Source organism: Sylvia atricapilla, chromosome 6, assembly GCF_009819655.1.
Source record: "Sylvia atricapilla isolate bSylAtr1 chromosome 6, bSylAtr1.pri, whole genome shotgun sequence".
Lineage (NCBI taxonomy): Eukaryota > Metazoa > Chordata > Aves > Passeriformes > Sylviidae > Sylvia > Sylvia atricapilla.
Genome location: NC_089145.1, coordinates 39772977 through 39917155, shown reverse-complemented (window position 1 = coordinate 39917155; position 144179 = coordinate 39772977). Strand labels below are relative to the sequence as shown.

Here is a 144179-nt window from a genome sequence, read left to right as displayed (position 1 = left end):
AGCTGAAGCCAAATTGCTCTAGGCAAAGCAGATTTTGTTTTCCTACAGTTTAATCAGTAGGAAATTAAGAGGCCAATATTGTTCTGCCACAGACATGGAGGCAAGCAGCTGCCTTTTACTTGGGTGAGTTTTTCCTCTCCTGCACTCCCCAGGACACAACCAGGAGTCAAAAGCCACTCTGTCTAACATAAATCCACTGGTGTCAATCCTCAGCCCCTGTAAATCAGCATTGTTCCATCGGGGGCAGGTTTACAGCCTCCATCAGACAGCAAGTACAGGGCATCCATCACAGAATAGCCTGTGATCAGCCAACCTCTCTCATTTGTTTAAAATTCAGTTTTACATTTTAAGAGAAAATTGAAACCATAACACAGATTCCTGTTTGTGTCCTTGCCTCCAGGGAAGGCAACTCCTAAGCAGCTGCTGGCAGCTGGTCAGACAATATGAAAATCTACTGGAACTATATATATAAATATTTTCACGCTGTCTGGAAGGGTCAAGCTTGGCTGCACCAAGGGAAGGTGTTTCAAGGCAAGCATTAATGCGACACTATGTTTACAAGGGGGTGACTCAGCCACAGAAATATGTGCCTTTTATAATATATTTCTAATTCTGTTAAAAAAAAAAAAAAAAAAAAAAAAGTTTAGAGGACTTCAGTCTGCTTATTCCACAGCTCAAATTCTCCATCTGAAAGATGTTTATCTCAGAGGTTTTAGCTAATGTCAAACTGCATGGACGAAATTCCAAGCACGTGGATTTTCTGTGGGAAAAATAGTGCCTGTATTGCTGTAAAATGGACCCCACACTGTGATTTAGGTGATGGTTTCCCAGTACATGCATGGAAAGTGATGAGGGACTTGTAAATTTCGCAAAGATTTATCCCCACGAAGCCTCACTTGACAACAAAAGGTTGGCCGTGCATCCAGCGCCCACGGTCGGGAGGGAAATCTCCTGGACGGGATGCAGAGCAATTCCAGCGGAGTTTTCTGCGCTCGGCACAGAGCAGTGAACGCTGCCAGCAGCCGCCCTGCACGGCTGGAGCGCTCGGACTCCTACCCGGGGTCATCTGAGGTTAAGAGCAGCGAGGGCCACGTTGGCTCAGGCTCCTCCTGCCCTCTCTTAATCAGGATCAAACCAAAACTCATCCTGGCTCCCCCTGCTTCAGCCCCGGGCGGGGGATTTCCACCCTCTTTGCCGGGTTTTTAAGGGGAGACATCTGCGAGCTCCGGCTCTCCCCGGCTCCCTGGCGTTCGTGTTGGAGCAGGCTCAGCCTGGGAGACCCGGCAGCCTGGAGCCGGGAGCGGAGGAGCAGCCTGGAGATGCCCGCCCCGGATGGATGTGAAAAAACCCCTCTTGGGGAGGATGGCACCGGGCTGTGGCACTGAGCAAAGCCAGCTGAGCTGCCTCCCACCCCGAACAGGTCACCCCACGCCGCCAGCACAGCACCCTGCACAGCATCTAGAGTCCGTGGCGGGGATGATCCGTGCGTTCAAAAGGGAAGGAGCATCTTTCATCCCTGCCCGGGCCTTAAGCGGCTTTCCTGGGAAGGCAGCTGCCGGTAGGAGAGGAGGGTGGCATGGAAAACCCTGTCACCTCTCTCAAGGCTTCCTCAAGAGGGGTGACAGTCAGCACTTTATCATATCGCTGGCGGAAACTATTTAAAAGCTCCTTAATTAGCCGGCGATATCAGGCAGTTCCTGCGCCGGCGGCTGGTTGGGTCTGGGCGACACCACGGGCTTCGTTTTGGCACATGGAAGGAGTTTTCACGTAAACCACAGCAAAACCGGGTGTTTGCCTGACTACCCGGCGGGCAGGGGGGCACAGAGGGGGCGTGGAGAGGGGGCATTCCTGTCACACAGGATTTGTTTGTGTGGCGTCCTGATAGGGAGGGAAAGGCTCTGGACAAGCTGGATTTCTGCAGGTCTCACCTCCAAAGAATTCTCTGCTCCCAGCTCCACGTGTGCCACGGCCAGTGGTAGGAGGATGGGAATTCTTCTTGGAGAAAAGTTACTCAGCATCTGAAACGACCATTCCATGTTTTGCCCCCAGCAGCACCCATCGTGCTGCAGAGCTCACAGCCAGTGAAGACGACCTGAAGTCTCTCAAAAGCCCTTTTCTGCAAGACTTTTTCTTCTGCTGTGAGCTGTGTCTCAGGTGCCACAACCACAGCAGTTTCATCTCATTCTGCTGCCTGCACCAGGGCTCTCAAACACAGCACTGAAGCACTGAGGGTCAGATAAGGACCTCTTATCCATTTCATGCCAAAAGCAGAGGCTGAGTTAAAGTTTTTAGACACTAAAATTATTGTTTAGTTAGGTGGCTAACTCAGGTGTTTACTCAGCTGAGAAACCTGCTTCCCCCAGTACTTGGGCCAAGACCAAGCAAAGCCAAGCTACAGCTCCCCAGGTAGGAGGGGCACCAAAAGCAGAGGCTCAGGACTTCTCCTCACTGCTCCCTTCCTCAAGGCTGTGCCCCCCCATCCCTTATTTAACCCCACCTGCTGCTCATCCCTCCCAGAGCTGCTGATCCTGCCTGCGGCACAGCTTCTATCTCTTCTCTCTCAGCCCCCAGCACATCTCTCTTCCCACCACCCAAAATCCTTCCCCTGGCAGGAATATGCATCATACAGCTTGGGGCTTTTCCTTAAATGCAGGGGGGCTCCTGAGTGCACCCACATCTGCTGCTATGGATATAAAACAGTTGTACAGATGTATGTGCACTCATGTGAATATGGTCATATGTTACAGGGAATTGTTTCTCCTGAAAGTGTCCAGAAAAGAGCAATCTAGGACTGCCTGTTGCTGATTTTTCTCATCTTTACCCCCACACATGCAGGGGAGACTTCCACAGGCAATAACAACTGGAAATAGATTCCTGATGAAGTCTAAATTAAAAATATTTTCCTCTGCTTGACAGTACAATTCTTAAATAGACTTTATTGCTATTAAATTTAATACCCATGAAGGATTACATATCTGCTTCATTGCAAATCTGACAGGATTAGGAGAGGGGTGTCTGCTTAGTGTTCTTAAAACATCAAACACTAACAAAGCCCTGAATAAGAAACCTTTTCTGAGGGCTGTAAAATGCCAAGGGTCCAGGGAATTGCACTGTGCTAGGAAATTGGACGGTGTGCCCTCTGAGGAGCTCCACATTCCAGCTGCCAAGGCACGTGGTGACAAAAACACAGCCACTGTGTCTGCACCCAAATACTCCAAATTCTGCTCCCTGACACTGCAAAAACACTGACTTCAAGCCAGGCAGCTGGCTGGAGGAACAGGAGCTCACACCCCTTCTCCACAGGCTGAGAAACTCTGGCATTTGGGGTGAAAATACTATTTGCGATATTTACATTACAAGCAATTAGCTGTTCAGAGCTGCACTGTTTGTAATGATCTCACTCTTTCTCAGAGATATATACGGAAAGAAGGTCAGTTCCTCTATGGATCTGTAGTGGGGATGTTAAATCCTTGTTGGAACAGGAGGCACAGGTCAGGATGGGATGAGCCAGGCTGGCTCCAACCTTCCTGGAATGATGAGGGATTGGCACAAGGCCCTTTTAGGGGATCTGTCTCTTTAAAATGACCCTCAGTTTCTCAAAAGAGGCTGAAAGTCAATATTGTCTGCTCTAATTAATAGCCTCACCAGCTCAGGCACCAGCCCTAGGCAAATCCACCCCAAAAATCCCCTGGAATAAACACTGCCACTTTGATGATAGCTAGGAGGTGACCTGCCTTGCGTTACAGTAAATTGCCATGTGGGAAGAGCAAACCAGCCCCGTCACTTCCCAGCTCCCTCTGGAAAGCTCCTGTGCAGGCTGGGATCCTCCACCTTCCATTTCCAGGGAACTGGGACAGTGTCCTGCGAGTCAGAGCCATCACTGCCAGGCTTTGAAGCATCAGATGTATAGGTACAGGGGCAGGGAAGCGTGGTTCCCTGTCATTTTTGGTTCAGCTGCTGCTAGGGTGACTCCAGCATTTACAAAGATGGATTAGCTCTGGATATTTCAAGGCAGAAGAGTTTGGCACTGGAAACCCTAGGAAAAAAGCACTTGAATTAAAGCAATTGTGGGGATTTTTATATTAATATTATTAGTGTGTTCTCCCTGTTACTCTGGGGAAGAGATCATGCATGGCAGGAGGGCTGGAGGCACCTCCACAGGCAGAGCTGATCTGCCGAAGGTGAATGACAGCAAAGCAGCAGCTCCTGGTGGGCACAGAGAGGATTCACCCACCTCCAGCACGTGATCGCCAGAATCCTTGGAAAGCTCATTTTCTGCTACAAAGGGGGAAGAAAGAAGAGATTAGAAAAGAAAAATGATTTTAAGAGTTGCCTTCAAAACTCCACAAGCAGATTGAAATGTAATCTCCAACAACTACTTCTTCACCTCCACAGCTCATCTCAAATTCCTTATTTCCTTTACATCAAAGGCACAGAAACGTAAAAAAAAAAAAAAAAATCAAAGCAGCAAACAAATCATGAAGGAAAAAGAGCTTCTTAAAGCAGTAAGTAAACCAGGCCTCCATTTGCCTAAGAAGAGCTCACAGACAGAGCCTTGCAGTTGCTTACTAAAAGATGGGGTCACATGGGAAGGCTCTCGGCTAAATCCTCTGCCCCCAAACCCACATCTAGGCTCAGGTGAGCCTGGTTTAAAACCTGGCTTCCAAACTGAGCTGCTTGCACTGAAAAACAGCTGGGGGCACAGGAGAAAATCCAGGGTCATTGCCAGGGGCTGGGAAAGGGGTCAGGCATCCTGCCAGGGGTTTCCAGTGGCTGAACCTCACTCACAGTTACCCAGCCCCAATTAGCCTGAAGGGAAATAAGAGTTTCCATGAATAGACTCCAGGGTGGGAGGATGTCACTGTGTCACAGGTTTAAATCATCTGCTCAATACGAGATCACAGCATCAGTCAAGAATAAATATTTCCATCCTCATCTCAGATTTATTGTTATTGAAGGCTGATATGAGTGCACAAGGACCAACAACCACCTAACACAGGATCACAGAATCACAGAATGGATTAGAAGGGATGTTAAAGATTATCTAGTTCCAGCCCCCTGCCATGGGCAGGGACACTTTTCACTATACCAGATTGCTCTAAGCCCCATCCAGCCTGGCCTGGAACACTTCTAGAGATGGGGAATCCACAACTTCTTTGGGTGCCTCACCACCCTCATAGTCAAGAATTTCCTCCTAGTATCTAATCTCACCCTGCCCTTCTTTAGTTTTAAAGCCGTTCTCCCTTGTCCTGTCATTCTAGGCCCTTGTCTAAAGTCCCTCTCCATCTCTCTTGTCAGCCCCCTTTATGCACTGAAACATGCAACAAGGTCTCCCCAAAACCTTCTGTTTTTCCAGCTGAAAAACCCCAACCCTCTCAGCCTGTCAATATGGGGCCCAGCAGGTTTTTTTTTCCCGGATGTCCTAGTGGGAAGCAGCCCTCACAATCAGTGGGTAATTCATTACCCAGCCTGCAGTAATAAACACTGCACTGCTCTCCCGACACAGGACTGATGGGTCTGGCAGTGAGCAAGGCACTCCTGGGGAGTGTCCTTCACATTAAGTGCTCCTGACACTAATGTTGGTGCCTAAGCAAACACATTAGGATGACTAAAACACCGGGGCTGCTAGGAACCACAGGGCTGCTAGGAATCACAGAGCACACACTGGAAGTGCATTGGCAGGCCCAGGAGTGAGAGGAAAGCAATGTGCTTTTGTTTTTTAAGGCTGGCCTTTGCATGGGTGTGTTGGGTCCTGTGAGGTGCCTGTGGGTGAGACAATGATGCTTCCTCACAACACTCCTTTTCTATTTATGAAGCAGACCTAAATATTCCGCATTAAAAAGTCACACATGTGGATTATGCTCACATGAAGAATAATTGGATTTGATTGTGCTCTTTGCAGATACAGGAAGTAAACCCACAGCCTGCACTCAGTAGAATTAGTGTTGCAAGGACAGCTAAAAGGAGAAGAAATTCAGTTTCACTGCCTCTATTTCCCAGTGCTGCCACACAGCATTAAAGGTTTTGTTGCTCAGATCTGCAGCCCAGATATCCCCTTTTGGAAGAACCTGAGATTCTGGGCATTATAAAGGATGCGTGGGAGTACTAGGCAGATCTCCATGCTGAAGATGAAAAAGACTCTCACAGAAATACTTAATGGCCTTTGAAGCAGGAATAAAGCATGCAGGATATTTTTAGCAGCCCGCCTGCACTTGCCAACACCTGCATCTGCTGATGGCAGAGGCTCCCCAGGGTCGACACCTCTCCTTGCCACTCCACTCCAGAGAGCGACACGAGAAAAGTGGGAAACACGCATGCTTGGCTGAAAGAGAGAGTGTACCCCGACCAAAGGATCCCTGAAAAAGCACCCCTGAAATATGTCAAGGATGATGATTCCCCTTCTGCCAACCTGTTGGTGCTTCGAAGATGCCACCCTGGAGCACTGAAGGTTGCATGGTGGGAATATCTCTTGGGACATGAGAAGAATCACAGTGGGACTTTTCCATCAAGACTTCACAAGCTCCCTCCTTTGCCGCCTCTTCTCTTGATTAAGGCCATGGTATCTCCAACTAGATCCTCTGTTTTTGACTCCTTTCTGGAAAGCCACATGGTGGCTGTTGCCCCAAGACACCAGCACTACCCAGCTATGGAAATGCTGAAGTGATGCGAGTTAAAATTTCTTTGGAGCTCACACTTCAAAGCATCATAAAAATACAGAGTGGTTCAGTGTTTTGCATGTTTGCCTACCACTCCAAAGAACAGTTAGGAGCAGGTTGATAAGTGGGGCTTTGTAATTATCCTGTGTATTTTCCCTCTCACCCCATCTGCCATTAATTTCCTTAGGAACAGGCACACACACTGGAGTGAAGCATTTTCCCATGAAAAACTACCAACACCAGATTGTGTGTGTTCTTAGGAAATTACTTGTTTTTACTTGTTTGGTTTTTTGACATTAAAAGTTTGTAGTGTCTGAAATTTCACGTAAGAGAGACTTAATCTTATTGTAAAAGAATTCTCCCAAGCCAGTAATAACATTTCTGAAGGAACCAGTCATGGAAAACATGTTTCTCAGAACTGTTCTCAGGACAAGAAATTTCCTAGGCAAATCTAAAACTCAGGAAAAAAAAAAAAAAAAAAAAAAAAAAGCAAAATTTGAAGCCAAGGGATTTGGGACAGAGGGATGTCTGGAACTGCTGTTTAAGAGTGATAAATGGCAATTTAATAATTTTCTGCTCCCAATAAGAGGATTTTCCTTCTTCACCAGGATGGCAAATCATTGTGGTTGAGATTACAGAGGGTCATTTAACAAGGGAATAAAACTATCAGTTTGTAGGGGCTGGGCCATGCAAATCAACACACCACTATTCATCAGCTTTCCAGCTCGATGAGAAAGTCCAAGCTGATTTTCCCGGTTGCCTAGAGAAGCTGTGGGTGCAGAATCCCTGGAATTGTTCAAGGTCAGGCTGGGTGGGGCTTAGAGCAACCTGGTCTAGTGGAAGATGGTCCTGGCCCTGGCAGCGGGTTGGAACTGGGCATTGTCTACCTCCCTACCAACCCAAGCCACTCACATGAAAAATACAATTTGCTGACAGAGTCATATCTCTCCATCCTCCTATTAGAAGGGGAGACATGAGTTTTGTCTCTGCTAAGGCTTGTGTGTGCAGTAAAAGCCCTTCTGTCAACAGGCACCAAGGAAACGAGTTGGCTCCATCCCAGCTAAATCATGCAAGATCCAATCTACCACCTTGCAGCCTGTTGGTTTATTGCCTGATTGAGCTGAGGAGCAGGGTCTGTGACCAGGGCTGGAGGAAGAAAGGAGTCACATCACCCTCGAGCTCTCCTTTGGGTTTGCCTTTGCTTCTGCCACCATGCTTAGTACTCACTGTGTTCCTTTCCATGGAGAGATGACATCCCTCCTTTCCATCAGGGCATCCTTACTCTGTGCTCTGATGATCCAGAGAAACTTTGGGTACACAAGGAGAAGAAAAGCTAAAGACATTTAAAAATGTTTCACACCTACCAAGGACTGTAAAGAGCAGCATCAACTTGATAAATACTGTTCACTAACAGCAGTAATGATTTATTGATTTTTTCAGGAAACAGACTAATTTAGAGCCGGTCTGACATAGATCTTTCTTTTCCCCTGTATTTATTGCTGCTGCTCAAAGTCTTTCACTGTGATATGTGGGCAAGTTCCAGGGCTGAACACTGCAATGAGCATGGCTGTCCTGGATTATTCACTTACCGAGGGGGATCTTTGTAAGAGGAGGCCAAGGGCAATTCCAATCCCGTTCTGAAAAGCTGCATTTTATTCAGGCATCCTTTGAGGAGCAGAGTTTCTCCAGCGTCTGAAGATATTGCCCTAATCTAAATTGTTGGTTCAATTGCTTTCCATGAATTTAGCACTTAAAGGGATTTGGGCAGAAAAAGCTTTAATTTTCCTTCTGACCTTTTAGCATCATCAAATGAAAGTTGGGACACCATTAAAGTGCTTTTAAGTCAATAATTGTTTTGTAGTGACTGTTTGTGAGCCAGACACTATCCCTGCCCTAATCCCTGCTCCCTGTATGGAGCAGAGTCATCTGCTACAGTCTTCTGGGTTTGGCTTCACAGCAGCCCTGTCAACAGGATAGAACTTGCAAACAAGGCAAGAGAGCAGTGATCCAAATAAAAATTGCAGAGACGAGGCTGCTCTGCTGGAGCTCCAGCAAGTTCTCTAAATGGGCTGTTGCTGAAATCCTGACCTTGTTTGCTCTTGGGCTGCCTGAGCTACTGCCTACCCTCTAGCCAAGATTAATTAATTCTCATATTGATGTGTCGAGCAACTGCCATGAAACCATAAAACAGGCAGAAAGCTGTCAGCATCCTGTAAAACTTGAGGAGGAGACAGGGAATCAACACGTAGGGATTTACAGAGTGGCATGCCAAGCTTGCACAGCTTTAATCTCAGGTTGTGTTGCCTGAAAAGAGGCAGATCAGGTACCTCATTCTGGGCTGTTACCTTGGGCAAGAGTTAATGGATGTGCACAGGCAGAAAGCAGGCACAAGTGAAAGGATAGTAGCTGAGGAAACCAGATCCTTATGCCTTTGATGTCTCTTCTCCTACACCAGGTAAGAAGCTGAACTGAGAAGGCTGCCCTTGGCAGACAGGTTTAGTTACAGTGATGGGCTGGAGGTTTAGATTTCCTTTTGGCCCCCAGTCTCCTCCCTGGCCCTGTGTTGGTTCCAGTTCTGTCACTTCATACAGTTGCAGTGATGTTGCTGGAGTCAGAACAACTATTTTGTTAACTATTAAGTTAGAACAACACTGTGGTTCATGCTCAGGGAGGAGATAGAGGGGAAAGCAAAGCAGCTGTGCAAGAAGCAGCAAGGCTGGAAGGAGAGCTGGAAGGAGCTCCTCTGGCAGGAGCCTCCCATCTCCATCCCCTCAGAGGAGAAGGTCCATGGGGTGGTGCAGCATTTGGCTGGGGTCAGGGTGGGTGGCTCAAGACACACTGGGGCTGTGACAAGGACCCACAGGCTGCCCACTTCCTTATTTCTACTTTTGCAGGTCTGTTCTTCGCCTCCTTGGGAGGGAACCGGCTCTTGCGACATCTCTGCGCTTTCCAGCACAATGAGCCCCTGTCAGGAGCCTTCACTCGCTCCAGGACCAAAGCACAGGGAAACCACAGACAAGAACCGTGGTATTGCAACACCACTGTGCTGTCACAAGTCATCTCGGCTAAAAATAAACTGCCTCCAAACAACCTTCAGACTCAATTTCACCAAACGCCGTAAGGAGGCTGCCCAGCACGAGCACGAATAACTTCAGGAACTCTGAAGAGTTTAATTTTTTGGTCTCTCTTCTCAGGGTAAGCCCCCACAAGCCCTCTCCTGATCCTCTATCCCGATCGAGTGTCCTGGAGCACCTCTGGCTTCTCCACAAGCTCTTCAGTGTGAGGGGTTTTTATCCCTGCCCTCTTCACTTCAGTGTTCTCATGGAGCCCCAAGAGGGCAAATCTCCACGTGGGGACAGGGACAACCCTCACCTTTGCTTTGAGCTGAAGTGCCCTGTGAGCTCTGGTTCTTAGCTCAGCCTGTCATGCTTTGCGGCGATAGGCAAGTTTCGCACAGCTTTGCAGGGAGCGGGAGCCAGCCTTGCGGAAAGCCGCCCGGCCGCCCACGGACAAAAGCCGGCAACAAAGCCCAGGGAGCTGTTTTGTCTGAGCCAGGACTGCTCCATCTCCGGCTTCTGCTGGCACTGGCAGCCGTGGAAAGCCAGCGTCGTTTTCTCAGCTGATCTCTCTTCAGTCTTAGCGGGTTGTCTGAAGTTCAGCTCTCCCCCGCTGCCCCTGTGTGAGCATGTTGTGTGATAGCTGCCCTGAATGGCAGCCACACGCCGTCCTGTTGCTGAAAAGCTGTGCTAGGCAGGCTCCTGTCAGATCCTCACCCGGTAAAACAAGCTGGAGAGAGTGAATCTGTCCCATGATGATCCCGAGGACTCTTTTGCCAAGTGGCTCTGTGCACATCAGGCCCAGTCCCGCTGCAGCAGCTGCTTCATCTGTGACCAAGACAAGTCTCAGCTTCAGAGTGTGCCTCACTTAACGCAAGATCTTCTCTTCTCTGTCCCACATACTTTCTTTCCATTATTTTCCAGCTCTGTGAGAAAGACAAAGAGCCTAAAAACGAAAATTTAGATCTTTTTTCCCTCCCTCTCTCCCAAATGCAGAGGTGAGCTGCAGCCCCACCAGAGCCACCAGCCTCTCCTACGGGGCTCAGTGGGAAGCCTTCAGTGTCTCCTCAGTCCTGCCATCCTACAGACCTGCATAAGACACCAGGATGTGGTCTGGAAAGTTTTGGGATTTTGCCAATCTAAAACTGATGAGGGGGACAGCACAGCCCCTGCACCAAGCCCAGCTCCAGCACATGCTCATGAACCCCACTGATGGCAGCAGAGACCCCACTACCCCTTACCCTGCCTGCTCTGTTTCAAAACAGCCACACATTTCACCCACGATGTCACTGAGCCATGCCCAGCAGGAAACTCACCACCCTTTATCCTCCTGGTTTGACTTTTCTTGCCAAGAAGACTTGGACTAGGTAAGGGGACAGGACATGGAGCTGGAGGACAGGTCAGGTGCCTTCCCACACTGCCCAGGCACAGGCCATCCTGCTCCATGGAGAGCTGACATTCAGTCCACACCTGGATCCTGTGGTGGGTGTCCTGTCCTCAAAGCTGGCTGCAGAATTATAGGGAGAGCTGGAAAAGAAAATGTCCCTGGCTCTTCATCTGCCCTCATGGATCATGTCCCTGTTACCAGCACGGAGCAGCAGTGGGTGGGGGATGCCACGGTAGGAGATGCCCAGGGTTCAGCCCACACACCCAGCAAGACTTACACAATGTGCCCAGTTTCAAATGGGACCAAGCCATGGAAAGGTTTTCATTCAGAGATACAAAACTACATCTAAGTCAGAGCAAATATATCCTTGATGCTCTTCCATCCAAGGGTTAAAGTTTTAGACTAGCTCAGCATGACACCTCACTGGGACACTGCTGAGTGAGGGCAGAACATTTTCCAGTGCACAGATCTCTGAGGCAGGGCTTTGGGGTTGCCAGTGGGATAATTTGCTGCTTTGGCAAAAGAGTTCATCACCAGAGCCCCTCTCAGGACTGCTTAGCAGGGAGTAGCACCGAGTGTGGGGTGCCAGAACAGGGCCAGACCACTTCCAAACACTGCTCCAATCCAAATCCCAGTTGGAGCAGGCACAGGCATGAGCTGAGCCCATGTGAACCAAAAAAAAGGAGTCTTGACTGGGGCCTTGTGAGTGGCGAGCACAGGGTGCACTCCAGCTCCTTGTAACAAACTATATCAGCTTCAACCCTGTGGAAAGGTTTGTGCCCACAGAAATTGCTGGAAAGCCCTAGCCAGAGAAATCTCCGGGCTGATCAGTATGGCCAGTATAGAATCATAGAATGGGTTAGAAGAGACTTTAAAGAAAGATCATCTTGTTCCAAACCCCTGCCATGGGCAGGGGCACCTTCCACTATCCCAGGTTGCTCCAAGCCCCATCTAACCTGGCCTGGAACACTGCCAGGCATAGGGCAGCCACAGCTTCTCTGGGCACCCTGTGCCAGGGCCTTAGCACCCTCAAAGTGAAGAACTTCATAATATCCAATCTAAACCTATTCTTCTTCAGCTAAAGAAGTTTGGATTTCTGTATTTTTTCTCTGATTTTCTCTGATTCTGCATAAATACTTAACATTCTTCTGAAATGGCCTTTTAAAATTTTCCATTATGAATAAAATCTGGAGAGTAAAAGAATAAAAAAGCATTAAAAAAAAAAAAAAAAAAAAAGCTGCACATAGCCAAAAGAGACTAAATTGTTGGTATATAGGGTTTGTGCTGAATCATTGTTACATTTGGCTCCTCCTCATGTCAACACCCCCTGTGCTTTTAAGGCTGCATTAAAAATATAAAAAAGGACCCAGACAAGGACAAGGACAGTTCAGGCCAAGTTTTGGTGCTGTTGATTTGGTCAAATATACAAAGCAGATACTTTAAAGTCCAGAATCAATATTTTCACATCAGACCACTGCACAAAACACAAAACAGAGAAATTGGGGAGGTTTTGACAGGATTTTCTTTGCAAAGTCCTGGCTGGGCTGAGGTGGCCTGGGAGCTGGGCTGGCAAGGAGTCAAAGCTGCAGGAAGCCTTTACAGAACTTTTGTGCAGGGAAAGATCCAAGTCTTTTACGGCTTTGCAGCTGTATGGGCCGAAGTAGAATTTACTGGGTTACAACTATTTTCCACTGGATCTACTGGGAGCTGTAGCTGCAATTCTGCAGGATAAATTTGGTTATGGGGCGATGTGAATTTCCTCACATAAAGAAAAACATTTCCCTGCCTAGTTTATGTGTCCTGAAACATATCAAGAAGGGGAAAGCCATGCCAGATGATGCAGAGCGGATAGGAACCCCATGGTTTGTACCCCACATTATCCTCCTGGCTGACTGCACTGCTGAATAAATGGTGCTGCAGGGATCATAAGCTGGGATGCTGCTGCTTGGAGAGTAAATTACTGCTTTATGAATGAAAGCAGCAAGGTCTGTTCATCAGATATAACTTGTTCCTATTTGGATGGAAAAGCTCAAGCCAAGGAGCTTCTCTCCACAAAAGCAAAATTTGTGAAGCAATTCATGCCAGGGAGTCATTACTTTTCTGATCAAAGAGTGTTTAACATTAATAGAGGATCTCTCCATATACAGCATGTATATGCACATGAATACCATGTCTCAGCTGCTGTGTAGCTGCAGGAGATGGGAAGGTGGGGCAGCAGTAAGAAAAGCTGGATTCATCCAGACAGCACACGGACAGCTGGCTTCTGAGGGGGGGAAAGAAAGATAGAAAGAGAGAAAGACAGAGTGAAAGAGTGAAAGAGTGAGTGAAAGAGAGAGAGAGAGAAAGGAAGGAAAAGAAAGAAGAAAAGAAAAGGAAAGAAAAGAAAGAAAAGGAAAGAAAAGGAAAGAAAAGGAAAGAAAAGAGAAGAGAAGAGAAGAGAAGAGAAGAGAAGAGAAGAGAAGAGAAGAGAAGAGAAGAGAAGAGAAAAGAAAAGAAAAGAAAAGAAAAGAAAAGAAAAGAAAAGAAAAGAAAAGAAAAGAAAAGAAAAGAAAAGAAAAGAAAAGAAAAGAAAAGAAAAGAAAAGAAAAGAAAAGAAAAGAAAAGAAAAGAGAAAATGCTTAGGGTCCTGAGGCACTGACACAGGTTCCCCACAGAAGCTGTGGATGCCTCATCTCTGAAAGTGTTTAAGGTCAAGCTGGATGAGGATCTGAGCAACCTGAGGTGTCCCTGCTCATGGCAGGGGGTTGAAACGAGATGGTCTTTAAGGTCCCTTCCAACACAAACCATTCTATGTAAAGTCTAAATAAAACCAATACCAAAAAAAGAAAGCCCTGAGATGTGAAAAAGAGGCTCAGTGACGCAGTGCTGGGCTGGATTCGTCTGTATTTTTTAGAGATTCTCTTTTATTAGTTCAAATTACAAATTAAGAGAAGTCCTTGGAAATACACTGGAGTGAACTCTAAGAACAAACTCATTTGACTGTGTCTTTCCAGGGTTGGCTTTTGCCTGGACAAGTAGGGCCAGGCTCTCCAGCTGCTTCAATCATCTTTGCCAGGGAGGGAAGACACCACTAAGTCAGGGACAGAACAAATCCCTCCAGGCCAGTACTGCCCACCACAAACCCCCACCGGAAATCACTGTGCTGTGAAGGTGATCTGGTGGCTCAGGCAGTGCCAGGAAGGCAGGAATACACCTCCAGATACTCTCCAAGAAAGCAGAGGAGCTCATCTACCCAGCACCTCCTATTTATGCACCCTGCATCCCATAATTGCCTGACTCAGAGCTTTAATCAGCCACACAGGGGTGAAGTGAAGTGACACCACAGGGAGGGAGCTTCACCCTGCCCAGGCTCCCTGATGGCTGTGTAGGGTAGCCAACTCTGGTGTGGGGCTGGGGGGAAGGGTTGTGACCCCTGTCAGATCCAGGCCCCAATGGCAGTTTTTGGATGCTGCAGGGGTGTGAGCACAGCCCTGGAAACATCTGCTCCACACCCCAGCCTTGGCATCTCAGGGCAATGGCTGCAACCACCCAGCTGGAAGCTCCCTGTGTGGTATCACCTGCTTTAGGGCCACATCCAGAATTTGGGCATGCTCCAGCTGGGATGGCCTCTAAACCTGAGGAGGGCAGCCATAATTGGGCTCCTGAAGACCCCATCCCTCCTGATCTGCAGAGGAGAGGAAAATGAGGCAATAAGCATGCCCAAATGCATGGTGTTAAGGCTCATTTCAGGATGGAATGAGTCTCTGTGATGCTTTCATCTCACACCCCAGGGCACACTGGGGAGCATCCAGAATGCTGTGGAGGGCCAGAATATCCCAGGAGAGATTTAACTGGTGTGGGCAGGTACCAGAAATGTGCTGGGTGCTGCAGCTCTATCCCCCTGGGACAGTGAAATCAAGCCCTTAGCCAGCCCTAATGAATGCTTGGGAAGGCAGTGGGGATGCTGAGCCTGCCTCACTCACAGGGAGGGAAACCTGGGACTGGAAACAGAGCTTGGAAATGCCCAGTGGGCCAGGAGATGAACCCTGGAGTGCCAGGAAGTGGAAAGGCGAAGTAGAAAAAGCCCTGATAAGAAGGGCCATGTCACCAGAACAAATACTGAGTGATTCAGGAAGGAGTAAAGGGCACTCCTTCCATGATTGACTCGTTGGCTGTGATGGCGCAACAGCCTCTGATGAGGAGGAGCAGCACAGGCAGCGAGCTCCTCCTGTCACTGGAGCACCTGCTTGGCTTCTGAACCTGGAGCCCCCCAAAAAACCATCTCTGGGCTTCTCTCAGCTGAAAAGATGCCTCTTTCTCTGATAGGCTTGGGTCTCCATCCCCCAGTCCTTGGAAACAGCTGCCAGGCAGGTGGCCAGGACTAACAGCTGAGTTGTTTGCTGCGTGTACAGGTAGATAAACATTGCCACAGCCCATATTCCTGCACCAGGGATGCTGCAAGAAGCACAGTCCCCTCCCAGCCAGTCCCTTGCCGAGAGGCAATTAAATGTCTCCACAGTCTGTGTTACTCGTGACTTGAGAGCAGCTCTGCCTTTAGCCGTCATTTTACAGTGTCAGGGTCCACCCTCACAATGTTCAGTACCCAGCATGGCTATTGCCTTTTTTTATCCCTAAATTCTGGCAGCAGGTAGTCAGGGGAGGACTCACTCACTCCCTTCCCGCGGGATGCACTGGGAGGGGTCTCACAATGTGCTCAGGCTTTGGAAAACTGATGGTGTTTCAGGTCACAGACAGGCTTTCCAACACCATCACCAGGAATACAGGCCTGGAGTCCAGGCTGAGCACCCACCTTCAGAAATTCAGGCCTCTTGATGAGACCTAGAGCTGCAATGTAAGAAAGCAAACAAGAATATGCCAACCCAACGCCAGCACCTCCCAAAAACATGACCCAAAGTTTACTTCTGAAAATCCAGGCTCTCGCCTCATATCTAAACCACAGGTGTGCTTCCTGCTGGCTCCACCCTTTCACCCTGGACATGGCTGTCCTTCCACAATATCCAGCTGGGAGACAGATCTTCATCTTTCCAAGCAGAGACAGATGCCAGCAGGGGGTCTCTGACATGCAGGGCCCCCACAGTTTCAGCCCCTTTGCTCTTGGGCTATTACAGATGGGCCATGGCTCAGAGGAAGGCTGGCAGGACACCTCTGGTACCTGTGGAAAACTGGCAAAGTTCATGGGAAAAACAGGCAACAAAAATGGTGGTGGATCCCACGGGGAGGAGTAGGAACAACTCCCTGTGCTCAGAGTGCCTGTCTCTTTCCGTGGAAAAGGACAGAGTGTCTGGCCCCAGTCTTGTGCTGAGCAAGGCGAAGCACCACCCTCCCCAGCAGCGATGGAGAGGTGGCCATGCCACCACCAAAACTGACATTCAAACCAATGGCAACACTGCTTACACCACAGCAAAGACATCCCTACCCAGCTGGGCAGAGCTGTGCTTATTTACACCACCTCCAAGTGCTGACTGAGCACCAGAGTAGCTCGGCAAGCCAGGTGAATGAACAACAAATAACCCCCCAAAACAAAACACAGGCTCAAAGGGTGATGAAATCAACTTCTCAGAGGTCACATTGGTAATTTTTCCTTGGTACAATGCTGCTCCTCCCCAAATAGGGAGCTGAAACTGCAGCGGAGGATCACAGATGGGCAAAAAGACAAAAGGAGGAGGATGAATTAAGACAATGCACAGATCCTGCAGAGAGAGAGGTGTGTCTGTGGGCTGGCTTGGCTGAACATGGATTTGCAAAGACTTGTCCAGTGATTGACCAACCTGCTGCAGCTGAACGTGACCTGCTAACAGGGCCAGATGGAAAGTCTCTCAAAGACCTGCAGTTACTGGCTAAGAATTAGGCAGGGAAAAAAGGAACAGAAGATTTTACTGCTGCTGGAAAGCAGTTCATGGGACAAAAATGCTTCCCTATCAGCATAAGACAAATATCACTGGGGTTAGAGCAACCTGGTCTAGCAGAAACTGTCCTTGCCCATGGCAGGGGGTTTGGAACAAGATGATCTTCAAGGTCCCTCCCAACCCAAACTATTCTGTGATTCCAGGAAAACATGAAATGTTTGTCACAGGCTTTTTGCCACGGGTACGTGCTGCTAATTTAACTTCACACCAAGGGGCTGTGCTCTACCTACATTGTCCCTGGCCCATGGGAACAGAGGTGGCAACACACCAGGGACGTGCCAAAAAAAAACAAAACAGGAGCTTTGGCTGCCCCTCCAGAGCCTGGTGAAGAGCTCCTACCATGTCACAGCACCCTGACCACCCAGCACCAGCCCTGGACACCATGGACACTTTCACTGCCCACACCCCAGCCCTAGCAGTGCAAGAGCTGTGGTTCATTGCATCATCCCCACTCCTCCTCCTTGAGGCAGGTCTCCATCAGCCCCAAACCTGCCAGCTTTCCCTGGGGGGTATTCACCAGCTTGTCACAGCCAGCTGAGAGGAGCTGGGGAAACGCTTGCTCCATGTCACAGAAAATACCCAATATTTCAAATAAATTCCTGATCACAGGGCATGCCAAAATTAAGACCTTTCCCAGTACCTGGTGAGTACCACCAGTTCCTGGTATTCTCCTGAGACAGAATACCAGAATCCCTGCTCCAAGCCCTCTGTGCCAGCTGCTGCCAGCTTGCAAAGACTTGCCCCAGGGATGAGGTTGAAGGGTTAGGAGGTGCCTGGAAAGGGCTGTTATAGGCATGTATTCAGCTTTACCCATCACAAGCAAGAGGATCTTACTCGGATTCCTGAGAGATCAGAAATGAAGGCAGAAATGGACCAATTAGCCTTTGAGGAAAGGATGGAGATGGGAAGGTTTAAGGGCAGGGTGGCTGTTTCTCAGCCCCAAGCCTGACAGAGCTCAAGAAACATTTGGATAAGGCTCTCAGGCACATGGTGGGATTCTTGGGGTTGTCCTGTGCAGGACCATGAGAGTTGGACTTGGATGATCCTTGTGGGTCCGTCCCAACTCAGGATATTCTACGCTTCTATGAAAGTGGAACCTGAGTGTTCCCAGGAATGTCTCAGTAACACTGTCAGAGAAAAGCTGCTCCAAAACAGTCACTCCTTTTGGGCTGGAGAGCAACCAGCGTCATTGCACCCCTATTTCCATGGCCACCCCTGCCTTTCTCCTGGGGTGGGAGGCCCTGGAAAGCTCTCTGTTCTCCTGCCCTCTGCAGCAGGGTGGCCCGGGCTTTGCCACCATCCTGACACAGCAAGGTCCTAAAAGCAGATGCAACTGTATATTAATATAAAGCCACCAAGAGCTTTTGGCCTGAGAGATCCATGTAATCTGAAGAGAAGGGGATGGTGCCAGCTGAGGACCTTAGACACCCACCTGTGTCTCAGGACATGGCAAGGGTGAAGTGAAGCCATCACTGGGCATCACTATATGACACTCACAATTTTTCAGCCCTTCCTTTGTGGGCTTTTCTATTTTTGACCTTCTGTCTAATCACATAAGCTGCTTTCCAGAGCAACTACAGCCTTTGCAGCTTTTATTGACTTCCTCTGAAAACATGACTGAGGATTGCAAGGAGGGAGATGCCAGAGCCACACTCACTTTGATGTGGTTTATTTTCCTGGATAGTTTGTGGCCTTCAAATAATGCCAGGAAGGCAGCTAGGCAAGTGAAGGGCTGGCAGTGCCCAACTGGCATCTTGAGACTCAGAAGCAAAATACATGATTAAAGCAAGAGCTGTGTACTTACAGCTCTCTCCACGCAGCAGAGACAGAACTAGAAAGCCAAATCACCCTCCACTTCACCATAAACACTGGGTGTTGGGTTTTAAGGAGCATCTCCCCGTGACCTCAGTGGCCCATTTCATGTATGGTGGCATGGAAGGGAGCCCAAAGGTGAAAAGGTTTAATTAGTATTACTTCAAGCTGATTACCATGGCCCATATATAGGGTGACCTGCATCTACTATCACTTAGCATGGTAATGACTAAGTACAGTATGTGGTTTAAATATCTCCCTAACGCTAAAGCTAAATGCATCTATAACCCTAAACCTCTAATTGACTGATTCTAAATGTGATAGATTAGCTTTCCATCTCATTATACGTATCTAATCAGGGGATGAGGGCTCCTATATCCTTGGACACTTGGTTTTTCATCTCCACTGTCGTACAACAGCAATTAAAAGAAAAATTACTTCTCTGCTCTGGTTTGTTGCAGGCTTATCTTGTACCCTATCTTAGGAAGATACTGGATTTAGTTTATGGTGGTCATAAAAACAAGTTGCAGAACCCTGCTTTCTATCTTGGTGGACACCAAGATTTAGAAGCTCAGATGTTGTCTGTATGACCTTTTCCTGACGACCCTAAATCAGCACAGGGCTCCTGCTGCCTATGGTCATCACTCCATAAACAAGTGTCTCAGGGACAGCAGTGCCCAGGGGGACAAGGCTGGGAGCAAGGAGCAGGGGAGGGTATAGACTCCAACAACAGCTTAGGGTTCAATCACCCTTTCTCAACTAGAATGCTCACTTAAATATTGTCTAAATGAGGGTGGTCCTGTGCAGGGCCAGGAGTTGGACCCGATGATCCTTGTGGGTCCCAACCACTCAGGATATTCTATGATTCTGTGCTTTAAAGAAACTTCCTGATTCCAATCTCAGGTACTTTTTCCTACATTGTCCAAGCCCAAGGTCCTGCACACCAGGTAGGCTCCACTCCCCCAGGAGCTGCTCAGCACAGCCCCAGCCTGGGTTCACAGGTGGGTGGAGGACTAAGGCAAAGTCCCTGAATGACCTCAAGTGCCTCCTCCAGCCCAGTTGAGCTCTAATAAGCTTTCTGCATCAAGGCTTTCACTCCAGGCCTGGGTAGCTCCAGGCAACTCCTTACTCATGCCTAGGAACCAGTCTCCAAGGCAGGATACCATGGGCCAAATGCCTGGTGTGGAACTCCAGATGCTCCAAACCCATTTGTTGGGGTCCTAAATCAGCACTGGAGGAGTCCTTGAGATACACTCATGCTCCAGCAAAACTGTGAGACACCTATATCAAGTTACCCTGAAAATTTGGCCATCACCACCAGGCTCTCTGGTACCTCCCTCTGTCCCAGGAGACCCATCCCCTCCTGCTGAGGGGAGAGGGCATCCATCCATCCCTCCAGCCCCTCTGCCCAGACCTGGCTAAATGGGAGGGAAGAGGAGGTTGATGGTTCTTGGCCCAGGATGCTCTCAGAGGAACTGAGGACCACCACCCCCCTCTAAAAAGGGTTAGGTCATGGGTGCTTTGTTTCCTCTATATTTAACCAAATACAGAGGCCATGAAGCTAAACCAAAGGCTGGATACCTTTATAGTCACCCTGGCTGCTCCAGATTATGTGTAGGCACAGAGTAATTGACCATGTGGAGATGAACTATGTTATAATTGTGTCATTTTCCACTCAAGCATCCCAGGCACTGATTGCAGCTTGGGGATTTTCCATGTCAGACAAATTACCAGACTCCACCAAAATAGCTGAGACACAGCCCCATTTTGGGTTACAACATCTTCACCAGATGGGCACGAGCAGAAGTCCCCACTGTGTCTGCAGGGGACTCAGGGCCATGGTAAATTGGTGCACTGGGAGGAAAATTAAAGGAGTTGGGGTTATAGATGAGAGAAGACATCCCAAACTGTCAGAGGAAACTCTTGCTCATTGTGAGCAGAAATAAAAGAGCCTTTGGTTGCCAGGGTCTAATTTAGACACAGGCTCTATGTAGCAATTTCCATGGGTCTGCAGAGTGCCCTGGTGAAACTTGGGGATGAAGGTCTCCACAAGTGTAGGGATTTTTGCTGAAGTCCAGGCCTGGCTGAACATGCTTAAAGGTCCCACCCATCTTTTTTTTTTTTTTTTTTTTTTTTTTTTTTTTTTTTTTTTTTTCCTCCAGTTAAAATTGGGTTTTAAACTACTGAGATTAGCATTTGAAAGGGAACACTGTCCTGTGACATAGGTCTCACTTGATCCATTTCTTCAGGCAGCTGGAGGCAGGTTTTCCCCACTGCCCAGGGAAGTGGCAGAAGCACCAACCTGTTCAAAACCACCACCCAGCCTTCCCCTTGGAGAAAGGGTTGGTGATGAGTGAGGATAAAGGGCCTGAAAAAAGACAAGCAGAAAGGCTGCCTCAAGGAGAGCAACATGTCCAGATATGTCTCTCAGATAACAATAGCTCAGCTCAAGCCCTTCATGGAGCTTAAAAATAATGATGACTCAATTCCAGGTGAAATACTCACCTGTTATGCTGCCCTCCTGCCTCAGTCCGGTTTGAGCTACTGATGGTGCTGCCATTGTTCCCAAGTGGGGAGACAGCAACATCCCAGAAGCTGGAGGAGACACTGGCCAGAGTAATTTGCAAACCAAACAACCCCGTTCTTGGGATAAACGTGACACTGTGTCTCAGTTCAGAAGAAAAGTGCGGTTAGCACCAATCCCTAAAAAGCTTTGGATACCCCGTTTCTTCCAGACAGCATCTGGGAAAATAAAGCCGGGCTTTAGCGCAGGAGGCATCTCTGGGCAGCAGACAGGCCTGTAATGACTGCAAGGTCTGGAACTGCTTCCTGTCTGGGTCTGGCAGCAGATAAGATGGAGATACATGAAATTGCCTCTCACTCCCACTAAACTACAGCACAACTTGGCCAGGCTCCAAAAACGGCTCATTAACAACTCCTACAATGTTCTTCTCCTGGCAGATGTGGTGGGTATAGTGGTGGTGTTGAAGTCATTGCAGTAGGTTTGAAGATCTGGAGATCCTGTTCCTGGAATCAAGTGAGGTTCCATTTAAGAAGAAATGCAGTTTTACTTGTCACTGTTGTAGAAAACCAAGGCTCTGACCCCAGCTCACATTAAATGGTTGGAAATGAGAATCCAGGTGATGAATAAACCCCTCATTTGAAGGAGGGGGAAAGAGGCACTGGAGGAACTGAGTCACCAGTTTTGAGCAATCCTGCACTCACTGCTAAAATCTCTCAACTCCACTTTTATAAGACCTGCTGCCAACAAGAGCTGTGGGAGCTCACAGCAGGAGCAGAACTGACACCATGGGCAAGTCAAAACTGTTTCAGGGCTAACTTCATCCTGACAAATTCCCTGGGGGAGCCCACACAGGGAAGACTTTGTCTTTGTCTGACCCAAGCTCATTTCAAGCCTCCTTCTTGAGATGAAAGGGCTTGGGGACATTCCTTTGCAATTCTGCCCAGCAGGTTTTTGGTGCAATGCCTTGTAACTCCCACATCCCTGAGGCCTGTGATCCCCAAATCTCTTTGCTCAAACTGCCCTCATGGAGGGTCTTCCTCTCCATGAATGTGTGGATGGGGCAGAAATGATGATTCTTGCGTGCTTTTGCTGCCTGCAAGCGGCCTGAGGCACCTCTAAAATACAGTAAACCTTCTCAGTCACAATCCAGAACTGTGTTTCTTGAGGACACTGCCCTCTCTCCTCTCTTTTTGTGCCTCTATTAAAGGCATGAGAGGGGAGACAGCCTGGCCCTCTCCCTCAGCTGCCAGTCATGTATATGGACATCAGGAAGCAACTGACAGAACAAGAGGACATGGTCTCAAGCTGCACCAAGAGAAATACAGGCTGGGTATCAGGAAAAAGTTTTTTACAGAAAGGGTAATAAACTATTGGAATGGTCTGCCTGGGGAGGTGATGGATTCACCATCTCTGGATGTGTTTAAGAAAAGACTAGATGTGGCACTCAGTGCCATGGTTTAGTTGAGGTTAGGGATGGGTTGGACTTGGTGAACCTGGAGGTCTCTTCAAACCTAATGATTCTGATTCTGATCACTGGGACACTGGCAGTACCAAAGCCCCCATGAGAAGACACCAAGCTTGCCAAACACCAACACCACTCCCTTTCCTCCATGTTTTCATGTTTTTTGACCTCCTGCTCTTCCTTCAGGCCTGGCTCCATCAGCAGGAACTTCCAGCCCATGGCAACCTGAGGGATGATGCCGAGTGCTGTGCCCAGGGGAAGGCAGGATGGGCAGTGTGGGATGCAGAAGGTGACAGGCCAGTGCAAGGGCTGATGCACACGTTCAGAAATGCTGCTGGACAAGCCCTACAGTGACTAATGGCACAAAAATGCCTTCCCCAGCCTTCCTCTCTTCTCCTTCCTCACTCCTGTGCCCTGCTTTGTGGGTTTGGAGACAAGGAGGCAAGGGACCACACTGTAGTGACTGTACATAAACAGTAGGAAGAGATGGAAAAATACATAAATCCCATGCCTGCTCACAGTTTTATCACCCACCTCTTGGTGCTGGCATTTTTCTTCATGCTCCAATGTCTGGCTTTACATCAATTCACAGACCTCTGCTTTCATCTAAAAAAATTATAATTGCATGACATTCCAGCTCCTATTGATGTGGAGAAGTGAAAGTCAGGATCCAAAATATTTATAATACAGATGTTCAAAAAAAAAAAAAAAAAAAACAACCAAAAAAACAAGGGAAGAAAAAAAGAAAGAAAAGGACTTTGACATTTATTATTTTGGAAAGCTCTTGATTCCTGAGTGAGCTGTGATTTTCAGACAACCTGACTCATCATTTCTGAATGCTTTGGTTTGGCAGCCCTGTATGTATTTAGTAATACAAACCCTGAATTGCAGCTTCCAATGAGAATCCTAATGGCATGATAAGACAGATTTTTGTCTCATTCATGTCATTTCCAAATATCAGGACACTGACTTAGCGGGAAGAGTTGTAAAAGCTGTGAAATGGTCTCCCTGGGGAGGAGCAGAAACCTTCTGGCTACACGCTTGAGCAGCTGAACAAACCAAGGGAAGAGCAGGCAGCAGTGAACAGCTCTTTTCTTTCTGGCCAAGGGACAGAGCAGATGATCCCAGACATGTTTTCCTCTTCACTGCTCCTGGCTCTGGGCTTTGCTAATCAAGTCCATTGCCATGCCACAGCCACCGGAACTGCTCTCAAATCTGACTGGAGAAAGAGCAGCTTCTGTAGGAGGAGCACGCAGCTCCAAGGGAAAAAACTACTGTTGCAAACCATTTAGGACTTCACAAGGAGTGAGGAACCCATGCCAGTTCTTGAGAATGCATTCAAAGCATCCTCAGCCAGCAGTTAGAATTGAATTTTTTACATTAAAATCCCTTTGGCACTGGAAGTCCGTGAGATTTTTTTTTTCCATTGCCTATCAAGCAGCAGTATTAAAAACTATGTCTTTGGCACCAGAGCCAGAATGAGTAGTTGCAAGATGATTTTCATCTCTCCATCCCAGGCCATCTGCTTCTTACCCTCAACATTCAAAGGCCTTGAAGGAGACGTAAGCCACTGAATTTTATAGCTAGATTTCATGAACCTCTTTGAAAATGAAAGGATTGCACCAAACACAAATTTACAGACATCAAAGGGATCTTCTTTTTCAAGCAAGCACTAAAAGCAGTGCAAAGGGAACTAATTACAATTTGCTCAATTGCCAGTTTTCACACTGGAGTGAATACAAGCATTTTATGCTTTAAACCTTACAAACTTGTGACTGCCAGCTTAATATACTTCTAAAGCCAGAAGCGAATTAATAGACTAAAACCATCTTGCATCCACTGAGGCAAGCAATGAAGCCAAAAAAGCTGGCAGGGTAGCTCCTAGAAAACTCCTGGGCTTTTTTTCTACCCTTGCTTGATTTTTTCTTTCTTTAATAAATCAATATTTCTTTACATATTCAGTGGCAGTGCAAACACTAACCCAGCTTTTTCAAAAGCAAAGCTATTGCATTTATAGTTTTTATTGAGCTGATCTTTATCCATACTGCTGACAGAATCTCAGGGAACACAAGTGAAATGGCAGCTCCTTGTAAAAAGTATGGGAGAGTTCAGGGATCTTGGCCAAATGTAGCTGACTCAGGATCTGCTGACTCCAGTGGCTGAGAGCATTACACAGACATATGAGTTCCAGGCAGGCAATGGAGGGGAAGAGCTGCCCTAAATCATAAAGCAGGATACAGGTGAAAACTGTGAAAATCAAGAAAATTCCTATATAGCAGAACCTTAGGCTTCCAAGTCCAATCACAGATCTGCCCACGAATTTGCACTGAGGGTGATGGAAGGGTACAGTGGCCCCTATGCCACTTTAAATCAATGAAAAGTGAAGCTGGGGGAAAAACTCTCTTTGTTATTTGAACCCTACCCCATCAAGCCTACAAACCCTGGGCCACAGCAGGTACTCTCACAGTGAGAGCTTTCCAGCTCCCCAAAATACCATTTTATATTCTCCGGAGATGTACAAGCTTTCTGCTTTGCAGTTCACAGCAATCCTAACAGACCACCTCCAGAGATAACTTAGTTCCCACTCTCCAAGCTTTCAGGACACAGATTGGTGGGTACTGATATGAAATATTACATGATATATTATTGGCACACCAATAAAACTCTCCAAATGTGACTACTGCACATTCTTCATTATGTCAGCAATATAAACTCTCAGATCCTGAGCACATGGAAATGGTATCACGTTTTGATGTTGAAGGCAACACTGTGGCAGTAGCTCCAGCAGGAACATAAGGCCTCCTGAGCCCCAAAGAATAACACAACCATGGAAACCCTGGGATGATAACACTGTGCTGGCAAAAAAAAAAAAAAAAAAAAAAAAAAAAAAAAAAAAAGTATATCACTTACTGTTCTCCAGCACAGACCACCAGGGAAAAACAGGATGATCACAGTCTTTGAGAGTGGGAAAGTCAAAAAGCCACCAACACAAAATTCAGACAATTTTGGGGCTCTCACTCTTGATGGCCAGCTTAGCTGCACTTACACCCTGCCAAGCAAGCACTGCTGCAGCTGCAATCCCACAAAACTGAGCAGGAATTGGAGTGAGGAATTCTCTTGGGTCAGAGAAGGTGTTCAGACAGGTGAACACCACGTGTCATTCACACGTGAACAAGGTGCCACAGTGCCCCTTCATGCAAATGCATCCATCCCTGTACTGCTTCTTCCTATATGGGAAAGCAACTCCAGCCAGTCTGCCTGGCTGGTTCTTGGATCATTTTTCTGGAAATCTGCTCTTTTTCTCCTGCCTATACAACACAACCTGTCCTTCTTCCTCTCTTGCCCCACTTTGGAGGAGCTGGGTACGTACACACCAGCAAAGGGATGGGCTGCAACGTGGCCAGGAGGTGACCATGGAAGGGAAGGGAGATCAGAGGATGAAGCTGTGCTTACTGGAAGAGGAGACACAGGAAAGAAAGAGGGAGAACTGGTGGAACACACAGGCACAAAGACAAGAAGGGTCCAAGGGTAACTGAGCCTCTGCCTCACCTGTCACACAGTTCAGAGATGCTTTAGGGGTAGAAGTGACTCAGTCGAGTAGAGGGGACTGGAGTGGGAAGGAATAATTCTTGCATGTACATCTCAGCTTTGATTTCTTCTTTCTAGCTTGGTTTCACAGCAGGTGAGCATGTACAGACCAGGGGTCTGTGCTGTAATGGGGGTTGTATCTCTGCAATTTCCATGCCCAAGGCTCCTGCTCCCCTACAGAACCTCCACAGCTGCAGTGGGGCAAGGTCTCTGCAGAACTGCCCCTCTCTGCTGCACCTCACCCTTCTATCAAGTTAAAGCATGTGAGGAGCCTTATATAAACATCATCAGTTTTGCAAGAGGTTAGAAATCCTTTTCCTTCTCCAGGAATTCATATCTGCCCAAGGAAGAGGCTATAAACCTGTCATACAGCTTCAAGCCCAGCAAGGAGTGCAAAGGTGTGCCAAGGAGTGACAGAAAAATCATCCAACTTTCAGGAGAACAGGAAAAGCATAGAACCATCTCCCAGAGCATCTGGGTTCTAAAATCTCCACTGAAAAATCATTTCAGTCTGCCTCTGACAGAAGCTTGACGATGCAACTGGTTAGAAATGCCCTGTGAGCAATGAGCTCTTAAATCCAAACCAAACCAAGTCATTCTGTATCTTTAGATAAGGCTTATCACTCTCATGGGAGAAAAGTTGTCCTTCTGTGTTACCTGTTAGTTGACAACTCAGCTTCCAAGCAGCTTGCCAGCCCTGTGGCTCCCATTGCAATAATGCTACAAATAATTTAAGTGCTACCACTTTCGATCAAAATTTTAATGAGGCACTAAACCCACAAAAGGGGTTTTGTGTAACATAATTAAATAGAAAGGGCCTAAATAAACAGTACAACAAGTTACATTATAGTTGAAAACAGCTGGGAGGGAAAGAAAGGAACATTGAAGATGCATGATGTAAAAAGGCATTTCACAGAATGCAAACACTAAAACTTTTCAACACGCACAAAGAGTAAAACACTACGAGCACATGACTTCCCTTTGATTTGGAAGAATCTGTGTGGGGCACAGGGCATTTGTTTTGGTTTTTTTTTTTTTTTTTCCTTCTGCTAGTCAGCACAATGAAATATTTCACATGGGAACCCAAACAGTGTCAAAGAGAGCTATTTGTGCTTCGTAAAGAAATAAATACTGCAGGAAACAGGTAAAGTCAGTAGGAACATCTGGTTCAGTCAGGCCATGGGATGTCAGATCATGTCTCCAAAACGCTGGACAGTGCTGGGACTCAAAAAGAGTCTTGCAAACAATCAGCATTGTAACAAGTCTGTTTGGCTCAGGGCTGCAAGACACTTGTTTCATGCTCATGCCAACTCCTTGAATCCACTGCAAGTGGTGACATTCAGGCTGAGCCAACCAGCTCAGCATCCAATGCTCTCTGTCTGCATCAGCTATTTACAATATCATGTTTGTTCCACCCCTGTCAATATTTGATCCAAGAGCTGCAGAAGTTCTACAAACACAGGAAGGTTTCAATTTCACATTAAGGTAACACTGACAGTGGTGCTGCTGTATTGTGCAAGTCAGTGCACTGCTACTCCTTGAGAATGAAATTACTGGTAAACTTGGTTTTCATTTAATTTCCTCCCAGTCCTCTCAACAACCTTTCTCCAGAGCCATAGCTATTGCTGCAGTTCTGGGCTGGTGAAGGAAAAGTTTCTAAATTCATCTTGGTTTATCATTGGCAGGATCCCTTCTTCAATGGGGGTCAGGATGGGCTCCTCTTTTATAAAATCTGGATCAAAGTTGCTCACGTCATCTTTGGATTTCTGTCAAATGGAAAACACAAAGGAAAGACATGTCAAAAGTTTGTATCATCTGCTTGATCCTTGCTCTTCATCTGAGTGCATTGAACCACCACTTCCATAACCCAGGCTGAGCTGACTGAGAGCTTTTACTGGGCTTGGACTAAGAGCAGCTGCCCCCATAGAGCCTCTCAAAGAGCAAAGCCCTTCCCAGCCTCAGAAGGTTTCTGACAGGGAATTGCCTCTCAAATTTAACTGGCAGGAACTCTGGGGCTTCCCTGGCCAGATGTGGCAGGGCAGAGCACAGGAATCAGTCCCTCTCCCCAAGTGGCAGCACAGACCCCGTGCAGTTTTCAGCTGTGCTCCCAAATGGCTGACTCCACACAGTCTCTCCTTATCTGCAGAGTGTCTCAGCTGGGTTTTGGGGAGGGGGTGGAGGACACTCCTCCTAGTGCCAGCCATTAAACTTGCACAATACTGAATTATTGGGCCGTGGGAAGACAAATGGCTGGCCTCCAGGTGCTGGATTCCTTGCTGTGTGCCACAGAGTGGGGCTGTTTGAAATGCACACACACAAACTGGGTTTGTGGCACATTTTCATGAGGCGCGTGATTTTCCTGCACCCAGAGCAAGATATTTTATTGACATTGAGGTCAATAAATTTTATTGACATTGAAGTCTAACTTTCCCAGATTCTGCCCAGCTCATGGCAGACTGAGCAGGCTCCCTTAGTCTTTGATTCAGTCTAAGGGGCAACTCAAGATTCTGCTTTTGAGCTGTCACACCTCTCCAAGTTCAGGGAGCAAGATTGGGTGGACGATTGCCACTGAGAGCTTGCAGAGTGACCACAGCATGAGACAAGCCACCCCAGGCAGTAATTTGAAAGACAAGGAAGCCACAGCGACAACCGTGGAAAGGCTGCCCATGAAGTGCCTTCTCTCACAGAACATCCTTAGGGCTGTGTGGCACCAATGGGGACAGGGCCAGCACTGTGTCCTGTGCACCCTCTCTGCCACTAGAAGTACTCACTTCATGACAGTGAACATGGCAGTGGCCTGAGCACGGAGCACTGTGCTGGGTGCTGAACAGAGAGACAAGGGAGAGGCAGCCCTGCTGTGGAGGGGTAGGTGGAATGAGCAGGATGAGGATTACTTACCCTGTTTTATCTTTGGGGCAAGCCAAGGGGACTTGAGTGCCTAACCTGCCGCAGCTGCTTTTACAAATCTGCCTCTTTTCCCTGAGCTGCCTTTGAAAATCCACCTGGAGGGTAAAAGAGGTGGCTAACTAGGTGGCCAACCAGCAGCCAAGCCAGGCCCAGAGGCCTCACTTCCCTTCCTTCACCTCTCTCCTGTCCCACGGGAATAAACCTGCTTAGAGAGCCAAAACCCCCCAAGGGATGCCTTTCCCCCAGCCCTCCTCCCCACGTACAATCCGGGGTCTGAAGGGGGGCTCCATCTGCCGCTGGTTGAGCAGGTCCCAGTCCAGCTCCTTGAAGTAGGGGTGCCGCAGGATCGCGCCCTCGCCGCCCAGCCCGGGGCTGCCCAGCCGCATCGTGGGGTTCTTCGTCATGAACTGCAAAACAGAAAGGGCTGTTTGTTCCCTCCCATCCGGCACGGCCGCGGGAGAGGCACCCGTCAGCAGCCACACAAAAGCTTGTCCTCAGCTTTCCTGTTGAACCCAGTCGCTGGCCGGACTTCTCAAGTTCCTTGTAATGGAACCGCATGCAAGGAACTTGACTCGCTCCCCAGAGGAAGAGGTCGGGGTGTGTTTCTCCCCGGGCCTTTTGTTTTTGGTGAAATCCTTGATTACCACAGTAAGAAAGCTGAATTGCATCATTTGCAATATTACAAATATTGCCCAGTGTTTTTGGTCATTATTTGTTTCTGTATTAATTTCTCAGGAGTACAAGCTTGCTCTCAAATGCTGCCCAGCAGCCAGCAAGGCTTTGGCCAGGAATCAGTCCTGAGCTGTGCCTTTTTCCTAAACCTCTCCCTGCTGAAGCACTGCCAGATGCCTACACTTTCCTTCCTGTCATCTCAGGAAACAGAAGAAAATGGGCAAGGCTCTGGCTTTTGGAGCCCTCTGACCCTGAGCTGATGAGAGCAGGCAGGTGACCATCTCCTCTCTCGCTGCTGAAACACCAATTAAGGATTTCGTTTTGTAACATTTTTATTTTGCTGACAGCAAAAAGAAATCTCAAACCTCAGCCAAAGCACCCTGACTTGCCAGGGAGCAATTGGGAAAGCCATACATCACACAGATGGTGTGAGAGGGCCCTGCTGGGTGCCCTTTAGGTCCTGATGAAAATGATGAAGTGTGAGTGTTGTGAATATTCTTAAAGGGGAGGAGGAGAATTCTTTCCTCAGGAAGGAAAAGAGCTGGTTGGCTTGTTAATTTAGAATTACAGTTCTTGAAAATTCAGTAATAAACAATCTTTCCCCTTCCCTCGAGTATTTCCAATTCACTGGAGAAACCAGGTTATGTTTAAACTGGGAAAATAGCTGCTTTTATTTGCCTATTGAAACAGCAGCATAAAGCAAGCTGCACTCCGGTGGAGGTGTCCAGACGATTTCCTGGAAGATGAAAGAGCATTATGTTTAGCAAACAGCTGAACCAGCCAAACCAGACAATCGGTCACTGTTTCGGGAATGGCCAAGTCTGCTGCATCTCAGCAATGGGGAAATTAAAAGAAGGGGAGAGAACAACTTCATTCTGACTGCAGGAGCCTTTCACAAGGTACAAACTCTCCTAGGACAAGTGGATAAAAGGTCCAGTCATTCCTCATCTACAGAGAAGTTGGGGAGGAGAAAGATGACTGCCTGATTTATAGAATTCTCCCCAACACCCCATTCTGAGGCGGAGACTACAGGGACAAAGCAGATGGGGCATCTTTAGCTGACCCCTTGCAGGACCTCAGACTCTGCTGGCATCAACACAACCCCCTCAGCTCCACCCTGAGCCCTCTGAGGTCAGGTGCTACCACAGGATTTTCCAGCATTCCACCCAAAACAGCAGTAGGAAGAGCTGCCAGGTGCATCCAGATTTGTTCAAGGAGTCACCAAGCCGAGGTGGCTGCTGCAGCTGGGCTCTTCTCATGCTCCTCTGGACTCTTCAGTCTCTGGTGATGCAGCGTTTCCAGGGTCGGGCCCAAGGACCAGCAGAACTTCAGTGTCTCCTCAACCCTTCCAGCCTGTTCTTCTCCCTTTTCTACCAGCAGAACTTCAACACATTTTCTTTCCCGACATTTCTGTGGGACAGTGATATCCCCAGAAATAGCTTGGTTTCCAAACAAGAAATGGATCAAGCCAAAATCTCTGAGAGACCTGGTTCAGACAAGCCTTTGCAAGTCTTGGACTAGGCTTCTTTGTTTTGCAAAACAGACCAGAAACCTCCTGGCAGCCCTGTCTTTCTCCAGAAATTCATTCTTTGTCCCCACAGATGGGTATCTGCAGTTCACTAGCTCTCATTTGCATTGCTGGAACACCTAGAAAGCTCAAACAAGACCAGAGCTTGCTGGTGCACGAGTGGTATAGACCAAAACATTCCAAAAAGACAAGAAAAAAAAAGGAGAAACGATCTGGGAATACATCACATGTCTCCTGGCCCCTGCCCTACCACCACCTCCACTACATCAGGAATCTTCTGTTAAATGTGGAAAGGGAAAAAATAATCATGAAAGTAAATAAACTCTGAAAAGGACTGGCAACACACTTTTCTTGGGTTCCCATTCACGCCCAACCATATAAGACCAAAACCTGAACCCAACTGCCCATTTCCAGACCAGTTCAGAGCCCTGAGATATAAAAGTGTGTTTACATTCCTATTTGCTTGATGTATTCCATGTGATGCCAAAACTGCACCAAGCAAATGCACCCAATGCAACAAGTGAAGAGCCAACATAAATTCATTCTTGGCTGCTTAAAACACCCTTTCTGTTAGGACAATGAGGATTAGGCAAAGGCCATCCCTTAAGGTAGGCTGTTTTGAGGTCTGAGAAAGTAAAACAACATTCAAACCAACCCTGTTCCAACTCGAGTGGCCAGCCCCCATCTGTCCATTGGACCCAGAGACTGGGAAACCTCAGCTGGGTAACTCTAGGCACCATCCACCTAGAGGATTGGACAGGCATCCAATGAGTGCCTAAAGGAGGCGGGAGAAGAGTGAAGGATTCAAATTCATCCACTGCTGGAGCACATTGCCCTGGTTGGTTCCTGAAACTGATGCCAGGCTTCCACAAAACCCCTCTGAATTATTCCTTGCCTCCAACAGGAATGAGCTGACCTATGCTCAGTGCTGCTGCCTCTCTGGCTTTGTAAAAACAGGGCTGTGAAGCACAAGGGGCTGCAGCAACCCCACAGCATCATAACCCACACTGGAGAGGACTCTTAAGACTCTTTCCCAGGTACTGGGAGTGCCCAACACAGGCTAGCAGGACCTTGAAAGTGAATTACAGACCATGAACTCAACCAAGAGTATGAACACAACATAAGGAGGCTCTCCTTTCATGGCAGTCAAACTCACACTGGTCTGCTTCAGCAAAAATGTGTCACAGGCTGCCCAGAAAATGCCTCATCCCTGGAAGAACCCAAGATCAGGCTGGATGGGGCTCTGAGCAACATGGCACATGAAGCACAGCCCTGTACCCTGGGCAGTGCAGCACCATGCCAGGCTACCCAGCCTGTGCATACACACACACCTCTGCACCCAGGGACTGTGATGGAAAACCATGGGCTGGCCATGGCTGCTCCTCCCTTACATAAAATATCCTGGTGAATTTTGGAGGCTGCAGGTCCATCACAGTCTGGTGAAGGGGTGTGTTTCTCTGGGAAGAGGCTCCAGTCTTTATCTGGGCTGAAAAGCAGGAGTGCAAATGATAACTCCAACAGAGACAGCACTGATCTTCTGAACTGGAACAGTTGCCTGCTTTGCTGTTAGAGCTTTATAAAATGACAATTAAGTTGTTGAAGCCTGCTTCCACTAAAATGAAAAACAAAGGCTCTCAAACACTATTTGAATTCACCAGGAATCATTGCACTGACACAGAAATGGATGAATTTTCAGTTTGTGTTACTCAGTAGGCAGAAAAACCCAAAATACTCCAATGGCCTCTCAAAGACTCCAAAACCCATGAATCCTGCTTCCTCCCTGCCTTAGGCAGCGCTGACATTTCTCTGCTGCAGCAGGGCAGCATCTGGCAGACCATCTCATGCTGCCTCTGCTGTCTGATGGCACTCCAGCAAAGCAAAGAGCTCAAGATTTCTGAAAAACCTAATTCCACCTCTGAAATGAGTATCTGCAACCCATGCCTCTGTCCTGACCATGTGGGAGGCTCTTGTGCAGCAGGAGAGGTGAAGTGCTGAGACTGCACAGACACTGTCCTCTGCACACACAGGGGAATGGTTTTCAGAAGTGTAGCTCCTCTTCCCCATGATCCCCTTGGCTGCACTGAGAAACAGCTGGAAAACGTCTTATTAAGTGTTGGCTGTTCCTGGCATTCCTGGGAAGGCCAGAGTTTGACACTTGCTTCAGAGGTTTGCTTGCCCTCATTGTTCTCTCAAGGACAATCCTCCAGTGCAGGTGGTGAGAGACGTTCAGCAGAAAGGTTTTTTGTGGAAAGATGTCATCTGCTAATGCTTAATTATCTCTATTTTTCCACAATAACCATGAATGCAGCACAAACCTCAGCCTCTGGCACACAGATGAAGAAATGAAGAAACACAAAGAAAAAAAAATTAACAGTAACAACAACAAGGCAAACCAGAGACGTTCCTGAGCAAAAAGAACCCCAAATCCAAGATGCCTCCCAGCAAAACCAATAGTAACACTATCAAGCTCAAACCTGAACCGGGCTGTTGAGCCTTTGCTCTGTGACCACATCCAACCATGGGAAATTATCCCATTCCCAGGGTCAGGAGCCCCTTGGGAGCATCCTCAAACTGGGATCTTTTGGGCTACACCAGTTTGCTGAGCAGCAAACTGGAGCGAGGCTCTCCCTGACCTCAGCTAACCCTCCCAGCAGCATCACAGCCAAAACCAGCAGCTGGCATGAGCCAAAACCATGACTTCACAAGATCATTTGAAAACCTTTACTGAGAGAAAATGCAGCAAGCCATGACAAGAAATTAAAAGCTGTGGATTAGTTCATAGAGGGCCCGTGAAGTTACAAGGAAAAAATGCTGCCACAGCAGTGTCAGTGACTGGGGGAAATTTGCGTCAGCCCTGGGAGCTCAGCCTGCAGCAGGTGAGGGGGATCTGTGCTGGTCCTCCCCTTCACCCATGGCTCAGACCATGCTGAAAAAGGCCCCCAGGTCTCCTAGGACACTGGGCAAGGCTGTAGTGGTCTCTTCCAGTGCTGTTCACATGCAGCATTGCAACTTCTGTCTCAAGAGGTTGTCTGCAAATCAGTCTAACGGCCTGGGAGTCACTGCAGGGATGTTTGCATAAACCAGCAACATTTCCTTGCATTAATTTCCTTGAATTACAAGTCTCCTTTCTCAATTCTGGAATTACTGATTGGTTTTTACGTAACTGTTGTATGTGTTATTTGCATCAGGACAATTATTTTCATGAGTAATATCACAGATTACGTGAGATTGCATCACATTCTAGGAAAACATTAACAAGGCTCAATCCTGTCACAGGAGTGCTGCACTTCAGGAAGAGAAATACAACTTTCTGCTAAGCCAGTCCCTTCACACTGTCAGCCATCTGGACAAGAAAGAAATGATTCTTTCTTGTGCTAAAGGACCTTTCAGACACACCAGTTCCCACCAGGACTCCGGTGTATTCACCTTGTAAGAGAAAGCCTGTGTCCCAGCAGCTCATCTTTCAATCATAACCAGAGAGGAAGGATATTCCCAATCATACAGGCAGAGAACAGAGACTGAGGAAAATTCATCATTTTATTTTGCCAGGAGCCCAAGGGCAGCCTGTCCCAGACAGGATGGCAGTACCTCACTATCACCTCTTCTGCATCACACCCCATGCCTCACAGGGCCCCTACTCAAATTGTGGCAGTGTAACAATCAAGCCAGACTGTTAAAGGAATGGAAGATTTCCCTGTTCATGGTTTTAAAATTTGCCTGTTGGTGTTTCTCCTGTGTTGGTACCAAAGTGAAGAGCAGCAGCAGCACAGGTGATTAATGCTCCACAGTCTCTCCCCTCCAGTAATGAAGGAGAGCAGGAGATCAGGAGATACCCAAGGTGCTTCTCTTCATTAAGATTCATGAGCTAAACTAACAGGGCAGAAATTAACTGGAAAGGAAATAAGATTTCTCAAAGATCCATTTGATCTGAGACAAAAGGGAATCATTATATAAATAGAGCAATTACTCTAATTAAGGCTTCCCTCCATGAATCTCTCGACTGAATGCTGCAGCTGCTGAAAATGGTTTGGCTGCCTATTATGTAAGGCAAACAAACCCACGGTCTGGGGTGTCATTAGCCCTCAAACAAAGAAGAAAGATGGCTCTATGGCTCTGTCTGCTAATGCTTGTATTATTTTTAATGATTGGAAGCCAGGATTTTTTTTTTTTTTTAATAAAAATTTGAGCCAGAATTGTCTTCTGCTCTCCTGGGCAAAACTCCCATCAGCCTCCATCCCAGTCCTGCCAGGTGATGCTCACAAATGTGCCTCATTTCCCCATGCAAAAGCAATGCAGGGCTTGCACACACGAGTGGGTTACAGGAGGTGAGGGAGGGAGGCAGCACAGCCCAGTTTCACAGAAAGGTGTGGTCAGAGAGCTGTCCTGTGGAAGTCCTTGTACTCAGGGCAGCTCAGCCAGTGCCTGGCTGTGGATTTGAGCCAGGGACCTAGAAGCTGGAATCCTCCTGACCTTCCCTGAGCACTGTGCTGCTGAGAGCAGGCCTGGAGTCACCGTGGCTCACACAGAGGAATCAACTGCTAGAAGCCCTGATTCCTACCCGTGCAATTGGTTGTGGTGCTGAGCCAGGATGTGACCCCACAGGGTGTGGGTACCCCATACTGCAGTCCTGGCTACACAAAACTGGTGAAATCCTTCAGTGCAGACAAGGTCCAGCAAATACACTGCCAGGGTTCAGAAGTACAAGACTGCCCTGAAAGCATTTTAAGGAGAGGGGGGGAGGAAGAGACAGAGTGTGAGATATCTGTTATCTCCTTTTCCAGATAAAAAGGGGAAAGGAGGTGAAAATAAGTTTTCAGCCCAGCTCCCTAAAAGCCAGAAGACTGTAGCAATAAGCATGACAGCAGTCACATGTCCAGCCTGCCAGCCCCAGGCAAGAAGGACAAAATGTCAGTGCAGTGGGTATTAAGCAGATATATTTGATCTTGCTTTCCCCTGGTGCAGAAATGGCTGCTCAATGCTGCCCAGACAGAGCTTGAGGGAACAAGGATTAACTGGATTGCAAACAGTGCTGAGCAAGAAAATAGCAAAATAAACCAAGGTGGGCTGACTGGCAAAATAAACCCAGGTGAATAGAGCAACTCCCATGTGGGACAGACACATCTGGCTCCAGATCTCCCCACAGTGTAAAATGATGAGACTTTGCTGACTACCTCAATGAAATGCTGTCTGAATAGCTACAATCTTCCTGACTGTGCTAAAATCTATCTGTTTCCTTGCCTCTCTCCACTCATCAACAACTAACTCATCAGCACTAATGTAAAATAAAAAGGCCACAAGTATCAAGTGTACTGGCCCCTGAGGATAACTAGTGATTTTTGACACTTCTGCTTTTGGTACTTCCCTAGTGAGTAATAATAAGTAGATACTAACTTCAGTCAACGGCTATATGGAGTACTTGACAAAGTTTTTAGTCAGGATGACACCCCAGAAAACTGTGCTTTCAGAGCTGAGGAATCACCCCCACAGGGGTCACCAGCTGCAGGGGCTGCTCAGACAATATCAAAATCCTGCTGCTGGTTTTCAATTACCACAGTCAGACTATAGGTACAGCATGGGGAAATGCAGGTTCATGACTAAATCAACACATCAATCAGAGGAGCACAAACACAAGTCAAAATGAGCATCACACTTATTAACAGACTGGGAGCATGATCCTGCTCTCGTTTTAAGCAGGAGTAAAATCTCCCATGGGTTGCAGGGGAGAACAATTAATCCTTTTCTGATAGTCTTGTCAAGGGAATCTGTTACACAACCCTGGGTGGTCTATTTACATAGGGTCAAGTACAAAGGGGACTAAAGTGCCCTGAACAAACCTGTAAAGTCCAATTAAGAAAAAAGAAAATACTTCAAAGGAGCTTTTTTTGTAGTCCTGGTTATATTTCAAGTCTTTTAATTTTAAAGTTTCTGAAAAGACACAGCATGTCATAAAATTCAAAGCTGGAGGGACGAGTAAGACCTGAAGCCCTGAATAGCTCATTCAGTCAGAGTTTTGTTACTTCTATCACAGTGTGAAGACCTCCCAGTGAGATGGATTGGCCCCTTCTGCCAGGGGCTGCACAGCCAGAGCTGGCCCCATCATACAGCAATCCTTCCCAAATCCAGGTTGGACTCAGGTTCTCAAGGGAATCCTTAGGATGTGCCCCAAGACGATTTTAATGGACTTCACCAAACCCCTTTTATGGATCTGCAATATCAGTTTAGATATGGCAGAGCTGAGGAAGGAGTCTGGGCCACAAGTCTTAGGCCCAGACATGGGAATTGTTCCTTCCTGAGCACCAGGGAGTAAGGAGGAAAAAAAGATGGGGAAGACAATGTTGGCACAATGAATACACCTTCATTTTCCCCAATCCCTAGCAGGAAAGAAGAGGATGAGTCACATTTGACATTACAATAGGCTGGTTTAGGAGCTTTTTCTGAACTAAATCTGAGTTTGCATGCTGCAGATTTAAATGAGAAGCCAATTTCAGCCTGCTGGAAAGGGAATGGTAAAAGACCTAATGACTATTTAAAGATGAATTTAGCCTTGGCAAGCTCTATACAGATATCTGTAGTTTTCTTTCAGAGCGAATTATTCAGAAGCATGGGACTATCACTGTGGGGAAGATGAGCACTTGAGAAAGGTGTGATCAAACAACAGAAGAGATTAAAATCACTGGGGAAAGCTGTTTGCTCTTTGAGAATTAGGAGGAAAAGAGACAGCAGATTACATACAGGGATGTGCAAGCTCAGGCAAAAGAGGTAAGAAGGCAACCTGTGGTGGGGCACAGCCCTGTCACCTCACCACGGTGTGTTTATAGCAGAAATGGTCTAGGCAAGAGAGCTTTTAAAACTGCAGAACTCCTCCCCAGCTGGGAAACAATAGGCTCCAGAGCCCTGCTTTTGCAGCAGTGGCTGTGGAGCCAACCAGGAAATGCAAGATGAAAGCATTTCTGAAAAATAAAATAAAGGAAAAATGTGTACACAGATCCAGCACGGAGCTTCACAGGGAGATTTAAATATCAGCCTCATGCTGAAAGCCAAAGCTTAATCAAATTGTGCAAGAGAATTTATGGAGACTGCCAACTCTGAAGAGATGCCAAGAAGAATCATTTATTGGTATTTGAAGGCACTTTTAATATCTATCTGCCTTTTGTTAGCAGGCTCCTCAGCTCTGAGGATAAAGCAATAAGCTCATCCAGCTCCCTGTCTGATTTCAGTGGGTCCAGCAGCGTGCTGTCCCTTTTCCTTTTGAACTTTGCCTAAAAAATACAGCTGGTTCATTCAGAAACAAGTTAATTCTGTTTATTCCAGCACTGAATATGAAACAGATTATCTGCCTTTTTCTGTGACTTGGAAAGGAAGAACCTGGCTGAGATCTGCAGGATACAAATGCAAAGGGGAGACGCAACTTGTGCAGAGTGACACAAGGGCACTATCGGCATCAGCCTGCCTCTTTTCACTCCTTGGAGGCAGTTCAGGAGACCACAAACACTGGGGTTTGGTTGAGTCTACACGGGGGACAAACTGACTGCCCAGGACTTAGGGAAAAGGTGAGGCATGAAGGCAGCAGAAAGCACAGATGATATCAGTGATGTCCTGAGGGAAGAGGCACCTCTGTGGTATTAGCTGGTGACAGCCACTTCTGACCTCCCCCTGTCCAGAGGTGTTCAACTCCAAACAAATGCAGAGTAGGAGGAGTTCTCTGAAGAATAAACTTCTCCAAAGTCCAGGGGACATCACCCTCCTGCTGATGTCAGGGGCAAGCAGCTGCAGCAAGTAGGCAGCTGGGATCATCCACACCTCTCCTGAATTCAGACATCCTTGTCAGCAGTTTGGAAACAGCCCTTTCCCCTCCGCTCCTCTGACACAGGAGACTGTTTGCTTTGATTACTTTAAAAATCTGCCTCTAAGTCTTTCTGCTGTAAGAGCTCCATCCCTTTTCCTCCTCTCCTCATCAAGGCATTTTCAATTTGCCCACAAAGTGGTGGGGCCAGTCTGGTTCAGTACAAAGCATTCACCATCCACAAAGCCTTTCTGAAAATAGGGGGGTCCTCACCGAGGGTTTGGGCACTCAGGGTGGCACCCTTAGGGTGAGCAGCTCACTGCTCAGTGCTCACTTTGCTTTCTCTCCCTTAGGAAGCCCTTGGTCAAGTGTCTCAGGGAATTTCCTCTTTTATTTGTACGTGGACATTTCCAGTACTTCAAGGGAACTCATAAAAAAGAGGGAGAGGGACTTTTGACACAGGCAGATAGGGATAAGAGGAACAGTTTATAGCTGAGAGGAGAGATATAGACTAGCTATAAGGAAGAAATTCTTGACCATGGGGTGGTGAGGCACTGGCACAGGATATCCAGAGAAGTGTGAATTATTCCTAGAAGTGTTCAAGGCCAGGTTGGGCAGGGCTTGGAGCAACCTGGTCTGGTGAAAGGTTCCCCTACCCATGGCAGGAGGTTGGAACTGGATGGTGTCTGAAGTCTCTTCCAACTCAAACCATTCTGTGATCTCTCCAATCTTTTTTTCTCAGCCCATTATGGTAAATGCCTGCACAGCCTCAATCTCCAGGGACTCTGCTGAAGCTGTTATCCTGCATCCAGCCAAACTGGACTGCCCCATGCATCAGCCACATGGGACACGAGTAGCTCCTCAGCATTTCTTTGGAATGACAACCTGTACTCCCCAGGGAGTCCTGGATTCAACGCATACACACAAACACAGTAATAAAATTTCTCTCACTTTATTATCACTTAGGATTCCTGAAAAATGATGGGAAACACTGCTCCTTTTGAGGACAAGGAGGAACAGAGGAAGGTACCCTTCAAACACAGTTTTTCCTCAGTATCAGCTTCAAATTTAGGGAAGAAGAAAGTCACACACACACACACACTTTCCTAACTTCCACCAAACTAATTTCTATGTATGCACATGGGTACACACAGGAAATCCCAACTCCCTCACCTTGTGGTCTGGCAGCCACAAACAAGTCCACAAAACACAGCTCCCTGCTCCTGCTGGCCCACAGAGCACCATTATTGCTGCAGCTGGGGCTGAAGGACAGGACAGCCCCCTGGAGTTAACCTTACAGTGCAAAGGGGATTTTACACAATTCTGCAAGAACAAAATCTCAGTGGTATCTGGAGGGGGGAAAGGAGCACAGTGACACAAAGCAGGAGGGAGTTCACTCAACCAGACCATTTGCCTTGTGAGTCACTTCCAGACTGCTGTTTTCTAGAAACACAGATCAAGTTTTTCTTTTGCTTCCTTGGCACTGTAGTGCTGATGCAATTTTTCTCATGCCTGCCCTCAGCCAAGCTCCCCTACTTTCCTACCCCTCTCACTCCTCACACTAATCCAGGGGCATTTGTGCCCTGGATTAGGCACCTTCTCTTGGCACCTTCCCCTTTCCTTGTCTGGTGTTTATTTTTCACACAAAACCCACTTGGAGGTGGATATAACCACTTCTGCCCACTCTCTTAACTCCAGTAGTGTTTTTCTCAAAATGCGTGTCTTTACCCAGCTGGAGGAAGAACAAGCTTTAGTCTCTCTCATTGGTGTCCCCAAAATATAAAGCTACAGGCAAGGCTGCCTAAGCCTCACTTTTGGAGGTAGCATGTCAGCTAGGTCAGAAGTGTTTCAGAGCTCTCATTAAGACTGGGGGTTAGCAGAAAGATGTCAAAGATGATCCTTGGCTTTAGCAAACTCAGCTGTGACGGGAGTTTGGAAATCCAGGGTGCAGAAGGCAGAGCAGCACTAACACTTCCTTAGGGAGATGCTGCTTTCCAGCCCCTGCCATTACCAGGTTGTGAGGGTGAAAACATCTAAGCTGCAATTGCTCATCCAAATTTCCAAGCCTTTGGGCCAAGCATTGCTACCTGAGATCACCAGTGCACAGAGTGGCTCAAGAGGCTTAGCCCTTCTCTCCTCATTTGAAATCACGCTCGGGAAGCAAAATCCCTGCAGCTTTCCCTGGGGATTTGCTTCCCATTACACCATTGACTTCTGAGACCTGGTTTTCAGTGTGTCCCTCCATTCTCCCCTCAAATTAAGCTGCCTGTGAGCCAGGCAGCATGGCTGAATTGCATTTGAGAAAGCCATGCACAAAGTGAGTGAAACATGCTGCCAAAACCTCACCCCACTTATGGGAAGCAAAAGGATTGTATTTCATTTTGCAGTTCACTCAGCTGAATCCCAAAGCTTCAGGCTGCCTGGAAAGCTCCCCTCTCTGCTCCAGCACTTTTTGGTGGTGACAATTAACAAATTCAGAATATTGATATGCTGTAACAAAGTAATCTCTAGCTGCACTTTCCTCACAAGAGATTTGGTGCAGTAGTCTCTGCTCTCTGCATGCTCACATAGTTTCTCTCTCACAGTTTCTCCATGATCAGACCCTGGTGACTGCAATGTCAGCTGGTGGCAAAGAGTACTTGAAAACATTTATTTGACACATACAAACCCAATAGCTCCTTGTAACTGCCATGAACTCCTTGTAACTGGATTCAAGTAGGGCAGTGGAAAATCTCTTTTTCCTTTAGGAATTAAAATCAAAGCAAAACTTATGTCAGGAATAAACTGAAGTGGTCTGAATCCATTCAGCAGCAATTCTCCTCTTCTGCACTTTTATTACTCCTACAAACAAATGAATGCCCAGTTTGACTTGCTCACGCAAGTAGAAGAGAGCTCAGTTTGAGTCCTCTACTCCTGACTTGAAGCATCAGTACCTGAATTCCCCAGTGACACATTCAGACAGGGCAGGGCACACAAGTGAGGTGTTCAACTTTCCTCCTCTGGGAATATTGACTCCATCAAACCTTGCTGATTTACCTCTGTCCTACTCCCTCCCCAGCCCTTCAGGGGAAATTACAAGGACCAAAAAAAAAAAAAAAAACCCAAAAAACAAAACATTAGAAAGGGAAACAGATAAAAAGGTGGGTTTTTTTTTTTTTTTTTTCTGAAGCACAAATATTTCTGCTTTCAATTCTATACAAAGTCCCAGGGCACTGAGGTTAGTTTTGTTTTCCTTGGTACCAGTGTTCACAAACCCTCCAGGAACGCCCAGTGACGTAAATGAAGTTCTAAGAATGTAGTTTTGTTATTGTCAAGAAACTGCAAAGATGAGAAGGGTGAAATCCCAGAAATCGTGTGGTTTCTGATGGGGGAAATTGGTGAAATGCCGTTACGCAAAATGAAACCCAAACGAAGCAACAGCATCTGTGAAATGAGTATTAAAACTCACTATCCTTGTTTGAAATTAAGCTCTTCACAAAGGTAAATGGATTAAAAACTACCTAAACCCAGCTATATCTATTTGTAGAACATCTCTAAGCATCTCTAAGTGCATCTTCCTAGCAGAATAATTTGATTTCCATTTCAGAGCTTTGTACCATTCAGACACGATGAATTCTCACTAGCCCTGTTCAAGGTTAGAGACCAGAACTTTTAGTAAGGGGATAATCCAGTTATTAAGGCTACTAAGGCCTTAGCCTGCAATACAAGAGAATCCAGGTTTAATTCCCTGATCTTCCACAGGCTTCCCATGCCATGTAATTATTTACAATCATTTATGTCACTGAAGTAGTTGGATGCTGATTTTCCAGAGCTCTCAGCATCATGGTTAGAAAGCACTGTCACAGCTCTAAATCAGAGAACTCGAGTGCGTGTTTTGTTGGAGAAAAACAAAACAGCAATTAGAAGATGCTCGTTTAGACATAATGCTGCATCTAAGAGAAATATTAGCATCAGAAGCGTGTGTCAAAGAAAATCTACATATTTAGCAGCTAGAAAATCTACTTCTTTCTCAAAAAATCCAGGTTTACCACTCAGTGTTATACTAACACCTAAAAATACTGACCAAACTATCAATGCGCTGAAAATGTAATACCTCAGCAATGGTAACATTTGTTATCATTCAAAAGAAATCAAAGTGCCTGTGGCTTCTATTTTAATCTAGGGCCCCAGACAATCTCTTGACAGGATGTTTCCTTCCTGTTACTAAAGCCAACATGCTCTGATGCTTCTTTAGAATTCACTGTAAGAAGGAAAGGAGGAAAGAAGGAGCTCATCCAGAGAACAGCTCTTGGGCCCAAAAGCAGCTACTGTGAAGCTGCAGAAATTCAGCCTGCAGCCAACTATCACCAGTGCTGTGAAATAAGATGCACCAATCACCTCCAGGTGATAGCAGCACCCAGAAAGCAGAAACACTGAGGAACTGAAGGTCCAGTAAACATCTCAGTTGTCAATTCCCACTAGTTAATCCCAAGACTCGTGGTGAATGCCCCAAATTTCAGCCTTTTACCCCAGAGCAGACACAGTGTAGTGCTTCTCTTGGGCAGTGCATGTGCATTCTAGAGAGGCAGTTTTGATTTCATTTGTTTGTCACCAACAACACATAAAACAACAGACAAGCAGAGAGGCTGGAGAGGAGACTTTTTCTGGCAAGGAACCAGCAGTTACTGAGCTGACTGGGTTTTGGAGATGCTCAATGCTTTCTATTTAAATTCTCAGCTCCCTCCTCAATTCTGGCTCTCTTCCTCCAGTGCCCCCCATCATGTTTCTTGTTTGTTAATCACAGAAGGGACCTTAAACTGTTAAAATTTGGGCTCTGAACACAACCTAGAGCAGCCTGGGGTGACTGCATCTTGCATTGGCTGTTTCTGGGAGGCCCTATCAGAATGAGGAAAACACTCATTTCATCAGGAGGCTAAAACACAAATGATATTTTATTACATCCTGAGACTCCTGTCACGACAAGCATCTACATTACCACATTTTACCTCCATCTCATAATTATGCAATGTACCAGCAACAAATCCACTCCTCTAGTACTTGTCACTGCAGAAGAGGAATTAGTACTTAAGAGGTACTTAGGAGTCCCAATTCAACCACATAAACTGCTGCAGAAGCTGCAATGAGTCTGAAGTTCATGTTTATATTTCAAATATGTAGTGAGTTATTTCCAAAACCCAAGAGAGCCTCCAGCAGCACAAACAATCAATTCTGAGCACAACTTGTGATTTCAAAGCTCCTCTTACTCCTCTGGGAGGGGATTTTATTGTCAGTTGATTTCTGTGAAATTTATCAGATGTATTTTCAGCTGTAGGAAGTAGTTGCTTGACTCACATGCAACAGAAACCTATCAGCAGAAAATTTCCAGATTTTCACTACTAAATTCTCTCCTCCCTCCCTCAAATGGTCCCATCATTGACTACCCCATTCCTATGGGTCAGTGCTCCATGAGTTTCTATAAATTATTACCTTATCCAATTAGTTCTTAGATCCTCTGTTACCGTAATATTTACTGGTATCCACTCTCGAATGCATCTTTGTCCACAGTGCTTTCTCAAGAAAATGGAATACTCTGATCTTTTGCTTTCCAAAAGGTTCTTAGAGACATTTAATGATGTGATAAGGGACAAGAAGAAGTCAACAGCAGAATAGCAAAGTTAGGTCTCCCACTTTGTAGTTTAACACTCTTGTCATACAATCACATTTTGATTCCTTACAGAAAAGCCAGGCAGTTCCAGTTTACTAGGCTCATACACAGCTAAAAATCTTAAAAGCTTAATTCCCATGTCATAGGCAAAGATGTGAGGCACATGGATAAAAGAAATCATAGAAAAATATAGGAATACATGGCAGGACAAGGACAGAGTGTCGCCAACAACAGCCCTCCTCAAACTTTTTGCTGCACAGCTCCGTTGTTTTTCCTCCCAAACACACAAAAATCAAACCCCTGTCCTTGCATGCAGACAGGCAGCAACCCTGGGGGATGTTGGCATTACCACAGAGGATTATCAGGAAGCCTTCACTTCTTGGCCATATGGTTGCTACTGATTAAACCTTGTGTTTACCTGCTGCTTCTGTTCTGGGAGACAACCACACACTGTCAATCATTAAGCAAGCAGGGGAATGCCCAGACACACAGACAGGCTCACGCTCTGCTTGCCAAGTTGGCTACTAAACCATATAAAGGCCATAACTATGCAAACATACCTAAGTGTGGCAGGATGTTCTTTCTGTTTATTCTTCAATCCGAGATAAGAGCAGGGTCAGGGTCAGGGTCTCATACTATTGCTGCATAGCAATACTCTGGCCCTGCTCTCTTTCGCTGGAATTAGGCTGGAGAAAGCTAGGACAGAGAGCAAACAGCCAAAGGAACTCACAGCTTTGAGGATTGCCACCGCATCCTGCTGGAGCCACGTTGGGTAGACGACTTCATCGTTGAGGATGGCCTCGAAGAGATCGTCCTCGTTCTCGGCCTCGAAGGGCGCGTGGCCACACAGCATCTCGTACAGCAGCACGCCCATGGCCCACCAGTCCACATCAGGGCCATACAGCATCTCCTGCAGGATCTGCAGCACAGACAGCGAAGAAACACCAACCCTGAAGCTTCATATGGGAGCAGGGGAGGAAAGAAGGGTTTGGGAACAGTAACACAGAGGCTCTTGTTAACAGCGCTCTCTGTTAGGCTGGTGGATGTCCAGGAGCATAAAGTGATCTCACTTGGGAACCCCCAGATCCGCACAAAGGTACATCAGATGCTTCAAGCAAGGGCTGAATTAGCTTGGCTTGGGATGCAAGCCCTTAGAATGATGCTGGGGCTGAGATGCAGGAGAAGGGGCACTCCAGTAAACCTGGCTGAGCAGCCACGTGTGTGAACTGACATCGCCTCCTCCTTGCCCTTGGGAAGAAGACACCTACCCTCCAACAGCAAGGCTTTCAGCCAGAGAGGGGAAGCAGTGTGAGTGTGGGAGAATGGAACAAACATCAACCACAGACAGAAATTCAATTGTGTTGAAGGATGTGAAGCCTTGTTGGAACATCTGGCAGCATCTGGAGGGCAGCTGTTCCTTAAAGAGGTGTTTATTAATTTTGTAGTGAGATTGGGGAATGACAGGGAGTGTGAGGAGCTAGAAAAAGGAACTGCAACGAAGGAGAATTCAATCTCCATTCAAATCAATCTGGGACAGCATCTGAATGTGCCTCTCAAGATTTTTGCAGCTGTATTTCCATTTTTCACCTCCCATTTCTAGAGAAAAATATAGGCTTATTTTGGTGCATAAAGCAGCCTGAAGATTTACTCATGCTTTACTTCACAAGGGGCTGATAATAGATTTAAGGAGGAAACCTTGAGCTCAGCAATCAAGTAAGGCAAAGCCAAAGACACTGGCAGTTCCAAAGCTAACCTACACTTCACATTTTCCTGACCAAAGAAAGGTTTCCTCTACCTCAGGAGCGATGTAGTCTGGCGTGCCACAGAAGGTGGCTGTGGTGATGCCATCATGAATGCCCTCTTTGCACATTCCAAAGTCTGCCAGCTTGCAGTGCCCCTCGTAGTCCAGCAGCACGTTGTCCAGCTTCAAGTCCCTAAAATGAGAATCATTCAAAATCACTGCGTGCTTGGAGCAGCCCCACACAGATGCAGCCACCATCCCAGGCCTCAGAAGCTCAACCTGCAACCTGGAAAAACCTCACCATCGTAAAAAAAAAAAAAACCAACAAAAGTCATGCAGGAGTGGTCTTCTTTTGCTTCATCTCTTACAAAAGAGAGGAAGAAGCATCATTCTGCCAATGGCATTTAATGTGGGCAGGTGCTGCAGGAGTTTGCCCACATGGGTTTCCAAACACACCACAAGCCTGGATGGCAGGGCTCCTGCTCATTTAGCTCTGGGACTCACTGGAGCAGAGGTTGCCAGAGCTGTCAGATTGTGTAAGGATGATGCAGCAAAATGCTGTGCATGGACCACACTGATTCAGCACAGCTGCACTGGAGCCGACACTGGAGTTGGGGAGCAGAGCAAGGCCTCTGCAGAGGGGAAGCACATTCCCTGTTCTCCTGAGGTGTTGGGGTTTCAGTCCCAGATCTCCTGGTTATCATCCTGACTGATAAACCCCATCTGGAGCATTATCCAAGCTGAGAAGAGAAGAAACTCCCTACTGACATCACACCACACGGGCAGGGGGAGTCTTCAGGCAGCACAGGATGCCTCCATCATAAGGCAAAGTCTTAAAGTCCTCCCAGCTGTAACAATTCCAGCAGTGCACCAATAAAAGCAGTGAACATCCCCCACAGCACTCACTGGAATGGGGACCTCCTTGTCACTGTCACAAGAGACCTGCAGCCCAACGAGCTGCAGGAGGACACTTTTTCCAATCTGTCACCTCTAACAGGCTGGGAGCTCCTCATTGAAAGCAGAGCTGCCAAAATGACAGAGCCCTAACAAAGCTTATCAGCTTCCCCGACCTTGAGATTGCCCCGGGAATAGCCTGCAGCCAGAAGCACTGTCAGGAACACGAATGGAAAGCATGGGGTCATCCACAGACTTAGGCAATGCCTGCCTAAAAATACACCAGCTCGTACCACCTCTGCTCTGCAGCTGCCATACAGGCTGCAGGCCCCACTGCAGATGCAGGAGAGGAGCTCTGATGGGAGCTCTGTGCAGCACTAACAGGTCACAGTTCATTTTTTGAACTGTCTCAGGTGCTGGACCAAGAGCTGCCCAGAACCACCACAGCAGCACTGTGACAAAGCCACCTTCAAAGTCATCCTGATGCCCACATCAGGGTCAAAAAACTAAATACATTTTAAGGTCTCAGAGCCCCTTCATGCTGGATCTTGATCCATTTCACCCTTTGGTTGGATATCTATTTCCCTGGGAAGGGGGAGCTGTAGGGAGGGTGGTAACAGAGGTGGTGACATCTCCATATCGATATAAAAATCTGTGGTTGAGCTGAAATCTGAATCCAGCTTGATCCTGTTCATCCTCAGTCTATGATCCTGAAGTGAAAATCAGGGCGTTGATGGCTCTGCTGTGCATTGGCATTTCCACAGCCTGCGGGACTCCAGTCAGCTCTCCCTCAGTGACACTGCTGCACTGGAAAGATCAAGGACACATTGTGTAAGACAATCAGAGCCACATCCTCTCCTAAAGAGATAAGGAAAAGTATTCTTAGCCTCTTTTGAATGCACGGGAAAGCAAAGGATAGAAGTTAAGAAATTTGCCCATGTTCCCCAGAGACAAGGCTGAACACCAGCTTCCCGAACTCCAGCTCGGATCTTAATCACACATCCTCTCTCTTCAACTTTACGATGGCTTGGCAACACAAACAAGCAAAAAGTCTTCTGCAACTCTGCTGCCCTTCCCAGCAGGCCCACGAGCTACCCCGTGACCAGCGAAATTTGGGTGCCAAGGACAGTGCCCATGCCTGTCTCATGCTGCAGTGTTTGCTCTGGGTGGGATCCTCAGCAGGAGACACTTACTTTTTTCCCTTCTGAGAATCACAAATGATGGCTGAAGCATGCGGGCAAAGGCTTGTCCTGGAAAGGCTTTAGGAGAGGACAGGGAGAGGTTTGTGTGTGGTTGCTCATGACAGCCTGACTTCAGCAGTAGTTTACAGCCAAAGCTCCTGTTGCTCTTCCTCGTGGTTCCTGGCAGGGCAAGGAAGCCCTCCAAGCATGAAGGCAGGCCTTGTTTTCAGGAATCTGCCATGATGTGGCTGAAATGCAGAGTTTATTCTTGGCTTGGGTTTAAATGCAGCAAAGACCTTCTTGGTCCTGGGCACTGCTGACAGTTGTGGTGTGGCCCTAAAGATACAGCTGGAAGAGGAATTTTGGTGAACTCCCTTGAAGATCCCCCTAGCACACCTCCTCCTGTTCCCTGAAACATCCACCACGTCCCGGAACACTTTGGGAATACCTCAAAATCCACCATCCTTACATTTGAGCCAGCAGAAACACAGTCACAAACGTGGAAGAGCAGAGGCAGGAGACAGCTACACGGCTGGGCCAGCTCTGCTGACCACGTCACCAGGGCACGCTGCCGCTTCCCAGCTTCTGCCCCACAGGACATGCTGCAGGACTCCCAAATCCCTGTTAGCTGCCCGGGGAACCATGCTCATCCCAGCTCTGGGATGGCAGGAGTCCTGCAGGTGCGAGAGCACTGCGCTGGCTGCGCCCTCCCAGAGAGCCTCTATCTCTGTAATTGCCATTAAACTTAAACTGCCTGCCTCTCGCTGGGTAAGCATAGCTTTAACCACACGAGGCAAAGCTCCAGCCCTTGGCTTCTCCACACTGCACGTTAAACCCATTAACAGTGTCTGTTGTCTCCTGCTGACTTCTGTCCAGCAGTGTGAAACCTAACACTTGCATTTTCTATTTTCACATAACCTGTAATGTGACGTTACTCTGGCTCTCACTTGCTCAGGCCCTTGGCTACGTGCAGATCACTTCAGAAGAAGACCTCCCATGACCACAGACGGCTACTCATTCTCTTTGCTTGGCAAAGTGACAGGAGATCATCCTACACTTCCCTCTTGGAGGAAGTCTCGTGGACCAGCACAGTGGCAGCCTCAGCCATGGGCTCCTCTGGAGCTTGCTCTCTCTCTGGCTCCCCCATAAGAAAATTCCCCTGGGAAAGCTGTGGTTTGAGCATTTGTCCCAAGCCATCCCAGCAGTCGTGAGCTCTGAACTCACTGCTTGATGCTGACAGGTCTCCCCATGCACCAAACCCCATAAGCCAGCACGGCCACATGAGAGGAAAAACACTGACAGTTCTCTGAGATTTACAAGGAGCTCTTCATTTTTGCAGCCAGGATTCCGGGAAGCTGATGAAACTGGAAGCCATCCAGCTCAGAAAGGCCAAATCTACCTCATTTCCTTAATACTTGCATTTTCCATTCAATATTTTTAGCAGTTCCATGAAGCAGTAACGGCAGAGAGGTTTTCTGAGGCTGCGTTTCTAAGGTCCGGCTGAGGTTCTGCCTTTCACTGGCAAACCTGCCCTGGAAAACAAGCTTCATCCTGACTCAGAAAAGGCTGTCTTTGTCCTCACCCTCAGCTGTGGCACACTGGCTTAATGGCCTTGTTTAGTCTAGACCCAGAAGAAACGACAAAATGAGCTGCTTCAGTGTCACTCACTGGGAGAGGTGTTCTTTGCACATCTGCTGCATCCGTAAAAAACCCAAAATTACAATTGCAGATGATCTGGTCCTTTTCCAAAGCATCTGTCAAATGCAGTTTCCCTGCAGCGGGGAGTTTTGCCAGGGAATGTGTGTTATACACGTACCTGCCACTTGCTCTGCTCTGACCATCTCACTCCTGCCGTAGAAACTGCATTGGAAAGGATGAAGTTTGGTGTGTTTTTCCCCTATTTTGGTTTCATCACCCTGTTGTGGTAAGGGCTGTACATGCAGTGAGGATCCAGAGGAGTAAGGGTGGCTGGCTTACTGCCTCCCCTCAAGGTTATCCCAGGTTTACTGATCTGAAAGGTGCAGTTTAAAGCTCTTTAAAGCCTGGTGTCCCCATCTCAATGCAAATCACTCAGTCGTTAAAGCTGTGGGTTCAGCCACAAAGGCAAGTGTGGCTAACATAAAACTCCAGCCAAATGGTTTTCAAAAAATACACAATGAAAAACAAAATCCCCAAACTTGAAATTAGCTAAATGAATAACTTTGGCTTTTCTGAAGGGGAAAACTTTCCCTTTAGACACTCCTTGGAAACGCTTTTGGGTGAGCAAATGTGCATGCAAGTCCCTTTGCAAGCAGGGATGAGATTTTAATTTTTCTCTACCTCTTCTGCTGAAGTAATTTTATTTCACAAAAATACTGCAATCTCCATCATGATGCAGAAAAATGTGTTTCTATTGCCTGTTCTGGTAGCCAAAGCAATATACATTTCCAACTCCTGCTCCAAAAATATTGTAATTTTTTTTTTTTAAATGAAGCAACTTCAACAGAGGAGAATGAAAGATGCAAAACCTGCGGAATAGCACAGTTGGTAAGATAGTTAAACAAAATGCAGTAGTCTTCAAGTTAGAGGTTTCGCTCCAAATACAGTGGACAGTAGATTTAAACCCATAGTTTGATTAAATAAGGAGGAGAACAGATGGCGGTCCCAGTTTTATGTAAAGCCCTAAATACTCATGTGAAGCTGATAATTTTTCCTATTTTCTTTTGCATTCATAAGGAACATCCAAACTAAAATACTTCATTTTCCCTAAAATCAATGCTCTCTCGACTTGTAAAAAAAATTAATTGCTTTTAAAAATCCTTGCCATTTATTTTGGGCCCACAAAATTATTTTCTATCTTTCTTTCCATACTAAATTTTGGAGACTCCGTTAGGAAACTCCAAGAAAATAATTATTTTCATGAATCTGTTCCCACCGACTTTGGACTAGGGATCTCCACATTTTGTCCCCAAGATTTTAGACCACTTTGGGAATTGAGGCAGTTTCTACTGTAATTCTTGGGTTGTAGAGAACTTGCTTATAAAGTTCTTCACAGAAAATGGTTCACATCTCCCACATTTTTCTAATAACAAGCAAACATTATGTATTTCTATGATCGAGTAAGCTTTTATAACCAGAAACTCATACTCTCACAGCCCCAAGGAGGAGTTAGGCACATCCTGGGCAGTGCTAAAGCTGAGTGGCAGCAGTAAATACAGGCTGAAGCTGACACCTGCAACATATTCTACCTGAACTAAGACATAAAAACTCAGGCTAAGCTGCTGCTATTTACTTAGGCACACCTTTGGGGCAGGAGAAAACACTGAAATTACAAATGAAACACCAGGTTACTCGTCTTTGACAAAGGGAGCCACAAAGCAGAGATCAGAAAAGGATCAAGCTGCACCAAGCTGGAGAAAACCAGTTGAAATCCTGAGTTTTGCTGCCAAATAAAAAGAGGTAGGACACTGTTGTTACCCAGCACACATAACCAGTATGTAGGCATCTACACACACCACTGTGTGGGCATTGCAGGCTGAGATGGAAAGTGTTGCTTTACACATCTGAAAGCTTCCCAGTACAATCCCGAAAATCCCATGGGATTTAGTCTGTGCATCCCATCCTCCCCAGCGCTGCATGAAGGAAGGTCAAAATACACAGGGACTGCAAAATCTAACTTCAACTCGTTGTTTCCTTGAAAAACATTCCTTTGGGTAAAGAAAACGTTTCTTTTGGTTTCCAAACAACCTCTGAGGTGAAACCCGCCCAGACCACTGTCAGCGACACAGACAGCCTGGCTACAGCAAACTGCAACCTGCAGTGCAGTGCAACAGGACAGAAATGAAGATCTCTCTAGATATTTGTAATTTGTAATTACCAGAAAGTAGGAATGAAACACAGCAAGTGCCTTTCTACACTGGCCTAAAAGCCAGAAGTTGTTTTCAAAAGCTGACCAGACTTAAATGTTTAGGGGCTGTAAATACAGCCACCACGGCTCCAGGCTGACCTTCTCACTTCTCACAAACAAAACAATAGCAGAAACGTGATATAATCATTCAAGGATCCAACTCAGACTCGGGGTAAGTGGTACAAGTAAATGAAACTCCACTGAAAATCCACACTCATTGCTGGGCCAATTAACAGTAGACAGCTGCCTGCCCTTGCTGGCCGTGGGAGCCAGAGGAGGCTCGTGGGAAAGGTCCATCCTACAGGCATCTCAGCAGATGAGCAGTGCTCCAGCCAGGAGCCCAGCACCATTCCTGGGGCTTTTACAGCCTCATCCCACCACAGCACACCCTGCAGACTCCACAGACAGGTGGGAAGGGGAATGTGACAGAACACAAGAGCCTCCTGCCTTGTCTCTGCTTCACCCAACCCACCCTGCTGGCACAGGGAGGACAGACCTTTGGAAACATTCTGCACCCATGCATTAGGATAAATGTGTGATGGATTAGGGATACTCAGCCTCCAGAGCAGGCTCCACCTCTCTTGCAACACAAGATGTTACAGACTGATGCAATATGGACTCAAGCCTGCGGTCAGACACAGGACTAGAACATTCTGAACACTCAGGACAGCACATGGCCAAGAATTGCCTGAGGGTTAAGGTCAGGAGTGTGTGAATTAGCCCAAGACAGATCCTCACACCTGCATCTGTGCTCTTCAGGATGTCCAAAGACACTGGGTATCAGTCTTGCCCACTCACAGGGTCTGATTCTTGCTCTTTTGCTTGGGCTTCAGACTAAACAGACTAGCAAGCACTGTATCCAGAAATGCTCTGTTATTATTCTTTTAAAGTCAAGCAGCCCTTCAAGCACAAGGACAAGTTTCTGCAAGCAATCTGCCTGCATTAAGGCAGCACCACAGGGGTTTTTGGCAGAGATGGGCTGGCACCCAGCACTGCTGGCTGTCCATCTGCCTGACCCCTTCCTGCCTGCAAGGGTTCCCTGGAAGCAGCTCCCATGCCCACATCAGAGCACTGGCCCTCTCCTGCTCAACCCTGGGCTGCTGCTCTGAAGACAAAGCAGTGCCCAAGGCACTGACTTCTCTTACAGCACAGGAGATGGCATTACCCAGCATCCAAGACCTTTCTGGTGGTTTGAAGCACCAGCACTCCCACCTCCCCTCCCTCTGGGCACTTCAGAAGGGCGCCTGTGGAAGCTTAACACAATTACTCACAGGATTTCATTGCTGCTGAGATGAGCAGGCATGATTCATCCTCTAGTTAAAACAAGTGTGGTAGGCTCAAGTATAAAGGCAGAGACTAAAATCCCTGGGCATACCACGAGAGATAATCACAGAGCTTCCCCCACGCTGGTGGTACAGATCCAGTGGGATCTCATGGGTGCCCTGAGTCCCTCTGGGGTCAGGCACACCTACAAGCTTCTCCTTTATTACACCCAAAGCAGCTGTAAAAGAGCTGATGACAGTGTCCAAAGGCAGCTTTACAAGAGCAAAAAGACATGGGAGGCACGTGAAATGGGGCAGCCATGAGCCAGAGCCATCACTGGTGAAGCACAGGCATGCTGGAGGTTGCCATACTGGAGTAATCCCAAAGATGGCACAATCCCTATGATATAGTTATACATCCAAATTGGCACGCGTGCATTTTTTACAGATACTTTTATATAATCTACATATTATCTGCTGCACTTTTATGTGGGACTCAAATCAGCAAAGAGGAGCTACACTTGAAGTGTTTCCCTGACTCCCAGAGCAACTGTCCTCCCATTTACTGCAGGAAGGGGAGAGGTGGACTGAAAAAGGCTTCGTGTGCAGCTTTTGGTATGGACACCACGCGTTCCCTCTCCGGATGAGCTGCCAGCCTAGTCCTGTGATAGACTCCTCAGTCCCACTGGGCAGCAACCCTGGAATTTGCTGGCCCTGAAACATTACTTGCTGAGTTGCTCCCAACAGAGCTCCTATTTTATCATTGCCAGAAAAAGAGGGAAAAAGGAAAAAAAAAAAAGGAAAAAAAAAAACCCAACCACAATGCTTCTTTTTGTGCATCCCATTGCCTGAAGTCTTCAGAGGAGGCACACAACAGACTCAAGACCCAAATGCAGGAACAAGAAGCAGGGGACTGATGGGGCTAGGAGAGGTTAAAAAGAACAAGCTTGTTGTGTCACTTTGACAAAAATAGATCAATGTTGATTCAAAGCCTGATATGGAAATTAAAATGAAATCAGGTTTGTGCCCACAGCACAGCATGGTCTCAACACTGCAAGATGGAGTGAGAGTTATCCAGGATTAGTCATCATCAGCTGCCCACAGCCCACCACAGCACTGCTGAAGGCCCTGTCCCAGCTCCAAGCTGTCCTGGTGGCATCAGGGTTGACCTGTGCTGCTGAAAAGGCTCCTCCTTCCCCCAGCACACAGCGACAGGTCCCCATTTCACCTCTGTGTGCCACTAAGCCTGCCCTGGGGGAATGAGCCAGCAGCCCACACCAGAGTGACTCTCCTGCTCATCCCACAGCTGCCATGGAATCCACCCTCCCCACACCCCAGTCTTAGGAGGAATACTTCGCTCCTAGAGATATCAAGGAAAATAAAAATAAAGGTGTCCATCTCCATCAGGATGACGTGTGCAGACTGCCTCTGGCACTGGCTTGGGCAGCAAATCAACCTCTGCTGGTGCTGGCAATGCCAGCAGAGCTCTGTGGGAAGGACATTCCTGCCTGGAACCTGTAAATCTGGTCAGGCAGACTTCTTCACATTCATCTGATACAGGTAAGGTTTACAGTACTCTGAGCCTGACCCTAAATCCAAGGAAATTGGTGAAAAAAACCCAATTCCTGTTAAGTTCACTCAATTTTGAAATAGACCCTGAGGAAAAAACAAAACGAAACAAAACAAAACAAAACAAAACAACTTAACCTTTTTAAGACTCTGAATTACAGATCCAAATTTATAAAGCTAAGGCTATAGGTGTTAATCTCCTTTCCATAATGGAATAAACAAAGCTGAAGGCAGAAGTACTGTATTTTTAGACAGGATTTTTAAAAGCACCTTGCCTTGGCCTGTAGATTTCCACTGCCAAACCTACTATTAACTTTTGAGAGAGTATCCGTGCTGGACCAGCATGGCTGCTTTTGAAAATCTCACCATCTTCACTGAATTTTTATGCACAGTGCAAAAAAACACTCTCCCTGCTAGTGACACATTTTGGGCACAAAGCACACAGCCATCCCACTGCTGCACAGGAGGGGGTTCTGCCTGGTTCCCCTTGGAATAAATGAATGAATTTCCTAGGAGATGCTGTCTTGAGAGCTGTTTCTTAAAAAAACCCCACAAACTGACACTGTCACTGATATAATTGGCTCTTTTTTCCCTAAGACCCCAGGGAACCATTGGGCAAACACAGCTTTTCTGACTCCTCTGATCTTTCTGCTCTTGACCACAACAATCACTTAAATATAAAATGGAAGAGGCTTTTGTAGGTGCCTAGAAGATGGGTCATTATCCCAAGACTTCATTTCTCATTTCATGTGAATTACTGTTGTTATTCACTCATTACAGGTGATTCACTCAGAGCTGTGTGAAGCCCAAGGGTCCTGGAAAAGCAGGGCAGAGCCAGGTGGAATGTCTGGCTGGGTATGCTGAGCTCTCTGCAGTCCCACTCTGACTCCCCCCAAGGCTGCCTGCATGCAGGACCCACTGTCACTGACCTCTGCCAGGCCAGCAGGGACAGACCTGATCCCATGTGTCACCCCAAATGCCACACAGCACCAAACAGACCCCAAAGTGCCCATCAACAATGCTGGCTGGTGTTATCCCCACCTAGAGTCACATCGGGTACTTAACCCTCGAGTCTCATTGGTCCGGGCTCCCTCTTCAGCTGGCACAGGGCAACAGATGCTTTCCCAAGTCACTTCAGGCCCTCTAAATTTGACTCACAGCTGACAAGGCTACCAAAGTTCCCGAATTAGGTGCCTCAGGTGGCTGCCTGATTGCTAGTAAAGCAGCAGTAACCCAGAGCAGGAGTCAAGTGATGCTCACCTGACATGGCCACCAGGCACATGGAGCTTCCAGCTGGCTTGTTCCTGTTATGTATGAAACAAATGAACCACAAAAAGAAATAAGCACTGTCTCCACTGACCCCATCAAGAAAAGAAAAATACAAATGGGACATGAATAAGGAAAGTCTGTCTGTCAGGCTCAGCCCCTGAATTTTTAGCACATTCACACATCAAGTCCCTGCAAGTCCCTTTGGCCTCTGCAACATGTGACCATGGAGAAGGATACCCAGGGTACTGTCTGTCTATCTAGAAACATGCCTCTTGGAACTTTCAAATTTTACTGTTTTAGCTGTGGAAGACCTGAAGCCATGAGGTCCCTCTTGCTTACACAGGCTCCAACTATATATCTTGCTTATAAATCCCTTTGGTCAGGTAGAAGACACCACAAACACCCACTGAAACTTATTTCTAGTCCAGGAAGACAAGAAACCTCAGGCAAAAACCTTGGTGCCTCTTGCTGAGGCACCACATCAGATCAAAACTCAGAATAACAGATTTTCTACCTACACCTCCCATGTTCACAACACAGGCCAGAATTGCATAATACATATTTTCTATCACGATACAAAACTTAGTCAACTTGAAGGCAAGGTGATTTTCAAAAAACTCCTTGTCTGTGCTCACTGAAATTACACCCAGGTGACATCTAAAGTGCACTGTTTTCTAGCTCATGTTCCCATCAAAGTTTAGCACTCTCCACCTACAAGGCTGTATTTTTATTTTGTGGCAGGAAAGCAGTTCTTAATGTTATTGACAATTCCAGTGGGTTCAGCCATCAAGTACTTCAAACTCATCTCCACAGTCAAGAACTGCTGCTCTCAGACTGGACTGCTGCTCTCAGATACTCTCCCATGAATAAATAATTGATTGAGGACTAATGGAAAACCAGGGAAGCTCAGGGAAAGTAGAATGACTGTACTGTCCTGAGATAAAGGAATAAAAAGGGCATTATTTTAATATCAAGATGCTGAAGTGCATCACCCACAATAGACACATTAAAGCTAATGAACCCCTGGAACTTTTCTAGATGGATTTGCAGACATGGAGCAACAGATGACCCGTGTCCTCTCTGCACTTCGGGGACATGATTTGTAAGTTTACCTGTCCTCCATCTCTGTTCTGAACAGACTCCACAATGCTTTACTTCACAAATGGTTTGCAAACATCTCCATGGTTTTGCACGATGATTCCACAGTACCTGAAATGTCCATGGCTGCTAGAGCACAGGACACTCTTTAGGGGTGTTGCAGTGTGCTTTGTCCTGGGCTGTTAACAGGAAAGCAACCCCACCATGACACAGCAGCTGCCTTCCCATCAAGGTTATGTCCAAGAGCCATTTGGAATCAGCTTTTAAACACTGCCTCACTTCACTTCCCACCTCCCATTGTCCCTGTGGTGACTTGGGAAGCACCACAGTGATACAAACACAAACCCACCCTACTTCCTCTCCAGCCAGTCCTTTAATTTTGCACAGCAGGTTTTGAATTCCTGAGTTTCCCTTGCACATGCCTGCATCTCCACAGCCATTCCACCCACCTGGAACCCAACCCTTGGGAATTTGGTTTGCTGCCCCCACCCCAAGTGCTTGCTGGCACATCTGGTACTCCAGCAACCATCACCATGGCTGGAATGACTCAAAACAAGAGAACACCCAACAAGGTGACAATGTTTACCAACAGCCTCTCATCCTTCCACAGCAACCAAGGTGGTTCTGCCTAGGCACGGATCGGGAGCAGCTGACACCCAGGGGGATGCTCAGATGCAGCAGGCTCTGCCCCAGCATTGATCCAAGCTGCAGGGATCAGGCAGAAAGACTTTACCTGTGCATTCCGACATAAGCCTGTGTCCTAGGGTGACTTTATGATGCTTGTTTCCCCAATTGTCTGTTCTGTTTCTGCTGTAGGTTGAGTTCTGTGCCTTTAAAACTGGTTTTGAGAGCGAAGCAGGGAAAGAAGCCCCAAGTTTGTTTTGAAAAACAGCCTTCACTCCTCTGCGTTCCTCCTCCAGTATGTCCAGCTGAGGCACGGACAGCAGCAGGACAGAAATAATTTTCTGCTCTTAGTTTTAGCTGGCTGAGGCAGAAAAGCTCTCTGGACTGTTTTTTTCCCTTTTTCTTGGGACTGTTTAAACCCACTCTGGACTGAAAACCCCAGAGGAGCACCAGGAGCTGGAACCTGCAGCCCACCAGGGCCTGGACCTCCGGAGGGACGAACAAGGGACTGACCGAGTCGAGCTACACCCATGGGAAGGACTTTCTCAGTTTTCCATCTCACTCCAGAACGGGAGGTTTTATTGTTTCATATTATTCATTCTTTATGCTTGTGGGCACTTTGTTTGTTAAATAAATAGCTTTTTCCACTTTTCTCAGAGGAGGTTCCTTCCCGGACCAGTTCAGGGGAGAGGCTGTTTGGGTTTGCCCCCCAGAGGCACCCTATTTGGGGGTTTTCTCCCAGATTTGCCCTAAGCCAGGAGAGCCTGCCTGGCAGACTCCTTTGCCAAGTGTTTCTCCAGCGGCACCTTCATACCACAGGAGTCAGAGCTGCGGTGCTGGTGACACATGACTCAAACACGCGGCCAGCCGCTCTTAATCCCAGCAGCCAAGCCAGCAGAGCTCCCCTCTGTCCTCAGCTGCCCTTTTCTGGGCAGCTGCAGCCTTTCCTGGCACCTGAGCAGAAACCCTGTGGCTTTTACCTCATGTGCACGAGGTAAAACATGGATTTGGGCTTAGAGCCTCTCTCTTGAGAGGGAAGTGTTCAGCTTTAGCAGTGTCCAGCTACTAAGGCAGCATTGGAGCTGCTTTTCAAAACCCAGAGACAGCAAGACCCCTTTTTCTGGTGATTTAAGTCTCCTCCTCCAGCAGCACAGCCACAGTGCTCTTCAACTGTACCTGCTCTTTCATACTCTGTCCCTTCCATGCTTTTTAGGGCAGTGAGGGTGCAGTGAGGCAGCTGCCACGATGGAGGGGGAAGCCACAGCTTCCCCACACCCTACAAAAACCTTGAAGGCAAGAGGAAAGCCCTGTGTGTGGCACAGCTGCAGGCTCTGCCCTGGGCAGAGGACAGCACTTCAATTTACTCATGTTACAAGCAGTTACAGGAATTGAGACATTTCCTGGGTGGCTCTGGCCAAGCTCCCCCCACAGCTCTGTGTGGTGCTACACAGGATTTCAGGGAACTGTAGAAGAGAATCACAGAATGGTCGTGGTTAGAAGGGACCCTAAAGATTATCACATTCCAACCCAGCTGCCGTGGGCAGGGACACCTACCCTTAGAGCAGGGTGCTCCCAGCCCCCTCCAGCCTGGCCTCGAACACTTTCAGGGATGGAGCATCCACAGCTCCTCTGGGCAGCCTGTTCAGGTGGCAGTCTCAGGGACTTCAGCCAGCCCCTCTCTTCCCTATCATCCCAAATTTTGCCAGACCCTGCTCATATCACACTCTGCTGCTCCACAGCACGGTCTCCTAACATGGGCTGAGCCATCCCTAGGATCAAGTTGAGCCATCCCTAGGACCAAGTACCACTCAAATGAGCGAGACTGGAAAAGTCTCACCCTGCCTCCACACGAATCCTACATGGGTCTGTTGCTGGTATAAACCACAAGTCACTTCATGACTTTCTGGCACCCACAACCAGCATCATCAGCCAGCGAGTGGGACGGGCTGAACACGCATGAGAGCAAAACCACAGAGGGGTTAACCCTGCAGTGGGCTGGCAGAAAACCCACGGTACTGAGAGCTCTCAGAGTAGCCAGAGAGCCAGAGGCTGTGACTCACTGGGAGAGGCTGCTCAAAAATAGGGCTTTCAGCAAGGCCCACAGGAATTTCTGCAGGGAGATTCTTCCCCTAGAGACAGGCAAGGGAACTCACCTCACCTTTCCCATCAGGGAGCAGATCCAATGACTGCTCTGCCAGGAGAGGAATTCACTATTGTCCAGCTGGTTGTTTCCAGTCTGGCTAAAAATGGGATCACAGGAGACTAATTGCTTCACTGGAGGGAAAAAAAAGAACCAGTCTGGAGTGACGGAATTATTTTGTAGACTGTTGTTGTTTGGGTTTGTTGCCATCCTGGCTTAACAAGCATTAATGACTTCAGATGGGGGGAGAAAAGCCATTAGGGAGAACATGATCCACACAGATACATCTGTCCCAGCACACACTTCTGTCCCAGCCAACCTCTGCAGCCCTGATGGCATCCCTCCCTCCTCCAGCCCTTCAGAATGCAGCAAGGTGGCTGAGCAAAGGGAAATGTTAATTTTCCCCTTTTAATCGGCCCGACTGGAAGTGCCAGCCTCCCTGCAGCTCAAATACTTGAGCATGTTAGCTATGCTCGGCAGCATCTCCAGAAAAACTGCTGTCCCTCCTCAGTGGCAGGGAAACAAAGGGAAAACATCCCAGAGGAGTGGCTGCTCCTGGCAGAAAGCAGCAAAGCCCAGAGCCTGTGAAATAAAGTTTGTTTTGTTTGCGGAAGCCACGCTGAATCTTCTGGGACTCATTCTGGTGTCTGGAGAGACAGAATGAAACCCAAAGCCAAGACAGGTAATTAATGTTGAAATTCCTTCTTACATAACAGCGCTGGGACAGACACTCACTTGGCCAGCACTGTGCATGGCTGTGCCAGCACAGCCCAAAGAGAGCAAGCAGTGCCTGTGCTACACCCAGAGGCTCCAGGCACCCTTACATACTGCGGGCTTCAGGGAAACAGGGATTGTATGGGAATGATGGCTTATTTCAATGACCCAACTCTATTGAAGGACAGTTGCCTTTTAACTGTGCCCCCCCAGGGCACAGGAGAACAACCTGAACAGCCCCAAACCACAGCCAGGTCCCAAGGAAGACACAGGCAGAGCAAAGACTTGGAAATATCAGGTGCTTCCCTGGAGAAGAGGTGGAGAATTTCAGCATGAGGCTGGTTGTAAGAAAGTGAAGAGAAAGTAGGGAAGGCTCTCAGGGAGTTGAACGGTGACTTTAATTACCCTGTCCTAGACATGGACACAAAATTAGATACTCAATGCTCAATGTCAATTTCATGCACAGGCAACAGCCAGGCCTCCAAAGACCATCCTCTCTCTTCCACGTGTTCCCATTCCAATGTCAGCTTACTGGCAATATTTGGCATTTGCTGCCTTGCTTCCCAGCCAGCAGGGATCCAGAGATGCCAGAGGCTGATGCTGGGAAGCAGCATCCAACGGTTCTGGCAGGAACTTCTCCTGACTGTCCTGTGGCTTGGGAAAACCGTCAGTCCTGAAGGACCCCAAGGCAGCTCTGAGTGGAGATGATGAGGGGCAGTAAATAGGGCAGGCTGCAAGATAGTTTCCCATTAATTTTATCACACCAAATAGCTGTCCTTCCCCCGGGGCTATCCCTGTCAGGGCAGTCACCAGTTGGAGTGAGCAGGGCAATTTCACAAGATCAAAAGAGTGTAGGGGGATCTGTGACATAGAGACTTTCCATGCATGAATCCAACTTCAGCCCACTCAACTCACAGATGACCTGTGGCTTTAGGGCTTTGAAAGCTGGTTTCCCTTTGCTCTGGCTCATTTCCAAAACCTCATGAGTTCCAAGAAGCAGCAGAGTTTAGTATTGCCTTTTTTGAAAGCAGACAGGGAACTATGTTTCAAGTGGCTCAGTCACTGATAAAAAGATATTTATTTAACAGATACGGTGCCACAAAGGCTTATTTGGGCATTTTCTCTTTGTGTGAGGATAGGAGAAAAGAACATTAGTTCAGGTGGGAATTCCACCAGTCCCATCTCAAACGTACCACCAGCAGATCAGCTGCCATCCACGGGCCACCCCAACTTCAACATTAACTCTGCAGTGCGAGGCATGAGCTGACTGCCTGAATCCCTGGCCTGCTGCATCCCAAGCAGCACAAAGGACACGAGAGCTGTCACCCTCCTGTGGGGGCTGTCCCTGGCCCCCAGGAGATCCCAGCAGGAGCAGGGCTGGCAGGCCCAGCTCTGGCTCCACGCTCTGTGTTGCTGCAAAGGTGGAGTGGCTGGGCAGTGCTGCCTTCTGACCTTCCCAGTGGGTGGACTATCTCTTTGGGAGCTTGGCCAGCTGGCAGAGCCACAGCTTCTCCTTGGCTTTCTCATTTATCAAGGCTGGACAGAGCGGCAAGAAGCAGGAGACAGCTGCCAAGGTTTTTGCTCCCTCTGTGCTCAACAGGGTCTGAAGGTAGAAATTCTGGCTTGTTTGGGCATCAAGTTTCAAGTTCCTGCTCAAAATATATGAGGAATTATATGAACAATACTGGAATTGCGAGCTCCAGCTAGGAAAAATGGTTATAAAGTAAAATAAATAATAAAAAAAAAAGGTGCAGGAAATGTCAAAGGTTACATTAAGTTGATAAGACTAAGGACAAAGCACACATAAGCACACAATTCCTCAGCTTATGGTTAAGAGATACAAAGAAAAATACAAAGCACACTAATTCAGCTGTTAGGCATGAGTCAACAAGCACATGGAATCCTGCTACATCTTCATACCCAGGTAAATGTCAAAAGGAACGTAACAAGATCCAGAGAAGGGAGGAGCAAACTCAAAGCCTGCTTGCTAAATGTCACACACCAGCTCAGACTCTTAGCACAAGTGCCATAGAGTCTGGACACTGAGACACAGGGCAGCCTCACTACCACAGCCCACTGGAATGTCCTTGGAGAGTCTGAAGGGAGCACTTCCTACTGCCCCTGTTGCCACACAGGTTTGCACATGGCATAATGTCCCCCTTGCACAGCTAATCCTGCTTCTCCCAGTTTACCCCATCCTCCTTCCTTTTCCAGCACAACAACCAAAGATGGCATGACCCACTTGGGCCAGGCACCACGACAAAAATGCTTCAGATCAGAAATGTTTCAGATGTGGATGCACACACCCTATTGGAGAGACTTGGCTGTGGCAGCATGCCTGGATCAGGGATTTAGCTAGTAAATAACCTCTCCCCCTTGGAAGTAATTTTCTTGATTCATGAGCACTCCCCTGCCATGCTGCCGAGAGATTTGTGAAAGCAGCTCTGGATGTTAATAATAAATCGTGCTTGTGCAACTTTAATTGATTCAGGAGGAATCAGCTCAGAGTGGGGAGGATCTCTGTGGTTTCGAATATATCTTTTGTACAATATACATTTGTACATGGTTGAGACTTGAAGGCTTGCTCCCCTTCCCATTGTTGTCAGCTGGAATACTGCCACTGCTTCAGTGGAGTAATAACCAGGTAATACAATTCCAAGATTAAATTGTGCCCTCAGGTGCAGCCTCATAAAAGGGGAGGTTCTCCATCCCATTAACAGCAAAGGTGCCATGACTCAGAAGCCAAATGATGAGCAATGCTTTCCCCCTGCTCCATGAGAACAGGTCCCATAAACAGCACCTTGGCCTGCCCAGCAGCTAAGGACAAGCCCCAGCACCAGTTCAGCTGGCACACAGAGGGCAGAAACAAAGCTGTGCCCACCATCCTGCCCAGGGTACTACTGGCAGAAGAGGGAATTCCATCCTGCCCAGGGTACTACTGGCAGAAGAGGGAATTCTCTCCCACAGAAATTCTGAATTGTGAAACACTTATTACTGCAGCACTACCCCGTCACAGTTGAAATTTTCCATTGTGTTATTATTTTTAGTTTATATCTGTATCACTATAGGTAGCTCTGAACTAGAATTTATAGACAAGGTATCACAGTGGTGCACTATTGATATTAAAGGTTGCTGGATAGCTTAAAAAAATTCCTCTGCTTGCATAAAAGCAGAACAATCCACCTGCTCCCTGGAATAAAGAGCAAGATCTAAACATTGGGATTATTGACCAAGGAAACATCAGGTGCCAATCTTGCTGCAGCTAAAAGAGTAAGTCAAAGTCTCCCAAGCCTGTTGCTGAAGGCCAAATATTTCAACACAGAGTCTCTCATTGTGTCCCTCACAAATACAGCAACTTCACTCACTGCAACATGCTGTCAACGCAAGAAATCTTCCATTTCAGCAAATCAGAGGAGGAGATGCAACAGCATTTTGTCAGCATAATCCTTCTTTCAAGAAGTTGTACAAAACATTTATTAAGGTTGACAGAGAGACCTTTTCCCCAGCTATATATATCAGCCTCCCTAGTGCCAACCCAGGGCTCATGTTCTCTGAGAGTGACACTGAAAGCTTCCTCATTTTGAGATGAGTACTAAGATCAATAAAACTACTGGACTAATGCTGAGCAGTTCTGGAGATCTCAGAACAAATGTTTTTAATATTCATGAAATCATATACCTGAATGCCCTTGGTATCAGGAAACATGTTAAAAGTCGGATGAGCAGTTCTGGCTAAAAACATAACAGTAATATTTAAGGACAGTTTTTAGAAATAAATTTTAAGTAACATAGAATATATTTCAGTTTTTATGCTTGCTCCTTCTAGTGACCTTTATGCCTTTAAAATAGAATGAAGAGAGCAAGAAAGAAGGAAAACCAGTATTTTTGTAGAAAAGTTTCTTAGTTTCAAAAGTTGTAATCTAAATATTCCCCAGTCCTCTGGGACTTAGAGATTGAGCCTAATTCTGGTTTCTAAGTCTCCTTTCTTTGCAAACTTGTCTGTAATTGTTACACATAGCTACTTCTTAATTGCATCTGCATGCTCTTTAATTGTGAAATGCCTCCACAAGGATGCATTAGTCACAAAAGGAATACCAGAACACAAGTCACATCTAATCACTTATCCCCTCCACAGATGAGCGGTACTGCTTATTTTTATTGCATCAGCATCAGAATTCTCAAATACCACTGAGCTCTCATTGCAAGCATTCACTGAATGAGTCTGTGCCTGTAAGAGTTCACATGTTTTTATGTCCAAATATAGCAGCTACACCAAAAAAGCGTGAAAGTATGAGAGACTGGCATGGAGGTAAAGGTTCTCCAGCCTTGGGGCAGGTGGATGAACTACACAAACTCTTGAGGCCCCTTCGAGCTGGGTTTTTTAATGATTTACACAAACTCATTATGTGCAAGGTTTGCAGGTTTCAAATCAGTCCCTTTAAATAACCATAAAGGAAAAGTAGACACTAGCAGAGCCAACAGCTTCTGTAGGCTATTCAGTAGTCCTTAGTCATGTGGAAAGTTCCACCAAAGTTCACAGACGATATACAGTGGAGTCAATGGGGCACAGAGATCTGATATGTGGATCTCAAAACAGGACTGCTCTTCGTAAGCACAACTGTAAATCAGGACTAAACTGTCCTGCACTCTGACTGATTAAACATGACACGGAAACGTGAGAGGCTGGGTTGGTTTTTTTTTTTTTTCCTCTCTGCACTTTCCATTTGATCAAGTGCAGAGAAACAACCCTTTAAGCACTGCATGCCAGAGGCTGTAAAAGAGCCCATCTCACAAGCATGCAACAACCACATCTGAGTGGAAAACTCTGTGCAAGATGCACTGTCTAGAAGCACAAATCAGTCTGCACGAGCTGTTGACTGTCAGATAAGATAGCCACAGACATCACTGCAGTCCTGACCCTCAGAGACATCCCTTTATGTTTTCTAAAGCTGGATGAAGCATTTCCAGAGACTACAGCATGAAAATTCCTCTTCTACACTAAGCAGTTGTTGTAGGGATGGGACTGCTGGTGGGCTATTCTGTGCCAGTTTGCAGCTTTTAGCTGATTTGCTTCACTCATTCACCAGATAATCAGCTTATATTTCATCCCTTCTGCTGCTCTCAGAGCACAGCACATCCTTCATTTTGCTCTAGTTACATTTGTATCCACTCTGGTCTTTGGGGCCCCAATCCCACACAGCACCAAGCCTTGGAGCTCTCCCAAATAAAGTTCTGGAAGTGCCAGCAAGCAGATCCCATAGCTGAGGTTATGGACACTCACACCCATTCTGGCACTGGTTGAGTTGTTTCCCACCCTTTCCTCAGATGCAAACAGCTCTGCTCACACAGCTGAATCCACGGGGAAAAGAGGCATAAAATACATCAAATCAGCAGAGATTAACTACAGAGGAATTGGCTGCAGTACATTCAAACAAAAACTTTCACTGAGCAATAAAATAGTTTGAGCTGGAAGGTGCCTTAAAGATATCTCATTTCAACCCCCTGCCATGGGCAGAGACACCTTCCCTGTCCAACCTGGCCTAAAGCATTTCCAGGGATGGGGCATCCACAGTTTCTCCGGGCAACCTGTACCAGGGCCTCACCACCCTCACAGTAAAGAATTTCTTTTTAATATCTAACCTCAATCCACCCTTCTTCAGCTTAAGGCCATTCCTCCTTGTCTTATCACTGCATACCCTTGCAAAAAGTCTCTCTCCAGCATTCTTGTAGACCCCTCTTAGATATTAGAAGGCTGCTATCATGTCTCCAGGTGGCTGTAAGGTCTTTCTTTTTCAGAAAAGCTTAAAAACACCTCATTGAACCGAAGGCTTATCTTTATTTGCCAAGAAAACAAAGCTATGCATAGCACCTAAGCAAACCACCAGTAATCCCTGGATAGCCCCCGAGCCAGCCAGTTTGCCTTGCAGAGCACTGCTGCTATCAGCCACAAATCCAGTTCAACTGCTCCTTTACCTCCCTGGGGAAAGCCCCTTGACTTCAAGGGAAACAGGATCTGGCTCCAGATGTGAAAAAGGGCATGAAATGAGAATAAACAAAATCACCAGTTGCAAATAAAAAACTCCACCAAACAAAAAAACAACAAACAAAAACCAGCAAAGAGTGAACATGAGGAATCCCATGTCTACACTGTCCTGACCCACAGCACACTAATAGACGTTGCTCTGTTAACAGTGGCTGTATGTAATTAGGAAAGGCATTCAGCTTCTGTTTTCAGCATGTAATTTTTAATTGATTTTGCTGAAAGAAACCCTAGTGTTGTTTCAGTTAACAGGAGTCTTTCCAGCAAAACTGGTCTCTGTAAAAGGCTTATGTAAAGCTTCCTTCAAGTGTCACAGGCTCATTGTTTGAATTGGCAGGGAATTAACCTGTTGCAAAAAGCTCATTCCCTATAAAAGCCAACATGAGACACACAGCTGAAGACCTGATGGGTCTCCTCCACCAAGAAAAAGATGATTTCAGAGACCTGGCCAGTATCCAGAAATATTTTCCAGATGCCAAAGGAGAAAGTTTTTCCCTGTCAAAAGATGTCCCTTACACACTAAGAAGATACTCTCAGGTAACACACAGAGGAATAAACACTGCCTGTTAATATGCTTATCTTATTTTGCCCAAGAGCTGGAGCTCAGCCCCAAGGCTAGACCATGTTCTCATCTGGATAACTGCATAATTATCTTTTGCCTTCCAAAAGGACCATGCATTCTATTAAACACCATCGAGTCACACCACCAACACACCAGAGCACAGGGATTCTTTGCACGAGCACGTCTTTGCTGGTCTTTGACCGGCATGAGCCCTCAGGTTAAAAACAAGGTTCTTCAGCCAGCCAATAACCAGTCTTGTCACCAGCCTTTTAGGTCCTCTGGCTCCTGCTCAGCTACATTATCTCCAGCAGTGAGCTGGGGCATGGACGTGTCCCTGTTGTCCAACTCTACACCTCAGGCTGGCAAAACCACCACTGAAGTACAGGGTGCAGAGCTGACACTGTGTCCTGCTGTATCACCTCTGCAGGTAGTGGAGGTGTGTTCTGGAAAGAGATCCTCTCAGCACAGGCATCCTGCCAGTGAGACATATTTGCAGAGAGAGAAAAAGGTTTGCCATAGAAATTAAGGTTGTGCCACTAGGCTGATTATTGCCTTTAGAAAGGTCGTGCTGTTTACAGTGAAATACAGTAAGACCTCTCCTCCAAAAAAATCCAACCCCACAACAAAAAATTTTAAGGATAATCTTGCATTTGCCCTCAATACTCAAGTAGGGGGCCTTGACACGTGGATCCACCCACTCCCAAAGCTGTACATCAGCCTATGCCAAGGGCTGAATTTGAGGGCAGCAGGGCAGATCAGCCATTTTTACAGCAGTGCTACACAGAAGGAAATGTCCTGCTTTTAAAATAAACTCTTACAGTCATCCACTATCTCTTTGCTTTTTAGCAGACTGTGAGTGGACCAGCTCCCTCATACTGAGTAAGCCACTGTGCAACCCAATTCTGCTCAGATACACTGCTTTGTTTTGTTTCTGGCATGCACAGAAGCCAAAATAGGCTTCCTCTACCCTGGGAACTGCTGAACTGGAAAGTGAAAGTCGGCAAGAGCTGCCTCAAGAAAAATCGCACATATAGCCATTAGAAAAAATGATAAACCAACCTACCTATCTGCAACAGAGCTCAGTACAGTAATTTCCTTTAGAAATAACCTTAGAGAAAGCAGCAGCGCACAAATATTTCCCTGTGAGCAAAAGTTTATTTACAATAATCATGATTATTACTTAACATTTTCCTGGCAGCATCTAGCATGAGCTGATCCCAAATATTTGCTTGTCCTACTCCTTGGTGGTTAGGAGTGCACAATACACTGTTATGTGACATATGAAAATATTGTTTTCGTGTCTGGATGCATTTCCCTGTATGATGGGCTAAGGAACCCCACTGTACTTGCTGATTTTTTTTTCAGGAAGTAGCTATAAATAGATGCTGCGAAGTTGACAGCTAAACCTCAGCTCAGGGCAAGACAGACCTTTTCTTGATAAGGCCAGGAAGCCATCTCTCCTTTGTAGTGATGTAAATGAAGAGAAAAAATAAAGGTTTTTGAAACTGAAAGCTCTCTTTTAAAGAGCCCCGAATACATACAATGTATGTTTATGGGACTCCTATTCCAGCCACAGCTTAGTAACAAAAAAGGAGTTTCCTAAAAATGAGGAGCAAACTCACTGAAAATTTCAGTTGAATCATGAAAACCATCCCATGAGAGGGTCAATCCAGCTGTAAGTCCAGTTTTAAAATTAAAAATCACACACAGCCAAAATCCATCATCTGCCTCAGAATCCTATTCTCAGGGACTTACAGAAGCCACTGCAAAATTATTGCTCTACAGCTATTTCAAATTGCTTGTGTGTGGCTGAAAAAGGAATCAATCAACACCTGATTTTAGCAGCCACCAGCACCATCCTGCCAGGCCACAATGACAAGTTTCAGCTGCTTCTTGATGAACTTTTAGTGCTGTCTCTCAAACCTCTCCAGCACATCAAAGAAGAGAAAACTCAACTTTTGGTAGCACTTGTGGCAAATGCAACTTGACTTACCAGGAGAACACTCATTGCACTGGTAAATGCAGATTTTTCCCTGAACTGCTTAATCTTGAAGGAGGCAAGGAAAAATACAGTATTATTAAGTTAAGCCCAGAAGAAAAACAAATGACACAGAATATTCGAAGCCAGCAACTCTCTTCCTCCACTGACCCTGGAAACCCAGAAAGAGCACACCTTGAAGAGCTCGTGGTAAAACCTTTTCTGGTCAGGCTATTTCTGGTGTCTCTGCCTCCTGCTCTCTAAGCAAGCACTCACATTCTTATCACAAAATCTAATCCAAACTCTCTTACACAAGTGCAGTGACTCCATTCTGAGTATCCCCTTCTATCCTGTACACTCCCTCCCAGAGCCTGGTGTTTGTGACCTGACAGGAGCAACCTCAGCTCAGTACAGCCCTAGCCAGCAGCTCTCTCCTCTTCTATCTTCCAGAACCCAAACTAATTATAAGAAACCAAGTCACCCACCCCCCCTGCAGATCTGCCCCATGCAGCTGAAGCTACCTGACTCCACAGCTCAACCAGTTTCTCAACAAGATCAAAGCCTGTGCAGTTGTTTGAGCTTTCCAATCACTCCTCCAATTTCTATCATGAATTACAGCAGCACTTGAAGAGTGCCAAAACCCAGAGGGATCAGTTACTCCTGCCCTGTGACAGGCAGCAGACTGGGGCAGACAGAATGAGCTGTAAGTACAAGGCATTACATTATGCACAGACCCAGTTTTGGTGCTGAACGATTGACAATGACTACTGGATGTCACTATTTTAAGGATAATGTCATTTGCGTAATTATCTGGCAGGGTCTCTCCTCAGCAGCTGGCATTATTCACAAGGGAAGAACTAGACCAAAATCCAGCTGTAGATTAAGGAGATTTGCTATTCTATACAGACAATCACTGTGCTTTAGGAGCTTGATACATAGGGCATATAACACTAGTCATCTTCAGGCTCTCGGGACATGGAGGATATTAAAATGACACTCCTTCTCTATTTCACTGTGTCATATATGTCCCATGAGTTCATACTTAAAAATATTCTAATATTCTCTGTCCTCACCTGACCATCTGTTTCTTACTGGAGCTCAAGCTAGGGAGAGACAGAGAAGCTGCTTTTACTTGACTGATCCTATCACCCCCCATAAGATAGTAAAGTGCCCCTTGCACAGCCCCCAGCCCTTTGGCCACTTTAGCCCTCAGCTATTCTGGTTTTTGTGAGTTCAAACCTGAGTTTATCTGTCATGGGAGGATGTCCTACTGACCGGGTTAGACTATGTAAAGTCTCAAATCAGATGACATTTGGTCCAGCCCAATGGCACTAACAAAGCTGGACTGGGATTGGAACTGGTCCCATCCTGCACCCAGCTCTGGATCCCAGCAGTACAACTGTAACCAAGCAGCAAAAAAAGAGAGACTTGACATTATTCTTTGCAAGGCTGGCATACCACACATGGTACTGAGCAGGGCTACAGCAGACCATGCTCAAAAATGTGTGCTTTGCTGCTGGATTCCAGGTAACAGCATTCCAAAGAAAACAATAGCCTGTTCCTCTTCCCCAGTGCTCTGGGCACAAGGATGCCAGAGGTGCTCTGTGAAGTGTGGCAGAAAGAAACCTTTCTGTACCACTGTCTCAGTGCTGACAGCTCCCTGCTCCATTCCAGAAGAGGCCTTGCTCTGCCTCTGGGGCAGGAGGGAGGATGCTGGTCAAATGGTGATGCTGGCCCAGGGAGGGCTTTGCACGGCAGCCTGGCTCTGATCAATGCTGGCTGCTCTGGGCCTTTATGCTTGAGCTGCCAAGGGAGCATTTCAGCAGCACAGAAAGGAAAAAATATAACCAAACTGCCCCCCTGAGTAATGAAAGAAACAACAAATAACAAAGGAGAGCTATGTATGGGAAATGGTTTCCTGAGGACAGCCTTGAGACCTTGAGTGGAGGCTAATGCATGGAGGCAACAATGCTCCAATCCTGCTGCAAACACAAAGATGCCAGACATGGACAGGAAGGAAAAACTGCTGTAGGACCATGGCAGGAATCAAAACACTTTTAGTGGCTGAGATGAGTGGAATTGGATAAGTATGCAAAATAGATAGGGTTTAAACACAGTAGCTACTGCAGGGAAGAAGAGGCTTTGGTGTGACCAGAACGTATTAGCTTTGAAATAACATGGCACATTGTCGCAAAAGAGACAGATCCCTACATTCACCTCACAGAAAATCGGGGGAGGTTTCACATAATGCCTGCCCAGAAATTTCACTCCCTCTTGGAAAGTGGTGCACCTTGGCCAATGTGCAGGGGGAATGTGGGGGTACTGTGATCCCAGATGACAACTCGTTCCTGGTGTGGGCAGCAAGTGACACTTCTTTATTCAAGCAGAAAACTCCAGCTCTCACCTCAGCCGTGGGGCTCAGACGAAGGGAAGCAATGAATGCAGAGCTCACCGGTAAATGATGCCTCTTCCATGGAGAAACATGAGGGCTGAAATAATTTCTGCAGCGTAGAACCGCGCCCGATCTTCATCGAAGCGCCGTGACTTCTGGATGTGGAACATCAGGTCCCCGCCGTTGACAAACTCCATCACAAAGAACAGGCGATCCTACACAGGAGCAAACACAACAAACATGAACAGCTTTAATCACATCCTCGCTCAGGCTTGGAAAAGTCTCAGTAAAACCATTATCTCCCAAACAAAAAGAGATTAAGTAAGCGTGAGATGGTGCGTGGGGGGAAAGGCAAATGATTTTTTTCAGGGAAAATTAAATCGGTAGCAGGAAGACCTGTTAGTACCTCCTTGCCCTGCACTCCTCCCAAAAGTTTTGACCTCAGTTGTGAAATTAATTATTGCTCACACGTGGATGAGGGAACGTTAGTAAGTGTGTGCTCATCAGTAATCAGCTCCCATTGGGTTTCTCTGAATTATCCTTAGCCTCAATCAGCAGCAACTGATACCCCTTCCTCAGTACTCTCTGAGCTGAGTGGCACAAGACAAAGCTGCAGAAATCACTCCTTCCCTAGTAAACACCTCAGATCTCTGGGGAAAGCTGATCCATAACACAATGTACATAACCAGACTGCAGCTTCACCAAAACAGCACAACATTGTCTCGAGGATATCCCAACATTATTTCTGGAGAATGTGGGCTGTTTTCCAGGATGGGATTTCCTGCCATACACTTGCATGGCAGCTGCTTTTTGGGCCCTCAGGTTCCAGCTTTCCTCTAATTAACCTGCAGACACCTCTGGGCAATAGAGGAACTGATAAGGATGAAGTTTAAAAAATGTTTCTGCTGAGCAGAGAAGCAACCTGTTTGATAAAGTTCAGCTCATTAACCACAGCTGTTGGTCTCTGAGGTTTCTTTTTTGGCTTTGTTCTGGCTTTTGCAAAAGCCTACGGATAGGGAGGCACTTGCTTAAGCTGTGTGCTCAGCAGTGAGTAGGGGGTTTGCATGTGTTCACTTGATTGTGAGAGGAAGGACATAGAGAGATTTGGCACAAAAATAAACCCTGGAATTGTTGCAGTAGAGTTCAAAAATTTTTCTTAGCAATTGTTTCAGGACTTTCAGTATTTGTTGTTTCAGTTTTTCTCTGAATATCAGGAACAAGCAGATTGGAAAACAGTCATAGAATTCAACTGAGATCAGGCAGGCTTTTAATGGTAATATTTGCCCTTCTTTCCCACAAGCCTCTTCCCAGGTCTGATGTTAATTATCTACAAGCTACTTTTAAACCCTCTCTAGGTTTAAGAGGATAAGCATTGTCGTGCTCCACTTTCTGGCAGCCAGCCAGCTTGAAATGACTACTGGTATTAACATCTTGAGATGCACACAGCAGAAGAAAAAAACCAACCAGAAATTCCCACATTTCTCAGTGGACATGAGCAGGAAAGCAAATGGCTTGTAACACGAGGACAGCTTGCTTTGCACAGCCAACCTGGGCTCTGCCCAACAGCTCCTTCTGAGCTCCTTCCAGAAGGCAAAGATCATTAAATCATAGAATCATCTGGGTTGGAAAAGACCTTTAGAGACCATCAACCACTAACCCAACTCTGCCAAGCCCACCACTAAACCATGTCCCCAAGTGCCACACATCCACACATCTTTTAAATACCTCCAGTGACGGCAACTCCACCACTGCCCTGTGCAGACTGTTCCAGGCAGCTTGATCACCCTTTCAGTGAACAAATTGCTCCTAATATCCAATCTAAACTTCCCCTGATGCAACTTCAGACCATCTTGTCCTGTCCCTTGTTCCCTAGGAGCAGAGCCTGACCCCCACCTGGGTCCACACTCCTGTCAAGGAGTTGTAGAGAGAGAGAAGAGCCTCCTCTTCCCCAATCCCAGCCCCTCCAGCTCCTTCAGCTGCTGCTCATCAGACTTGTGCTCCAGACCCTTTCCCAGCTCCACTGTCTTTCCCTGGACACGCTCCAGCACCTCAATGTCTTCCTTGCAGTGAGGGTCCTAAACTGAAAGCAGCATCTGAGGTGCAGCCTCCCCATTGCTCCCAGCACTCTCACAGCACTACTGCAGCACCAAGGCCATGTGCTGAGTGCTATCTCCAGCCCATATAATCAACACTACCACATTGTTTCACCCTGTCTTTATGAGAGGGCACTGAAAGACACCCAAGCTGGCTTGTCTAGACAGCAGTCTGAGCCAGAGCACCACCAACTGTGCAAACCCATCACCAGCCTTCGCTCTTCAGCCCACATCAGCCCTCTAATGCCACATCTATCAAGAGCAGTGTGTCCAGCAGGAGCAGTGAGGTCATTCTTCCCCTGTACTGGGCACTGGTGAGGCCGCACCTTGAATGCTGTGTCCAGCTCTGGCCCCTCAGTTTAGGAAGGACGTTGAGTGCTGTGTCCAGCTCTGGCCCCTCAGTTTAGGGAGGACATGGAGACACTGGAGCACATCCAGAGGAGGCAACGAGGCTGGTGAGGGGCTTGGAACACAAACCCCTGTGAGGAATGGCTGAGGGAGCTGGGGTTGTTCAGCCTGGAGAAAAGGAGACTCAGAGGCGACCTTGTCACTCTCTACAGCTCCCTGAAAGGTGGCTGTGCTCAGGTGGGGTTGGTCTCTTTCTCCAGGCAGCAAATGACAAAATGAGAGGACACAGTCTAAAGCTGCACCAAGGGATATATACTCTGGATATTAGGAAAAAGTTTTTTACAGAAAGGGTAATAAAGTACTAGAATGATCTGCCTGGGGAGGTGGTGGATTCACCATCTCTGGATGTGTTTAAGAAAAGATTGGATGTGGCACTGGGTGCCATGGTTTAGTTGAGGTTAGGGTTGGGTTGGACTTGATGATCTTGAAGGTCTCTTCCAATCTAGTCCTTCTGTGAATTCTGTGATCTCCATGGCAGATGGTTAAACTCGGTCTGGCTGTGCTGTGCCTGCCTGTTCCTCCAGCTGCAGCACAGGTACAACCTCTGCCTCGCCAGTCAGGCTGGCTTTTACATCTCCTTGTTATTCTTTCCCACCTCCTTCCTTGCTGATCTCTCCACATGACACATGCTTATCTAGCCCAGCTTGTCCAGGCATCTCCTCAAGCCCATACTTAAAAAGAAATCCCTCTTGCCAGATCCCCAACAGGAAGCAATTTAATTTACCAGCAGCCTGGTGAGGGACGGTGTGTGTATTTATGTAAGTGATACATATGCTTGTATAAACTTCCCATGTCAAAACACGTATTCCAGCTTCTCCAGAGCAGGCAAAACTCCACAGACCACCTCAGACTTCTGGCTGTACTCATCTTTACTATGATGCTTACAGAAAGACACTACTTCTTTCTCAAATGTTCAGATAGGCACCAAAACAGCTGATTTTAAAATTCATATCACTGCTGCCATGGAATTAGCAGCTTTTTACTAAAAACTGCTTTTGCTTCAGACTAACTGCAAAATTGAGCAAGTATAACTGCATGTGTTATATGGTCACACCCACCCCTGGGCTCATTTCACTGGTCAAGAATAGATACAGAATTTTGGGTTACTCAATCTTTTTTTTTTTTTTTTTTTTTTCAGTTTATTTTAAGGAGGTCCAACTTATTGTCTGCCCAGTTTCCCAACACCTAGAAATCCCACAGGGCTGCTGAAGAAAAGAGCAGGATAGGTATTACAACTGGCTTACAATGCAGCATTTGTGCACTAGTCTGCTAGATGCCTGGCAACACACATTTGGAAAATCAGCACTAATGACCATCCTTTGGAGAAAAACATCTAAAAGCCAGGCAAGGCCTTCTGTTTTTACTCCTAAGGAAGACCATCAGCTTGCAAAACTGCAAAGACCAACCACTCTCCCAGGAATCATTATGAAATAAAATAAACAGTGGCATCCTATTAAAAAAATAAAAGAGGAGAGAAAGGAAGAGGGTGGAAGGAAAAGAAAAGGGGGGTAAAGAAGGGGCGAGCTGGAGGCTAGTGGGGGAAGAGGAGAGAAGAGAGAGGGATGGAGGGACAGAGACGAACAGAAAAATAGAGGAAAGAAGAAAAAAAGAAGGCAATTTGCAGCCAGAAGAGTAAGACTGAGCAAACAGCTTAAGAAGGGTGGCCAGGAAAGGTAAATCTTAAAACAGCAGATAGTTCAGACACTTGCAAACTTGACCTGACTTAAGAGTCAGTTATGTGTCTCCTCCTTTCTTGGGGACTACCAGTGGGAATTAGCAGGAGCTGAAAGCTGGACTGTATTTTGACAAGGCCAGTGCTGAACTCCTCACATCTCTGTTTTTCTATTGTGCTTTGCCCAGAAGTCTGCCTGATCTGGTATCTCTGTTTGACGTGGTAAAAAAGGAGCATTTGAGTCAACAGGAAACAGTGACACGAAAGGCTTCGCAGCAAGTGGAAGCCACAGGAGGAAATCACATTGCACCATTCCTGGACTGGGATCAAGATAATAAACTCTCAGAGCAATTGTTACTGTAAATTAAAAAACACTTGGAGGAAACAAAATCCATGGGATCAGGCGGGTTTATTTCAAGGCTGGCCTACACATAGAGATTAATCGTGTAAATTTTCACACAACAGAGCTGTCTTTTTTCTTTTTCTTGGTTTTTTTTAAAAAAAATATTTCTTTTAATTTCAGTTTTCCATCCCTATTGTTTACCTCAGCAGGGCAGAGGTTGGAAGCACAGCAGTGGTTGACAGCAGCTACCTATCCCCATTGTATTTGTTCATTATCTCAGGGGGTTTTGTGGGGCTCAAAGAAAGTCCCTGACTGCAAGAGCCACCAAGAAGGATAATCCACACACTGGTTACTGCCCCTTGAAAACACTGAAATCCATCCCAAGCATCACTTTAGCCCTTTGTCCTCACGAGCTTCACAAGCTGTTTTGGATCCTCATAACTTTCCTCTCTGTCAACATAGGAGCATGAAAAAAAAAAAAAAAAAAAAAAAAAAAGGTCCAGGTTTTATTTAAAGAGCATCTTTTTTCTTCCTGTGCCCAAAAAGGACAGTGTGATGGCTATCTTCTACCCTCTTCTACTAAAAAGTCACAGCTGATGTCCCTGTATAACCCACACAAGACCAAAGACCTCTTGGGACTTTATCACAAACCACAAGGGTACAATTTTCCCCCACAAAAAAAATCAGCCTGGCTCAGGAATTCTATTTAGTTTGCATTTAAACTTTTTGGAAATTATTCATGCACATAACTCCTTAGAAAATCAGCTTTGGGCTCAAACTGAGTTCACTGAAGCCAAAGGGCTTCCCCAAGAACACAGTCATTTTTCCCTGTTTTGGTGGTTTATGCTTTGCAGAGCAGAAGAGAGGCTTTCCAAAACATCCCCAAACAGAGACAGCTGTGTCGCCGCTTCCCAGAGAAACTTTATTGTTTCCAAAAAGAGTAGCAGGGCTTAGGAAGCTTGCAAGCAAATTATTACAAGATAATTACAAGAGCTGGCAGGCTCTCTCAGTGTTCCCAATGTTCTCCCTTCGTGGTCCACAACCCCCACACAAAGCAAATCTGCCCTAGGTCTTGCTGAGAGCGAGCAAATAAACCATAATTTCTCAGTACTGGGCTCCAGAAAGCCACATGTCCAACTCCCCAGCAGTGCAAGTGGCCATCTGTATCTGGGTCGAGGCAGTGCCAAGCACAGGATCCGGAGGAGGAAAAAGAAACAGGTTTGTAAATGAGTATTTATTTTTGTAGGACTAACACAGTCATGCCCCACTCTTTGACGCTGCTCTGTGAGGAAATGCCCATCCTCCATACCCAGGACTCCCCAGAAATTATGAATTCTCGTTGGAAATGGTTCCCCTCCCTCACTGTGGTTCTTCAACATCCTCATGTGGGGAAGCAGAGGGGCAGGCACTCATCTCTCTGGCACCCAGGGACAGAACCCGAGAGAATGGCTTCAAGTTGTGTCAGACAAGGTTTAGTTTGGATGTCAGGAAAAGGTTCTTCACCCAGAGGGTGGCTGGGCACTGAAAAGGCTCCCCAGGGCAGTGGGCACAGCTCCAAGGCTGGCAGAGCTCAAGGAGTGTTTGGACAATGCTCTCAGGCACAGGGTGTGACTCTTGGGGACGGAGCTGTGCAGGGCTGGGAGTTGGACTCAGTGGTGCTGATGGGTCCCTTCCAACTCAGCAGATTCTATGATTCCATGATTCCATATCCAGCCCTTCACAGAATACACAGGTTTTATGAATTCCTGTTGGAAATGCCTCCCCTCTACACCCTTGGTCCCTTTGGACCAAAGCAGCTCTGCACCCCCATGAGTTACCTGCTGCCCCCAGCTCCAAGGGTTAAGAGAACAGGCTATCCAGGGTGGTCATACATGGTTTCAAACCCAGGGAGCATCACAGGTGTCCTGTGAACAGCCTCACCACAACTACCGTTGCACAAACACATGTGTGAGCATGAGTGCAGACCCAATGAGCCCAGCCCCAAATTTCTAGACAAAGCCACTCTTGCCTGACTGCAATGGAACAAGGCACCTGATGTCAGGTGAAGATTGAGCCCTTTGATTTCAAATCACAGCAACTGCATCAAGGAACATCTCTGTCCCGTGCTGGCTCATATGGAACCCCGTGCACATGGCCCAGGGCTCCCAGACAGAGAGGCAGCAGGTTTTACAGCCATCTGCTTGCCCAGCAGTGCTGCTCTGTTGGGCTGTTCTTCCTCCCTGCTTCAGTGGCTGCACAAGTGCTCGCCAGCCCCAGGAACCACTTCTGCCTTGGGGAACCAAGCCACAGACAGCACACACAGCCCTGGGGCTACCCAGATGATCACTGTTGCGATGCAGTTGAAATGCTAAGAAAGTGAAGGTTTCTTTCTTCTGCTGGTTTGGGGTGGTTTTTTAAGCTAGAAGGAGGTGCAATGAAAATTAAGTCAACTCAGAATGGGGATAAGGTGCATGGGGTGTCTCCTCTGGGCTGGGCAGCTGGTAAACACATTTCTGAGAATCTCAGGCCACTTCCTCACACCAGGCTTGTTTTTAGGTCCTCTAATAAAGACTCACCAACTACAGTCACAACCACGTCAATGGGGCAGTTATCATTGGTTATCACCCACCACGCTCTGCGCTCTTACAGTGGGAGAGGCTCCCTGTGAGGCCACTGCAGTGAGGCACATCACTCAGAGAATCATAAATTGGTTCCTGTCACTTGCATAAATAAACTCTGCAGGGTCCCTCGGGGTGAAGGTGGCCCTGGCACTCAGGTGAACAGTGTGGCACCAACACCGAGCTCATTCCAGAAGAGCCCAACGATGACAACCACAAACCAGGATGAGCTGAGGGGAGTTGTGGGCTCCCACTTGCCCAAGGAGAAAACAAAACAAAGCAAAACAAACAAGCCCAAATCTAACTGCATCCTCCAAATTCCTGCCCCTATTTTCTTAACCACTTGGCTGAAATTTCAAGTTCATACACCAGACAGTTTCGGTAACAGGCAAATTCAGTCATTTGTCTGGAACAATGCATCTTCTGAGGTATTCAAGTGAACCATACACACATCCTTCCTCCTCATCTCCTCTCTGCAAGACAGCCTAATTAACAGCAGCATTACACTCTTAGCTCATCTTTTCACTAGAAACTTTTACACAGCATATGTGCAAAAGGATGATTATCATATTCACCTGCATCTGTTTCATTCGAAACAAGACCCGACCCAAATTAGAAAAAAAACCCCAAAACTCAGATAAGCAAACCAATTATGTACAAAAAATGCGGGGTTTTTAATATCAATCAAAGAAAAAAAAAAGACACTTTGAGCACCATTAAAATGAAATATTAAAAGGATACAAAACAAATTGAAAGAAGCAACACAAAGTCTTCCCTCCCAGACCTTTTTAAAATGATAAAGAAAACTACATAAATATTCCTTCCCACCTGAAAGATTAAAAAAAAAAATCAAAGGATTTTCTGAACTTAGAGGGGAATAAATTGAGAAATAAGGAACTAGAGGGTATGACACTATAGACATTACCTGTTAATCAAAGATTTATAGGCCATCTGCACCCCTCTGGCTGCTGGTATCTCAGTGTCTCAGAAGAGAATAGCTCTGTAAATACCATGCTTTTTTTACAGCCCTCAGTTCAAAAAGGCTACTGAAATTGGTCTTTTCAGTTTACAGTGACTAACCTGCAACAGCTCTTCCTGGTTTACAAAATACTGAGCTCTGCAATACCTGCTGGCTCACGCAGGGCTACGGAAGGCTGGAGACCTCTACAAGCTCAGCCAAGGTCTTTACAAAAATTAAGTGGCAAAACACCCAAAAGCCCCTTGGAAACAGCTTGCTGCGAGGATTTGTGCATCACCTTAAACATCACCTGGAAACCAACATGGATTCAAAGGGACTGAAACCTGAGCATCACTGGCTCACACCTCAGTTAGTTACCTCTTCTCTGAGCTCAGATTGCCTTTGTTTTTTTCTTCCCCTTCCTCAATAATGATTGGCACCTGCTTGTTCAGTGCTGCTTGAGAACTGCTCCCTTTCTGATCTCTTTTTATGCTGCAACTCCCTTGATTTTAAGGACAAAAAACGTTAGTCTCATATACTGTGGCTAACCATAGGCAACACACTTGGCTACCCTTGCACTGAGCTTCATGATTTGTCCAAGCTACAGTTTCTCCAATAAGCCACTGCAGATGGGGACAGGAATTTGTATCAGCTTCATGAAAATGCAAATATCCAAAGCCCCTCAACCATCTGGGGTCAGAAAGTTACACTGGGGAGCTACAACACCATGATGGCAGCTGACCCTTCCAACCCTCCAGCTCATGTTTTCACCTCAGCTCGCGTCTCCTCAGCGTGCAGCCCAAGTGTGGACCTCCAGCAAAGTTCACAGATTAGAGTCAGAAATGTCAGCCTGATCTTGTTTCACCTCCTGCCTGCAAAAAAAACCCTGGCCTCAAATGTTCCTGCAACCAAGTGACCACTGCAAGGTGTCACTGCAGGTGTCAGAAAAAGCAGAGACTTTGTGATCAGGCTGCGGAGGCCTCACACGTCAGTCTCACTGACAACTGGAACCAGCGTGCCAGCAAACACATCAGGGGGTTTTGGTGGATGACAACGCTGTCAAACCACAGGAGGATGCACTTTCAACCAGCCTGCCTTCATTCCGTGCTAGACAGGAGCCAGAGGAAAGCAGAAAATGACTGTCCCTGCTGTGGTCACAAAGCCAACGTGGGGGCACCACGGCGCACACACCTGCAGGATCTGCACTGGAGAGTGAAGGGGGAGAGAGGAAATTCCCCTGTACCTCCCTGTCCAAGAATCCCCCAAAAACCAACCTGCCATCCCAGGTAAAGAACAGCTCAAGCTCTCAAGCCCGACTTGCAGAGCCTTCCAGCAGAGTGGCTTGGGGCTAACACAGGTGTCAACTCAAGAATAAGAGAAAAAGCCTCAATGCCTAAAGAAAAAAGCATCCAAGACGTGCATTTGGCTGTCACATGAATGCATGCGTGGAGTTGTGCCTCCACAACATGCCACAGAGGGAATGCTGAGGGTTCAGAGCCTGGGAGTGGATCAAAGCCATCCTCTCTGCTCCCAAAGGGCTCCCTCCCAGTGCCTGTCAAAGAGAACATCAAAGAGGCCTCACTGCTTCCTGAACACCCACCAGCACACTCCAAAGTCTGGGTCAGGGCCCTTGTTCATCTCCCAGAGCCCTGGAAAGGCTGTCAGTGCCTCTCCACACCAGGCTCTACCCTGTGCTCTACCCATTTGGTGGCACTGGAGTGGCTGGTGGACAACCAGGCTGATGCTGAAGATCCCCTGGGGGACCATGACCAGGGATGCCCCTGGACATACAAGGGCACTTAGACCTCTCTTGTGGCACCTGGGGGCAAGGGGTGGGTGAGCTGCCACTTCTCAGTCCAACCACTTTGGCTTGTGGGCCCTCACTTAGAAATGATGCCCCTGTTGAAAGCTCCAGGTCAGCTCTAACACTTCTAGGAGGTGAAATATAGGCTCATCTCTCTAAATGACTGGGTGACCCATGACAAGATGACCACACTGACCCTGGCAGAACTGCCTGACTGCCCCCAAGAGCCAGTGGAGATGCAGAGAAGCCTTCTCCTTCCATGCTGAGCACAACATCAGCCCTCAGCCAGTAATGCGGACAAAAAAGCTGCACGCCAAACAGCAGGCTGGCCTCGTAAACGGGACCAGTTCCATGATTATACTGTCCTGGAGTCCCAGGCCAGTCCTGCCTGGCTTAAATAGCACCCCTGCTCGTTATTATCTTGAAGGACGCTCGTTATAGAAAATCCTATCCCTCTGCCAAGTTCTGGCGTCTCACTATTTTTGGAACAACAGGGGCAGGCTCTGAGCCTCAGCAACTGTCAGCAGAGCCAGAGGGAAAGCAAATCCATATAACGATCAGGCTGGCTGACAGGGACAGTGCTGGGAACAGCATCGCCCGGGGGACAGTCCCCTGGAAGGACCCTTTGGTCATGAGAAAATGGATAAGGGCAATAAACATAAACCCAGAAGCTATTCGAAGCTATTTGCATGGGAAGCCGATCTCCCCCCAGCCCTCTTCATTCTCATGCATATGAGTGGAGACAAAAGGATTTAAAAGCAAACCACCTGTGCAGGAAGGATGCCTCCTAAACCCCTAAGACAGGACCTACTTACGGCAAACTGATTTTAATTAAAACATTCCAGGACTCACATTCCCCAGGATTAAATTACTGACTTAGCTATTTATATACATTGCCTCTTTCACCTCTTCTAGGACAGTATTGTTGAAGTGTTGGATGAAACCAGTGTCAGGTAAACAGAAACAAACACTTTAGTGCTTGTGACCCCTAATGCAAGATCCACGATTATCCACAGGCCCCAGCACCTGTCAGCAACTCACAGATTATTAGAGCAGAAGCATAATCCTCTCTGACACCAAAGAATTATTCTAAGGCCCTAGAAAAAGCAGAGGTAAATGGCTTAGGAAAGGTGAAAAGCTCCCAAGGCAAGGCTTTCAATTAAAAAAAAAATTAAATTTAAAAAACCAGAGAGGTGGTGAGCAAGGAAGACCTCCCACAGATGCAGCTGAAGCAGGATTTAAACTGCCCTCCTGCAATGGAGCATCTGGACTCCTTCCTTGCATTTCACAGGAAAAGAATCCCGAGGTGCAAGTCCAAAATTGCCCAGGCCAGTGCTGGGCACACAGATGGCTACATCCAGCCTCTGCCAGCCTGCTGAGCTACTGATATTTCATCTTTACTCTCTGAAAACTGTGACCCACAGCAGGCAGAGACAGCCCTTGCAGCTTCTACCACCTAGTGGCCGCAGGATTCAGCCCTGATGGAGCAAGGAGGCTGCCTGGAGGCATCAGGCAGCCTCAGCCCACCCTGGGCAAACAAAACTGCCCTTGCTGGAGGGCATCACTTAAGCTGCAGCTGAGACTAAAGCAGGCTCACACTGAGCACAGAGGCAGCACAAGAGAACAGAAAACCTTTCTGAAAACCATCATTGGCTAAAGTAAGCTCAGAAAAACCTCAGCCAGCTCTAAAACAGGCAAGCAAAAGTATAGATGAACTTGGGTAATTGCTGTTTGGGCTACTTGTGCCTGCTCAGCTAATCACAGAATGGTTTGGGTTGGAAGGGATGTTAAAGATCATCAAGTTACAGCCCTCCTCTCCTGTACAGGGACACTTTTCACTAGATCAGGTTGCTCAGAGCTTCATTCAGCCTGGCCCTGGAATAACGCTGCATTCCTGGCACCACATGGCATCACACTGTGCAGCACAGACAAGTGCCAGGCTGTTAAAGTCACCCCCAGCCTGCTTAAGCAAGAGGAAGAGTTTGCTGGTTTGGGTAAGATATTGTAAAAGAAACAGAATTCAAATGGCTCTGGATCCAGCCAAATTCTCAGACCCTGTGAGTGCTCTGTCCTCAAACTGCAGCAGCATCTCGGGTGCTTCCAAGAGCCTTCCTTTTGCGTTTCCACGATTTCCTCTTGAACTGGGATGGGGGAAGCTGTAACTGGACACCCCAATGTCAGGTGCAGCCTCTCCAGTGCCAGGCAGAACAGATAATGACTCTTCCAAGTTCCTGAAGAGCCTGGTCCATAATTTGGCTCACATTCCATGGGGCTGCACTGCTGGCTCAGACTGAACCTGGCACCTACCATAAGCCCTGTCTGCCTTCCAGCCGGGCTGCTGCTCTGCCAGACAGTCCCAGCTTAAGTCTGAGCTTATAGGATCAGGCTTTGACTTGGCCTTGACAAATGGTAAGAGGCCTCAAAGCAGCTAGCTCTTGAAAAATTCCCAAAGTCTGGCCCAGTAGGTCATTATATATCCAGGATCTCCATGGTTGTTTTGTTTTGTTTTTTATAACATGAACCATTAATATCATATTTTAAGAGTCTGGGCTGTAACTGTGATACATGTGATGTGGTTTCCATGTAATTGCAAACTGGGCATTTGTGCTACCATGGCCCAAAACCATAAATTTTTAAATATGGCTGCAGGATGATATTTTGAATAAGTGGTTACTCTTTATGTATATATATATTTAATGGGTTTTATATATAGATATCTTTTTTCTGGCAAGCTTTTGTTAATGGAGAGGATATCCCCATGCCATACAAAGAATATAGAGAACCCCCAAGTTTGTATCAGCCTGGTTAAGTCTTTCTGGAAGGACTGTGACCAGTGAATACCCTGGTGTTGCAATAATTTCTCCACTATAGCAAAGGGGGTTAATTGTGATTTTATAAGCAATTTAAATCTAGTTATTCTGGATATTGAAGTAGGTGTCACTGAGCGCAGACCATGGGCAAAAGACATCATGAACCACCTTAATTTGAAATCTGCATTTTTTTTGTAAACATTTTCCTTTTTTGTGTTGTTTATCATCACAGGAGAAGCAGTTTTGTCTTACAGACAATCCAGACAATGAAGCAAAGTGGGATTCATGGGAAAGAGGAACCAAAGAAAGACTGGAAACAGCAGGGTTCTGCTATACAAGCACCCCTCCCTTGGCACCATTTCAAGGACTGACCAGCTCTGTGTTCAGGGCACCAAGGGCTGAGGGGTTCTTCCCTCTGCTCCTCTGATGACAAGCTGGTCCAGAAACTCCTGTTCCAGGCTGCTCTACTCTTTAGCACACTCCTTTTAATTTCCAGTCTAACTGTACCCATGGCCAGTCTAGATCCATTTAATCTTAACCAGCATCTTGACAGCTTTGTTTCCCTCCTCAGTGTTTGACATCTGCAGACATCAATCAGATCCTCTTTTTGCTTTCAATTTGCTGGTCTAAACAGGCTGAGTTCTCCCCTTTTCTTCCTGTTTGCAAAAGACTCTGCAGTTACTTCACCATCCCAGAAGACCTTGCCTGCACTCACAGCAGATCACGTTCAGCTTTTTTTTAACATGACAAACAGCACTCACACAGTGACCTTGAGTCTTCCCGAAGTACATAAGAAGCACTCTGCACAGCCCAGGAGTATACTTGCTGTTTTCATATCCACACTGCAAATTTAGTAAGCAAAGCCATAGCAAAGGCCATAGCAACGAGTAGCAAAACCCACATTTGACCTCAAACAGAGCACATCAATACTGGACACTTCTGATATTTCAGGAAAGCCATTACAAATTGAAATATGACAAAATTAAAGTTTCTTTGGTTGCTAGTGACAACAGTGACCTTTAAGTTTCATTTCTGCCATACAGCACAGCTGCTCTGTGAACCATGTGAGTTGTGTATTAAACAAAACTCAACACAAATCACTCATTTCTATTAGATGAGTCTACCCAAAGGCTCCACCCTAAATGAGCACAGTTCTTCACCTCCAAAGCTGTTGCATCACCCCAGTGAAAAGAGAAACGGGTGGGTGGCTGAATACATTGGTCTGCTCTTTTTTTTGTTTTTTTAAGGTATTCTGGGTTTATGTGGGAGGAGCAAAGCTGCAATTAAAAGGGCAAATTTCTCCTACCGCTTGTAAGAGGAAAAGAAGCTCTAGTGCCCTTTAGCAAAGAACAAAATGGAACTGGAAAGGAGCCCAAGCAGTCTTGAAGAGCTACAATGCAGAAAATGCTTTGGTCCTAAGAACAGCTTAGCTGAGGGAATCCCAAATTCACCTTGCCATACATGGCTGTGGCCACTTTCTCCATCTCAGCCACACCAGCAAGAGGCTCCCAGCCACCAGCACACACCAGATGAGGCCCCCTAGCCAGGCACTCATGTTCTGTCCTCCACTTAGGTATGCAGGGCACAAGGGACAGCGACGCTGCCGTTTGTCTTCCCTACACGAAAAGAAACACCAACCACACATGGATCTGACTCAGTGTCCACCTATGTCAGGCAGACCCTTTCCAGTAACCCCAGAAGGATCTTTCCTTCAGTTCTGAGCAGTCCACAAAGGGTGGAGGAGACTGGAGACTACCTCCGGTTCCAAGAGCAAATCTTAAAGTTTGCAGAAAACTCAATGCAAATACAGTCTTGTTAAAAATTCAGGCAGCAACAGAGCAGAGCCTGAGACCCCAGAGCTACCAGAGGACGCTGCAGGTGTGTAGACATCTGCACTTGGAAACATTCAGTGGCATGGAGATGTTTCTAGGGAAGACACAAAGAAAGGCTTTGTGCCTTACCAATTTCTTAGGGAGCTTAGGAAAGGCCAGGATTTTGTTTGCCAAATGCCCAGCAGATGTTAGAGGTGAGATTTAGCACAGTGCTCTGTTCATCCTCGAGCAGAGAGGTTTCTCCTGGGTCCGAGGTGGACATTTATAACAGGCCAGGGGCCAAATACACAGCAAGGTTCCTCATGCCAGCCAGTGTCAGGAGGAAGGCTGGCCACTGCCTGGGCTATACTTACAGGAGTCTGGAAGCAGCAGTAGAGCTTGGTGAGGAAGGGGTGGTTCCTGGCTAGGGAGAGGATGCGTTTCTCCGTCATGGTGCACTCAACATCGTCATCCTGCAGAATGACATCCTTCTTCAGCACCTTCACTGCATACAGCTGCCCACTCTCCTTCATCTTGGCAAGCATCACCTAAACCAAAAGCAGGTGTGAATGGCAAGGGCCGAGTCCTCTGTCTGTCAGCAGCACAGAGCCTCTAGCACCTTCCCAGGCTGGAAAGGTCAGTCATCTCGTGACTTGTGGACCAAGGTGAGTCAGCCTGTTAGCATGGGCATCAGTGTACAGTCAGTGACACACGCTACTGCCTGCAGCAGGCTGCTCTGGACAGAAATACCCACATGCTGCTCCTGTCTGACACAGGGCTGGCTGCTCAAAGGTCACCCACTGTGCCAGCACAAACTGCCTGAGCAGGGCCATTCATCCCACCTCCCTCCTCTGTTATAAAATCCCAAACATACCCTTTCACATCAGCTTCGTGGCAAAGCAGAGAAACAAAACCACTGTCTCACCACGTCTGAAACCACTGCCTTGCTGCTTTTAAAGGAAAAGTCTTTACATGCTCCAAGAAATGCTGCCCAAACGGGTGTGAACACACACACTTGCAGCTCCTGGTACGGGCCCTGGCATGCAGCTGCTCCTTCAGGTGCTAACTTCTTTTTTGTGATATCCAATCCTTCACTTTGCTGTCAGCTCTCTTTCTGTTCCCTTTTCTCCCTGCTCTCTGAAACCAACTTTGTTGCACAAAGTTGCAACAAAGTGGTACTAAGTGCTCCCCAGTACTTGCTCTGGAGCAGCACTGGACAGCCGGTTTACCAGGTTATGAAATCACTTCACCTTCCTTGGGGCTTCTTAAACAAGGAATGTGGTTTCTCACAAAACAGCCAGGAATAACTCTCACCTTTCCAAAGCTTCCCTTCCCCAATACACGAAGGAAGGTCAAGTCTTTGATCCCAAGTTTGCTCGCTGAACTTTCACTGATGTTGTTGCCATCCTTAGGGCTGTCTTTTCCCTGATGTTTCAATGTAGCTCTAGAGACCAGTTTCTGCAGAAGAAAGCAAAGAAGTGTCAGTCTGCAGAGGAATTGTACTTCAGCTTCAGAAGGGCTCAGAGGTAGTCAATCCACCAGCCAGGGCATTTGGGGCCCATCCAGGGGCACTTTATGGCTACAGAGACACAAAGTTGTGGTGGCAGAGTCACACAGCTGCTCCATGGGACCAGCCAAGTTCAGCACTGCTCAGGGCTGTGCTGACATCTCAACAGCAGCTCCTGACGTGGGCATTTCGGGTTGTAAACCCACTGCCCAGAACATCACAGATAATCACAAAATGTGCTGAGTTTGGAAGGGACCTACAAGGATTATCAGGTCCAACTCCAGGCCCTGCACAGGGCCATTCCCAAGAGTCAAGAGTCCAGGTTGACTCTCTCCATGGAAATCCAAGTCTTCTATCTACCAGCAAAGTAAGGAGGACTGCATAATTTCAGCAAAATGCAAAGTGCTGGTGAGATTTAGAACCCTAGCAGATGTCATCTGAATTTCTTATGATTCTACTTGATTTTAAGACTCTTACTCAAAGCCCAGTTCAGTGGGACCCCCAACTTCAAAACACGTCTCTTTTCCACATTTGGGCCGCTGGCTTGTTCCACTGTTCCAAATTCGATGGAAAGCTGTTCATTCCCAAGCCAGCAGTGAGGTCCTGTATATTCAGGAGTTGTACCAGTATTAGCACACATTTCTAGAACTCGTAGTTTTGGAGTACTGAAAGAACAACCAAACCTCCGGTGCCCTCTGCTCACAGCTCTCCAGGTATGCATGTGCATACAAACGAGCACTTCTGTTCAGTTTATTGGTCTGAACAAAGTCACAGGGACTTCGTGAGCTCCATCTTGTGACTGCTCTGGTGTACAGCAAAGCTCTTCCTGCACCCGAGACTGGTCACCGTGGGGAAAGAACCAAGACCGGCCAAAGAAGCACAGAGAGGTTTGTGTTGGGAGGGACCTTCAAGATCATTTAATTCCAAATCCCTACCATAGGCAGGGACACTTTCCAGCAGACCAGGCTGCTCACAACCCCATCCAACCTGATCTTGAACTCTTCCAGGGATGGGGCATTCAACCAGTGGCAGGGCCTCACCAGGCCCACAGTAAAGAATTTCTTCCCAATATATTATCTAAACCTTCCCTCATTCAGCTTAAAACTATTCAGGGTTGTCGTTACAGCACAGTCTGAACACTTTCCTAGATCCTTTAGGTCATGAGTAACAAGAAGAGATAATTAACCAACAAGCACAGATTTATTTTTTTTTTCTGTTTCCATCTCCTTTTGATGTACAGATGATGCAAACAAGTGTTAACAAGTGCTGATTTTTGCAGAACGGAGAAGGGAGTATGGGATTTCCCTGTAACTCCCAGGATAACTGTCCCCCAAACTGCTACAGGGGGAAGAGCAAAGATAAGAGTTTGCTGCAGACCAGCTGAAATCAAAAGGGGCAGCACAGCCTAATGAGCCTGCTAGGCTGATACAGCATGATGTGGTTGATCAACATAGCTGGCTAATTGTATGAGAAAATTCACTAGATGTGGAAATTACGGTTTGGGTTTTAGTATTTTCTTTTTGCTATGTTGACAGGGACCAACGATTTTTGGCCAGGCATGTAGCAAAGAGTGAAATGGTTTCCCCAAAATCACACAGAAAAAGTAACGAAGCTGGGAAGAGAATTAGGCTTCTTCTTGAGCTCATTTTCTCTGTCAAAAGCCATGCATGCACATAGCATTTGCACTTGCAGTTAAAATAAAAAATGCATGGCATGAATTACATTGATCACTAATTAGTCAGGGGGTCTTATTCTGCTCTCATTTGTCATAGGCAGATGAAAGAGTGGTGAAGAGTCACAGAACCATGAAACATAAGCACATTGCAAAGCAACACCTATAGATTAAAAGCTGGATGTCAGACATCCATTTTCAAGGTGAGGCCTTTGCCACAAGCTCCAGACCTGCTCTTGCAGCCTACCACCCAAAATTAACCTGTCCTATGGGAAGTCCCTGCCCCCTCCTACACCCATGGAAAGACTCAGCTGTAAATGCTTTAAATAAAGAAGGAAAATAAAAATAAAAATACTCACCGAATTTGGGGAAATGCTTCCTGGTTGCAGCCCCATGCAGGCCAAGGTTTTTGCAAGCTCTGCTGAGTTCACCCCACAGTTTGGAGCAACATTTGCTTGGCATCGGATGTGGACATTCATTTTACAGACTGATGGGAGCAATGGAAAGTAAAAGCAAAGGAACAATTAAAATTACTTTGGAGGAGTTTATTGCTGAGAAACACTTTACTAATTCTGCTTCAGGAAATACACCCATCTGGATCTACTCTGTATCTTTAAACTAGAGGGATTTTTGCCACTGATCTAAGTAGAAGCAGAATTAGGACTCTCGTAAGAGAACAAACTCCTGAAAACCAGGAACAGACCCCAAACTCTCCAAGCGGAATGCCATTATTGTCTAAAGCTTTTCATAAGCACATATTTTTGAGGTGCATCACTACCATTGCAGCTCTGTCTGTAAGTACAATTAATATTTATAATGCCACAGAATTTGCAACAAATGTCCCCTGCATTTTCCTGTATCTAATTTTAAAAACAGTGTTCAGTAGGAAACAAAAATCATTCTTGCTCTAACTCATGGGCACACACACTCCCTCTTGTGGGAGATGAAGGCAAGGATTTTACAGCCTGGATCACTGAAACAAAAACATAACACCAGAACATGCTTAGTCATCAATTAACAGGCAGGGTAGTCAGTCTAAAGCAATGACCTTTTTTTTCCCCTTGGATGCTTTTTCACTGCCTTATCTCATTTTCCTCAGCTGAGGAAAAACCTTCAGGTAAAGGGAAAATAAGAATGCAGGAAGCAGAATACTTTTAAAAATGCAAGTTAAACAAAGCTGTGCTGAGAGTGCAAAGTAGAGTCTTTCTGGCAGCCAGAGATTAAAAAGGAGATCAGCGTTTTTTTTGACCCTTAGAAAGATAAATATTCATGGCTCAGCTTTCTCCTGAAGGTTGCACAAATCAAGCCCACACAGTGCATCAAAAGCCTAAAAATAAGTGTATTTTGTGAAAAGGCAACAGTGAGAAGCTGCTCACTTTTACACTGTAGACCCTGTCGCATGATCCCCCAGAGCAAGGAGCCGCAGTGGTCACAGAACGTTGGGACTTTGTAGTTGTGGACACTGAATTTATGAGGAATGTTGATCCCAAACCTCTGTTCAGTCACCTGAGGCACCAAAAGGAAAGCACAGGTTTAAAATACGAACATATATATATATAAGCTGGTGTTCATTTACGTACAGGCATTTAAGTGCAAATCTAAGAAAATAATTCCAAATCAGAAAATGTCCTAATCCATCACCTCACTGAAGATTATGGCAAGTGAATACTGAATTACAGCCTCACCTGCTGCGTGCCACCCCTGCTTCCCTTGCTGGCCATGCCAGACTACCTGGCAAGGCAGATTTTAAAATAAGGGCTCCCTAGCCAATTTTAAAATCTTAAAGACAAGTTAGAATTAGATCACCTCAAAACAAACCAATCCCACTGCTGTATGAGATACAACATTTCTTAATCATAGTTTTGAAATTATGGACTTGCATATTATGTGCAAAGACATGTAACTATAGGTCAAACTGTTGATTTTATTAATTTCAATATAGAACTGCTTCCACAGCTCCTCCTAAAATTCTCATTCCTCTTTTCACTCTCCTCATAATTAACAGCCTATCAGGCACACATTTCAGTTTATCACTTGCACTCATCCCCTTTTAACCCTGTTCTTTTCCAACTGTAAACCATTCAGATCTCAAGGACACCTTTAAAAAAATGTTTCAATGGCTGAAGAAACCAGTCCCCATTTAGCATATTCATCACTTTTGACTTTTTTACTCAACATGCAGATCCTGGAAAGCTGAGGTGGAACCCACAGCTCTATTAAAGTCAGGGGTGTGACTGGAACAAATAGCTTAAGGTGAGTGGTGCCTCCTTACTTTTGGCTTCTTTTAAAGTAGTTTAAATGTGTTATAAAACCTTCATAATCCCGAGAGAGAGGGAAGGATGTTCACTATTTAAATCACACTTTACCCTTAGGCATCTTAACTCATTTTCATTTGGCTTGTCACAGGGTCATTTTAAGGAGTTCAGCAGTTTGGAGGCAAGAAATAATAAACAAAGGCAATTAATGGCACAAAACAGAGAGCTGCCTTGAGAATGAGGAGATTTGATTTAATTTTTCCTCAAACAGTTATTGAACCATTTCCAGTTCCAGAAATGAGACATGCAATGCGCAGGGCAGCGTTACGTGGGGATGTTACTCCCATCAGCACAGACAAAAACAGCAAAAAAGAAAACCTTCAGAAACATAAGTTATGCAAGTGTTCGTTATTACAATGTATTTCACTGAGCAAAGGTATGGAGCAACAACTAAATGAGCCCTTCAGACAATCAGAAAAGAAAAAAAAAGTGGCAAAACAAAGACCAGTAGTTGGCCAAAGAAATCCACATTAAGAACTGGACACCAAATTTTGATTGTACCACAGTCAATCATGCAAGAAAATTACCACAGAAACCAGTGGATTTGCTACTTGTTGATGTTTTCCAGTGAAAATATCCTGACTTCTTAAACCATGTGTTAATCCAAAAAGTTAATGGCATTGACAGAAAAACAACTGGATTATGTTAAGCAGGTCCCTGTCACTCTTTCCCACTTTTAAACCCAGGAATAAAGATAACATAAAGTAAATTCTCTTAAAGGACAACCCCAGCGACCCAGACAAAGTATGATGACCCAAAAGAACCAACATGACTTTACCTTGAGATCATTCTTGTTAGTATTGTTTTGGCAAGTGCAAGCTGTGACAATGAGGTGATGGCAACGCTTGTGCACAACACAGGTGCACACTAGGAAATAAAAAGAGGCATGTTGAAAAGAGCCCTTGGAAGATTCAGAACACATCAATCCACCAGCTGGGTTTCTTAAGGCTCAGCTGCATCATCAGCACACAGTAAACATGTGAAAAATAATTGGCGGCTTAGTGTTTACAACAGATCTGGAAATGTATCTTCAACCTACTGCAACAAAAATTCTGCACTGGATCATTCACACAGCCCAGAAAACAGCTGCCTACATCAAATATGAGTGATGGACACGGAAACAACAGTGTACTAACTAAACTACTAAAAAGATGCTGTCAAAATAATTTTCCAGTGAAGACAGTTTCACACAGCAATATCCATTTTGTTAACATGCAGCTTCCTTTCACAGGACACCAGTGCCCTATTATACTGCACAGGAACAGGCTGCATTAGGCTATACCGAATGACCATGAGGCAGGCAGTTCTGGGAAACAGGGAAAGGCAAAATAAAGGGAAAGGTAGAACAATAATTATATGGAAACAAGCACCACATACATCTCCACAGTCAGCCAGCCAAACCATGCATTCAGGCACAAGTGCTGTGCCAGCCCACAAAGTCACGAACTCCCAAATTTTACTCTGCTAAAGTTCACAGGGAGAGAAAGGAGGGTGGCCATTTCAGCAGGAAACTTTCTGTCCCAATACCAGCTGAGCACTTGTCCTGAAGGGACCGTGGGTGCCTCATGCCTAGCTGAGTGTTGCATGTAGCCAGCGACTGAGTGGAACTGCACAGGATGAAAAAGCAACAAAGGTGTTTGCAGGAGTGCTGGTGGCTGCTCCTGCAGCCACCCAAATCTGACAGGGGCTCAAAAGCACAGGTTTGGCTGTCTGGGGAGGAAGAGGAGTGGTGACTCCAGAGCAGCTCACAGCTGCAGGATGTCCCAGCAGCATGGGAGAGTGCTCCCAAAGCAGCACATCCCACACACACACACACCACGCAGGAGCAGAGCACCTTACCTTGGCACTGGTATCCCTGCTTCCCAAACACGCCCCTGGCCAAGAGAAAACACGGACACAATTTAATGGCAGAAACAGTGCCGTCTTGCAGATTGCTTACAGAAGGCAGAGCCAAAATGCAGGAGTATCCCAAATTATCAGATCCCATGGCAGAGCTACCCAGCAGCAGTGGTGCAATCCAGCACAGGGGTGTGAGAGCACAGGAAAGCACTGCACAGGCACAGCTTATAGGGCAGGCTATCAACACAACTGTATTCCCCATATTCCCCCTCATTCTCATTTCTCAAATACCTCACTTCATTACAACACACACCACACATATTAGACTGATCCCAGCAGCCCACACCCTGTCATTATCTCTCCCACTCCATGTTGTTTTGAGACATATCTATGTTTTTTCTCCTTGCTCTGCCTGCTCCTCCACGTGCATCACCTCACACCTCTCTGATGGCTTCTCTGTTCTCAGGAATTGTCTCTAAACTTTCAAGCAACTGTGGTTTTTTTCTCAGTGTAATCTCAACGGTCCACTCCAGTGAGTGGGGTCTTTCTTCAGGTTGCTTCATTACTTTTTTACCTTTGAAATAACATCTGTGGTTACAAGGGAGGGACACTGCCACATCCCCACACCAACCCAATTTCCTTCCAGCATCCAAGATACACATCACCTCTGGCCTCTCTGCAGCACACTCCAGTTTGCAGCATAAAAGGTACCCTGCCAAACCTGAAGGCCAAGGGGCATCACATCGGAGGCCCTGGGTGAATTCCTAAGTGACACTCAGGATTGGGAGTGGCGTGTCCCCAGAACACAAAGGACTGGGGAGCTCTGTGCCACGGTGTTTGAGCTTTTCTCACCAGATGAACTCCCTGCAGTGAGAGCAGTAGGTGGGCTGTCGCAGGTAGGTAGCCATGAACTTGTGCCCGTTCACCTGGTGCACCCGCCTTCGCATCGCCCGCTGCCGCTTCCGAGTGAGGTTCTTAAAGATCCTGTCCCTGGGCAGAGTCCCTGTGCAGGGAGGAGAAGGAGAAAAAAGGACAGTAAAACATTAATATCATCACAACACAGTTATTGCTTCTGGTTTGGCTACAGCATTCAGTTTGGGACCTCAACCTAAGGAGGATGTGGACCTGCTGAAGCAAGGCCAGAGGTGGCCATGGAGATGATGCCAGAGCCGGAGCCTCTCTGCTGTGGAGACAGGATGGAAGAGCTGGGAGTTGTCGGAACCCTGGAGCCTGAGAATTTCAGGCTTTATGTGCTAAAAGGCACTGACCCTCAAGTAAGCACTACATTTGACCTGAGGCTGTGGAACAGGCGTCCGAGATTAAGTGATAGCACTGGGGTTGTGGGTGTGTAATTTGAACAGCATTGTGTGATCTCACAGGGTGAAAAACTTAGGATTTAAGGTTTTAGTATATAGCAATATATATGGGGCAATATGGAGGATTTAAGGTGTTGTCTAAGTCCTTCTTCACCTTCTTCTTCATGGGTTTTTTTTTTTCTAATTGGGTGAAAAAAGTCCACATTGCAGACCTTGGGTGGTCATTATTGGGTTAAAAGTACAAATAATATAGGTGTAAGCTTGTTATTGGATAGTTTAGGCTTAAGAAGACCTTGTGAAGAATTAGAGGAATCCATTTTTTACCTTGTTAGTCAGAGCTCGTGACTTGTGAGACTGTACTATAGAGAAGAATTAATAAACACCAAGTCTGAACACGAAAACTGCGTCTCTCATGTATTAATCCTGGCTCTAATGAGAGGAAAAGAAACCAACAGGGCCTGCTCAGCCTGGAGAAGAGATGGCTCTAGAGACACCCTAGAGCCCCTTCCACTGCCTGAACAGGGCTACAAGAGAGCTGGAGAGGGACTTTTGACAAGGGCATAGAGTGACAGGACAAGGGGAAATGGCTTCACACTGAAATACAGTAGGTTTAGATTGGATGTTTTGAACAAATTAATGACTGTGTGAGGCCCTGGCACAGGTTGCCCGGAGAAGCTGTGGCTGCCTCATCCCTGGCAGTGTTCCAGGCCAGGTTGGATGGAGTTTGGAGAAACCTGGTCTGGTGGAAGGTGTCCCAGCCCATAGCAGGAGGTTGGAATTAGATGCTCTCTAATGTCCCTTTCAATACAAACCATTCTATGATTCTACGATAAAATCCTTTCAAAACCCACAACTACATCCCTCGTTTAGAAGTCAGGAGACTGTGGTCTTGAACAATGGCATTTGGGACAGGTACAGAACTTAACTGCAATTAAGTTAACTCAAAATTATATTTTTTATCTAGAAATGTCTGCCTTTTGCCACCTTCCCCTCACTCCTCTCACGTGCTGAGACATGCCACTAAGCTATTAATTCACAAACTGTAAATGGACCAGAAGCTCAAGGCTAATGAGTAGTTATAACTCACAGCTTTTTGGGCAATAACTCCTAAAAACATAACTACACACAACCAACAGACCACCACCACACTTGTTGAATGAAAGCAGTGCCTTTCTTTGAGAAGAGTGTTCCTCCACCTTTGGTATTCTTATCCTACATTTCTTCATCACTATTTGCAGCATTTTTACATACTTCCACTACTTCCTGTGTTGGTTAAAAAAAAACAGGCTACTTTTTCAATGATGGCTAGTCACTTGATATGTGCCACACTCAGCTTTCTTTAAAGGGTTCATTTTCCAAAGCTTAGGTAATATTTGATAGCTTGGGAAAGCAGGGATCTAAGAACTGCTGGCATTCAAATCTGAACTGTCCCAAAAATATAATTTAATTTTAGAACACAGTAGACTATTTCAGTTGAAAGGGACCTATAATAATCATCTAGTCCAACTGTCTGACCATGTCAAAATGGACCAAAGTTAATGTATTTTAAGAGCACTGTTCAAATGCTTCTTAAATATGACAGGCTGTGGGAACTGACCACCTGTCTAGGAAGCCTTTCCCCATGTCTGAACCACCTCTCATTAAAGAAATGCTCCCTAACGCCCAGTCCAAACTCTTCTGATGCAATTTAATATCACAATTTAATTATCTATCAGTATAATTTAATCTTTTTACTGAGTTTAGTACAGCCATATAACAATTTCCTAGCAAAGCTCAATTCACACAAAACAAGTGCCTCTCAAAAGGCATGAACTGAGCTCTAGATCAAGAGAACCATTCCCGTTTAGGCAGCAGCTGTCCAAATTGTGTATCTGACAGCCAGTTGGTCTCTGGGGTTCTCACACAGACCTGGTCAGACCCAGCTGAGCTTCCCAGATCAAAGCCTGATCTGGGGCACGCTTTCCTCACAAGAAAGAAACAAAATTTGCAGTTTTAGAGTCAGTTAATTTGCAGAGTAAAGGCCCTGAAAACAAGGGCATTTTGGGGCAGAGGACAACACACCAGAGTCTGCCAGAGGTGATTGTGCAACAGTGTTCTGTGTTCAGGATTCTTGTTCTGAGCGTGGACTGGATGCAAAACCAAAGCCAGCTCCTGTCAAATCCCCTGCATGGACATAATCCCACAGGAAGGGATGGGTCTGCAAACTCCCAGGGCAGAGGATCGGCAGCAGGACCTAACACAGCTGTCACCCTCCCACTTCTCTTCCCACAAAAAGGGGGCAGAGCAATTCCCTGCTTTCAACTGGCTCTGCTGATTAACCACTGGGGGAACGAGGGTGGTGGAAATAGAGGAAAAGCTGTCAACCTGATCAAGGCCTGAAATGTAGGAATCCCACATCACAGGCATATTTCCCAGTCCTCTTTGTAGGAGTCGAGATAAGGGAAACCAATCTGTCACTACTGAGCCCAGCCACTTCAAGGGGCTGTGAGCCACAGGATGCATTGCTCTTGGTATTCTTGCTACAGGTTTAGAAGCAAAGCCAGCCATAAAGCTCAAGGATTTTCTGCTGAGCTCTCCCAGCCATTTGTGCATGTGTCCCTTTCCCAGGCACTGATGGAAGCATCCAACCCGAGGCATCACTGTGAAACAGAGCATGGCTTGAGTTTAGTACAGCTTGCATTTATTTTTTAAATGGAAGTGCATGCTATAAATCAGGATTTTCCCGTTCAAACACAAGAAGAAAAAGGATGTGGTGAGGCTGATCCAAGTATTTAACAAATCCCTGCTTTCTTCAGTGCAGAGCTCCAAGCAGCTGGGCAGAGACCAGTGCAGAAGAGCCTGCCTTTGCCGAGAAGTGCCTAAACATGTGTTTAATTCCCACTGAGGTCAACAGGACTGAGGGGACCAGAGGAATTGCCAGACTCGATTACAGTACTGGTCCATCTAGTTCAGCATCCTTCCTCTGTCAGTGGACAACCAGAAACACATGACAGCAAGATGGAGGAACTCTGCAGCTGGGAGATAATTTGCCTTTCCCACGCACAAGTTGTCATTTTGATCTCCAGAAGTGAGATCTGATTTGTGGAGGCTTAATATTCCTTTCAAACCATCATTGTACAAGTTCAGATGCCTTGCTATCTACCATAGGAAACAAGCCTGAGAAGAACCTCAAGAGGTCAACCAAAAGGTTCTCTAAAAGGAAGATCAAGAGACAGTCGCTTTGCTGAGCCTGAGCCTCCTGCAACTTCATGTGAGAATAAAAAAAAGAATAGATTCCTTAGAATACTACAGAATGTGCCCAATGTTGAATTCAAGAGAATATGACTTTGATCTAGGTTTAGGCAAACAAGTAAGTGTTTTTCCTGGATCAGGGCCAAACACCTCAACTGGCAAAGTGTCCTGTATTGGTGTTCAGCATGTAGAGGAGAACATCTGAGACACAGAGAGGGAAGCACAGGGCTTGAGTGGGTGGTGAGCACCTAAGTAAATCACCTAAAGAAGCAATCCAGTTACCAGCTTGATCCATGCCAGCTGCTCCATCAGAAGCCCAACAGCTGATGCCCTTTAAGCCCCCATTTAGCAGAGTTCAAAAGAATATGTTCCCAATTTAGCTCCTGCAGCTTCTGGTTTTGTTACGGTTCCGTCAAGGACCAGCACAGGGTAATCACCTCCCTGGTGCTCTCACATGCAGTGCAGACCACACATGGCAAGAGGAAACCAATCCTTGGCACCAAGAATAGGGGACACTTGATGACAGCCTGCAAAGCCACCCATGGGACACTGCTGTGCATCTCTGTGGTTTGCCCAGCTTCAGACAGACTGCAATTTTGAAACAGTTCACAAAACCCCAAAAATTACAGGCACTTGCTTTTTTCCTGGGCAACAGATGGAGTCTCCATGCTGCCTGCACTGGTGGATTACATCCAGAGCCAGCCTGAAGCCTCCCCTACTTGGCTTCCATACCCCATTCTCCAGACACCAAAATCCCATAGCACAACAGTTCCATCTTCCAGACCTGCTTGTCATTAACGTACATGCCACAAGTTGGGGTTTTTTCTTTACTAAAAACTAAAACGCTCCTCAAATTTCACACTTTCTTCCACTACTTGGCTGTCAGACCCTGATAGTGTTCTGCTGAAACTGCACATCTTTCAGGTGATCCTCATCCAAGCTTATGTTCACCTCAATTTATAATACAACAAATCTGAGTGTTACTAAGCAGGCTTCAGGAAGGCCTACATTAACTTTCCTCATGCCATCAACTCTTTTGGGCACTATTCTTCCCATTTCCTACTGCTGGCTTAAAAAGGAGAGGGAGAGCCCAGCACAACCTCAGCCATACCTTGAGCCCAGGTGTAGCTGCAGGAGACTATCCATCACATGATTTAATGGATCTACATATACAACCACGTGCCATAGAATAAATCCCTCTGTCTCAGGGCTTGGATGCTCATGCATCCCACACACCACACCATGGAGCTGTCAAGTTCAGCCCTCCAACAAGCTGCAAGTGATTTTGAAATGGTGAAACATATGGCTACCAACACCTCCTTCCTCCCAACCACCAGGACAGCAGTTCCTCAGCTCACACCCACCACATCTGTTCAACAGGTCCCAGTGCCCCTGGGTGAGAGGCTGTGGGCAGAAATCATCCATCAACACAGCACTGAAGCTAGTGGAAAGGCTGAGAGAATTGGGATTGCTCAGCCTGGAGAAGAGGAGGCTCTGGGGTGACCTCACTGCAGCCTTTCAGTACCTGAAGGGAGCCTACCAGAGATCTGAAGAGGGACTGTTTGCAAGGGTATGCAGTGACAGGACAAGGGGAAACAGATCCAAACTGAAAGAGAATACATTTAGATGAGTTATTAGGAAGAAATTCTTCCCTTTGAGGGTGGTGAAGCCCTGACACAGGTTTCCCAGGAAAGCTGTGGCTGCCTCATCCCTGGCAGTGTTCCAGCCACACTGGATGGGGTTTGCAGCAACCTGGTCTAGTGGAAGGTGTCACTGCCCATAGAAAGGAGTTGGAATGAGGCGATCTTTAAAGTCCCTTCCAACTCAAACCAATCTGTGACTCCATGACAGCATGGCTGATGCAGCAGCCCCTCATGCCTCTCATCTTTTGTGTCCGAGGCTATAAAGCCATCAGAGACATTTTCCCAGCTCATGTTTTGCCTTCTGGCCAGTTTCCTACAGGATACATATTTTCCTTCTGGACACAGAGAGTGGTTTACAAAACACAGCCATTCTAGACTGTTAAAGAGACCCAGACTTTTAAAAGCCTCTAATCTCTGGTAAAGCAACAACTACCCTGAATGGTTCAAATGTCCAAATACTGCTTTAAGAGAAGACAAATAACTGCTCAGTGAAGGGAGCTTCCACATCCATGGTTAAACTCGGACATCTGTAATTATGGGGTATTTACTGTGCCTGCTTATGTGCAAAACTTAACTACAAAGTCCAACACTAAAAAGCTTCTTCCCCTTTCCTCCTCTGCACTCACACTGAACATATGTTTATGGCAGTGGAAATTATACATGCAGCGGGAGAGGAGAATAAATAACCCACCAAGTCATCTGAGGACACGTGCAAGCACCAGCACATCCTCACCCACTCAGCAGCCTCTATCACCATCCCACCTGCCCCCTGAGCTTACCTTATCCTGGGCAAACATCCCTCCTTTCCCCCTGCCTCAGTTTATGTTCCAGGGGGTTATATCAGGAAAATCCTTACAAGTGGTGGCACAACTACAGCAGGAAAACAAGAGCAAGAGCTGCAGGATGAAGTGGTGTGTTTGGAACCATTTCACTCGAGTAGTTAAAGCTTGTCAGATCTCATCTATTGGAAATCAATCTCACTGTGGTGCTATCAACCACTGCTGTAACACCAGCACAGCAAAGGCCAGCCAGGTACCTTCTCACACATGACAGCTCCTACTGTTACACTTCCATATGCACCAGTGGCATCTTAATTTGAAAGAAATAAAGACATTCCAAAAAAGCAATGTAAAATGCCTTAAATCAACAGCATTAATAGGTAAAAAACACCTAATTAAGCCCTTTTTTCATCAGTATCAGGATACACATCATCCTCCCCAAGGAGCACTACAAGCAAGCTCCCCTTGAACTGAGACATGCCACTGACCTCAGTGGACTGTAAAAAGCAACACAGTGGATTGAGAGACCACTCACCTCTTGCAAGCACAGCAGCACTGAACAAGAATCTCAGATCATGCTAAACACTCATCTAGCCCTAACAGTGAGTAGTAGTGGGTGTTTTAGGAAAAGAATACATAAATCATATCAAGTAAATTAATTCACCCCCTCACACCCTCCAGCCATTAGTATGTAGGTGTTCTCTCAATATTTACCTAACAGTGAGCTTCCTCACATCTACTGAATGTAAACTGGGGCTAAACCAAGATGTTTATTTTCCTTTCTGGAAAACATGTAAGTTATTACAAAAATCCCTTACTAAGATTTTGCATTTTTAAGCAGGAGTTTTATCACTATAACCCTGTGGATTGGCAAAATCATGGGAAGCCTTGCTAATTAAAATGTTATAAACACAAATACACCATTGAAGAAGCCGACAGCCTCACCATGAAAAGGGAAAAGGATTTAAACCTCTTATTCTGCTTCCCTAATATTAGTACTGCAGAGTGATAGCCTAGTCTTTTTTACTACAAAACTTTTCTTCAGCTCCTCTCAAAAGTTGGATGCACAAATCAGCCACCTCCACAAGCATCATGTTAACAACATGGGGTTTCTGTCCTAGCAGAAGTGGATCCTTCTGTTGCTTTTGCCAGTCTCTGCACGATCCAGGCTCTGCACTCTTGTCCCAATCCCAGGAGAGGCTCGTTGCAAAGCAAACATGTGGCACATCAAACACAGGCTGGGACTTAGGTTTGATCCAGATGCCATTTTGCTCTCTGAAACTGGATAAAGTTTTGTGTGAAGATCAGAGAAAAAGCCAGCTAGGGCTGGCAGCACTGTGCTGCCTTCCAGGACTTCACAGAAAAGCCACGTGAATGGGTAACTCAACTTTTAAGATGCCAACCTGCCAATATTGTCTCAAAGAGTAAGAGGGAACAATGATGCTCTGAAACCAAAAAATGTTTTCCCCACTCAGGAGTGTGAAACAGCACTATCAGCAGTCTTGGAAATGCAAACATGTAATCATCCCTGCATCAAATCACACAGAACGGTGCACCAGAGGCAAGGCCTCTGTTTCATGTCCAAGTGCTGAAGTAGGGCAGATCCATCTTCCTTGTTTTCTTGCCAGATCTAGGTCATAAATTCATCTCAGCTCTCAGAGATCAACAGCATTTGAGGACTGAAGCTGAAGGATGATGTTTCAGTGTGGCAGCAGTGAGAACATGATCAGTGAGGTTCACACAACAATATTGATGAGCATGACAGTGCTCTGCTATTGCTACAAAAGCCCATCACAGGCTTATTTCTAGAATTACACAGTGATGCCAAAGCTCTGGTGGTACCAGTAGGTAAGACAGAAGAGCAACTTTTGGGGGACTCAGTTTTCTTCAGCCTCTTGGAGCTAGCTGTAGCAGCACCAGGGAGAGCAGGACAGCTCTGCAGAGCTGGAGTGACCCACGTGTGGCTGCTGGGAGCATCCTCACATTCAGGAGGGGATATGGCTGCAAAGCCAAGGGTACAGCCAGTGCTGGGACTGAGGGAGGAATAGCTGCTTTTTATCTGTTTGCATAACTTGTGTGAGAACATGAGAGAGCAGGAAGAAGGCAGCTTGAGAACCTCTGAAACAAGTATTGTGCTGCCTCTTCAAGCCTCCCGACCAGTTATGAACCCCATACAGGTTATTTTGCATAGAGTTTTAATCCTAATTGCCACACAGGTTGTCAGTCATGGCACAGAGCAGTTTTTTCACATTTGCTAATACATGATTTTTCTTGGAAAAAATGTTTTGGTTTTTTTTCCCTAGGAAAAGTTGGTTTTAGACATTTGCTTGCAGGTGTTGACAGCTCTGAAGCAAAGCACCACAGTATGTTGCACAAGGCTGAAAAATGTCAATGGAAAAGCCTTTCCCCTCATTTCTATAGTGAGTAACCTTACCATTCCATCTCTGCAAGTTTTTGCATTCATTTGCAAAACCTCAGGATATATCTGTTTGCCAGAGAGACCAGGCTGGGGCAACAACAGCAAAGAACTGTCTCAGCTTGCACAGAGAGGAGACGCCAGGAGAAAAGGATTTTATTTAAAAATCAGAAGAGGGATTTGAGGGAGACAAGAGAAACCTGAACACTGAACCAAGGCCGTCAGAGCCCCAGACTGGCACTGTGACCAGAATGCCACCTCGTATCTGTCCCTTACCCAGCAAGACACAGTTTCAAAAAGCAAAATAAATTAGTCTGGTCATATCCCAGACAGGTGCCTCCCTCTGGCTGTAGCTGAACGTGGTCTTCCAGCAGGTGTAGAATCTAAAAATCACCCCAGCCCCACTGTTCCCTCCTGACAACAGAGACCCCCCACCATCTCAGACCTACCAGCATTCAACTGCTCCATAACCCACTCCTGTCACACTGACCTACATAAGAGAACAGGCAAAAAAATCCCAACAAAACCCAAAATACTTCTTACTGCATGGTTCATTAAAGCCTTAACTGATTCCTCTCCCTCCTCCCTTCAAAATTACAATCATTATTTCTTTGTGTTTAGGCAAGCAAATTTCCATTGTAAAACCTCCTGTTAGTCCTTCCCACTTACTAAACTCAAGAGAAAAACGTTTGAGATGTGATTTACTAGGGAAGGAAACCATTTTAATACATTATTCATTAAAAACAGGAAAATAAAACTAACAAAGCAACTTTGATCTTTTCCATGATTAATTCATGCCTTCTGATTTAGCCATACTGGCTACACAGCAGAAGCAGCAGTAACACAGAGTGACAGCATTTATAAGTCAAAGCTCCCATCACTTGTGCAAAATCCTCCAGAAAAGCAGAACTGGAGATGCTGAACCCTCCCTGTTCCCACTGCCTGGGGGCTCCAGCACGTCACAACCACCAGCAGCTCACATGCTCGTGGGTGTTCCAAAACAGGGATCACGACAGCTCTTGGGGAGGCCCTGCCCACACAGGGAAACACCACATACAAGTCAAACCTATTTTTAACCAAGTGCAGTTTAAAGCTATTTTTAAAGTGGGTGCTCTGGGGACATCCCCCTTTGGGGGCATGAGGGCAGCTTCAGAAGTTGGCTGCTTTGGTATTAAAACAAGGGTGTCCACACAATGTCTGAGAATTAACTAAATCTGCCTAAAACTCACACCTTTATGTCCAGGCAGTGCATTAAATCTCACATCTTTATGTCCAAGTACTGCAATTTGCTAGAGACACAGGTTTCACATCAACCTCAAAAGAAGGAGGAGCAGGAGAATACTCTTTATGGAACACAAAGACAAAACACACAAAGAAACCAGGATGAACAAAAAACCAGTTGAGATGGGAATGTCAAGCAGCCTGTGTCCAGAGGGCCCAAAGTTTTGCAGCATCTCCACAAATAAGTAACCATGTTCCTCAACACAGCAGCCATCCCTAGGATGAAATCTTGAGCCTTCCTCAGCAAGGGCACTGCACCTCTTCATGAGAAAGCAAACTGTATCCCAAAGCTGGAATCTAGTCAGGAACAAAGTAACTGAGTAAGCAAATACAACAGGACAAGTCAAACATTCCCCTTTTTCTGCCACTGGGGGCTCTCACTGCTGTCATGAGATGCCTCAGCTCTTTCCTGGAGGTGCACTGGCCTTGGGCTCACTGGGCAGGATGAGCAACACCCCAATCAGCACCCTGCAACACCCGGATTCTCCTGGTGGACTGGTCACCCCACACCTGTGAAGCCCAAGTGATCTGGCAGCAAACTCAGCTCTGATCACACAGCTGACCCAGGAACTTTTGAGATTTCCATGTGGCAGCTTGCCAACGAGTCCTCTAATTTCAACAGCCTTAAAAAGCAGGTTGTTTACCATGTCGCTCTCCCACACAGGTTCCCACACACCGGGGGCTGAGCAAGACACTGCCACAGCAAAGCATCTGTCAAGAAAAATAAATCCAGCCTCTTGTATTCCCAGCTTCTTGGGAAGAGCTCTGCCAAGAAGCAGCACCACCTCTCGTCAACACATCCCCCACCTTGGCAATGCAGCAAGGAAGTAAGTGCTCAGGCTGGGGATGGCACAATCCATCCTGAAATTTCTGTAGAAGGAATCACGAGTGCCCTGCCCCTCCCAGTGCCAGGAGATGATTGGGATTTCCCAGAGGGATTTCCCAAGGGCTGCAGGTCAGGAGTGGTGTCTTTGGGAAATGTAGTTGTACCCAAGAGATTCCCAGCAGCTAACACAGCCAGACCTAATTCTCTCCCCCTTCCCCATGTCCTCCCAAATGTTGTTTTCACCCTGCAACACATATTTCTCCACTTCTGAAATACGTCTCTGGGATTTCAAAAGCAGATGTCCCAAATCCAAACAAATACAGCTTTAAAAATGCTGGCTGCCACATGGAGAGGGTGTTCAGGATCATAGACTTATAAAGGTTCGAAAAGACCTCCAAGATCATTAAGTCCAACCTTTGACCATCACATTATGAACGAAACCACAGCACTGAGTGCCATGTCCAGCTGTTTCTTGAACACTACCAGGGATGGCAGCTCACCATCAGACTTCTTGGGCAGCCTGGTGTCAGCAGCTCCATGATGTGACACCCACCAATTAATTTCATTCTCCCAAATAGCTGGCCTTTTCCAGCAGGTGTAAGAACAGCAGCAGTAAATACATATTCTGCCTCCCCATCTCACTCCTCTCAACTAACAAACAAGCAGAGGTGGGTGAGCAGGAAGAAAGTCACTTTCCCCAACAGCCTGGGAGAGACATCTAAAACCTGTACCTTGCTCCATCTTTTTTCCCAGTCCTTCAGTGGGGAACACTTAAGCGGGGGATTTGTTTAGGCTCAAATGACAGGAGATGAAAGCCAGCCCATGGTTTGATGGTCACAACAGCCCTCACACAGGTTTCAGCAGTTCTCCCCCAACACAGCACCCTGCCTTCCTTCCAGAACTGCCTTCCCACACAGCTATTTTCCAGACAGATCGTGGGACACAGGGATTTCTCTGCCGTGGCCTTCATGTGCAAGTTGTCATCAGCCCTTCTGGATGCAACTGGACCCTTCCCTTGAAGGGTTTGTTTTTCCCACTTTGCCTCCCATTCACAAGTGAAATAAAGAACCAGAGTCAATGCAAGTAAAAACAGGTGTAGGACTAGACTTAGGCTGTCACCCAGTAAGGATTCTTCTCTCCACACCTAAGAACACTGAACTGGGCAGGCTGGACAAGAAACATTTTTCTGTCTTTATCTTTGCTGACTTGCAAGTGTGATCTGCAAGTCTGTACTGAGAACATACAGGAAAGACACATCTTAGACACAATAATTTGGCATTGCCTGACTTTCGAGAGTTTGATTTTCTAGTGATAGCCTTCAAATGAAAAGGTCTCTGGCTTTAAGGCAATTTCCTACATTTTATAAACAGAGAAAATTATTATTGGAAGCAAGTTCATCTGCTGGAACTGCAGCAGTCTCCTCGGCCCCGGCTCGGCAGCAAGGCTGTGGTTTTGAGCACACAGCTCCAGGGAGAGAGGAGAGCACTAACAGGGGAGCACACACTTCCCAGGGAAGGACTGTGCTTTACCGTGTGGATCAGTGCTGGTGATGGACACACATGCTCAACAAGTCTGGCAGCTAGACGGCAGAAACGAGCTGAGATTCTGGGATTAAAAACAGCTCCAGGCTCCAGCAAGAAAATGGCTTTGCTGGTCACAGCTTTCCCTTGTCCCTGCAGCTCCTTTACAATCCTTCTGTCCACATTCTCCTCCTCCCATCTCCTTTAACCTTTTGGGCTTCATTAAGCTGCTTCTTCCTGACTACTCCTGCCCATACCATGCATCACCACTCCCCAGACCAGTCTTCTACTTCCTTCTATCTCTCCTTATATTCCTTATCCCTGTCCTTCTTCCAGACACTTATGGCTCTACTTCTCTTCCAAGCAACTTTTTCCCAGTGTTTCCACCGTTCCCTGTCCTTGCCCCTTGTCTCAGCAGACGGGGCAAGGAGAGCAGGATGCTTGCTCAGCCAGACCTCCTGCCTCCCTCCCTCCCTCCTCTGCACCACTGCTGAGGCTCCCCCTCTCGCCTCACTGCAGCACCCAGGGCAGGGCTGCTCAGTCAGGGAGAATTCTGGCCCAAAACCCAACCACAGCCCTGCTCCAATTTCCCAGTCCAGACAGTTTGTGCAGAACTGGCCCCACTCAAGGTAGCCCCAGGGAAACCCAAGAGCGTCCTTTTCAGACAGACAGATTTATCCTCAATTATGAAACTGCCTCATTCCCTCATCTGCGACCTCCAGCAGTGCTGGCAGTGCCAGGAGGAGCAGCCACTGAGGTGCCACAGTGCAGGTGGTATCCACAGCACTCCAGGCCATGCTGATGGCATGCAGTTTATCCCACATCACAAATGATTAAATTTTCCCCAAAGACAGTAGACAGGGACAGCAGAAGCTTTCATCCCTCCCTCTCTTGTCTCTGCCAAGCTTGAGGTCACCCTGGCCAAACAACGTCAGGATCTCTTTGCTCAAAGCTCTGTTTTCATTCAGCATTTCATTCTGGAAAACAAACAGAATCATTGCTGCTGAAGCTCTCCAGGAAACAAAAACAGCTGGCACTGAAGAGCAGGAAACTCATTATTTTCTGCTGGGCATGGTCTGGAACAACCAAAAACAGAGGTGTATAAATTGCAAGTGTGAGCATTCACCTCCTAAAGCATCACTAGAAGACGAGCTCTGCTTTCTACAGCTCCATGCCAGCTCAGCTAATGCTGAAGATCCAGTTTTGCCCTTGACTGTTTGGGAGGTTCTACCCCCCTCCAGTGAGATGCAGGACTGAACTGGCCAACACCCCCACCACAGAGCAGACTGGTGCTGCTGATCCTCCTCCTCCTCGTCGGGTCTCCCCACGATGCCTGAATAGCTCCAGGTAAACTGAGGTAATTAAACACTGCAACACAGCAGCATCTTGTTACCTTCAGGGGACAAGGACTTCTGGACAGGCTGGGTTGCCAGGCACCCAGACATAAGAAAAATCCTTGACTGTGGTGGGACCACCTAAAGCAGGAGTCTCCTCCAGCAGCCAGAGTTGAGAGACTCAGATATTAAATGAGATACAGCTTATTTGATAGTTGATGGAACCAAAGTTAAATAAATACACATATATATATAACAACCAACATGGTTTTGTTGATTTTTTTTTCCTGCAGTTTCTGGCATAGATTTACAGAGTGACCCCTGGTAAAGCACTGAGGCTTTTGGACAGCCATTTACCTACTTCATCAGTCAGGCACTCACAAACTGTGCTCTAGGGAAATTCGGGCAAAGCCTGAGGTATACTACTGTCAGGGCATCCCCTTCATCCCAGTCCAGGGTATCATCCAGGTGTCCTCAGCCACACTGGCTCCAGAGAGGGATGGTCATGAAACAACATCAGGGAGCAGCAAGCAGGGCTGTGCCATCATCCCTGGATCCCAGCACTCACCTCCTGCAGCTTCATGTTCCTCTCCTTCCATGCCACACTCACCACATGCAGCACAAACACCAGCTCCAGCACAGCCCTGTCCTCCAAGGCCAGGGAGGTTTCAGCTCCTCTGGGAGCTACCCTCACCTCTTCCAGGAATCACAATAAAATAAAGCAAAGAAACCTCTGTTCCTCATTACAGCCAGGAACACTGAAATCCCAGGGCTGATTGCAAGCTTGCATATTTATCTCTAGGTTTCAGAGCCCAGACAAAACACAGCCCACTGAGGAAGTGAGGTTAACCCTGACATTGCTGTTTGGGGCATGTTTACAGTGCCTGGTTATCTCTACAGTTGGCAGATCTCGGCAAATCACAAGTTACTGACAACAACCTCTTGGCACTAGACACAGCTGTGTGTCCACATGGATCATTTTCTGAGAAACCATAGTAGTCTTGTGGATCTGTGGCAGGCTGGGGTGCTGCTCTCCTCCTGCCTAAGCATTACAGTCCCTCCAGAAACACCAAGCAAATCACTTCATTTCCCAGGGTCTGGCTCTTTGTGCTACCACAAATAAACAGCTTGGTTTGATTGCTTTCCTGTTGGAATTTTTTTTCCTGCGAAAATTCAGAATTTAACAAACTTGCCTTGATTTGTTTTGTTTGGTTGGCTTTTTTGTGGTTTTTTTGTGGTTTTTTTTTTTTTTTTTTTTAATGGCAGATAGACATATGTGAGATACCAGAGTTCCAGGGTGCAAGAATACTCAGGTTCTCTCAGCAATATTTACACATGAAACACAATGTGCACATTTTCAAAGTTTCACTTTGAAATACAAAAGAAGAAACTCATGGAGGCTTCAGAAAAAGGACAGAACTGCTCTTGCTCCCCCTGGCTTGGCTGACAAACCTCTGTTGGGGTGTGCAGAGTGTGACCTCCAGGAGACCAAGACCTGCTCAGGACTTCAAGATCAGCCTCTGGAAACCTTTACTTTTTTAACCTGGCATTTTATCTTTTAACCTGACAGACATCTTTCAGCAAGGCTGGGGATCCATCTGCAGGCCACACAGAGATGCACAGCATCTGTGGATTACATTCCTGGTCCCTGCAAGGGCTCAGTCTTCTAAGGCACACTTAAGGGTGTATTTTCACCCCATGGGATTCAACACTGTCCTGACCTATCTTCATCTGAAAATGCAGAGCTGAACCAACATGGAGTGGATCTGGAAATCCCTTGCCTACAGCACGCAGGTGTGACAAGTGTAAAGCACTGAGAAAAGTGTAGACATCGAAAAAAAATACAAGAGTGTAGAAACGCATGTCTGCTGCTGGTCTCTGCCACATAAGACTTTGGGCTAGACATTAAAGACTTCCATGTCCTCAGACTGTGAACCAAAGACAGCAGAACTTTTTTTATCTTATTCTGCATTGATACGGCCTGTTTGGACCAGCAGGTTTTCTAGGTGGTGTCTGCTATAAGCTTTAAAACTCTGCTAGAACCAATAAACCAAATGAGAAGAGTGGCCCAAAAAAAACAGGAGATGAGAACAGGGGTTTTTTTTATTACTGGTTCCTAGTTTCCAGTATTTATTCCCTTAACTATAAAAAGATGGGCTAAAAGTCATTATTGCAGTTTACAGAGGACTAGTAAAGCTCTTTTTCCTCCCTGTTGTACAAGACCCTGATAACAGATCTGTCAATAGAAATTTCATGGGGCTGACGAGCTACATCATAGTGCAGAGCAAGAATCTTGTTAGCACAATGCCTATGTTCCACTTTAAAGGCTGCAGATCTTTAGTGGTACCTGTCAAAGAAAACATTATTTCTTTAAAAGAATTTCACCTTAGAAAAATGTATTCTGAGAAAAATGACAGCAAAAGACCAAGAGCCTCTGTGTTTGAGGACAAACCATTTTAGTGTGCCAGCTTCAAAACAAAGAAGCATTTCCTGATCCAGAAGCAGGTTTAGGCTTCCTGAACCTGCTTTTTAGGTTACCTGTAGGTAAGCAGGTTCAGCTTCCCCTTGGAGGAATGGAACTAGATGATCCTAAAGGTCCCTTCCAATATGATTCTATGATTCCTTGCTGCTGCAAACCCTACCAAAATGAAATATTTAGCAATAGGTGCTATATCCGCTCTGCCAGCTCACTTGGCTTCTCAGTATTCTTGTCATTCTATTTCTTGCTCAGAACTCAAATTTGTCATTGTCTTCACTGACACTGAAAGAAAAGAAACAACCATTACTTACCTCAGAACAATGAAATTAAAACTGAACTTCATGCCAGAATTATCACTTTGAGTGACAACATGAAAAAAAAACCACTTTTAAAAAAGGCAAATTGCAAGAGTTCAAAGCACTAAAATAGAAACACTCTGTTTCCTACAAGGCTTGCTTCATTCATTAATTCAGTCAAATACTTCATTTGTATTAATTTAATTAGCTTTGCTCAGAATCAAATAGAGCAAACAGAAAGAGAGGTGGCAAGCTGAGGGCACGCAGCACAACCTTGCAGGCAAAGTTGCCAGGGGACTGGGCTGGCTCTGGGACTCCAGCATTGCAAGAAGAGAGGTTCAATCCCTCAAGACATCCACCTGGGGCGTCTCAGTGTCCAGCCTGAGCCTGCTGCAGCCAAACAGCCTGGCCCAGGCACCACCACCAGCTCTTGGGAGTCTCTCTTAACTTCTCACAGGGGTGCAGAGGCACAAACCACAGCAGTGGTTCACCCACCCTCAGTGCAAGGCTTTTTATTTCAAATCAATCATTTCCTGCCCAAGAAGAGCTAATGGAGGTTTGCTCTCTCACAGCTGAAACCAGGAATCAGTGGGAAAAAGCAACAAGCACTGCAGAGGAAGTCCGAATTCATGTCACCAGCTGAGGAACACCCTCAAGAGCACTAAGTGTGTAAGAGAGCAATAAAGCAGATTTTTTCCCTTTAAAGAGGGTCTGCAAGAGTTGAGATCTCATGGATTATCTCAGAGTTCCTGGCACACACATGGGATCACAGGGAGGAGGGAAGCAGGACTCTCTGGGTTCTGTTAAGCCACAGCCCCTGCAGTCCCCAGGGCTGGGCAGAGCTTGGTGTGGTCCCACACATTGCACCCTGCTCCCACTCCCAGCTCCTCAGCTGACAACATGCCTCACATCCACAGCAAAAACACACCTCAGAGAAGGTACATTCACTATTTTTAAAACAGGAGAGGCAAAAAGACACAAACAGAGGTAAGAAATGCTAAAGACACCCTTGGTGGAGGGGGGAAAATCATATTTATATCCAGAGTAAAAAGAGTCCAAAAGTTTTCAAAAGGAACCATATGACTTGGAAAAAAAAAATGATGACTTGAAAAAAAAATTCTAATAGGGTGAAATAAAGAAAACCCAGAAAAGAGTAAATAAATTCATTTGAGAAGGGGTGGAAAATCAATCCCTAAGCAATGCCTGAAGTCTGGCAGGCAGAGGTCAGTCCTCACCTTCTCTACACAACAGCCTGGACTGAAACAGCTCTTGGGTCAGTGAAGGAGATGGCTGGAGAAGAGCGTGCTTCCCTCCACCCCAGCTGGGTGCCAGGACCACCAGGGATGTATCATCCTCGGGGAGTTCAGGATTGGACTTTGCTGATCCTTGTGGGTCCCTTCCAACTCAGAGTATTCTGTGATTAATTCTCACAGAAATCTCCTCCCAAGGTAAGGAGATTTTCATTTTAATTTTGCACTGGTTGCTTTACACAGGAAATGTCAGCTGAATGAGGATAGTTAATGTAATCAGATACAGCTTAGCACAGCAAGTATATCCAAGCAGAGAAAATAAAGAGAGGCAGGTATAATTTCTCTAGGCCTCCCTCACTTCCTATTGCTCTGCTCTTTTCTTTTTCTGAAAAACTACATGTATTTTTAACCCATCAAACAGACAGGTCTCCCTGCCTCAAAACAGTAGGGCAGCACTGATGGACAGAGGAGCCATATGGGAACTTGCAAAGAACTAATCTTTTTCCAGCTCTGTGTTCCCTATGCTGCCCTCACATCCTGACAGAACTCAAATGCCTCTGTCAGACTCACAGCAGTGACATCCTACTCCCCCATCCCTGCTGTAGGTGAGCAGAACCAAATTCAGAATTTGGTCAGAAGAACTTTTGATCAAACCAAAAAAACACCACCAGTAAAGTCCAAGCACCACCAGGACTGCCTGTTGTGAGTGAGCAAAACAGGACAAACAAAATAGGGCAGGCTCAGGTGGACCTAAGCCCCAATTCTTTTCCTGGGGTTATTTTAGGGGTTTCTTCTTATCACCCCCTATTTACTCCCTCTCTTTGCCCACTTTTTGGACTTTTACTTTACTGGAGGTAGACAATGGTGCCTGAGACCCTGTGAATTTGGCTATTTCCATAAACAAAACCACCAGCTTGGCATAAGTCATCAGAGGGAGCACGGGGATGTGGCAGTGGCTGCCCTCCAGACCAGGGGAACAAGTGGGAAGCCATTTTTTGAGCTTTCAAGTCGTGAACTATTCTCAGACTTTTTTCCAAAAAACCCTTAAAATTTCAAATACAGTTCAGAGCCTCCACATCTCCAGCAGAAGAGACAAAAGTAGAATTAAACATGATGTTATGAATGAGACCTCTCCATGTATCAGAGGGAAACCCCTTCTTCATGAACACCTCCTTTACCCAATGACTGAGAAAGGACAGTATCTGTAATCAGGCTTGCCCTGGATTAAGTCTTTTCTTGGAAACTCTGAATGTGACCATACATGGGAACCAGACAAGAAAAAACCCAAGACCCATTTTTGATCTTCCTGTTCTGTAAGTCTACACATCCTCAAGAACAACAGAGGAAAGAGAAGTAAATTATTTCCAACATTTCCCATTTCCCTCAGAAAGCAGGAGCTGTACAAATATCTGAGCTCTTCATTTCTCATCTCTGAGACCTTGTTAGCAACATGCTCGGCCACCAGCACAGCCCCAGTCTGAACCACGCTCTGGATTTGTGCTCGTGCCCACTATCCTTGCTCAACCCTGCTTTAAATGGCCAAGCATGGCACTCTTGCCTGTGGATACAAACTGGGATATAAGACAGTAAAAGCCCTCCAGTTTCTTCTCTTCCCATCCCTGGCTCTGTCATAGGAAATTAAAGGCAATTTCTACCATCCTTTTCATCCCTGCAAGAAATTCCTCCAGGCCTCCCCAGCACACCTTGGCATTCTCCCTGTTCTCTGGTTACAAATATAAAGATTTCCCAATTGCTACAGCACAGCTCACATCCACGCTCATAGCTGGTATCACAATAAACAACAGGGACATCAAAACCATCACACCATAAAACACAGTTACCAAAAAAAAGGCTGCCTGGATACTTTACTGGGGCAGCTGTCACACTAAAAACTCAGAAGCTTCCTGTGCGAAGTGAACCTGGCAAACAGAAAAGCTCATGAAGCAGACGTGAACAACTACGAAATAAAAATCATCCAGATGTTTTAAACGTACCCTATTTCAAACATGCTCTGCTTTCTTCTCTGCCTGCCCTTCACGAGGCAGCCAGGTGAAATGCAGGAGTGACCAAAACAATCTGTCTTAAGGACAACTTCAGGGAAATGAGCCAGATCGAGCAGGACACGGCTCCCCAGGTCTGAGAGCAGAGCAGAGGGCACACACAGCTCCAGCTGTCACCAACAGCCCCTTCCAGATTTCCCCCATCACTCAAGAAACCTCAGGCACACCACAGCATGTGGCCCCAGAAGAGCCCAAACATCTGCACTGCTCTGGAACTGATGGCAGGGACACAGAGCAGAGCCCAGCTCTGAATGGAGACAAGCCAGAGTGACTCCCTTACCTTCTGTGAAGCTTCCTGTAAGAGTTATGACAACAAACACTTTGCCTTCTGGCTCCAAATCCACCTGAAAAAAAAGAGGAAAGGAAATGTTAGAAGATTGTGGGTTTTTTTAAGGCAGAAATTCTTCTCTGGATTTTGCCTGACTAATCCTGCCAACATTAGATAATATTTGAATGTGTATATGGTCTCATGCCCACCTTAATTGAAAAAAAAAAAATAAAATCAAGTATCTGGTGCTCAAATTGTTCAGCATTCAGGGCTCTATAAAAAATAAGGAACTTATTTTTGCTCCTTTTTCCTGGAAGTGCTGAACAGTATCAACCTGGTTAGAGGAAACGGAAGTTTTAAAAAAATAAAATACAGTCCACAGTGTTCCAGTTTGTGAGAAAAATGAAGCGGGACTAACACTAAATTCTCTGAAAAGATCAATGTGCAGCTGTTTCGAGAATTATACGGATATTTCCTCTCTATTATATTTCATCTCAGTGAAATTGTTTCAGTCTTTCAAAATACCATCATCCTGAGGCAAATGCTGATTTCTTACATAAATCACCTTTTGGCCTTAAACCACAGGAAATAGAAAACTGTTAGTGCTGTTACCTAAGGACTTCTCATCATTTAATCTAAATTAGATAGAGATAGAGATACAGAACATAATTTTAGGGATCAGAGATTCAATCCCAGTGCCAGTCAGCCTGTCCTTGAAAGAAAGCATTTATTTTTTAGTGAGTGGATTTTTTCATTTTGAGATACATTTTTAATAAAGATCTTGCTTTTGGTGTTTTTTTTTTATTATTTATTTAAAATCACAGCTAAGGATTCCTGATGTTTGAGTCAGGCTGCTACACAGAAATCCCAGTTAAAAAAAAGAAACAAAAACAAAGAAAGAAGTAACACAGTACCCCCCAAATTTCCCACAAATTTCAAGGTTAAAATTAGCAAAGAGGATCTTCACACCTCGTGAGTATCAATCACCTGTGCAGAACAGGAATTTTGAAAATGGAGCTCTCTGGGGGAATGAATAAAGATTGCTCATCCGAACCCTCGCTGCCTCCTCCGGTACAACCACGGCATGATGAGCTCAGGCTGCCTCCTCTTCCAGGGGTAGCACACAGTGTGCCCTGTGAACCCCTTGATTCCTCTCCAGTGCAAACACCCAGCCCATCACTGAAACAAACCTCCAACATCAGCCTGAGCTCCCTGAGCAAGAGCTGTGGACCACCGCTGACCCAGACATTTGCCTGTGGTTTCCAAAAAATGCTGCTGCCACAAACCAAACTGGCAATAATATTAAAATACTGGAAAAACAGAAAGGTGAACCCCCAAGAGGAGCCAAACAGCCAAGCTACAAATGGAAGGAATGCACCTGCACAGCTGCAGGTGGGAGGAGGTGTCTGAGCTGGGCTGGCTCTGCAGGGTTAGGGAAGGCTGACACAGCCCAGAAAAAACAGCCTTCTGGGGTAAGAGAAGGGGAAGCAGAAGTTGGGAAGTTTGTTGCAGAAGTAGGGAAACTGTAATTTAAACTGCTGGGAATTTCTTAGGATGAGCAGAAGAAATATTTCCAGCAAAAAGAATGAGCAAACATCTCATTCACACAATTCCAGCTACGGTACTGAGCTGCCACACGCACACTTTTATCAGTGGAACACAATCTAAGGAAGCTACAGCTCCCTGGGAAAATCCTACCAAAATGCTGATTTTATGCACATTACATTCTGGACTAAAAAAAAAAATTAAAATCAGTCTCACAGGGAAAATTTAAAGCAAATATATAGCCTTGACTCAAAATTAATTTTTGTACTTGTTTGCACTGCATATTACATTGGTTTTAGGAAGATGTAATTGAACAGCCCTTTGTCTCCACTAATATTGAAGACGTTCCCCAAATAGATTTCAACTCCAGCAATATCATGCATCATTTTTGCCTTAATTTCAGTTCCCTGGAGAAACGTGCAGCTTTGTAAAGAAACGGTTCTTTCCAAAATATATAATAATATATAATTATGCAAATTGATTTACGGGATACCAAGATTTCAGGTTTTATGGAAAAATCCTTACTTACTTACATAGGTTTCCAAAAATCATTCTTCAGTGCTTATAATTTTCCTGCCAGTCTCCATACAGGATGTGTCAGACTCCTGCTTCCACAGTGACAAAGAGGAAGCCTCTTCTCTCTGCCTTTCTTCTAACACACAATATCTCTGGTGAGATGTGGAATAAATCCTGTACTCCTTGTTCAGTCTTAAAAGCAAAGGATTGTCAGGGCTCAAGCACCTGAGATGAGGCCAGGAGATGCAACAAAAGCATCACCCACCTTTGACACAGGGCACAGAAAAAAACTGGCCCAAAGTCCTGACACACCTTGCTCTCCATCTCTGCAAAGAGAATTCCTCTGCCCCTAGTACAGCACAGTCCTCTGCCTACAGCAGTCTTACAAAAAACAGAAACAAACTACTTCAGAAAGCAATAGCAGGAGATTTATGAGGGTTACAAAACAATCTCTCTCCCCTCCAGACTCCAAGATTAAAGACCAGTCAAATCCCCTACACCTACTAAGCAGCTGTGCTCAGTACCACAGCCCAAGAGCACTCAGCCAAGAGGACTTGAGCTACACTCAATATCTTCTTACAGAACATCTAAGGGGGATCTAATTAAAAATTACAGCTGAAAGGCTCTAAAATGAGGCTGAATTCCAGCATGCCAGGAGCTGCTGAAATCTTGGCACACCATGGCTGATGGATGCTGGACCAATGGGGAATTCTTGCCCTAGACAAGACCTTAAGCCAGACAGTCTTAAGGGTTTTTCTAGTCTTAAATTGAGAGCAACAGAACAACAAAAGATAACATACAATGAAATGAGATTAAATTAAATAATAACAGACCACAGGGGAAAGTCTGGTTTTTGATCTCCTTTAAGGATGAATTTGACCGGCTAAGTAGCAGCCAACTGGGTACCTGAGATAACTCTCAGATATGGGGAATGTGCCCGAAACAGAAAATAACGCCTGATCCAAAAAACTGAAAGGAAAATGTCTGACCACAGACCTGAGCTGGCCTGAGAAACACCAGCAGCTGCCTGAGAGGAGCACCTCCCTGACAGGACGTGCTGCCCACCATCACAGGGACACCCTGAGCCATGGCCACGCCACCAGGGTGGCCTCGTGCTGGCAGTAGCTGATGCCTGTGAGCTGCTCACACTTGCTGGAGCTGCAGTGCTGCTGCAGTCCCACATGCTGAGCTAGGTGTGAACAGCAAGAGCCTTGCTCATGCTCTAGAGGTGACCTCAGGCAGCCCTGCAGCACAGCCCCTCGTGCTGCTGCCCCTGCTTCACACCCTCAACATCACCTTCACACCCTCAGCATTGCCTTCAGCCTCGCAGTGCAGCCACAGTTTGTTACACACACTTTGGGAAACTCAACCAACCCAGCACCTGCAGCGGGAGCTGGGCACACAGAAATTGCCCAGAACCATCTGAAACCAGAGACCCACAGATCAGGAGTCTGGTAAGCCCACTGCCTCCCCAAAAGGAGGAACTCCTGATACAAGCCCTCCTTCAATCCTTCCAGTCACAAAGCACTTCCACCACCAACACCCACTTCCACAGATGGAGAGGGCTTCTCACCATGTTCTGTTACTTAATAAGACCTGAGCACTTCAAAAGGAAGCAGCTGCCAAAGGACTGGCCCTCCAGCCATGGAAGGGATAACCCTACCTGGGCTGACAGCCCAAGCCCTGACTCCACAGCTCCAGTGATTCCAGTACCTCCCAGCACCAGCAAACTCCCTCAGGATCCAGCCTCCCAACAGCAGCGTGGGTGTAAGACAAGCACCATGCAGACGCCAAATTTTGCTCCTCATTTCTCTTCTGTTTTTCATTTCCCAGCATTGACATTAATGGCAAAACCCCTACATTTTCACAGAGAAATAGGGTGTTGCAATACTAATCTTGACAGAGTTAATAAAGTCCAAAGTAGACCATGAAAGACCATCAGTTTGGGTCAACAAAGCAGCTGATATTCTTTCTTAAAGAAAGCAGGAGAAGCTCAGAGAAACCCAAAAGCCTGAAGGTAGCACAGGTGATGCTCACGGGGAACTCCTACACCATAATATAAGAGATAAGTGATACAGGAATGTAACCATCCATATGTGTTTGATACAATTATCAAAGAGTAATACATACAGAGAAAAGTTTCCTAATGCCAAGATCTGTCTGGCATGGGATAATTTATTTTAGGGAATCACAGGCTTATGCCTGGAAGGTTTAATATCAAAGCCAAAGGAAAGTCCTGTTATATTGGGAGCAAAACAGAAGTATGAAATTCTATGCATGCCTGATACTGTGAATGTTGTGAGGTGCCCTGATCTCAGAATAAATCAAACTAAACTGGTGGCGTACAGCATTATACCCCTGGCAGGTAGTCCTGTAAACAATCATCACCCTCCCCTCTCTCCAGCACTTTCATCCTCAGCCTGCTCCCCCAGGGAAGAACCAGGAGGAAAAACATAGACTTTCTGGCTGGTTTAGAGGTAACTTTGCTCACTGGGAGATGAAAGCGTGCTTATCAGTAGTAAATCCTTTAGTCACCCTCAAGGAAATGAAGGCAGCACATTTGTCCACAGCACGAGGGTGGAAAAGATCAACTGCTGTAGCTCAGCTGTATCTGTGAGAACAGCACAGGATTCTGACCCAGAGCTAAACACACACTTTAACTTCTGTTGAACTTCACAGCCGTAGCAGGGAAAACAAGCACTGGAGGATTTTGGCAGGCGAGCTGGAAACAAGCAGGTAAGGATGATGAGTTCAGCCACGGCTTTGTTACACTTCCACTGTGAGGCACAAGCCTCTGCCAGGACAGTGTGCTGGGAGTTAGGAACTCCACTCCTAACCCAAAGCACTCACATGGTGCCCCGTGCCTGAACTTGCCGGGATCGTGCTGTTCCATGTGACTTCAAAGGGAGCTGCCAGGGACCGGCTTCCCACAAGGAGGGGCCCCACTCAACTGCACACCTTCTTCCCCAGAAAAGGGCTCTGCTGACACCGTTCCCAACAACAGGGCAGGTGTCATTTACTCTCCTTCTCTGCATTACAAAAAAAAAAAAAAAAAAAGCCAGTTCAGGAGTGGAACAGATGCAGGGAGACCAAAACAGGGCTCCTTAATCACATGCCTTCACACATATAATAAAAACTTGCCATGCGTGATTCATCGGTGGAAGAGGTTTGGAAAACAAATTCAGAAGGAGGGTAATCTCTCAGGCAACATATCAACACCCAGCTGAAGCATCCACTGAACTTGAAGAGCAGGTATAGTGAGCTGGCCTCCGAGAGAGCCTGGCCTGCCCCTGGGAAAGGATGGGAAGAGGCAGATCCAAAGGGTGCCTGCCTGCAAGTCGCTCGCTCTCCAAAATCAAGATGTGGTAGATAAGGTGGGCCTCCAGGGTGAAAAGACATCTTCAACACTGCACCTGACAAGAGCATTAAATCTCGCAAACACAAGTTTACAAAATTTATTTTTCCCCCCTCCCATCCCCACAACAGATAAGCCAGTCTGGGACGTCTGATCTGAGGCACATCGGAATCAGTGGGAATCTTTTTATTGTGTTTGGATCAGACACAAAAGATGACTGTGTTTACCCTGGAGCCTAGAACATCCTTTCTCCCATTGCTGCCCTGTCCTTCCTTCCCCACAGGCACAATCCATAAGCCTCCTAGAAGTACAGCCTTTTTCTAAGGCATGTCAATGCTCACATGCCTTCAAAAACAGAACAGGGCAGACACTGGCAGTGAGTAAAGCAAATATAAAAGCTACCTAGGGACTTCATTAGTTTAATTAAACAAGTAGCTATATCTTTTGACTTCCTACATAATTTTTAATTTTAATTAACAGAACTGCATATGTAATCAGTCATTTGCAGAGGCAATTCCCAAGGCTCTGTTCAGTCCAAAGAGCTGAAAATCTGGGTTAGGCTAAAGCTGGTTTTTCACATGCCTCTAGTTATTTCTTGACATCTTTCTTGTTTAAGCTCTTACCAGATCATGCTTATGGAATGTCAGATCTTTCTGTATTTTAATAAGGTAGCACCTCCTTGGACAGGTCAAATGGCAATTTTCTCAGCCAAACACACAGTGTCTGGATTAATCAGTCCCTCTTATACTTTTTGAGGCTGACAGACACCTGTCTATCAAGTCAGACACCTTTGAAATCCTTAGGGCTGTCTAGCACAAAGAGGATTTTGCATTTCCAGACCAACACATGAAAGTGTTTTTCCTACAAATGCACAGCATGCACTTTTTAAGATTCAAATTAAGGTGCCTAAAAAAAAAAAAAAAAAAAAAAAAAAAAAGCCAGAAACCACACACACAACAGGGCACCAAGTATCTTCTTACTGCTGCAAAGGCCAGCAAGTGCTCAGGGCAATAATTTCCACTGCAGGTGCCGGGGCTGACATGGAGAGCACTGGGAAAAGGCTGCCAATCCCACCTGCAATCAGCAGGTCCGTGTACCCTGAGCCTTGAAGCACACCTGAACAAAGTCTAACACTCTGCAGCTAAACTCACACATGGGTGGAAAGCCAGTCTCTCTCAAAACTCCTATAACCAGTTATTCCAGCTATTATTGTAATATTGTCATTCTAATTTTTTGTTTCAGGACAGCTGCTTAAAATATTACTTTTGTTTTCGTTCAAGCTGCCTAATTATAAGCTGTGCACCAGCCATGAACAAGCATGCATAACTAATGACTTAGCCAATCCTCAACTCTTTAATCGATTTTAGTCTGGTTTCATCCAAGAGATTACCCACCTCTACAGGAGATTTACTGAGGTAGGAACAAGATTTATTATCCTGTGAAAATTCCTGCTAAGAAAACCTGCTTGAAGAGCTACAAGTATAAATACAAGTATATATATTTTAAAAGAAGAGGTTTCTAATCTTTAAAAAACAAAAAACAAAAAACAAAAAAACTTTCAAAAGCAGAAGCTAGAGCGTGCTCCCATGGTGTTACAGCAATTTATATTGCTTTTGAGAAATACCTCTAAAGCAATGAATGATTTACAAGTAATGGTTGCAGGAAAATGCTCTTTAGCATATTTGGGAAAAAAATGTTATAAAGTTAAAAAAAGAGAAATACAGACACAACTAGTTCAGGGACTATTATGCTTTTTTTATTATTCTCCTTATATTTTCAAAGAAAAACAACAGCAACAAATCTCCACAGGGATTTTTTTACTTTTTTCCCAAGCTATGTGGCAGGGGGAGAGGATCCGATTGCCTTTTTATAAATACCACGGTGCTGAAGTTTCTTGAAGACAAGGCACTGATCTCAACAGTACCATCACTGAGTAAAGAACCCCCTCCCTTGGAAATTTAAGTGAAATTCAGAACAAAATGGGGGGGATGTGGGAGAGTCTAAGAATGTCATGCACACACTGGAGTCTGCAACAGAGGAAAGCTTTCATCCACAACCTCTTACAAGTGTGGGGCTAGAAATGGCAACTGGGCTGAGAAGAAAATGTGAAGACTGACCAGACCCTCCCAGTGAGGGTCCATTTCCTGAGGGCACAGAACATGCCAAGCGTGGGATGACTCTGTGAACAGCAAAGCTGCTGGAACCACCCCAGGGACAGCACAGGGGAGATGCCAGGCAGAGAGCAAAGGCTGCTCTGAGCCTCCCTGAGCAGCCCCTGCAGAGAGAAGGGGCAGGAAGCCCCCAGCTCCCTCCCACAGCCCGTGTGAAACCAGAATCGTGTGGGCAGGACGGATGCTGCCTTTCCCTACCACAAGCACATACAAGCAGAGCTTTAGCTCTGCTGAGCGCAATTAAACCTTAATTATTCACCATGCATCTTTGTAACACTGTGCCAAATACCACCATGTCCAGTCCATCACTGTACTTTCCTTCCAGCTCCTCTGCTCTTCCTCCTACAGCTAGGTTTTTGGGTTTTTTTTAAAGGATGGGAAAGAAAATCACAGATTACTTTAATTTCCCAAAGGCAAATACTGACATCAATGCAGGACCACTAAATTAAAGGATGGCAAATGCAGGGCTTAATTTTCAGCTGTCTGAACACTTGATTAAAGCAAATACACCCATGCTCACATTCAGTAGCTGCTATCAGGCTATCAGCTTTGCATATGCAAGGTATGGAAATCTGCCTGCAGACACCTGTGTGTGCAACTGCAGGTAAAAGAGGCTGAAAGTGGGACAAGGTCTCTGCTCTTGAGGGGGCTTCGGAGCATTGACCAACGAACAAACAACAACAATCTTCTACTTCCATGCAATTAACAGTGACAACATATCAATAAACCTCAGCAATCAGTTATTACCAGGAAAACAAAATTCTTTCAATAGCTGTTGAGCTGGAGTTGCAAAGTGATGATCCTGACAGCTCACGTTTTATGTCTATCACTGAGCACACAATAGAGGGATTGCCCTTCTCTATCTCCAAGATCTGGAGATTATCAACAAGAGCATTTTCTGTCTCCTACATGAACCAAATATAACTTGGCAGAAAACCCAGGGAATTGTGCCACTTTTTCTGCTTACAGGTATAAAGGAATAAATTCATTGACTGGTGCCAAGTAGGCAGGTTGGTGGCACTTCCCACATGGAAACATTCCAAGGGCCACCACAATGAGGTGCTGAGAGGAGCTTCCTCAAAGCAAGGCAGTGACACAGCTGAGATTAGAATTGAGGCAGTGTCCCCCAGGAAGGAAAGGCCAGTGAAAAAGCAAGCCCAGGTAGCCCCAGAGCACACCAGAGACCTGGGTTTGGCCCAGAGAGGAACAGAACAGGCACCAGGCAGAAAAACAGAAGGAGAAACAAAAAGATTGGGCAGAGAAGTGACAACAGTTCTCTCAGTCTTGAGAAGTCTCCCAAGGCACAGCATTCACCTTCAGCTTTAATTAACCTCCCTAACAAATCTAGGCAGACTTTATGAATCATTTATGACTTTACATTAAGCAGCACAGTCTGCACATGGTCTGAGGTTCTGCGTCCAGGGCACTCTTGTTGGTTGCCCAGGGACCATCACTGCACAGCTACAGCAGGACAGCACTTAGGGGTAACTTAGGGGCAATCCACTGGGTTGTACAGCATATGGCAGAGCCCCCGACACCCTGTTCATGGATCCAACCCAAGGGGCAGGGACCCCTAAAGCAGCTGCATCACTGTGCAAAGACCCCCTCTGCAGCTGTCTCCCCAGAACTTGTCTCACTCACTCACTTGTGTTGTTCTCCACCACTCAGTGCTGGGAAATGTTTCTCATTATTCACAGGTTTTATTGCATAATTCTAAACTTCTAAGAAATTATTCTCATTTGAGTCTCCATTAGGTGTGTCACTATTTTTAAAATACCTTCCTACTACATGAAATTCATTTAGTGTACTGCTGCTTTTCCACTTTTGTCCAATAGCACTTTCTCGTTTCAAAAAACAGGCCACAGCAGATGAGATCATGAACCATTAAAATCCATTAGTCCTCCAGATAGAAATCCATCACGTTTCTCAATATCTCAGGTAGAAAGGGGAAAGGTCACAGCTTTCTCCTACTCCAACCATTTCTGTCAGATACTGAAGAGCCAAATACCATCCTTTTAACAACGGTTAAAAGTTAAGTCCCGGTGGCACAGCAAAAGGCAACCTGTAGGAAAAGTGCAGTTATTTATGATCCTTGATCACTAATAATGAGCACTGTAAAACTAAAATAGAAGGATTGTGGAGTGAGATGTGATCAGCACCTCAATGCCAGGAAGATGTTCCACAACACAGAGGTACTGACACAAACCAACAGCTCTGCAGAGGGCTTGATTTACAGACACCTTCCTTCTTCCTTCACTTCAGCATCAAGTGTTGGAAAGACCTTTATTGATCTTCACTGCACTGAGGACAGCTGGAACACTAAAAAGTGGATGGCAGAAGTTTCAGGGAGGCCCACAGTGCTGGCTGTCACTCAGGCTGCCACTCTGGTGTCACATCCCTACAGCGCTGATCTCTCCTGAAGCCAACGTGACATCTCGAGATCGTGCACTCCAAACACATCACCCACATCAAACACATCCCCACCTTTCCAACCAAAGGCAGCAAAGCCCCTCCGGGTGCCCAGCACATCTTACACCATCAGCTTTACAGAAAAGGATGGCATGGGGATGGCAAGAGCAGAGGTAGAAACAGGGCTTTGGGTCTTCAAAAACCAAACCTATCCCACTGCACAGCTTGGAAAAGTGCAAGGGAAACTTGGTAAAAACCACAGAAACAACATGTACCTGGACTCCACAGAAGCCCAGACATAAGAAGAATCAATTGCTGCAAAGCACCAGAACTCTCAGTCTTTTCAGTGGCTTTAAAGCCTTGAGCTAAGTGCACTGAGGGGCACACAACAGCACCCCTGTCAGCATCACAATGAATTCATTTATGTGCAAGATCAAGTTATCAGCAATATTTCTAGCAAAACCCAGGACTTCAAATGGCATGTCTCAAGAGCACGCCAGTCTTTGGAAGTACAGCTCCCAACACAGCTCACATTCCAATTTAAGGTGTTAATCCCATTACTCATCCTTAGCAAGGACACAAAAAGGAGAGATTAAATCCAGCAACTTTCAACCTTGGCATGAGCTGTAACACCATGGGGAAGCCCAAGCACCTCAGTTCTGCTAATTCTTCCCAGATGTGGAATTAATCACAGTGACTTCCTTCTTCCTCCTCTCACTTCCTCACCTGGCCATTTCTTAGCACTGAAATTATTAGGGACTAACATTTATACCCAGCCATTATTAATCCACCACATCCTCTCTCCATGTTGCAAGATGACCTGCACAATGATTTGAGACAGGAGGAAAAGCAAACTATCAAATATGAGTGGCATCTCACAGGAGAGAACCTGCTTGGGACACAGGAAAAAATGAAAAGAAAGGTTTAAAAGTACTCTAGCCCACATAGTCCCTCTCCCATTCCCTGCCAACCATTTATGGGATTGCTCCATATCCCCGGTACACACATCCCAGAACACCATGTAAAAGCAGCAGCAGTTTCTGGCTGCATAGCCAATTAGATACTTCCAAAGGTAGGGAAAAAAAAAAAAATTAAAAAAGGAGTGCCAAGGCATGCACTCCCCCAGCATTCCTGAAGGTATGATGCTTGCTCCTGGTGTCCAGATGTTACTGCTTATGTCTCTGCTCCAATCCCACGAGGTCCAGTGCTGGGAGCCACAATCGAGTCTTCAGGCAGCAAAAAGAATGTAGGTTGCAGCTGACAACACCCAGAAAGGACACGCCACTGCCAACATTTGCTTTGCCAAGTTAGATCATATCCTATTTGTAGAGTGGGTTTTGTTTATAGGTTTGGTTTTCTGTTTGGATTTTTTTTTTTTGGTGGGAATGATGGAAGAGTGCAATCAAAATATTTCTATGAAACAGCAGTTAGAAAAAACAGTGCAGAGGTGAGGTTTTTCATGGGGAAGAACAGTGGGCTGGATATCAGTACCAAAAATAATAAGGAAAAAAAAAATTGTCCTGAAATCCTGAGGCCAAGCATTAAAATAAGAGACAGACTGTCCAAGACCAAGCAATTTTTAGTTCCATCATGTCTGTGATTAGTTTCCCTCATCTACCTCATGAGAGGGATGATCTCACTACCCACTTGTGACCATAAAGTCACAGCTGTGACTGCAGCAATTAGGCTGAGCCAGGAAGGAGCTGAACAGCACTGGCCTCCAGCCTTTCCAAGCCACCGGATGGTGACGAGATGCCGTGTCACTGGGATGTGCTGACCCAGCCATCTGCCTCCCTCTGAAGGACAGGAGGCTCTCCTGAGGTTTTGGGGACAACCGGAAGCTGACAGGCAGCACGCTGTCACATATTTCCTCTTTTCAGTATTTCTTTTTCCCTTTCCAAAGTGTGGGTTCAAGATGAGGAAGCAATTTGACCAAGATTTACCTTGGATTAAATAAACCAGAGGGTGGAGACAGCCAGAAAGGGTATGTAGAAGAAAAGGTCAAAACATGGTTGGAGTGGTTTTGCTCACAGGTCAGTCGAGAACATAACTTGGTGCTGACCACATTTCCCATTCATAACTCCGCATCACCCACAAACCTGCAGATAAACCTTCTGCTCTTCAAACAAACCCTTTGCTGAGGATTGCCACAAGCCCCAGCACATGGCAATCCTGGGTAAGCCAAGAGCAGGACAGACTCACTTACAAAGCCAGTCATATTTAGGACAACCTTTGGCATGTTCCCTCCTTGACAAGTATTTCATTTCTTTGTGAATGGAAGGCCTAGCATTTTATCTGTGCCAGAGAGTTGCATACGTTTTACATACAAACACACACGCTTTTAACTCCAGCACACTAATGTGTTTAAAGTATAAATTCCCTCCTGGAGAAAAGCACATCCCCACCTGGGTGGCACTGCTAATGTGGACCTCATGCTCCTCTTCCTGTGGACAAACAGCCCCTGCTGCATGGGTGGGGGGACACATTGTCATAATTCCTAAAGCAAGATTTTATTCACTCTGGGAAAATTCACATCAGTTTTAGTCTTCTACCTTAATTCTCACCAGCTGAGGACAGAAATCCCTTGGATAGCATTTATCTCCTCTGAAAATAAAGCCAAATCACTTGCCTTCTTTAAGGTTTACCAAGCTCTATAATACAAAGCCAAGAAGCCACTGAGTTCCTGTCCTCTCAGCAACCACCTTGGAGAGAAGTAAGCGAAGAGATTTTTTAATGACTTTTGCCCTTTTTAATGACTGACCCACATTCAGGGAAGGGAACTATCACAAACACAGCTCCCTAAGAAAGATAATAAACACCTCACACTGTTCAACTCCTAACATATATTATACTGAAAGAGCCTGACATAAGATTACAGTAGCGAGGAGTTTGACGGAACCATAAAATAAATCATAAAATGGTGTTGTTTGGAAGGGACCTTAAAGCTCATCAAAGAGCCAGCCCCTTGCCATAGGCAGGGACACCTTCCACTAGACCAGGTTGCTCCAAGCCCCTGCACAACTGATCCTGAACTGGAGCTGCTGACTAGATCTTGACCACACCACCAACTGTGACTTTTTGTGATTCTAAAAAACTTCTCTTGCAGCCCAGCAGAGTTTGAAAGGCTTCTGGGGCATTACCACACAGAGCAACATGAAACGGGGGGGTGGTTTCAGATGCTGAGAAAGAAAGTCTGAACAAGTACTGACCCACTGGAAAATTCACAGCGAGAGATGGAAAGATCTGGTACTCTTCTAACACCTACAAGTTCTGGCTGTGGCTTTGAAGCAAGCCACAACACTGTCTATTGTAAAGAGCACTGTTCCTGTGGAAACACTTGCTTAATATTGTCAGAGATAGAGTAAGAAGAAATTATATAGGTGTTCAGAATTTTGCAACTACCCATTTACTGGCTTATATATATATTCAAAAGAAAAAAAAAATCTTTATCTTATTGTTGTGAAGAACACTATCAGGCACTGAAAGAGCATCTTTTTGTGCAGCTGGAGTAATTAAAACAACAAAAACAACAACAACAAACCAAACCAACCAACCAAAAAAAAAACCCAAAAAAACAAAAACCAACCAAACAAAAAAACCCCACCAAAAAACAGCTAACCCAAGCAGAATCATAGAATGGTTTGGTTTGAAATGGACCTTAAAGATCATCTAACTCCTTCCCCACTGCCACAGGCAGGGATACGTTACCTACACCAGGTTGCTCCAAGCCCCATCCAACCCAGCCTGGAACACTTCCAGAAATGAGAGATCTGCAAGTTTTTCTGCAAATGAAATTTCTTACGACCAGAACTTTTAACATAAAAAGCCAGTTCAGTCAACCTAGAAATTAACCACAAAACTTATACTGAGAAAACATTGATGAGCTTTTTTGAGACCACAAAGATGTTTTCACAGCAATCTTTCAGAAGCCAAACATGGGGACCCCAAGGGCTGCTTAAAACCTGCAAGCTTAGTTACTCTTTTCTCACCTAATGTTCATGTTCAAAACAGGAACAGGCGCTTCAAAAATGTTACTAAAATAAGAAGTGCGTTGCTTAAAAACAATGAGTACTGCATATGCATTGCTGAGGCAACTCTCTCTGCACTAAGCTTATTTATATATAGAAATAACACCAGTGACCTCGTATTAATCACAGACACAGCTTTCTCCATGACAAAGGGAAATGACAAACTTGCAAGGACACACCAGAAACCTTCTGAGATTACATCCACATAAGCCAAAACATGTTACAACTTGAATGATCTTTGCTCCTCTTTGAAGAAATCCACTCAGATCCCGCAATATTCTCGACAAAATCAGAATCATGCAATTCTAAAATGAATAGAGTGACAATTTTACATATAGCTTCAATTCTCTGTTCTAAGCTCCTTCTCAAAATTTCTGAAGCTTTTAATTCTAAGAATGCTAACCAAGATAGCGCTAACCAGAAAGAACATAATCAGCCAAAAGGGTTTCTCCTTGCTAGACACAGCGCCGAGCAAGAACCGAAATGTGCGTGTGTCGTGTCTTGTCTGTGCCACAGACAGCTCCACACCACAGCATGAACATCCTGCTTTCCTGCAGATGTTCAGAGAGAGGAGAGCAGCCACAGCTCCCAACACCCCTTCAGCAGAGCACAGATGACCTCAGAGTGGGGCTTGGTACGTATCCAACAGGGGTCATCGGAAAATGCTGCGAAAGCACAGGGCTGATGATGGTTTAAGCTAAAGGAGGGTAAATGTCAGAGATTAGGAAGAAATTCTTCCCTGTGAGGCACAGTTTGCTCAAAGAAGCTGTGGCTGCCCCATCCCTGGAAGCGTTCCAGACCAGGTTGGATGGGAATTGGAGCAACCTGGTCTGGTGGGAGGTGTCCCTGCCATGGCAAAGGTTGGAACTTTGATGAGCTTTAAAGTCCCTTTCAAACCAAACCCTTCTGTGACTTTATGAACTGATAAATCATTAACCAAGTTCTTTGGTAAATACAAAACACAGGGAAAAGCCATCCTGGCATGAAGCTTTGACCAAAAGCAGATTAAGGGCCCCAGCTGCCCCAAAATTCTGCTCCCGCCTCCTCTTCCGGCCGCCACCACTCCCCTGCAAAGGCAGCACAGTGGACGGTTGCTTTCGCACGACTCCAAAACCACAGCCAACAGCCCCCCACACTGACTTGCCTGGCGTTTGACTGATGGTTTCTTTAGCAAGCTCCGCTGTGAAATGGGGTAGGCAAAAAGCAGAGACACAAGCAGGAAGCTCTCTATCTCTCCTGCTGAACAGCGACTGCCCATGGGGAAGAGGCGGGCAAAAACCTGCTGGGTGCCCCATACAAACTGTCCTGCTGAAAAAATTGCCCGATCACATTTACGCCCAAAACTCATTCCTACTCTGGATGACTTCATAAGTATCAGATTAGCCCAGACAGAAAGAATCATACTAGCACATGAACCTATTTTGTCTACAAGAGGCTGAAAAACACTCTGTCAGGATGTGCAGCATAGCCCGGATTTTTGATGCTTTATTCCTCATCCTCCAGAATCCAGGAGTCTGCTCTTCATTTCAACACTGTCACTCCCAGAGGATGACAAGCCCTAAGGATGTGGATACAGTGAGTCTTGGCCAGCAAAAACAGCTCCTGAACAGTAAATATGGGGGAGGTTCCACTGTCCTTCAGGTAGAGCTGGAGATCTCAGCCTCAGCCTGTGTGAATGCACCGAAGAAACTTCTATCTATTCCTGTACCATTTATTTTGCCTACATCATATCCTTTTTGTCCCTCAAAGGGAAAGAATAAAGCTCCACTGGGCTCATTAGAACAGCTCTAGACCTTATTCCTTTCTTGGACATGAGCAAAATGAATTTGAAGATCTAGGTTTTGGTAAACCATCCACCAAGAGGAAAACAGAACATGTTTCCTTCTAGAATCAAGGAAACGGAAAAATATCATCTTTACTGGCAAGAGAGGCAAGACTCAAGCTAATTATTTGAAAGCATGGTCAAAATGAGTTACTATCATTAGGTACTAACAGGATTACTGTAACAAGGGCTAATTTTTGAGAGGAAGATGGCTTATCTTTTCCACCCAGTTCTGCTCCACTCTAAGCTGAGAACAGCTTAGTTGCTTATGGAGTAGCTATTAAATGACCACAGTTATTTCCCATTACGTAAAAGAAGACAAAATAATCCAGCATTACTTCTTGGGTGCCACATCAGGAACAGAAGGGACAGAAACTTCTAAATAAGGAAACTGATTGCAAGGTCATTTTCAATGATCTCCAGTAAATCACCCTCCCTCACAAGCCAGTCTTGTGAGCAGTTCCTGGCAAGTACCCAAAGCTGGACTTTTTACTGCTACTCAGTAAACAGATAATGAAGGGATAAGGATGGGGCTTCATGTAGAAAATTGATTATCAGCAGCTATACTCCCACCAAGCCCTATTAGGAGATGGAGACTCACCCTACACGTTCAACACCACTGTAGCTTTTGTATTAACAGCGTGTTCAAAATGAGTGGCTTTGGCAAGAAATCCTACCATGGATTTGGACCACATGGGAACACCTTCCTCACACAGTTACATTTTCCTCCAGGCTCAGGAGCAAACTGCCTTAGAGAATAAATTTTCATTGAATACATTAATGTGAGATGCCTCAGTCTGTGAATGACCTAGATAATAAACTCATTGACAGAAGTCAATTCCTGTTCCTCCTTCTCAGAGCACCAAGCGCACTCACTGTGCCCAATAAATAATGTACAACCCAGCCATCATTACCAACCCTTGTTGCACGCAAGAAGGGGGAAGCAAATGTGTCCAGTTCTTCTCCCAATTAGCCAGTGCAAAGCTGGCAGCATAATTCCATCGAAGCCATGGGGAATCCACTGACGTAAACCTCACAAGAAACAGCAGAAGCAAACACCAGGCTCCTGTTCCACTGCTGGAATCTCACTGAAGGCACAAGCAAACTATTTTAAAAACAAGTGAGAAAGAAAAGGCAACTTTCACATTGATGTTATTAAAAATTGATGCCAGAAAGAAGTGAGGTATGAAGAGCTTCATTTGTGTGCCAGTTTACATGTGAGGGAAGGACAACATTTAAAGCATGTAAAATTTAAAAGGATTGAAGGATATGAGATAGAAGAAAACATGCAGTAAATCAATCCCAAATTTCACTAGTTGGAACTCTATTTCTCCTCTGCTCTTCAGTTCTGAGGAAAAGGCCAACAAGCTACAGGTCCTTGTTTACCAAGAAATTAATTACCAAGAAAGTAAATGCAGGACAAAGTAGGAATTCAAACAGGATAAGCTAGTCTTTCATTAGTCATTCCTGATTTAGACAACCTTTGTTATTCTGAAGGAGCAAAGCCCAGAACTGAATACATTTAGCATGGGATGAGCACACTGACCAGTCTAGGTGGAGAGAATTCCTCTAGGAACTAACTCACAGATGACATACCAAGCTCCAACGCTATCAGAGACAGCCCTGATTTGCAACTATTTTGTCAGATAAAAGCACGTTGGAGCAGAGACACCCTATGCTGACTTTTACTGTCATAGTCAAACTGTCATCCCATCCTGACTGTGGAGACAGCCAGCTCCAGAGAGCTGCCACAACCCCAAAGGATCCCTCTGACAGGGCACTTCTCCCTCTGACTCACACCCACAGCACTCAGCACCACCACAACTGGTCCTGCTTGAACCTACTACAGCATCTATAAAGCTGTGAATGATGGCAAACATTTTTCTATCCAAAAATGACAGAAGGATTCCCAAACTAAGATGCCACTGCTATCATAGGAGGTTTAAGACACTAAATTTAGCAAGTCAAGGTGTACATGAAGACTTTAATTTACAAGGGATGTCTTGCTTACATGACAGAGTAAAATTAAATGTACTCATGAGAAAAAAGACTATGCTATGCTAAAACACAGAGTAATGACAAAGGAATTAAAAAAAAAAAAAAAAAAAAAAAAAAAAAAAAAAAAGAAGCAAGCAAAGGCAGAATAGAAACCACAGAGCAGGCCAGAGAGAGAGCTAGAAACCAGAGGTGCTGTAGAGAGGTGTGAGCTGCTTTTTCACACCAAATGAGACCAGCTGGCAAGTCAAAATCCTGTCTCTGAGAATGGCTGACATAGAATATATGAAAGAGAGGCAGGAAAAACACCACACTGTCAGATATGAAGTTACCACCTCAAACCTCTCCTCAGCTCCTCGATGCACATCATCAGACAATCTGTCACTGCAATTCTTACTATTAGATGTAAAGTCCTGGGAAAGCAGAGAAACACAGCCTATTTCTCACATCCTGCCCCTCGTTTGCCTCATTCTGAGAGATTATTGGGCTCTACTGATCTGTTAAGTGATTTCACACTGCAAATGATTGTACTGACCTTTTTATAAACACACAGCAGACATGCAACACTCATACAGCAAATCACACATTTGGAAATGTATCTTGCATGGATGCATTCTCCTCCTCCCCCCATTTTGACCAAAATATCTGTTCTGCAATAAAAAAGTTTAAAAAGAGAGAAATTCCACTAATAAGGCCCAAATAGCATTCTTATGTTGGTGAAAAAAAAAAAAAAAAACAAAAACAAACAAAACAAAACAAAACAAAAAAAAAAAACCAGATTATTTTATCTCTCATTTCACAAACAGAAGTCAGCTACCAAAGCCGCCCAACTTGTGTTTCTGAACTAAAACTTCATTTTCTCCTGCTTGTTCCACAGAAAGGAGATTCCTCCTGGAAGGAGTCTGGAGAGCTGCCACTGTATCACTGATACAAATACAACCAACTCATGAAACTCAATACTTATGAAACTGGGCAGGTGAGCACCAAGAAAAAGCCCTTGTGTAATGCCATCTAATAGACTCATACCTCCCTCTCTCCTTCTTCCCCTGCCAACATTTTTTTGTACTGGCAAAGCTCCTGGGTAAGCAGAGTCACAGCAGCTGGGTTTCAGTGCAGTGTGAGCTGAGCTGACCCAAAGGGCAGGTCCACACCACACAACAGAGCACAGAAATTCCCATCCAGGGCCACTGAAGGTCCAGCCAGCAAGTGAAAATCTTATCCCAGACCTGACATCCCAAATACCCTGTGGCTTTACAGCCCAGGATTGCAATATTCCCCAGGATGGGCTTAATTGCTCTGCTGAGGAGACAGCCTGGGGTGTAACACCCATCTGTCAGACAGGACACAGGCATCCCCTGTCTCTCTGCCTATTTTGAGGGCTGAGCACAGGTGGGCTGAAGAGCAGGAGGCTTTCTGGAGATGCAGTGGGTCTCACAAAGAGAACTAGCCAAAAAACCCCAAAAAACCCAGACAAAAAAAAATAAACCAAAACCAAAAAAAACAAACAAACAAAAAAACACCCACCACCAAACAAACAAAACCAAACAAAAAAAAACCCACAACACACCAAACTTTGAAGTTACCAGAACAACCCTTCTGCCTGCAACCCGCCCCAGACTGGAGGAGCCCCAGGACAGAGCAGTGCGGGGAGCGGGGCCATCAGCCGGTCAGACTGCTCTGGCAGCCTGTGGGATAGATCTGGACATCGATTAGATGCCTCTGGTCTAGCACAACAAGGGCACAAAAGGTCTTGCAGGGGCAGTGAAAAAGCAATTTTTTCCATCACCTTGGGCCCAGGACGGACACTGAACATCAAGAGCACAGGAGTTGCTGAGGGATGCTTTTTCCCACATGGCATCACGCTAACGCGACAAAAGCTGGCTCCCATCTGCTCGTGGTGCTGGCTTCTGAATTAAAGCAGGATGGTTTCCTCTGCAATTGACCTCCCTAAGCGATGAGAACATCTCATGATATCAAAGCATTACAAAAATATCATTGGCATTGCAGAAATACAGTTGTTTATCTGACTTACCCTAAGTGGCTTAGCAATGTTAATTGGATGCTTCTGGATGCTCTTTGTTTCAGACACACATTTATCTTTGATACCATTATTATAAAGCAAGTCTTTCCCTCACAACCAGCTAGCAAAAGGGTATGGCTTGGGAGAAGAACAGCCACATGGTGATCTCCACCAGGACATGGCGCCAGGTTAGTTATCCAGGACTCCAGCCTGGGTCCAGCATGGCCCCACAAATAGCACAGGGGTGGAGCAGGCAATCAGAGCTAAGATTGCTCATTGTCTCCAGAAGAAATTAAATTTGCAGCATGGTCTGACATGTCTTAACTGCATGCCTAAATAGGATGAAATTTGGGAGGCAAGAAGGTACGATGGCTGATCCAGAATCCTTATAAAAGCTGCCAGTAACTCATTTCATGTGGTAACTCTGCCGTTCATCTTTTTCTCCATGGTTACACAAAAGGTCCCCAGTTTCCTGGCTGTATTAGCAAAGCACAATAGCTAAAGCCTAAAACATCAAAGGAGCTTTGATAGTTTGTGAAGAAAGGGTGGGAGCCTTATTCACTTCAGTAAGGGATATGTTTTTCATATTGAATTACCCTGTAAATCAGTAGAGTTTCTAATGGCATTTCAATAGCTCAAACGGCCCCCTTGACAATCCGTTCTGCAGAGTTTATTGCCTATAAGCTCAAAATGGCCAGAAACCAAATCATTACTCAGAAAATACTCCAAACAGAAAGCCTCTGACAGCCTGGGTGAAATGTGCTTTACTAAAAGACCCGTGAAAAAGCTAAATATAAACCACTAACAGGCTGAGGCAGGCCTGCAGGGCTGGGGACAGAGCTTCCTGGGGTGCTGGGCTCGCTTGTGCTGCGGTCACCCTGCTGCCCCCTCCTCCTCCTCACAGCCTCTCTGCAGAGAACACCCCCAGGGCTGTGCATGCAAGTCTGCAAACATCTTCTCATGAGCTTCTAACATGACCAACATTGCTAAAGGCAACATGGGCATCAGCCCTTGGCTGCCTCTTCTCCCTCCAACCAGGGCTGGTTCAGTAGCAGCACCATCAGCAGGAATGTAAAGGTACTCCTGCCATCAAAGTCAGCCCCTCACTCCAGACAACCACATCAGCAGGGGCTGGGCAGAATCACAGAATAGTTTGAGTTAGAAGGGACCTTCAAGACCACCTCATTCCACACCCTCTGCCATGTACAGGGACACTTTCCACCAGACCAGATTGCTCCAAGCCCAATCCAGCCTGGCCTTGAACACTGCCCAGGATGCGGCATCCACAGCTTCTCTGGGCAACCTGTGCCACCTTCATTGTAAAAAACTTCTTCCTTATATCCAATTTAAATCTCTCCTTATCAGTTTACCCTTTTGCTGTCTCTTCATGCCTTTGTCAAAAATCCTTCTCCAGCTCTATTCTAGCCCCTTTAGGCACTGGAAGGTGCTATAAGGCCTCCCTTTTGCCTTCTCCAAGCTGAAAAACCCCAACTCCCTCAGGCTGTCCTTATAGCAGAGGTGCTCCAGCCCTTTGAGCATCTTCATGGCCTCCTCCAGACTCCCTCCAAAAAGTCCACGTTCTTTTACTGGGGCTCCCAGGATGGACGCAGTACTCCAGTACGTCATTCCAGTCACCCTAAGGTGACTACCACTGCTCTTGGTGGCAAGAGTACCCAAAGGGTGCCCATTACCCATGGGACCATTTCCCTCCAGGTCACTTCAGCACCTGATTACCTGGACTTTGACCCCCCTTGTCCTCCCGTAATTCTGGCTTTGCCCCAGGCACAGGATTCCCCCCTCAGCCATAGTCCCAGATGAATGCAGTTTCAACATCTTTGAAGGGGACAGGAACACTGTCAAAAGAGCCAAACGCACACCTTGCTACACTTAGTTCAAAGCCAAGACATGAACTCCAGTCCTAAAACCCCCTACTTGCCCATATCACTGGAAACTGGCTCTTCTCATGCTTGGGTCAAATATTTCCAGCTAAACACACCCTCAAGCAAAAGGTCCATGTTCTCCAAAGATTCTCAGAGTTGCCAGCCAGGCCTTCTGTTGTGGAGGAGCAAGAAACAGGACTCCAAATAGCTCCACTTTTGATGCTGACACAGGGCAGTATGGGTGCAACCAGTCAGCTGTCTCATCGGTCTCAATAAGAACAACTGTTTTTAGCATCACACCCTCACACACTATTAAACACCTGACAAACAGCAACAATTTTTCCCTTAGTTATTACAACTTTTGTTTTAGGCTGCAGGGCACTCTCAGGTGACTCTGGTGCACAGGATTCTGTTGGCATTTTGAAGGGTCTGTTCATAGGACCAAAGGAGAACTGTATGCTAAAGAAAAGAAAGAAAAGCTGAAATTCCAGTAGCTTTCAAACCCGTCTTACCTTCTGCAGTGGGTGTTTCTCTCCACAAGTCCTATTCAACATAATAACTGCATATTAGTAATAACAATTACAGAAACAAAGCATCCAGAAAGTTAGGGAAGGAGCTCATTTTACTCAAGCCTAATTAACATGCAGTGTAACCTTCACATAGGTCAGAGATCTGCACTGTGTACATCACTGTTGTGTGCATGGAAGCAGAAGTCAAATGGACTTCACCCCAGCCTGCTCCTGCCCTGTAGAGGTAGAAATCATTTATTCCAGCTCTACAAGCCTAATCCATCTCTGCAGCTGGGCAGACACAAAATACTGCACCACAAAATCCTCTGTCAAGAGCTATAAAGTATTTTGGCTTCCTGAAGCAACTTTTTCCCACCTGAAGAAGTCTTCAGCCAGGCAGGAGTCAAAAGAAGCAGCAACCGTATCATATTTGACCTCAGCACCCTGCCTCTCTGCCATGGTCATGATGCTCTGGAGAGAAGTTGACTTATCTTTTAATTCTTGAACTTAATGTTCAACAAATGCAATTGTATATAAACATACTGCCTTAAGAAAGAAAAAAATCATAGGGAAGGATACATGCAAAAGAGCTGAAGTGAAGGAACACACAAGAATTGCCTTTATCTCTTCCTGCACACAAGCAAATGGCAACAAACTCATCAGGAAGTTGCGACTGGCTCATTAATCTTACAGCCCATCTGTTATGTGATTTCCTTCAGTGTACTCTCATGATTTGCTGCTTCAAGATCACGGTTTAAATTTCTGCTCCTTGTTAAAGTTTTAGAAATTATGGCATCTCCACCCAGGGACTAACCATTTTTACCATCCTGATTAAATTATTCCCTTGTAACAATGCCATTCAGTATCTGTAAAGAGTGTTTCCCAAGGTTAAAAATTACTCCAGCTACTACATAAAACTCATAGGAATAATTCTAGGTATTGTAAACATCTCCCATTTCAGCTACACTGAATACTCCATTTGTTTCACTGATATATGACAGCTTTCTACACTGCACTCAGAGACAAAGAGGAGATAATACCTTTTAAAGGTGCATACGTCAAGTAAAAAGATCCTAGCACAGGCTGGTGCAAAATTAAATGCTCTCCAGAGGCAAGTTCCATCCCCGATGTAAACCCCAGCAAACAGCTCCAGAGAGCAGGCAGCTCTCCTGCCCTGCACCTGGTCATGCACACCTGTGTAAAATGCAACCATTCAGGTTTGCACAACCTCACACCCACACAGGCAAAGGCCTGCCAGAGACAGAACACGGGGAGATGGCGCTCAGCTCCGGCTGCGTTAAGGCACGCTGAAGGCAGGGTGGCATTTCATTGACAACGTTAATAAAAGCTACTTTGCTGAAACCTGACAAGTAAATATAAGAAAGGGGAAACAGAGAGAAGGATCTTGAAGTTAATGAGCTCTAGCAAATTTGATCTGGGGAAAATCAGTCAAATGTGTGGTAACTAACATGCGAATTAGAAGATATCCAGATCGTGTTAACTGTTCACTAGAAAGACTTTGGAAAACAACTCAAATGGTTAGAAGGAAAAGGGTCAGTTTTGAAAGTCTCTGAAACATGAATTTTAAAGCAAGCCATGAACAGAGAACACTGTCCCAGCACCCAGTGGGATGACTCAGGTGCATAAGCATTACTAGTGAGACAGCTCATGTCCATACACTTACTCATCTGCATAAGTGTTCGGGGTCATAATTGCAGTGATGTACCTGCAAGTCATCTGGGAAGCTCTTACACACCAACTGCTCCTCCTTGCCTCTCACTGAAACTTCCTACAGTTCTCACAAGAGGTGCTGACCAATGTTACAACTAATGACTTCTTTTTCGTTTTTTTTCAGCAGGAAAAAAATCTATGTTTATCAACAGAGCAGCATGAGCCTGAGAGCTGATGCCAAGACTGCCACAGGTAACTCCTGGCAGCTCCCTCTCAGGAGGAGAGCTCAGGGAGCAGAAGCAGAAAACTGCCCTGTTCGCCTGTTATTAATAATTTAGATTCTACCAAAATACCATTTTTCCTGTCTCTGAAAGGTGAACATAAAAGTTCTATTTCAAATCAAAATGAAAAAATGTGCACAGCCAAGTAAGCATAAGCCAGGTTAAACCTGGAAAGATTCACCAATTTTCCTCTCACTTGATTCACTCCTTAGTTACCTATATGTGCTTTTATTTTGGGGATGGAAAAAGGACGGAAATTAAGGATTTTGGAGAGGAGGTGTTTCAAATCATCTACATTTCCTAATGGTGTTTTGCGTTGTGCCAGCAGCTCACAGACCTTGGGTTAGTACACACCAGCATTTCCTATCCTTCTGATTACACAAACTCCCGTGACAGCCTTGCTGGATTTATCAAGACATATTAAATTATCAGGGCAAGATGCTGTTCCCTGTCATCATGTGATCCAGGCTGCACGCTATGTGAGATGCTAACAAAGCAAATCAGAAGGGAGGGGAGAGAGAAAGGCAACAGAAGACAAACATTTGCTCATTCCTCACTAAATCCACCCCAGCTGTAAGTTTCAGACATTAATTTAAAAGGAGAGCAGCACCTCTTAGCCTCTATCTACATGCCCAGATATAAAATCAGTTTACATTAATCTAGTTTAAAAAATTCACTCATTTCCCACCCCATTACACCCATCAGCTCACAGGTACAGGAGCTCATAAAACACATCTATCCTGCAAGAATTAGAAACTTTTCCCTCATCAAAAACCAGGTGATTATTTCAGGCCGCAGCCTGCATCTGCCCTAAAAATCAGCATTGCAGGATGGACTAAGTGAAAGAAATGTACGTACATCCACACCAGCAGCAGTGTTATGACATTTTAGTAATGTAAATAAGGCCACCATCTTTACAGCAGAGCAGTCCCACCCCACCTGTAGCCAGCTCCAGTGTGACCAGGACTCCAGCCTCCCTAGAGGACAGGGCCTCTCAACAGCAAACACCCCCAGCAACTCAAACATCAAGAAATCCCTCAAAATCACAATGCTCTCTCCCAAGCTCACTCCTTTGCCCCCATAGGGGCCTGTTCTGTATTGGAAACTGGTTTAGCACAAATCCTAGGAGCACATACTTTCCAGGGGCACAGGTAGCCTGGGAAGCTGGGCATGAATCCACCAGGCAAACCCTGTGACCTCAGCTCTGGCTGGGCTGTCAGGGGCAACACCTCAGCCAAGCCACTGGAGACTGGCTGGGATCCTCCTGTCTGACACAAAAATCCCGTCAGGGACTGTCTGAGAGAGAACACCTCCAGTGCATGAACCTCAGGCCTGTCCATAAAGTGCCTAAATAAAATAGCCCCAATATAAATTTATTAATCATTGCCTGTAATCACCCCAAAGGTGTAGCATCACACCTCAGCCACAGACACTGGCTGAGAGCAGAAAGTCCCAACATTCTCCTCAGTGATACGATCTAGATATCTATCTGTTCTCTACACTGTCAGCTCTCCTTCCTCAACATTTGGTTTTATTGTGGTGGTTATCTGACCGCATATCCTGAACTTCTTGGCCTCAAAAAGTTTATACCCATCACAGCCTTGAACGTTCTCAGCTCTTCTGCACCTTCTCTACTCAGAATAAATACCTAAATAGCTTTTTTATTAAACTCTTACCAGCAAACTGTCTGAATCAGTGCAGTCACCTCCTCTCCCTTTACAAGACTGGAAGCAAAGGGACAACTTCAGAGCCTGTACTGTTTCTCTCACCATCGGGACTAACCCATAAATGAGGTTCTCTGGGCTGCATACAAGTGACATTTACCTGGAAATAACCTGGAATTAGCTCAGAGTGAAACTGCACTGACCCAGAGCAGCGGTGTACATAACAGACACAAGACTAGTCCTGCCATTCTGCTAAGAAGTCAAAGAAATCCACATGCACACATCAAACTATTGTGCAAGCATGTGTAGAGCTGGGCAAAAATACATCCAGCCCAGGTATCCGAGTCTCCCAGCGCGCCTCTGTGTGCTGAGCAGAAGGAGGAAGGAACACCTTTGTGTGTGAATTCGCTAGTGTAGTCTGCAAGCATGTATTACAGGTCTTCTCTCTGCTGATTTACCAACAGGAGAGACTTCACAGCCCTCCACCACAGCGTCCTCACCCTCCAGCTACGACAGCTGAGGGTCCTCAGGGTCCCTAAAGAACAGCAGCCCGAGCAAATGCGAAGCGGAGGGGCACAGACAGATGCGTGAAGGAGCACACCTGTGTACCTGCAGACACACATCGCGCTGCCTGTCTGCGGCACAGGCATGCGAGGACAAGCCCCGGCTCCGCGGGTGCCCTTCATTCATTCCCAGAGGAGCTCTCCCGGCTTCTCCCCCGGACGGGTACTCACCCAGCCCTCGAAGGTGTCGCTGGGGGCGGCGGAGCGCAGCAGGTCCTGGAAGTGCAAGGTGCAGTTGGCCACGAAGTCATCGTAGCCGATGGGGGTGTCGTGGAAGACGGAGAGCTCGATCTGATGGCCGTCCGTGACCGTGGCCGAGAACTCCTCGTTGTAGGTGGGTTTGTTGGTCTTCTGCTTGGTGCTGGTCTGCCCCACGCGCACCTGGTCCACGCTGACGGTGACATAGGGATCCAGGAGCTGGTAGCCCTTGCGGAAGAGCGAGTGCCGGAGGGACCAGCGGGTGGGCTGCAGCCCCACCGCCTCCCCGATCCGCACCTTCAGGTACCCGCTGAACTTCATCGCTCCGGACATGGCCGCGCCCCCGGGGCGCCCGGGAGCCGGGAGGAGAGCCAGAGCCCGCTCCCGCCGGGAGAGGCACCCAGCCTCTCCTGCCGGGCCGGCGCAGCCCCGCCGCGCCTCCTCAGGGGCGGCACCGCGCCCGCCCCCGGCTCCAGCCGGGGCTCCGGCACCGCCCGGCCCGGGCCGCTCCTGCCGGCGATCCGCCCCGGGGACACCTGGGCGGGAGAGGAGGAGCCGCGGAGCGAGGCGGGGATGGGCGGGGATAGGCGGGGATGGGCGGGGAGGGCAGGGCTGTGCCCGTCCCGCCGCCGCCCGGGTGCGGCCCGGAGCCCCCGGCCAGCGGCGAGGAGCGGCCCCGAGAGAGGGCACAGCTCCGGGAGCGAGCTCCGAGACGCTCCGACCCCGCCGGGGCTCCCAGCCCGTGCTCAGCGCCTCCCGGGAAGGGCTGGGGCTGCTCCCGCCGCTCGGAGCTGCGGCCCCTCCGCGGCTGTAGCGGGAGGAGAGACCCAAAGCAGCGCTGCCTCCGCCGCCCGCACCTCGCCCTTGGCAGCCGGCGCCTCCCAGCATCGCTCCGCCGGGAGAACGTGCGCGGAGAACATAAGGACGTGTCGGCTTTGCCCTGTTGGAACAACTCCGCCGTTCGGGGGGTTAATTGAGGGTGATTAACGTGCCTGGCGCTCGGCGCGCGGGGTTGGTTTTAGGGTGGATTTCTTCGGGGGTTTGATCGCACTTAATAAAGTCGAGATTTAATTAGTTGTAATTGCTTTGCAGATTTCACAGCGAAGCGGTGCGAGCTGGGTAGAGAACAATGAAATGCTGCCGTCCCCGTGGCACGGTTCAGCCGGCATCATCTGAATTAGGCTGCACTCCCTGAGATGCGGTCCCTTGAGTGACCCCACAACAGCTGGCTGGTGCCAAGACTGGCTGACACCTTACAGCCTCTTTTTGATGTGTTTCTTTCATTATTTTTTTCTTTTCCAGACCCCTCCTCTCGCCTCAGCGCTGCCATCTTTCACATTCCCTAGCAGACTGTCTCTGTTTTCTCCCATCCCCTTTCTCCACGTTGTTTTCTTCTTCTAGAACTCCAAGTTTAGCAGGAGCACCAAAGCCAAGGCTCCTTACAAGCTTCAGACAGAGCAGGTTGTCTCTGATTGCCTCCTCTGGAAGAGAGCAGGTGGAACAAGTTCAGTAATGTGATCACTCCTCACATGGAAGCAACTGTTCTGCCAGAAAAACTTGTAGACTCTTAAATCAGACTTCTGACAGATCTCCTTACAAGGCTTTTAAGTTCCTTGCTCTGTACTATTACCTGGAGAAGACAAGTGTTTAAGTTGTGTTTTGGGGTTTTTTTGGGGGGGTTGGTTGGTGTATTTTTGGGTTTGTTTTTTTTTTTTTTTTTTTTGGTTTGGTTTTTTTTTGGTTGGTTGGTTTTCTTTTGTTTTGTTTTGTTTTTAAACTTGAGGTTAGGACAGCTTATCCTGAGCAGGAATACAGGCTTAGTTTTGGAAATTGCCACTCCAGGTTCTGGGATTTTGTTTCCAGAAGTGCCTGGCTCTAGATCTTTTAACAGCAGGTATGGCCGAGTCATAAAACACTTGTAGATTTAGGATTTTTGTGTTCCTTCTGGAATGCATTATTTTAACATTAGCTGTGATCATTCTGGGTAATTTTATTTTCCCTGGTTTTAATCTTTGTACTTTCTTGGATTCCAGTATCCCATAGCAGTGAGGTCAGAAATAAATAAAATAAATATTTCCTTTTATCAACTGTATATCTGCTACTGCTTTCATGTCTGGATTCAGCACTTCTTCTTTCATGACACCATAAAGTAAAAAAGTCCCTCATTTACCTTTTGCAGAGCACCAGTATCTGTAATTTTGTACTTTCACCACTTCTGTCCTTCCTAGTTATGAGCTGTCCCCTGAAGCCAGGGCAGAATCCATACTGACCATCGTGGGCAACCCAGAGTTCTTAGGAGACTTCACCAGGACTCACTCAGGGCTGCAAACAAGGTTTAAAGACAGCCTAAAGTTTAAAGCACCCAGCACAGGTGCCCAAAGGACAAAGCTAAAGGCCTTAGAGAGGCTGGAGCACTCACTCTCTAAATTCCAAATCATCTAATAGATTTTAGTTGGCTCAGAGCCTTTTCAAAGGGCTCACTGCAATGGCAGTGAATAATGTTTGGCACTAGGAGACTGTAGTTAAGAGATAAACATGAATTACAATTGCAGACTACTACAGGACTGTCAAAATTTCTCTTTACCTTTTCCTCAGTTTCCTGAGCAGGCAGAGATGAAAGTCATCCCAAGTATTACTTGCTGGAAGTAATGGCTGGCTCACATATTTATTGTCAGAAAGAGGGAGAAGACAAAAATCTGCTGGTTAAAGGTTCAGACAGTGACATTTCCTCTGCTTAATCACACAAGGTG

General features: G+C 46.3%; 1 protein-coding gene across 1 annotated transcript; it reads right to left on the bottom strand.

The window, feature by feature from the left end:
* Positions 1-27136: 27136 nt before the first annotated feature.
* On the bottom strand, positions 27137-141870 carry PRKCH (protein kinase C eta). Its single transcript, XM_066321619.1, has 14 exons — positions 141403-141870; positions 114815-114878; positions 94956-95106; positions 94104-94138; positions 93043-93131; positions 91326-91455; positions 90309-90436; positions 88085-88228; positions 87145-87318; positions 72335-72489; positions 46721-46859; positions 45656-45844; positions 29562-29705; positions 27137-28157 (listed from the first exon to the last, which is right to left on the bottom strand). Exons 1-14 carry the CDS (start codon positions 141760-141762, stop codon positions 28011-28013), a joined length of 2049 nt encoding a protein of 682 aa, XP_066177716.1. The 5' UTR covers positions 141763-141870; the 3' UTR covers positions 27137-28010.
* Positions 141871-144179: the final 2309 nt, after the last annotated feature.

Bases quoted from the DNA above. Each gene is read 5' to 3' on its own strand.
- PRKCH (XM_066321619.1), bottom strand. From the start codon at position 141,762: ATGTCCGGAGCGATGAAGTTCAGCGGGTACCTGAAGGTGCGGATCGGG. The intron at 91,456-93,042 runs GTAAAGTCATGT...TTGGTGCCTCAG, and splicing joins CTAACAAGAATGATCTCAAG to GTGACTGAACAGAGGTTTGG. The intron at 46,860-72,334 runs GTGAGCTCTGCA...TTCTCATTTTAG, and splicing joins GGAAGAGGCATCATTTACCG to GGACTTGAAGCTGGACAACG.